Raw genomic sequence first — 144179 nt, forward strand, 5'->3', positions numbered from 1 at the left:
TGATTTATATTTCAACCGCTACCAGATGGAATTTAGTGACAGATTTTCTTACATTTCTTCCACTTCTTCTTCTTCTTCTTCTGGTGTCATGATTTCAGAGGAATCTGGCTGCCATCATGAAGTATTTTTTTCTTATTTTGTATTTGCCATATAAGAGTTAATTGGCCGAGGTGGTAAAGGCGTGCTCGATTCGCCCGGAAGGACGTGGGTTCGAATACATGCCATGAAGTCGTAAAATCTGAGAAACGAGATTTCCACTTCCGAAGGTAGACAAGGCCCTGAGATTCACAAAGCCTACACCAAAATTGGGTACCAGGTTAATTCCTGGGGGCAATCGGGCGTAGAGTTAACCACTCTATCCTACCAACTGCCGAGGTTGCAGATAGTGGAAGCCTTTAACTTTCACCCCTCCAAGGGCCTTCATGGCCTGTACGGAGTTGACTGATTTTTCTATTATTATCATCAAACTACCGTCGGAGATTTCGCTCCCAGAATAATCTAGTCCATCCACGTCAGAGTCTCCATTCTATCTTGTCTCCTATGATTACTTTTATTAGGCTGTATTTAAATTTTTTGAAAATGTGATTGATATTGGCTGTTTTCCTGCCTTTTGCGAGGTTTAAGGAATCGACAAGATTTTCCGGTATGACGCAGTTACGTCCTCGTGAGCGACGTAGTCTGCTGTTGATCCACATTTCAAAAGCCTGCAGTCTGTTCATTATCGAAAAGTATCCACCCTCGGCATTGTATAAGAGCACCAGTAAAATAACACGACAACGCTTTACAACAGTGAATTTTCAAATCACGGGATTATTATTTTCATTTTCATAAATGTATGTTGCTCTGATGTCCCAAGTTAATACTGAGTGCACGACTTATTACAACTTCCATTTCAGGTACCGGAGAGCAGACCTTTTTAAAACAGTGAATTTGTAAGTCTGATAGCGGGGAGTATACTGCAGATTACAGTCAATTTATGACCCACGCGGTTCAATAAAGTTGCTTTTCTAGTCCTTTATTCTTTCCAACAGAGTCTTGACTTAATGGTATTTACCACCTCGCTGCATACGTGTACAGCCACCTGCAGTAAATCTCACTCAAGGAGTAATCTTACACTACGTCATGTCTGCTGTAAGCTGTAATAGGCTTCTAAAAGGTCATACGTTGTGTACCTCATCATACCACCACTGCACTCCCAGGGGCTATATGCAGGTACTCGCTTATAGCACGTGTAGGGACGTCTTCATTAAACATCACTTAGCAATATCAGTCGAAAATTTCCTTAGGCAAGTGAGATTATCTCTTCTAGTCATGTAAGGTAACGTTACCTATTGCATCGCTGTTTGATCTACGTTGTCTATACTGCTGTGTTAATATACTTACCAAACACTAAAAGTATTTTCATGATTTTATGTTAACTTATTATCTTTCTAATCTTTTAATAATAATAATACTCTTATTCGCTTTACGTTCCTTTAACTACTTTTACGGTTTTCAGAGACGCCGAGAGGTAGGAATTTTCCTCCGCAGCAGTTCTTTTATGTGCCAGTAAATCTATCGACACGAGGATGACGTATTTGAGCACCTTCAAATACCACCGGAATGAGCCAGGATCGAACCTGCCTAGTTGGGGTCAGAAAGCCAGCGCCTCAACCGTCAGAGCCACTCAGCCCGGCCTTCTAATCTTTTCTAATAGTTTTCAAACACCGTTGAAAATATAGCAACCTCAGACAAGAGTGTAAAATTTGTATGTAATAACTCTTTGTTTATTTAATTCGCTGTGATTGTTTTGGAAATATGTGCAGTTAGACTTACGGTTATGACGTTCAGTCAGATATATTTTACCTATAAATTACTGTTGCACCATTTAAGGCGTGTTGCTGCAATGAAATTCGAAAATACCCAACATTCTTTCACTGCTTCATGTTTATCCTAGATGATTTTTTGGTTCAGTATAATTTGCTAAGTACGAAGTCGAGTTGATAACACGAGTAATGTGCAATCTATTGGCTCTATAATACCCTCTCCCTTAACTGTACAGCCAATTATACTGTGTGATCCAAAAGTCCGTTAACATTTGACGAGGTAATACTTCACGGAATATTACAGGTAAAGAGGTGATAGTTGACAAACATGATTGACAGCCCCAGTAGGCAGTGTACTGTTTGTTCTACACAAATTGTCTACTACGCGAACTCTGTAGAAAGAGGAGATAAACATGTACCAAGAATACAGGCAGCTTTCCAGGTCGTTCGCAACACACCACACATCCTAATCTGAGTCAAAAGGTCACTACTTCACCGTTGTGAACTGTGCATCATATTAATCGTTTACTGTAATCAAACCATTGGGCGTATTTTCTCTTTCGTTCAGTATTTAATTCTATTTACAATATTATCACGTTGAGTGCCGAGCCGATTGTAGCACACTATTCCACTGGTGCCAGGCTTGTTTTTGAATTGCATTCCGCTGGTGCCAAAGCAATTGTACGCGTTGTAGTCTGTTTATATAATCTTGGGATATATTTATATGATGTACTAAGTAAAATTTATCTCACCATACCATGGTCATGTGTGACGCCATATGGTGTCACATCAATTTTTAGGAAAGATAAAATATAGCGTGACGCCATATGGTGTCACAGAATTTTTTGACATGGAATGTGCAATACGAATTTCAAATACGAAATATTTATTTGCTAATTCAAATTTACGCAATATTCATGAAAACCTAATAAAATGCAAAACAAGTACTTATATTACATTACATATTGTTGATAACAGTTTTCTGATAACTCTAAACATTGAAAATATGCGTCTCGGCTCGCCCGTGTTCTTGTTACTCGTTGCAATTTTTCAAACCTTATTGGCATCGTTGTTCAAACATCGTCCTTTGTACACTTGTTTCATGTGCTGTTTTCATATTTACGTTTTGCACATCTGATCGGAAAGTTAAGGGGAACGCGCTAACCTTACGCTACCTGGCTGCTGGCGCAGCTCGACGCAGCCCGGTTGGTTCACGTCCGCTGCTTCGCTCCTCCCTACCTCTCCGCCACACCCCGATACTCCCGCGGCACTTCTAATTTTATGACTATTTATTTGTTCAATTGTGGCGTTTAAACTTGCGCTGGGTACAGCAAGTTTTCTACTGTCTCCCACGAATATTCCTACCAAATTTCAACCGAATCCGAGTGTAACACATGTATGTGTTCCCTCGTAAGATTATTACCAATATCTTCCATTTTTTTTATATTTTTGCACAACTATATAAACTGAGTGATAATACGTACGTAAACGAGGAATAAACAATGCCTGGCGCGCTTTCACCTGTGACAACGACCACAGGCCACTCAGTGGCATCGGAAGAATACTGTGGCGCCATGTGGTGGCATACAGTAAAAATACATAGCTGGAATAGACCCTGAAGTTCGCCCTTCACGTAGTACCAATTTTACGCACATAGATGTCACAGCTGATTATCTACGGCGCATCGCCTGAAACTCAACTGTGCCGCCATATGGCGTCACGCCAACTCTGATTTCAAGAACGGTGTGCCGCCATATGGCGTCACGCCATCTCAAATTTGAAGACCACCGTGACGCCATATGGCGGCACGTGGCACCCAACGTGTTATGAATGAAGGAATACACAATCGTGAGGCGCCAGCACTGCATCTACGAGCATGTTAAATAGTAAAGAACGTTACTGCAACCAACAGACAGAGGAGGAACGATCTGGTGCATTCCTCGCCTGACAGGTGTGTTTTAAATACAGTGTGTTCTTGTACTGTGTTTCCAGTTACTGGTGTTTAATAAACGAACTGTGGATATTGCTTGTAAGAGACTAGGACAATTCTGGGCGAGTTTAACGAGGAAACTTGTACATACGCACTGTCCCCATCATACACCCCCACTTCCAGTCCCCCACCCTCACTTCCCTGAAACACGACAGAGGCTTGTGTTCTCGCATATCAAATACGACGATTTCGTCAAATTGAACCGCGCGCCCGGAAGTAATATAGTAACCACATTTTCTCGAAAATATTTTTTTCCGCCAATCCGATTGCATCATCGTTCTTGATATAACACGAAGAGCATCCCGGATTTTTGCCGGTATAGTTCTGATACACCGTGTATACGTAATTGCCTTCTTCCCGTTCCCAAATACCGGGCGAGTTGCCCGTGCGGTTAGGGGCGCGCAGCTATGAGATTGTATTCGGGAGATAGTGGGTTCGAATCCCACTGTCGGAGCCCTGAAGATGGTTTTCCGTGGTTTCCAATTTTCATAATAGGAAAAATGCTGGGGCTGTACCTTAATTAAGGCCACGGCCGCTTCCTTGCCCCTCCTAGCCCTTTCCTATCCCATCGTCGCCATAAAACCTATTTGTGTCGGTGCGACGTAAAGCCACTAGCAAAACTCGTTCTCAAATGACACTTTACCGTACTGTAATTACTTGCCGCACTGTTTTTATTACAAATCATCTCTAATTGGTTGAATTCCGCTTCATGGTAACGTAAACACGCATAGTCAGAGAGATCAAGAATCAAAGAACACCAAACTTACCTCGCAGAATTCCTTCTCCTCCTGATTGCACCGTAGTTCCGTACTCATCTACACAAAAGAATGGTGGCTCTGCATTTCCAGTTCAAGTACTCTATCGCCATCACAATACTTGCTAATAATAATAATAATAATAATAATAATAATAATAATAATAATAATAATAATAATAATAATAATAATAATAATAATAATAATTTCGTGCGACTATTTCTAGCCGAGTGCAGCCCTTGCAAGGCAGACCCTTCGATGTGGATGGGCGGCATCTGCCATGTGTAGGTAACTGCATGTTATTGTGGTGGAGGGTAGTGTTAGTTGTGTTGAGTGAGTTGCAGGGATGCTGGGGACAGCACAAACATCCAGCCCCCGGGCCACTGGAATTAACCAATGAAGGTTAAAATCCCCGACCCGGCCAGAGTATTGAACCCGGTACCCTCTGAACCGAAGGCCAGTACGCTGGCCATTCAGCCACTGAGTCGGACACAATACTTGCTAATGTATAGGTTAATCTATTTCCAACAGATAAATATCGCCTATATGACAGTATATAATAAAGTTCGTATTACCTTCACTAATCCATAAGCAGGCGAGGAAAGCAATGGGAAACTACATCACTCCTCATTTCCCTAGAACGCCTCTACAGTGATTCCTAGGCTATCTGTGATAGCTGTTGGTGGAACTGTGGAGGATCAAACCAGCCTTCGGGCTGAATACCCAACATACATACAATCCAAGACAAGGGGACTATGTTTACTGTACGACTCTGTTAGCTTAGTGGACTGTGCGCTGCTTCAAATAACATGGTTTGACTTTACATGTTCCCGCTTTACTTCAGTCGTTGAAGTAGTGCATTTCATCATTTCGTCAACCCACCAGTCTGGGAATAAATAAATACAATTTATGATGGGAATGATGACAATAAAGTAAAATCTTCTGTATGAAGCCTTAAGTAAGCTGTAATTTATACTAGTCTGTTTAAAAAATAATTCAAATGTCTACAAGTTTACTGTCATGTTCTACCAGCAAACTTCTTTAAGAGCAAGAGAGAAAGGATTTGATACAAAAAGTGATTGTGATTATTGTTCTATGTGTGAGTACAACTGGGCAACCATCCCTTCTTAGCATGTGTCATAAGAGAGAGAGATTGAGATCGAATCCTTCCGACGAATAAAGATATTGACCAAAGAATAGAAAGAACTTTAAAGAGTCTCGCCTACAGTCGGGGATGTAAGAGAACAAGAATCGATATAGAGGGGTTGGATAGGAAATACTGTATGGGGAGTAAGATAAGTTGAATCTTTGTCAAACACAAGTAAGATGCCTGTGGTTACGATTTCGCCTTTTAATGTTGGCAGCACCTTGGGAGTCATCCGTTTAAGTCACCTCTTACGCCACGGAAGGGATGCTGAGGATGCATTCTATATCCCCCACCTTACACGGAAAATGATACAAGAGGCTTTCCCTGTCGGTTTTTTTCAATCGTTTCACTATCAGTCAAAATACATCATGTATATTCTGAATTCCATTGATTTATTTTAGCTGAAAAAAATAGTGCAGAAAGGTATGAATAGCAATGACGATGAAATAACAGCGATCACAACCAATGTATTGTCATTTTTTATTACTGTATCCAGATAAAGTATCTCTTACTCTACGAAACACAAGCTGGCCTGACAGTACAACTGTAGCAATTCTCAGTACACAAGAGAAGCAGCTTTGATCAGCTCTGCTCTGACTACAGCATCCTTTTACAAAGAGATGAAGTACACAGAATAAAATGTGATTAAATCCCAAAGAGCTGATAGCTCATTTTCTCTAATACAATTACAGGTGTGATATCCCACACTGAACAAGCGAGCCTTCGTCAACATCCCCATGAAACTGTATCAGAAGAGAACGGACTGGTTGGTGGTAATTTCCTCTTCTTTCTAGCTTTATACAATTGGAAATTAATTTCGTTCTTAAATCTACTTTTAATTCATGGATAATGAGTAGGAATGGAGATTTTTCGCAATAACGATTTTACGAAAAATGCTTATAAAAGTTTATGCTTTTGTATTTTCATTTATTACGGTCTATAAGCTACTTTTTAACACTTTCTGAAAGCTAATAGAATTAGAAATTTACTCAAAACGCAAAAATGATACTAAACCGAAGATTCCTTCAAAAATGTTTGCTTTTTAATTATTTTTCGAAATTCACTCAAAACGCGAAAATGATACTAAACCGAATATTCCTCCAATTTAAAAAAAAAATCTTCTTATTGATTTTGTTTTGTGATATCTGAAGCCATCTGTTTTCAGTTTCCACTCAGTTAATTTATAATAATAATAATTTCGTGTGGCTATTTCTAGCCGAGTGCAACCCTTGTAAGGCAGACCCTCCGATGAGGGTGGGCGGCTTCTGCCATGTGTAGGTAACTGCGTGTTATTGTGGTGGAGGATAGTGTTATGTGTGCTGTGTGAGTTGCAGGGATGTTGGGGACAGGACAAACACCCAGCCCCCGGGCCATTGGAATTCACCAATGAAGGTTAAAATCCCCGACCCGGCCGGGAATCGAACCCGGGACCCTCTGAACCGAAGGCCAGTACGCTGACCATTCAGCCAACGAGTCGGACAGTTAATTTATAACTGTTAGGTTATTCAGTCTAAGGAAACTAATTTTGATTAATCAATTTATAAACTACCTGAAAGAGAAAACATATATTAACATAATTACACCTGGAAAGAAAAAATGATGAAGAAACAACTTAATTTCACAGCTAACATCACTTTAAATTAGGAAAGAAAAGCGGGGAGTGTGATGTGAAAAATGAGCATAATATGGTTTTCATTTCAAGATATTATTGCATCGTTCTATCATCTCAGATCTCGAATTATCCATTCAAATACTAGTCCTAATAATTACAACTACACTCCCTACTACAGTCGCCAAAACAAAATCCATTAATCAGCCACGTTTTTATAATACTGGACGAGATGGCCATGCGGTTAGAGGAGCGTGGCTGTGGGTTTGCATCGGGGAGATAGTGGGTTCGAATCCCACTGTCGGCAGCCCTGAAGATCTTTTTCCGTGGTTTCCCATTTTCACACCAGGCAAATGCTGGGGCTGTACCTTAATTATGGCCACGGCCGCTTCCTTCCAACTGCTAGGCCTTTACTATCCCATCGTCGCCATAAGACCTATCTGTGTCGGTGCGACGTAAAGCCACTAGCAAAATAAAAACCGTTTTTATACGCTTTACTATAGGAAGTTATCTGTGTATTATTGTGACGTATTGTAGGGTGTGAAAGTGTATGCTAGTGTCCTAAGGTCCCAAAACTATTCAGCATTGACATTATACTTACTGACTACTGGCCACTACTTGCTACTGTGCTCTGTCCCTTCTGCAGCAAATCTTCTCCGCTAGGTCGTGTTATTGCTACAATTGTACGATAAATAGACCTCGAATGACATAAAGATTTAAAGTATAGTAGGGTAACAGTACCAGTAGTTGACAGGGTTAAGTGTTAAAAATTACTTTTTCACAAATACTCATTGATGTGGTACTTTTTTGACACCATTATCATGATTTTTAGGATCAGCGACATATTTTCTTTTAAGATATTCAGTAATTATTTGACATAACACAGCAAATGATTTTTAATAAGTTTTGAAATTGTACCTACAAATGTACCAGTAATTGACATATCAAAATAAGCAAGGTACCAGTACTTGACACTTTTAGAAACCAGTAGTTGACATATAGAAAAAACTGCATTGCCAAAGGTGATGTACAGAAAATACTCATTTACATAACAGAGACACTTTCTATTATAGACCTACAGAGACAAAACATTATATTTACAATATTATTAAAAAAGGCTAAACAAATACAAATTACAAAATTGAAGTTTCAGTAGCAAAAGGCTACTTCATTATTTAAGGAATGAGCAATATTTTCCAAACACAAGAATGTCTTATGATATTCTTAACGCTTCTACCAGTCCACATCTAGCGACTCAGAAAACTGATACCTACGCATTTACACAACTGAAACTCCTTCTATTATAGATATACAAAGACAAAACATTATACATACAATATTATCACAAAAGGCTAAACAAATACACAATACAAAATTGAAGTTTCATTAGCAATAGGCTCCCTGATCAATTTAAGGAATGAGCAATTTCTTATGAACACAAGAATGTTTGATATTCTTAACGGTTCTACCAGTCCACATCTAGCGACTCAGAAAACTGATATCTACCCGAATCAGATGAACCAAACAACACTGGAGACTTTAAAATCTTGAATATTTGGTCAGGACTGACAGTTCTGATGTCTTTTGTATTTCTGACAAAAACATTCCGAAGTCTTGTGAGAGGATTTAGTGTCATAGCTTCATACTTATTTTCAAAAACTTCACAAAAAACAAATGCCAATTTAGTCATTCTTTTACTATTTGGCTTACGGATGTGGCATAGAATGAAATTTCCTTCCTTAACTAGGCCTAAGTCACCTCTAGAAACAGTGTCATCATCACATTTCTTTACAATGACTGAGCTGTCGGGTACAGGCAGGTTGTTTGGCTCAAAGTTTTGTTCGTTCTGATTTGTGTTTCTTCCAGGCTCCTTTCTGATATCAGTCTTGTTAACTTCAAGACTTAATTCATCGGACTGAAAGTTTTCCCCTGGTAGTACTTCATAATCTTCATCGGAAGGGCCCTTCCCTGGCTGTAAGGGCGTGCTGTCTTTTCCAGATTTAGCATTTATAAGAGGATGGATATAATCCAGGTCTGAGTGATCAGAAAGATCGAAGCTGACATCATCAGCACTCTCTCCAGATGGGATCTATTCTTCATCTGAGGATGAGGAAATAATTTTCATTGTTTTCTTTCTTGTAGTCCTAGGCTTAAGTGTTTTAACTTTTTGTAACTTCACCTTTCTCAGTTCTTCCTTTTCTTCCTTCTGTCGTTTCCTTTCTGGAGCTCTTTTCTTCTTATTTTCTTCCATCTCTAGTTTCTTGTCATTCTTTTTCTTGTGGTATTCTATCCATGGTTGTGACGTAACTACGCTGGGAAATAGCTCCCTTTTTCTTTTTCTTTCAGTAGGTGTTTCCGGCTAGTGAAGTGCTCTCTTGAAGGGGCTTGGGACATTTGGCAGGTTACTATATGTTGCTGAAATACCATGGGCATTATTTGTGGTTACTTGCATTTCAGTGCATGAGCTCTGAGTGCCACTAGTTCCGGGACGGTCCATATCAATGTTTCCTAGCATGTCATTTCGGTTGGAAGTCTGGTTCTTTATTTTCTTCCACACTTTAAATAAAGACTTATCCTCTATTTTATCATCCCATGATACTTGATTCTCCTTGGAATTAAATAAGATAACATTCTCTGGGCCGATAGCGGTTTCCAAGACAGTTAGCGCCAAAGGAGTGCTAGGCCTAGGCCTAGTAAGATCCATATTGATATTACTAGGACTATTTGTAGGCTTATTCAGCAGTGAGGGAGCCTCTGGGAGGCTAGATAAAAGAGGTCTGCTGGCTAGATGCAGCCAGAATCTAGGATGGTGGCTACGATTACAGGTCTGTGAATATTTTGTATCAATGTTGTAGTTAGATTATTGTTTGTCCCTACCAATTTTCATCGCGTATGTCGGGTTGATATTTAGAAGTGATCAGGCGAAGGTATTATATTTCTGGTCATCGTGTGAAACTCTTCAGTGCTGTAAAATTTCACGTCAAGAAACTATAAAATGCGAAGTTTAAATATTGTGTTAATATTCTTTGAGATATTGGCCGAATTGAGAAAATTTAGGAAGGTGATAACGATAACGTAGTCGTGGCGAATGTCTTAATTTCGAATATCGTTTGAATTCAGGAAATCTTTGTCGAAATAATAATAATAATAATAATAATAATAATAATAATGTTTACCGCGGGATAAAATTTATCTATGTCAAAAGTGGATTTAACAGGTATGTTCTACAAGGTTTGCGGGTGTCTAGAAATTTCCAGTGAAATCCGATAAAGTTACGTTGTGTTCATGGGAAGTAAAATTTTGTGACATCGTGTATGTCGGTGATACGGAAAATCACGGTGTGTTGTTGTATTCTTGAGGTCCGAAAGTTGTAGTAACAATAAAAAAAAGGTATATTTTTATAAAATTTGTTTGACACGAGAGGATTGAGGTTTGAAAGTTCTTGAAATAAAAGAAAATGGATTGAGGGCGAAGAATTTATATATTTGGAGATAAGAGTTATATAGATGTTGAAGGCAGAGGAAGCCTGTATATTTCATATAATACCGCCATGAGAAGGCAATGAGAATGAATTTTTGAGACAGGCTATATTATAAATGTGATATTTATGTGGCAGGCTGTAGTATATTCCGCTAACAGTCCGAAAACTGGGACCTGGAGAAGGTTGGTTCGAGATGATTGTGTGAGGCACAGTAAAAAATTTTCAAGTTAAGATCCCAAGTGGAAAAGGATTTCTGGTGAAGATTGTAAATCTTGGCAGTAAAACTCCAACTGACTAGTTACGTAAAGTCAGTATAATGAATATTAGAGTAATATGACCTCAAGGGTAGAAGGGCATTCTGAACACACGGTTGGTGTTATTTGACTGTATGACACGTTTCCAATCAGTAATGTTCATAAATTACAAGGCGGTAATTTATCATTTAATCGGAAACATTGTGGGATGAGATATTGGACGTTTTAAAGCGATATGTTTGGCTGTGTAGATTCATTGGATTTCGTTTCACTGGATAGTCATGGATATGAATATTTGGAAAATGACGGTAGGCGATTTGAGGGCTTTACCCTAAAATTACAGTGTGGGTTTTTGCGGTGGTGATGATTATTATTGTTTGGCGATAGTCAAGTAGTGTTAGACGTGTGTTGGAAGTCAATATCATTTTTCCAAACTTCATTGCACATGCTGAGATCGTGTTTGAGTTGTGGACTGCTCACCACAGGTTATTTATTTTCAATTTCACGTTTTAGTTGCATTTCCCGTCTTGCGTTCATTCTGTGGCAAGACTTGTGTCGTTGTGTGTTATTAGTTTCGACCAGGTTTACAGCCGAAATATCTAGGAGTTTGTTTAAAGTTATGATTTCGCCTGATATGCTAGAGGAAGCGTATACGACCCAATTTCCGCTCAACAATAGATTTAGGACGTCACATGTTATCCTAGGAGTATACTGATGGTGAGACGTCCTAGTTCACGCTCAACGATAGTGTTAGGAAGGTATGTGTACATAGAGGTTAGTGTTAGGGTGTGCAGACGTTAGGTAGCCCGACGATAGGTCTGGGATGTCAGCTGTACATACTCAAGTTGTAGATTATATGTTTTTGCGAAGTGACTTGAGCGATGGTAGTGTCTGCAGTAGTGTATGCAATGCGAAGAGTGTTAGCTCGGTAATAATGAGGCCGAGCTTGCGTGCAGCCCTCAACAGCTGGAAGGTGTTTACTTAAGATTATGGAATCACTAATGGCCTGAACATGAGGGTTGTCCAATATTGGGTACCGAGTTAAGGGTGATTGAATATTTACTGCAGTTCGCCATGCGTGTTTGAGTTCAATGAACTTCAGTATTTTTTTTTTACGGACTTACTTGTTCTGTCGTTCTGACGTCCGTTTTGCTTTGATACTGTGCGTGTTGACACTCAGTGTATTAGTGTGAGACTTGAGTTAGAATGCGGGCTCGATTCGTCAGCCGGTAATGTATTTTATTTTCAATTTTTGTCGTTCATTCATTTTTATACGTATTTGAGTTTGGTCAATTGATAACTTTGTAGATAGTTTGTTGGGTCAAACAATAAGTAGATGGATCTGTGATGGTAGTCATTGTTAAAATAGGAAAGAATTCTATAATGTTGTTTTATTTTACTATGTGGACTTGCAATTTTATTAAGCGTAACGTAACCTTTTATAACCTGAAATTCGGTTTTATAATAATATTTTTCGAGTGATTTACCACTTTTTAATTAACTTCAGTGTTTGACATTTCTTCTAAATGCGTGATGAATAAGTGTTTCCTGCATTTCGCAGTTTTGTTCCTTCAGAACGATGTAACGTAAGATCCACGCGGAACGTGTTGTTGTTGGTTCCTTCTGAACAGCTGTTTGGGTGATGCACGTTTTAGCATCGGGATTATTGTATAATTTAATGGTGCCATGAAATGACAATCCATGGTGGAATTTTTGTTTTTCAATTGTGAATGCTGCTGTTAACTTGTAATGAACACCATGCTTTCCAATAATATGTCGCAACCTATCCAAAGCAACTGATAGTCAATTTGGTTCGATTAAGGGTCCATTCGGCGGGTGTTCCGTATCCGAAATGATATTCGACTGGTGGATAACCTTAATTAAGAGGAAGTCAGGCGTTCTACTTGTTGAAGGTAAGATTTTCCACGGATCATGTGGATTAATTCCCAGTTATCGTTTGGATTAATAGGTGCCCGATTTTTCAGGCTTTCTTTTCACTTTTTCGGTTTCGCTGTCCACTAATTTATGAGATTCCTATTTTCTCCGAAGAAAATTCTTCGATATTGTAAAAGAAAAGTAACTATGCAATGTGACTGCGTTTGAAACATTTAATAATTAATAATTATATTTTGGTCAAGGATTTATATAAATAAAATACTTTTTGTGCAATTAATGATTCAGTAAAAGTTAGTAAGCACATATTTGCTCCTCATTTCAAGTAGTTAGGCTCTCTTCTGAACCCCATCGTTTGGTTAAGACTGTGACCGAATTATTCCCGCAACGACCCCAAGATTTAAGAGTTCAATATTGCTCTACTATAGCAGCTGTGGCCGACAAACTATGGAACGGTAAGTTAAGGGTTAAGTATGTATGTATGTATGTATGTATGTATGTATGTATGTATGTATGTATGTATGTATGTATGTATGTATGTATGCGTACAGAAAATCTTGCCACTGTCCATAGATCACGACAGTGATTTTTCTTCTGTAAGATGTCCACATTTACATAACATCCGACTCCATCCAACTCTTACTGCCACTCTCTATGACTGGATTAAAGTAAATCCCGAGAAACAAATATGAACCATTGGGTGATGCTACATTCGGTGTGAATAATAATAATAATAATAATAATAATAATAATAATAATAATAATAATAATAATAATAATAATAATAATAATAATAATTTTTACGTCCCACTAACTACTTCTACTGTTTCTGAAGATGCTGAGGCCGGAATTTAGTCACTCGGGAATTCTTCTACGTGCTAGTAAATCTACCGACACGAGGCTGATGTATTTGAGCACTTCCAAATACCATCGGACTGACCCAGGATCGAATCTCCCACGTTGGGGTCAGAAGGCCAGCACCTCAACCGTCTGAGAGACTCATCCCGACACTTCGGTGTGAAATTGAGGGTCAGATTTAACCTCCCTTAATAACAGTTGGCTTGATTAGAGGTGTGCTAGCCCAATGTAATTTGATTAGAGAGTCAATTTTGTAGAGGGAGGGATGAGTGTTAAGCTACACTCACTTTCTATGGGAGATAAATATCTTGAATTGTCACCGCATACTGACTCTAAATGCCTAGCTTCACAGTTCCAATGTCTGTCATCTTCAACTAGTTCACAATCGATATCGTTCTCTGGATCTGTGTTAAGTGTGGGAATTCATCGATCAGTTGGCTACAGCAAGTGGCTTGCTGTCTCTGTAAACCACTGTGGAATCCCCTACATCTGTATATTAGGAGCACATCAAGTACGTCACACGTTAAGATACAATGCAGGAAGTGAATGATAAGTAAATTGGAATAGATACGTAACACCAATTAAACTGTTTTTGATAAAGACTAACAATTTACTATAATTTTACTTGGAAATAAGAAAAGTTACTCCTATATTATTTTAATATAATATATAGTTGGATAGAACATAAAGCTTCATAGCCTGAATACCGCCAAGTTGTATAATAAATAAATAAATAAATAAATAAATAAATAAATAAATAAATAAATAAAAGAATTACATAATTAATTAACAACAATAGTTCTGGTCAACAGTGGGAGCATTTAAGCTTTCAACGGTTCTTGGGTAATATCACACCTATAAAGAACCGTTCATGTTTTTTGAATGGATTGTTCTTATTCCGAGGAGCCACACTTCATTTAGCCGCAAACTTAAATGATTACAATTGACTGCTCGGGTTTTACCTTACTAATTGCATTAAAACGTGGTAGGCTGATAATCAAGACTTCAGAATATCGCAGCACGCCTATGATCGTTACAGACTGCCCACAGCATGGCAAAATGATTGATTCTGAAGTGGAATTCTTCAGTTTCCTCGTTTGTGCTAATAAAGGATTATATTAACACCATGCACGTTTAAATATAGATGACCAAAACTTTATTATAAGATTTTAGCTTCTATTAATAAAGATACAGAATTATTACCAATGTAATATTTTTTATATATACAAATTATCTACGTGTTGGTGAAAAACGTTTGTAGAGAGTGAAATTCTCTTCGTATTGACAAAAGATTGTTTCATTCTAAAGCAGGGCCTCTCAAACGCCCAAAACCTCACGCGTGCAGAACGAGACATAGAGGTTCCGTGCACCGTGCATCAGTCCGCGTCGGTTCGGTTCGGTTCGGACCAGCGTTTTGTCTCGGGGTGATTCGGCTCAACTCGGCTCAACTCGGCTCGGATGGTGGAGCGCTACAGAGCGAGAGAGACAGGTATAGGGGAAGAGAGAGACGGAGCTATTGCTAAAATAGAGGAGTGGGGGATCTGCACTCTGGTCAACCAAGCAAAGTCGTCTTATGCACCTTCCGCCGTGCAATGCACCTGTGCATGCACCCTGGGGGGCCCTAGTCTAAGGTATAAACTTTAGCATAGAACTATTGGTATAATTCTACAGGCAAGATTATTCCATTTCATCATTAGCTAACTGCTCTGAACCGACCAGCTATTTCTAAACAATGAATTATAACACCACGGATGACTTTTCTCCGAAATTATTACTGCTATAAGTTTAGGAATTGTAATTTTTTTATTCACCTACGTTTCCCTGAAATTGTCTGCTCGAACCAAACAATTCCCTTGTGAGTGTATTAATACACAGAAAGTCGAACAAACACACTACTTCCCAAAAGCTATTCCTGTGAAATTACCCCTTTATCGGTGTACGGAAAGTAGAGGTGATTAAGAGAAACCTACCAACATATTCTGCATTTGCAGAGTTCATAGTCACAATTTTATTTCAGTTTCAGGTTACTATCATAAAGTTTTAGACTTAAGCATACAGAGAACCAACCGAAATTACTCTGCTGCTAAATGAATGTGATAATTATTGAGGAGACAGTATTTTGAATTGGAGTATCGCATTTACTGTTTTAATGGATGTGGAATGTGTATTATGTGGAATTCACTTTTACTACGTCAATATTGAAATAGTGTTAATAATGGTAATAATTCTATGAATCTATCACCAAGCACAATTGCATATGTAAATTAATATCAAATACAGCGCGTACAGGTTTAACATTAATTTTGATAGCTGCCTCTGTGGATCTGTGGTAGAGTGTCGGCCTCCGGATCCCAATATAGCGGGTTCAAACCCGGCAGAGGGAGTCGGATTTTTGAAGGGCGGCAAAAAGTCTATTCGACGCTCCATGTCGTACGATGTCGGCATGTAAAAGATCTCTGGTGACACACTTGGCGTTTACCCGACAAAATTCATTAAATCTCAGCCATAGACAGCCAAGAGAGTTTCGGTTTACTCGGTCTGCCATCTAGTGGGCCTAGAGTAAAACGGAACGTCGAAATTGACGAGCAGACAGCCAGATGGCGTCAAATTGAAATGTCTGCACACGGTAGCTGAGGCCATATGATTATTATTATTATTATTATTATTATTATTATTATTATTATTATTATTATTATTATTAATTTTGATTCATTATCATATACTACCCTTTCCAAATAATTGTGATCATTCTCCACATCATTTCTTTCTTTTCTCCAAAACCGGATTAATTCAATTTACGATACCATTCACTGATCAAATAATTACGAGCTAGAAGACTTCAGAACAAGGCAGAAAAACAGACTATAATATTCAGCCTTTATGCAGAATGAGTTGTATAAAATTGAAGAGCAGGCAGTGCTGATCGCCTGAGACCAAATCGTCGGGTTCGATTCCAGGTCACACTGATAGTACTTGAAGGTCCTGAAATTCACCATTCTTGTGTGTGTAGATGTTTTTGCTATTTGCTTTACACCGCACCGACACAGATAGGTCTCATGGCGACGATGGGACAGGAAAGGCCTCGGAATAAGAAGGAAGCGGCCGTGGCCTTAATCACGCTGGTGTAAAAATGGGAAATCACCGAAAACCATCTTCGGGGATGCCGACAGTGGGATTCGAACCCTCTGTCTCCCTAACTGCACGGCCAACTCGCCCGGTGTGTGTAGATTTACCGGCACGTAAAATGACTCCTACGAGACAATATTTCCGGCTAATCAGCGTCTTTGAAAACCGTCTTTGAAAAAATGCGTGGAATCCTCTAGAAATAAAGTAATTAGGTTGTCTGCACAGCCGCTCGTGATAGCTCCATCTTCATTCGAACGGAATCCCTCCCCCCCCCCCCTCCGCCAATGCCTGCCTGAATATCCTAGAATTGTATAATAACTAGGGGGCGAGTTCTTGTGAATATGCTGTACGTGAAAGTCAACCAGAATGCAGGTCTTGGATGGTCACAACTTCTGCATGGGCAGTATTGTGTCGAGTTCATCATGTTACTGCGTGACTAAACTGAATAGGTTATACAGCTTCACTACTCAAATACCTAATAGCAGGCCGCTATTGTTCCTTTATAATTGTCTGAAGAACGGTAGCTATTATTGCAATAGTACTTTCATGGTTTGGTCGTCCGAACAGTGCTGCTGTTTATATGTAGAGTTATCATATTTTGTTTTCCACAAACCAGGACACTTTGAATTCTCAAACGTAAGGACAAATTGTATTAATTACCATCATCATTCATCACATTATCATCAGCTGACATATTTAATTTAAAATAAACACTCTAAATCAACTAATACCAAAGATTCACCAAGTACCGATTTCATAACTAAGTCATGGTTCTCGCATATCACTGATTCATATTTCATACGTGCAGGACTAAATTTCGCGTCAAACAGTTGCGAAATTAGTTTCGAACACAGTCAGCCGATTTGAAACTGAAATCATGAGAATCTGCGTAATAAGCAAAAGTTCCTTCTATAGCTGCCATTGCAAGTTCCTGTTCTGAGGATCCGTGCTCTTGAAACACGAGGTGATGTTCGAATTACTGTAGATGCTTCTGATACAGTAGATTTCTGCTCCGCACTCCGCACGTGGTCTACGATATCAGATCGACCTCTATGTACCACAGAAAAAACACTGCCACAGTGTGAACATGTAACTTTTCTTTCTTGATTTTTTTTTCCTTTCTTGATTACACAGGGTTTTAAAAAAACGGTTATCCTTTCCGAAGCTCATCCACAAACTTAAAACTCCATTTCGGCATTTTGGAAAGAAAGTAGAAATGCTAGCACAAGAGAGAGACAACATTCGGCAAACAACAGAGTAAACAATAACCAAGTAGCGGATTACTTGCGTCATTACACTGATTGTTTCACGGTAGCTAAATGACGTATATGGCGTAAATAATTGCTGCCTTCTTGATCATTAGTAGTGCACGTGGAGCACCACATAATCATATAGATTTTAGGTAGTCAATAATAATAATAATAATAATAATAATAATAATAATAATAATAATAATAGTATATGGCCTCCGGAGAGGCCTGGTGCAGTTCTTTTTCTAGTAGACGGCCTATTAGGCGACCTGCATGTTAAAATCCCCGACCCGGCTGGGAATCGAACCCGGGACGCTCTGAACCGAAGGCCAGTAGGCTGAACACTCAGCCAACGAGTCGGAGAGATAGTCAATGTTAAAGGTGAACGTGTTATGAAAATACGTCAAGAGCACAAGATCACTGGCAAAGAATGAAACAGTGTGAATTATATTTGAGCAGCAGTTTCCATAAAAGCCGGGACAAATCTGTGAACCGGGCGGGAATCGGGACAGAGCTAACAAACCGGGACGTATGGTAACCATGTTTACAGAATATTCCTAAAATCATTCGTAACAGTACTGCCAACAGATAGAACCATGCCGTAACATTTCGAATTGTTATTACACACATAAAGGTTACATTTGACTCGGACTTGCATTAATATTTTGCCACAACATTCCGACTTAGATATAATTTACTGACTAGCAAGTTTCCTTTCTGCCAAAACGATCACATAGTACACATATTCGAAGATTGTAACTGATAAATGTCAGCGTGACATATTATCTGATACGATTGCATCCCTTAAATGTGCAGTTAGAAGTCTACCAGAAGGAATGCTTGATGGCGTAAATAACGGCCGGATAGTATCGCTCAGCGGGGAAGCAAGACTCAAGATCGTATCAAGTAACGTATGAAAGACCACATTAGATGCACAGCAATGATAAAGTTACGCAGACATATTGTTACAGTGAGGTATAATTGTAAATGATGAGGAATAAATGTTCGTTTACCATCAAAGAACCTTACGGAAGAAAATTAATTATTAACGTCATGCTAACGATGTACAAAGTGAGGAATACTAGGGCAAATACTTCAGTATGTTTATATAACTTAAATGAGGATGTTAGCTTTGATCAAATTAGCGAAGAATGATGACTGCTCTGTACCTGTTTTAGAAGTTCAGTGCATTAATTCTTTGTGGTATACTCAACCATCTTTTTTGAACAGCTGACATCAGCAATTCATTCCCAGAACATGAACAAGAAACTGAACTTGATATATTACTTTCACTGCCACCATTACGGTCAAAATTACTGGAAGTAATCCATCGTGAATAATTCCTAAACTTAACTGTCGTGGTCATATAAAATTTCATTCATTATGAAAGCCGAGTCCATCTAACTTTTGCTGTTTATTTTGTTATTTTGTTATTGTTATTTTGTTTGCTGTGTATTTTGTTGACGATAACATAGGGAGGGGATGGGACTGGGAAAGAAGATCCATGGTGGTAAGATACAGCTCCGGTATTTGCCTTTTGTTGAAATGGAGAAACAATGGAATGTCATCTTCAAATTTGCTAACAGTGCGGCTCTATCCAACATCTCCCGAATGCAAGCGCACTCTTAAACTTTCTTGCTTGTATCCGTCTAATACTGGCATAGGAATGTAGATAATGAACCTCTCTTGAATACTTAATCAACAACTCTAATATTATCTGTAGCTTGAGTATTCAGGGGTGCAATGTGTTACGTTACAGCTATCAGCCATACATCGTATTTTTAAATATACTGATGGGCATACAAGATACTACATCCTCTTCCCTTTCTTGAAACTTCATGAATCCAACACTGCCTGACAGATCATATTACGATCCAAAAGTGATTTGTCATTTACGCGTGGAGTACGCCTCGTTTAGCATTCGCAAAACACCATTCAGTATGCTTCAGGCCTCGCGACGTGGCTACAGCGTCCTGAGGCACGTCAAACATTTCCCTGTAAGTGCATAAATACGTCATCCACTGTTTCTACAGGTAGGCTATGCCCAGCCGCTTACAAAACACAGTATGGTGGCCATTTATGATCAATCTGCCATCACACGATACAGTATTGTCATAATGTCATGGTGTTTTTATCTTTATTATCCGTGAATACATTGTAGAAAATCATACCACTTACTCACCAACCCCAGGATAATAACTTTATTTTCCATTCGTCATAGGAAATATTTATTTTTTTATTTTATTTCATTTCAATATAGGCATCTGAGCCAAGGCTCTTCTTGGTGCAATACAAATAAATTACAATGGCAGCTATATTCACAATGTAATTAAAAAATAAAATACAGTAAGTATATAATTGAACATGATGTAATAGATAAGATAGGACAAAGCTTCCTAACCATAATTACCATACTACTTCAAGTAATTAGTTACATTGCTCTTGAAGATAGATAAAGTTGGTAACATTTTAATATTTTTTGGAAGCGAGTTATACATGGTTATAGAAAAATGCCAAAGAGAATTTTGACCATAACTAGTGGAATGAATCTGATTTTAGTGAATATTATAAATAATTCTTGTTTCATAATTATGAATCTGTGAATTAGTAATTACTGATGTGTTTGAGCGGACCAATTTGTTTTGAATTTTATAGATCATAATTATAGAAACCTTTACGCGGAGGTTTGGAAGTGATAATATATTACAATGTTTATACAGATCTTTAGTCGGTGTCAGAATGGGCAGTTTGAAAATTACTTTTAGTGCTCTCTTCCTAAGGACCTCTACCTTTCCAAATAATTCTTTATTACAGCATGCCCAGACATGTATCATATAAGAGATGTGGCTTTCAATAAGAGCATAGTAAATACCCTTCTACAACCCACGAGAGAACTTACATCGCAATCTACTGAGGATACCAATCACAGGGATAATTTTATTACAAATAGTCTCCACGTGATTACTCCACAACAGATTTTCATCTATAATCAGTCCTAAGAATTTAGTACTGTGCACTTTCATTACTCTGTGGTTGAAGAAAAGCAGATTTTTATCCAAATTTAATACATATAAAGGTTTGTGAAAATTTATATAGTTTGTTTTTGTTAGATTTATAGTTAATCGGTTGGAATTAAGCCATGTTTCAAGTAATCGAATATCCTGCTGCATATTTTGTTCAAGTTCATGATTGCTAGAGCCTGTATAAAAAATATTAGTGTCATCAGCAAAAATGGATAGTCTTCCATTTAATTTAAGGTGACCAATATCATTAATGAAGATAAGAAACAATAAAGGCCCCAGCACAGAACCATGAGGCACACCTATTGATATCACCTTTACATTACTCTGAGTATTATTACATGTTACAAACTGCTCCCTATTAGAGAGGTAATCAACAAACCAATCCAATTCAATACCTCTAATGCCTGCTACTTCTAACTTAGTACTCATTGTACCGCTACTTGATAAGTACGAAGAGTCCTACTACACGGTTGAGTAAATCTCAAGCTGTATTGATTAAGACAGTTCTAAGTCCTTTGCCACCATCTCCCTTTAATCTGGCAATCGATGAAATAATAAGAGAGCTCTCTGTTCTCGAAGTTTTCGAAGCACATGAATATTCAGTCATAGATAGATTCAGTAAACTGTCTTGCCTGGGGTTTTCTGATGACCTAGCCTTAACAGGAAAAGATGAGGAAAGTGTAAGAAGTCTTATCTCCGTAGCTGAAGATTGCCTCGCTTCGATCGGATTTGAAATCAGTCCTAAGAAGAGCAAATTGATCTGTCTGAGAAAGTGATGCCTTGCTCCCACCGAAGTCGTCACCGCAGATGGTTCTCTCATACAGTCATTGGTAGATGAAAGACATCAGATACTTCGGCATGAATCGAAGGAAGTGTCTGTCTGTCTGTCTGTCTGTCTGTCTGTCTATCTGTCTGTCTGTCTGTCTGTCTGTCTGTCTGTCTGTCTGTCTGTCTGTCTGTCTGTCTGTCTGTCTGTCTGTCTGTCTGTCTGTCTGTCTGTCTGTCTGTCTGTCTGTCTGTCTGTCTGTCTGTCTGTCTGTCTGTCTGTCTGTCTGTCTGTACACGATGTCCAGCCAAATCTACGGCACGTAGAGATCTGAAATTTTAACATGGGGAGATGGGAGAGGTGAGTTACGAATTAAAACCTGAGTAAAACGTGTACTGGAATATGAAAATCCATGTTGCTGTCACCAGTATTAAATGCATAGATCCACTGTCACTAGGCAACATACATAAGGTAAGTAATACAAGTCAAGAAGTCATTTTAAGACCATGGCGTATGAAGCCATTTTCGGTCCCCGACACAAGGAGTTATATTCTGTTCGTAATATCCAGAACTGTTTGTCTGTGCGTATGTGCGCGATGCCCAGGACAATCTACGGCAAGCGGGAGATCGGAAATTGTTAACAGAAGCGTATTGTTAGATGAATCTTTATACAGGTAAAAGACCTGCCACCGGGCGAGTTGGCCGTGCGCGTAGAGGCGCGCGGCTGTGAGCTTGCATCCGGGAGATAGTAGCTTCGAATCCTACTATCGGCAGCCCTGAAAATGGTTTTCCGTGGTTCCCCATTTTCACACCAGGGAAATGCTGGGGCTGTACCTTAATTAAGGCCACGGCCGCTTCCTTCCAACTCCTAGGCCTTTCCTATCCCATCGTCGCCATAAGACCTATCTGTGTCGGTGCGACGTAAAGCCCCTAGCAAAAAAAAAAAAAAGATATACCGTTTCATTTTAGACGTCTGCAGTTCCTAGTTTGTTTGAGTTTCGGTATGTGCATAATGAAGGCTCAAAGGCAATTCCTTAAAAGTTTTAGGACTCGATCTTCGTAAACCGTGCTTCTCCCATAGTCACGAAGATTGTTGAAACTCTCCTGCAGAATCGCCGGTTCTTTGTTGAGTTCCAAGGAAAGTGCAGTAGGTGGAGGGGCCAACGGAACGGACTTCCTCAGGGCAGTGTCCTCTCGCCAATCCTCTTTAACATCTACACAAATGACCAGCCAAGGCCTTCCTATACAAGAAGCTTCATTTATGCCGATGACCTGGCTTTAGCTGTCCAGTGCGACGACTTTCAAACCACTGAAATGCAGCTCTCAAATGCACTTAAGGAACTTCCAGTGTACTATCAGAAGAACCGGCTACTGCAAAACCCGACTAAGACCCAGGTGTGTGCATTTCATCTTCGAAATCGAGAAGCTACTAGACAGCTGTGCGTGACGTGGGAGGGTAAGGAACTGGAGCATTGTTTTACACCTAGGTACCTGGGTGTCACTTTAGACCGGACCTTAACATACAAGAAACACTGTGTTAATTCTGGACAGAAAGTCTCAGCCCGAAATAACATCCTCCGTAAACTTGGCTCAAGCAAATGGGGAGCCCATCCAACTTTGTTAAGAACCTCAGCTCTTGCTCTGAGTTTTTCTGCAGCTGAGTATGCGTGTCCTGTATGGTTTAGGTCAGCCCATACGAAGCGGGTGGATGCAGCCCTTAATGAAACATGTAGAATAGTAACTGGGTGTCTGAAACCTACTCCCACTGACAAACTCTACTGCTTGGCTGGTATTTCTCCTCCAGACATTCGGCGAGAAGTGTTTGCAAGGCAAGAGAGGTCGAAGGTGGATCTCACAAGCAACCACCCGTTATTTGGACATCGACCTCCACCCAGAAGACTGAAGTCCAGGAAAAGTTTCCTCAATGTCTCCAAGGCCTTGGATAAACCAGCAAGAACAGCACGTTGTGATATGTGGCGAGCAAAAATGGAGCATCTTTCTGATTGGATGGTGCCTTCTGAATCTCCACCCCCTGGTCATCATTTGGAATGGACAACCTGGAAGGCACTTAATCGTTTGAGGAGTGGAGTAGGTAAATCCAAGGATAACCTTAAAAAATGGGGTTATCTGAAAGATCAGTCAGACTTCTGCGATTGTGGGGAGCAACAAACTACCCAACACCTGTATGACTGTCAGTCCTGCCCTGTTCGTTGTACACTTCAAGACTTGATTCAAGCCACGGAAGAGGGAATTTCTGTTGCCCATTTCTGGGCAGACATTGTGTGAAACATGTTTTGTGACATAAAATGTATTCTGTTTTATTTGTATATAATACCTTATATGTATTTTTAAGTTTCTCAACACTCTGACACGAAATAAATAATAAATAAATAAATAAGAAGTGAAAATATACAAGACTAAGCAGAGTGAGACAGACACTCCAGAACCAGCCTACTCTATGCAGAATCCTACTAGCATATTTAAACTCCATTAAACTGCTCGGTATTCACATTACGGATAATCTAAAATGGAATAAACACATGGAGGGAGTGAGGTGTAAGGCGTATAATACAAGGGGTTTTATCCGTAGATGTCTCTTGCGAGGAAAAAGTAAAGCCCTACGAACGGCTTATATTTCTGTTGTGCTGCCCACACTGGTCTACCTTCCTGGCACCCAACAACAGAAAGTATGGGGAAACTAGGTGTAAAGCGACGAGCAGAACGTACAATTAACTAACACATCTTTCGAAACACGGCCAGGTCATTGCCACCAGTGAACTCGTTATGTAAACAAGTAAATGTAGCCTTCCTTAATAAATTCTTGACAGACAACATACCACCGCCGGCAGCTTAATTACCGCTCTGTTAAGAGAGGTCGAAGGAGTTACTCTTGTTCCACCTCTCGCCAGGAAAATCTCATATTTAAGTGATTTTTACGCACGGTGTGCTCGTCTCTGGAATCTTCTGCCATCTGAAGTAAAACTGTTTCCTCTTCCTCACTTACTACACGCTGTAAAGAAAATGTATATGTAAATAGCAACTCATATGTGATGTATATAACTTCTATAAATTAGAATTTCAAGAATAATGTGTGCAAGTACAGTTGAATGTCTGTGCATGCGGGTGTGTTTGTGAACAAGTGTGTATACAGGATTATGAGTGAGGGTATAAATTAGTAGGTCTTCTTACTCTAACATGTATAGCATAAATCTAACATTATTATTCTAGGAGCACAGTGTTCGGAGTATAAATATGTAAATTTGAAATCGTTAACACATATGTAAATATTCAGCAGAGTTTATGTAAACGTTACATGTGGGGATGGAGGCACTTCCTTGTATGCTCTTTCTCCATCTACCACCCTTAAGTTGTACATATACAATTTAAGGAAAATCAATCAATCAATTATAATAATAAATCTACATATTTGTCTGTACATTGCTCAGAATTTAAAAAGAATGATATTTCTGTGTCGATCGTGTTCACAGTACCAAGGAAATGCACATTTCACTTCTCCGTAATGTCTGTCTGTCTGTCTGTCTGTCTGTCTGTCTGTCTGTCTGTCTGTCTGTCTGTCTGTCTGTCTGTATACGCATCACGAGAAAACGGCTGAAGAAAATTTAATAAAAATTGGTACGTAAAGTCGGGGAATGAGCCACTACAATCTAGGTTTTAAATAATTTTATTCACGCTGAGCGAAATGATAGTTTAGGGGAGGACTTGAAATTTAATTCTCATATATTAATGCTATTAGTGGTCCTGTCGATAAGTACTCCACAGCTAAAGTTATCTAGATTTAAATTTCTGATCATTTATGTATAATACATTTTTACCGTACCGGCTATGATATCAGAGATATTCATTAATTTATATTTTTGTTGCTAAATCCATATCAACACCAAGCCACGAGAAATGGGTAAACAGAATTTAATGAAAATCGGTATGTAGAGTCAGGGAATAATAAAATACAGTCTAAGCTGTAAACAATTTTATTCACCCCAGATGAAATGGTAGTTCAGAGGAAGGCGCCTAAAATTTAATTTTTAAATACAGTACCTTAGTTATTGGTCCTATCGAAAAGTACTACATAACAGAATTTATACAGAATAAAATTTCCTATCATTTATGTTCTATTCAGTTTATCGCACTGAATATGATAAGAGTGGCATTTCAGAGTCGGAAGAAAACTACATATGAAGGTCTACAACGTCGAATGCTCATAAAACTGATCATTAATAACATCACGTTGACCATTGTTTGTTGTGATGTTCTTTGTCTCTTAATCTGCTGTTCACCTCCGATAGACGGGATTACTGCTGCGTACAGAGTATAACAGCCTGCCTGAATATTGCCAGGGGAGTTAGTTATCTTTCTTCTCTACCGTACGATTCCTATGATTCATACATTTTCTGATACTGCTGGTTTATCATGGCATTCCAGCTATTCAATCCCTACAGATCAGAATGTCCAGTGTGCACATTTAACGGGATAATGGCAGAGAAGTGTTCACGGCTGTCTGCGGCCTGGTCATTCCAGCTCTGGAACTTTGGACTGTTTGATCGGCAGCACAGTACTCTTCGTTAAAAGTGAGAAAATGTGTGGTTTTTCATTTGATCGAGTATTTCATATGATAGCATTGCTTTAATTCGCGACATTCCTACTGGTGTCATTGTAATTACTTATGTTGATTTCAGTTGGGAAAACTACTAAGACAGTTTTTCTGAGGATGTAAAAGGGAAGGTGGAGAGTGAGTCTGCCATTATAACGAAAATTCTCCAACTTGATTGTGACTGATGATAGACAAGAGGGCCTACTATTACAATGAATATTCCACAACCCAGTCTTCACATTCAAGAAAAACATATGGTAACTTCACCGTCGCGTTCCTAGTGTAACGTTAATAATAATAATAATATTAATAATAATAATAATAATAATAATAATTTCGTGTGGCTATTTCTAGCCGAGTGTAGCCCTTGTAAGGCAGACCCTCCGATGAGGGTGGGCGGCATCTGCCATGTGTAGGTAACTGCATGTTACTGTGGTGGAGGACAGTGTTATGTGTGGTGTGTGAGTTGCAGGGATGTTGGGGACAGCACAAACACCCAGCCGCCGAGCCACTGGAATTAACCAATTAAGGTTAAAATTCCCGACCCGGTCGGGAATCGAACCGGGGACCCTGTGAACCGAAGGCCAGTACGCTGACCATTCAGCCAACGAGTCGGACAGAGTAACGTTAAGAGCTATGCAATTTAATGCAATCTTACTCACAACGTGTACACTACTTAACCTAGAGTTCTGTATACACTGCAGAATTCCGTAGCGAAGAACGGGTACCTCAGCTAGTAAATAATAATAATCTGTACGCGAGTTGTTTATTGAAAAGGAAAACACTTTATACATCTTAGTTCCAAATGGAAGGATATTTAGTATACTTTATCCGGAAGTTGTATAAGGAAAAATTAGTTTATTTTTAATACAACATGGTCTTTTATATTGTTTTTAATATTATGACTACCTTCCACCAAACCGGAGTACTGAACATCGAAAGTAACAATACAATTAAACATAATGTAATTCATGAATCTTATTTAAAAAGAGACCGGTGTGTGTTAATAAATGATTTCATTTTGCTTTTAAATAAATAGTTTAAAAGCATCTAACGGTTCAATTAATAAACGAGTGCGAAGCTGAGAATGCATGCTAGTACCAACTGTAATGTTTTGTTGCCCTGAGAGAGTTACGATGGGGATAGATGAAACTGATGTCTTACTATCTTGATTGATCCCTTCAGTGCTGTGATGATATCAGTATTGATGCCGTCTGGGATGATTACTGATACGAAAACCAAGAAGCTCGTACTGATATTCTACACCAGTGATTCCCAAACTTGTGGGGCGCTCTCCGTTGATGGAAACTGATAAATAGAGAAGTACACATGAACAATTATTGTATACTATGTTAAGAATTGTCCTCAACTTATTCCGGTTATTTCTAGGGTTGACGTTGGCTAGGGTTTTGATGCCAGATGCACCCTTTCTGACGCCACATGAAATTTTGAGATGAAAATATGAACTGAGAATGGACTAAGATTCGAACCTTCGCCTTCCGGATGGGAAGCCAGCAGCTAAGTCACTGAGCTCATCACGCCCCAAATGCATGGCATTTTATCCTCAAATATAATTGTTCCTGAGGAAAACATGTGTAATAACAATAAAGTTGCGGTGTTATGATATGCAGACCTTGCGAAGTGAGACGACAACGGAAGTAGGTTGAGAACCGCTGCTCTAGACATACAGCATTCTACGGTATGCGGTAAAACAAAGGATTAAATTATTACCGATCTGCTGTCCACGTTTCCATACCAATGAAATATTTTATTCTTATTCTTTGTCGATTGGGCCTACTGAAGACCATGGATTTCGTATCTTCTCGTCACTTGGGCCTTCTGTTTTCTCCTCTTCCAGAACTTCTTCATTTTTAGGCTGAGACAGCTTTCGTTCGACCATCCACATTATTGTACACAGTTTGACATTTCGTAAATTCATTGTTGTGCCGGTTCTGAGAGTTTTAACTTTCCTTGCTTAATTCCTATGGCTCCTGGGCTGTATGAGTCGTCTTCAGCATTAGAATTCTTCTTAGGAAGGGGCTCATCCTCAGACGTTCAGGTAGCCTATAGGGTGTCAGGTGGAAAGACCTGCCCCCACCGAGCAAGTGTCTATGCGGTTTGGGTCACGTAGCTATCAGCTTGCATTCGAGAGATAGTGAGTTCGAACCCCACTGCACGCAGCCCTGAAGATGGTTTTCCATGGTTTCCAATTTTCACGCCAGGCAAATGGTGGGGCTGTACTTTAATTAAGGGCGTGACCGCTTCCTTCCCACTCCTAACCATGTCCTCTCCCATCGTCGCCCTAAGACGTATATGTGTCGGTGTGATGTAGGCCTAAAGCAAATTGTACAAAAATAAATAAATAAATAAATAAATAAATAAATAAATAAATAAATAAATAAATAAATAAATAAATAAATAAATAAATAAATAAATAGAGTACATAAATAAATAGAGGCCCGCACCAGGCTCTATGGATGCCACAAGCCATAAAGAAGAGAAACATATTCTGTTGGTTTCTGGAAATATAGTTCTCACAACAGAGGAGAAGGTGTTTATCGTGGAATATTATTTCTGGTCATACAGAGTGGGGCGTCAAAATGGTCCGAGTTTGTTTCTCGTTAAAAACTTTACAAGGAGAGATTTAACAAGGAGGTACCTAACAAGAGAGCAATGTTAGCTGCCGTTGACAAATTCCTTCGTAAAAGATCAGTCTTGTGTTAAGGGCGCTCATGAGCCGTCACCACGAACGAGAATCATGGACTACTTTCTCCAAGAGTTTTACAGTCTCCGCAGAGTAGACATGGAAATTCGGGTCCTTATCTCGTCGAGGTTGCTGGAAAGAATCGGAAAAATGTGGACCAGGTAAACTAAAGAGACCTCATTTTTACCGTATTCGTGTGGAATTAGCGCTTTTTTTGTCGCACTGGAAACTTAACTCTCTAACGACTACAGGTGCATCAAGATGAAGCTACAGCTCACACCACATAGAATTCAACGTTCTGCAACGAAACTTTGGAAATCACCAATTTCTCTTGGAACTCCATTCCCGTATACATCACGCTCCCCGCATCCCACAGTCCCAGGTGCCTACATATGGGTCATGTTGAAAGAATCAGTTTTCAAGACAGATGAGCCACCTACAAATATTCCCGAATTACGCAAGAAGGTAACGTGATATTTGGTGTCCTTTCTCTCAACATGTTCAATAATCTTCATAAAAGTTACGAACGATCCATGGCACTTGAAAATACACGTTTGGAACACACAATGTACCAATGCGATTTATTGTTACAACTTACTTTACGTCGCACCGCGACACAGATAGGTCTTACGGTGACGAAGAGACAGGAAAGGGCTAGGAGTGGGAAGGAAGTGGCCGTAGCCTTAATTAAGGCACAGCACTAGCATTTGCCTGGTGTGAAAATGGGAAACCATGGAAAACCATTTTCAGTGCTACCGACAGTGGGGTTCGAACCCACAAACACCTGGATGCAACCCTAATCTCACGGCCAACTCATCCGGTACCAAAGCACTTCAGCGGCAATTGTTTTGCGGCATACGGAATGTTATGTCACAAAGGATTTGATAATATTTCTTTTACGTGACTTTAGGCTCATCCTGCATGACTGCACATGAGTCTTGAAAAATTGTAGTGGTAGAATTTATGTTTGCCGCCCCTGTGGTGTAGTGGTTAGTGTGATTAGCTGCCACCCCCGGAGGCCCGGGTTCGATTCCCGGCTCTGCCACGAAATTTGAAATGTGGTACGAAGGCTGGAACGGGGTCCACTCAGCCTCGGGTGGTCAGCTGAGTAGAGGGCGGTTCGGTTCCCACCTCAGCCATCCTCGAAGTGGTTTTCCGTGGTTTCTCACTTCTCCTCCAATCCAATGCTGGAATGGTACTTAACTTAATACCACGGCTGCTGCCTTCCCTTTCCCTTGTCTGTCTCTTCCGATCTTCACATCCTCCAACAAGGCTCCTTGTTCAGCATAGCAGGTGAGGCCGCCCGGGCGAGGTACTGGCCTCCTCTCCAGCTGTATCCCTCAATCCAAAGTCTCACGCTGCGGTACACTGCCCTTGAGGCGATAGATATGGGATTACTCCCTTAGTCCGATGGAAAAAGCGACCCTAGGGAGTAGACGAATTAAGAAAGTAAGAAAGAAACATAGAAATAAATTCAACCACTTTATTTACAATAAGTCCTTTCCTGCCTCATCGTTGTCATAAAGACTATCTGTGTCGGTGCAATGTAAAGCAACTCGCAAAAATAAAAAGGTAGTACTACGCCCGGCCACTTTTGCCATCAGAATAAACCTGGTACTCATTTTTTGTGTAGTCTGAGCCAACGTCAGGGCCATGCGCACCTCGAGGAATGGAAATATCATTTTAAAAATTTTGTTTCTACTTGGTGACGGAAAATGGAACCACGTCTGTCTGGGTGAGCCAAGCACGCATTTGCTGCCTCAGCCAGGTACCCTTAATTGGTCCTTTTAAGCAGTTCTCATATTTACCACTATTAAATTGATAATCTAATTACTTCTCTAATTAAAGGAAAACATTTTACTTACGTACTGAAGTATATTCTTACCGTTAAATGTCTATATCTGCATTAGAGCCACACTAAATTCTATAATAATAATAATAATAATAATAATAATAATAATAATAATAATAATAATAATAATAATAATAATAAAAGGAAATGTGTGTGTGTGTCCTGCTAAATCTACACACGCAAAGATATAAAATTGTTAACAGAGGCCTATTTTTAGATGATTTTTATACGGACCTGCCTTCATTATTTTTGCATTTTTTATCGTTTCAATTATTATTTCATATTTACCCGATACTCATTTCATTCACTTAAAAATTTCACGCATGACTGTGTCAACGAGCAATTCTTGCTCCGAGAAATGAAGCTGTAAACGCCCTCAATAAGCAGCTTTTACGGGTGTATACGTGCGATGCTCAGCCAAATCTACGGCAAGCAGAGATGTGAATTTGTTAATAGAGGCTTATTCTTAGATGAGTCTTTATACAGGTCTTCATTAATTATTTTTATCGTTTCAACTATGGGACACGACTCTCAGTCGAGAAACTGATGCCAAATATTACTGAAACCAATATCATGGCCGGAATTACCGCATACGAAGTAGTATTCACTCCTGAGATTCAAATCTTCCCTTCGGATATACCGTTTCAGTTTAGACGTCTGCAGTTTCTCGTTCGTTTGAGTTTCGCTATGTGTATCAGTAAGGCACAAAGGCAATCTCTTAATGTTGTAAGACTCGATCCTCTGAAATCGTGCTTCTTCCATGGTTGGTTGGTTGGTTGGTTGGTTGGTTGGTTGGTTGGTTGGTTGGTTGGTTGGTTGGTTGTTCAAGAGTTGGAAAGAGAAAAACATTTATTTATATATCGCTCCAAATGGAAAGACACTTAATTTATAGTTTATCCGATAGCTCTATAAAGAAAAATTAGTTTTTTTCATAAAATTATAGTAAAAATATAATGAAAAATATTGTCATTCATGCAATTTATGTAAAAACTATGTGTATTAATGAATATAATGTTTTATTTTGCTTTTAAACAAATGGTTTATAAACATGTAACGGTTGAACTAATACACGCGGACGAAGCCGCGGGTATATGCTAGTAGTAAGTAGGTTGTTTGCCACATTTTTGTCATATTCTTGTTCACTTCTAATAACGTGTAACTAATAAAACGTTATAACTGCACGCAAACATTTTGCATTCATGCCACAGAATACCGTTAACTCAAATAGTAAAAAAAAGGTGTATCTATGCTCTGCTGCATTTTTAAAAGAAGAACAAACATATTTTTATTGGAAATTTTAATTGCTTATTCAAAGTCTGATATATTTTATAAAACAGGGTTACAAAATAACATTCGTGGCACTAATCGGAATGCTTTAATTACTTCTATACACAAACCGCGTGCTAATTTTCTCACGACTTTGTTTTTCGCTTGTAATTACTGTGAGCTACGTCATGTTTAAAATGTTTTTATTCGTGATAGCATTCCGTTATAGTGGCTGAGGCAGTTCTCTTTTATTACCCATTTAAAAATAGTCGTGTGCGTGGACTACCTGGAACCTTCGATACTAACGATAAATGGTTGTGCAGTTGAAATATATTGTAATAATATTTGTGCTAATCATTGTGCTTTTATCGTCTTAACACCGCATTTTAATTTTTGTATTAGGAAAGTATTCTAATTCAATAAGATTCAGTGTAATGATAATTTATTGTTTCAGTTATAAAAATATAACAAGTTAGCTTTGATATAATAATAACTGTACGATTTGTTAGAGAAATATAAACTATGGATTTAATATCCCCAGTTCCACCATCAATGAGAACTTGGATCTTCATATTTCGGATCTAATGGGTTGTTGAGGGGTATTTACTATGGTCTAATAAAAAGCCACGTCTCTTATACGATACATGTCTGAGCATGCTGTAATTAATAATTGTTTGGAAACGTAGAAGTCCTTAGGAAGAGAGCACTAAAAATATTTTCAAACTGCCCATTCTGACACCGACTAAAAATTCTCATAAACACTGTAATATATTATCACTCCCAAATATCCGCATAAATGCTTCTATAATATGATCTATATAATTAAAAATAAATTAGTTCTCTCTAACATATCAATAATTACCAATTCACAGAATCATAATTATGAAATAAGAATTATGTATAAAATTCACTACAGTCAGATTCATTCTATTAGGTATGGTCAAAATTCCATTTGGATTTTTATATAACTATGTATAACTCGCTTCCAAACAATAAACAAATTTCACCAAAGTTTTCTATTTTCAAGAGTAATGTAACGAAATACGTAAAGTATTATGGTAATCATAGTCATGAAGCTTTGTCCTATACTGCCTATTACACAATGTTACATTATATATTTACTCGAGTTTATTTTGCAGTTACATTTTGAATATAGCCGTCATAGCAATTCATCTGTATTGCACCGAGAAGAACCTTGCCTCAGGTGCCCACATTGAAATGAAATAAGGGAATTAAAAGTCTGAAGTAGACAAAGAGTTCCAAATAAACAGATTGGTAATTAAAAACACCGGTATAAGTAATTGCAACCACTTAACTCGTAATTTAAATCATAATATATTCTGAGTAAACCAAGCGAGGTAGTGCATCAGAGCCAAACGTTGGAAAATAGTCGAGATGTTATACCCACTTAAAGTTAAATATCAACGTACAAAATATAAAGATGCATTCCGATCGTCCAACTGAGCCGAGTGAGCTTCGGCTTGCCGATGGCCACGGCTCCACCGTGGTTCTACTGCTGTGCATTCGGGAGACGAAGAAGGGCTTGTCCCAATCGTTGGTTGTCCTGAGAATGGTTTTCCGTGGTTTTACATTATATTTCACTGAGGTGAATGCTAGGACAGTTCCTTGTATAGACCACGGTTGCAAAACCCCTCACCTTCACCATTCCCTTACCAAATCAAAACTCCCTGGCGTGAGAGACGGCGTTACCGTCTAAGAGGGCCACCATCCCCTTCACGGACGAAATGAAAACTAGTAGTAGTAGTAGTATAATAATAATAATAATAATAATAATAATAATAATAATAATAGTAATGTCATTTGTTTTACGTCCCACTAACTACTCTTTTACGGTTTTCGGAGATGCCGAGGTGCCGGGATTTAGTCCCGCAGGAGTTCTTTTACGTGCCAGTAAATCTACCGACACGATGCTGACGTATTTGAGCACCTTCAAATACCACCGGACTGAGCCAGGATCGAACCTGCCAAGTTGGGGTCAGAAGGCCAGCGCCTCAACCGTCTGAGCCACTCAGCCCGGCAGTAGTAGTAGTAGTAGTAGTTGATGAACTATACCGAGTGGTAAAGCTGTCCCTATTTACTTAGTTTTATGCAACTTGCACATTATAGCCTAGCCTGAAAACATTGACCTTGGCTATTCACAGCAATGTCTGATCTTACTACGCTTTCTATAACATAATTCGTTTATCCGTGTTAACGAAGTCAGAATTAATGATAAAATACCGAATTATGTTAAGGAATTGTGAAAATTCTGTATCACAGAAGCTTCATGTTGTAACCGTCCAGGCTTCTCCAGCCCTACTAATTGAATATAATATCATTTTACGCGATATCATTTGATATCAAGTTTATCCGTCATCGGCAATTATTTGTAATAACATATTTATTCAACGTCAATCATTTGTAATCAAGGCATTTTGGAATCATATTGTATATATGATAACATCGTTTTATTATTTAAATTATTATATTATGTAGGATAGGAATTCATTATGTTGTAAATACGGTCAATATGTGGAGACATAGTTGTTTTCATTTCATCTCATGTTTGTGTATACGGAGGGTTATTCTTGAAGCTTGGGATTTTGCGTGCGTCATGGGTTTATTTTACGACCAAGGCTAGTAAACAGCGACCCGTGCGCGAGGCTTGCAAAGCTGGTCAGCTATATCATCGCCACGCCTTCTGGACTTGTCGAGGAGGAAGGGAAGGGGAGTTGATGCTTTGATCTATCGAATCAGATACTTCGTTGTATATGAGTTTTGCGATTGAACTGTTACCAAGAGTGGGGGTGAGCCCGGATATATACTGATTCTAAACACGAGAACGGAGCCTTAGGACCTTACGACCTTACAAGCTTACAACCTAACGAGATACTCCATCGCTAGTACTTCTACTGTGAACATCTACTTTGAACGACGTGATTTGATATTTGATACAGTGTGTGGTCGCTCCGCGACATAGTTACTTTTGTACAATGTGTTGTCGCTGCGGTAATGTTATCGGATCTACGAGAAACGAAACAAGCTTATGGCTTGTGTGATATTCAGTAAATATTGTGGACGAAGAACTATGTTTAGTTCAAGTCTACGGAATTTGGTACAAGTCTGTACCGTATAAATAGTATAGCTCAGTTGGATTGAGATTTCTACTAATATGGAAAAATTCATATCTCTGAATTTTCTCCTCTTACGATCAAAGCTGATCAGTTTTTACAAGTATAGGGCCAATGTCTAATTCAAAGACTAGGCATGTAGGGAGTGTTAGTCCAGATAGCCCGTACCATATCAGAGAAGGAAGGAAGGATGTCCATGCAGCGGAGTCTACATCGAGAAGAAGAGAACGAGTAAGCACGGAAACCAGATGACGTCAACGAAAGCTGTAATTGGTGAGCTTCGATTAGATAAAGCAAGCAATAGTAAATTCAGTAAATTCTAAATCCCTCCACGCTTTAAGGAAACTTTTCCGATTCATCTCATTGTTTTGTATAATAAATTCATTTGTATTTTATATTGCGTTAATTTTCTTTCTTAAGCGATACTTAATGGTTAATTATTTAAAATCCTACCCCTGTGATTTAAGTATATGTCTCTATGCTAGTAAACATTACATAGAGAAATGGGGAACCATGGAATGTTAATTGTTTCTATTTGCGTGACAATTTGCGGGCAAGCCACAAATAGTTTATTTAATATTCATGTATCCCAAGATAATAACTTTCATCTCCCCAAGAGTTTTGACGAGATGGAACAGTTACAATGTAGGACCTACAGAGAATATGGTGGCTGAATGACTAGAAGTAGAGTTGACATAACACTGGTAAAGGAGAGCTGGTGATAGTTGAGTGTGCTTGAAGTTAGAAGAGGAAACCGGTACTCGTTAGTTGGAGCTTAGATTCCGATATGGGTAGATCTTTATTTATTTCCTTTTTACTTGTTAATGTTCGTGTGAGTCGCGTTGTTGAAGACAAATTTAAATCATGATGCTGATCTCGTGCTGCAGGTACTCTGTTATGTTCGTTTCTAAGTATCTCTTAAAGGAGCTATTTGCAGTAAAATAAGCTGTTGCCGGCAGAGGTGCAATTGCCTTGTGCATGGCCATTCGATTAATGAAGCAAATGTTCAAAATGATCACCTCCTTCGATAATGCAAATCTGAGCACGGTTGAGGTGAGACATTCTTTCTTGCTGCAACGCATGTGGTGGAACCTGCCTGCAGGTTGCAGTGATGTACCACCGTAAATGATTCGGATACTCTGGCTCCTGTTCGTAGATTCTTCCCTTTAAATACCTCCAGAGGAAAATATCTAGTGGAGTAAACTGAGGCGATTTAGTCGGCCGTGTGAAAGGAATCGCTCGTCCAAATCATCGTTCAGGATATGTACTATGCAAGTGGTTCCGTACTGCCTACGACCAGTGTGGAGGAACTTCATCCTGCTGGAACCACATCCTCAATCGCGTCATAAGGGGCACATCCTCCAATAAGAGCGGGAGGTAATCACGAAGAGACTGTAGATAGCGTCGTCCCGTTAGGTTTCTTTCGAAGAAATATCATCCAATTATCTTATCACCTATTATCCCGCACCACACGTTGATGCCCCATTGTACCTGAAATTGGGATCCCCTTATCCAATGAGGACTTTCGGTGCTCTAGTAATCGAAGTCGAGACAATTAACAGTTTTGTTATTGTGAAATCTGGATTCGTCACGAAAGAGAATGTCCGTTAAGAAATCCGCATCAGCTTCAACTCTTTGCAATATCCATTGCAAAAATTCCACTCATTTTTGAAGGTCATCTCCGTTAAGTTCCTGGTGTAGCTGTTCATGGTAGGGGTTGAATGTATGGCGGTGCAATATGGGCAGTACAGATACATAACTAATGTTCACTTCATTTCCAATGACCCATGAGCTTGTATGCGAGTTGTACGCGATTGCATTTTGAACTGTTTCGTTATTTCTAGACGTCACTGGCGCATCCCGAACGGGAGGTAATGTATGAATTGACCCCGTTGCACGTAACCGTCTTTCATCACTTCGAAATATATCTCGATTTGGCACCCTTCGCACAGGAAATCGTTCTTGATACAAGCGTGTGGCTTCCCGTGGATTCTGCCTTGCTTCCCCCGAAAGAAGTACCATACTCACATAATCATCCAGTGAATACATAATATTTTCTTTTGCACCAAACGTACAGTAGATGTTAGCACTTTGCTGTAAAAATTATTACGTGCTGTTTTATGTGCCCTGCGTATAAATTCCAGTCGTTATTAGAGTCGAACGTGCGCAGTTGCTTGTTTGAATGGGGGTGTTATAATGCTGACAATAAGTGCAGTGCGCTTTATTCTTTGTAGCTGTTTGCCATATGAATGTCCCATGTTATTGTTCCTTTCTGATGTATGCTTTCCTTTTAAAGGTGAAAAGTGACTTTGAGACTTAAGGAAGTTGAACCGTAATAAGTTAAACCTTAATTACGAATGCCTTTATGAGTAAAAAAAAGTAAAATTGAAAAGCTCGTAAGTAGATTCGAGCTCTGAACCCCTCGAAATATCACATGCTGGCTGCAATTAGTACCATGTAGCCACTCCACGCACGAAACAGCGGGCCTCGTATCTCGGTACTTGTATGTTACATGTTCTGAACTCGAATCTGCATGTAGGTTTACCTTGCTGAAAACACCATAGTGTACTAAAGAATCATGTCTTTCTTAAACCCCGATAGTTCCAACCATTCCCTACGCGTAGATCATGTACCTATTACTTGGTTAAATGAGTCCCAGGATAATGTTTCAGGTGGTATTCACAATTAATTTGTCCGTAGTCGGTGCTTACGTGGCGATAATTATTATGTCTATTTATTACAACTTCTTTCAGAAAAGAAAAGTCTTCGTAAAAGATGTCTAGGCGAGTACGAAATTAAAACTTGAAAAAGGCATGACTCAATAAGGTTTTGAACCCTCAATGCACCATGTAGTTTGTCCAGGTACATCCAGCATGCCTAATATCCATGCAGCTGCTCCCAACGTGAACGTTCAACCCTTAGAACTCTGTATTCACGAGGAGAGTCAGAGTTCTCGCTCTGTAGAATTACTGATGTGTTACAGCCTTGTGGTCGGATTTTATGACTTTAATGAACGGTGTAATGGTAGTAATTACATGGCGTAAGCTATCACATCTACTGCGCAACATTTGCGTGCCATAGGTTATAAAATACTGTGAAAAGCATGTTTATATCAATTTCGATGAGATGAGACTATACAAAATTGCGATGAATTGACATGACTGTAATTGGTCCTAAACTATCACGTTTTCTATGATACCGTGACCGTCCTTTTCTCATCATCATCATCATCATCTGTTTACCCTCCAGGTTCGGCTTTTCCCTCGGACTCAGCGAGGGATCCCACCTCTAGCGCCTCAAGGGCAGTGTCCTGGAGCTTCAGACGCTTGGTCGGGGGATACAACTGGGGAGTATGACCAGTACCTCGCCCAGGCGGCCTCACCTGCTATGGTGAACAGGGGCCTTGCAGGGGGGTGGGAAGATTGGAAGGGATAGGCAAGGAATAGGGAAGGAAGCGGCCGTGGCCTTAAGTTAGGTACCATCCCGGCATTTGCCTGGAGGAGAAGTGGGAAACCACGGAAAACCACTTCCAGGATGGCTGAGGTGGGAATCGAACCCACCTCTACTCAGTTGACCTCCCGAGGCTGAGTGGACCCCGTTCCAGCCCTCGTACCACTTTTCAAATTTCGTGGCAGAGCCGGGAATCGAACCCGGACCTCCGGGGGTGGCAGCTAATCACGCTAACCACTACACCACAAAGGCGGACGACCGTCCTTTTCTATCAAAATAAAATGGCCACTTGAACCAATCAGGTGCGCAATTCTGTACGGACAGCTAAAGGAGTGGCTGTGGTTTGTACAGTACAGTAACATTTCGTAAAAATGACTACAGAATTAGACTGCGCTGTACATAAAATGCTAGTGTTTTGAAGATGGGCGTCACATCTTCTTGTACAGTTTTTGCGTTGTATGGGAACGACTATATCGGGCTAACTGCACATGAAATTGCTGTAAGATGTTGCGTAAGAAAGGACTAGCAGACATTTAATTCCTAGATGGTTGCGTATGTTCGGAAAAACGTAGGTGCAGCTGTACTACCCGGTATAATCGTTGCCTACGCTATAATAGAAGGCCTGGACAAGCCGACATATTTCTGGGCGAACAAAGTAGTTCAGGCAATGGCCGCTTGGATCGCGTTTATGTTCTGTTGTTCTCATGTTCTGTCTATATACTTATATTGAAGATTCATACAATAACGCGAAATAATACATTTTTATTATCATTATGCCCGGTGTGAATCTGATATAAATATATAAAACAACTTAGAACACACTACACTTAATAGATTTCTTTCATTTTGCACTTGTTTATCACACAAGAGTAAAGAATAGGGAAATAGGCCTAAATAGAAGTACTCACCCGATTTTTCCTTATTTCTATAATTTCAACACTTTTCTGCTCAGAGGCTTGCTCTTGAATTTGTTTAATTAATCCGTCATTAGTCACTTTCTTTGCATTATTATCAAGAACAGGCCTGAAAAATTTTGTAAGTATAACATACGTGATGTGTGCTTGATCGCAGTCGCGGCACTGAAACGTCTCTTTAAACTTTGGAGCCCACTATCGGCAGCCCTGAAGATGGTTTTCCGTGGTTTCCCATTTTCACACCACGCAAATGCTGGGGCTGTACCTTAATTAAGGCCACGGCCGCTTCCTTCCACTTCCTAGGCCTTTCCTATCCCATCGTCGCCGTAAGACCTATCTGTGTCGGTGCGACGTAAAGCAAATAGCAAAAAGAAAGAAAAAGCAACTAGCCAAAAAAACTTTAGAGTGGTAAGGGATTTCAGCTTTCGGACAAGGTTACATTTTCCGAGATGTCCTAACGCCCGCGTTGTAAATATTAATACATTTTTAAGAAGACGAATTTGCGTCGGTACTTTGTCGGGGAGGAGAATTCCCCTCACAGTACTTACACCGTAATCTGATTCGACGAAGTGCAAGCTACATATTCTGGAGTTACCATTAGAAGCCCGAAGAGATCCTTTTCTGCTACCCTGTCGAGAAATAGCAAGCCTCCATTTCTCCCGTAAACTGGGATCTGTAGGAAAACGATGAACATTTATATTTGTGTATATTTCTTCGCTGTGTCAGATGTGCAGTTAGGCACGCAACAGTAAACCATCTTAACCTACAGAATAGAAAAAGAAACTTGACGATAATTGGCCCCAGTGGCTCTGGAATTTTGAGCGTGGGTTGGTGACCACGGGGCCCTTAGCTGAGTCCTGGCATTCCTTCCACTTACTTGTGCCAGGCTCCTCACTTTCATCTATCCTATTCGACCTTCCTTGGTCAACTCTAGTTCTTTGCCGACCCCGACGCTATTAGGTTTCCGAGGGCTAGGGAGTCTTTCATTTTCACGCCCTTCCTGGCCCTTTGTCTTCCTTTGGCCGATACTTTCATTTTTCGAAGTGTCGGGTCCCTTCCAGTTTTTCGCTCTGATTAGTGTTACACAGTATAGAGGATGGTTGCCTAGTTGTACTTCCTCTTAAAACAATAATCACCACCACCACCACCACCACCACCGTGACGGTAATTTGGAAGCACATAACTAAACAAAAAAAAAAATAATAATTCAAAATGGCGCCCGGTATTGACGACGTAGTGTTTTATTCTCCGAGTAAATTAACCGTAAAATGTGACGAAAAGTGCGGAAAATGTCGAAAATTAGTGAAAAATGGAATGTTGTGTGATTCATGTGATCGATGGTGGCATTATAAGTGCGAAAATTGCCCTAGAGACGTAAAAACTAATGAAAATGTTGACTGGATTTGTGAGCAGTGTGTTCGGAATGTTGTTGTTGGGGACGGCGTTGACGAAGCACCGAAAACAGTCGACGAGGAATATAAAAGTGCATTAGAAATTATAAACATTCTAAAAAAGGACAATGAGACTCTTAAAGTTGAAAATCAAGAATTAAAAGAAAGACTGCGATCGCTAGAATTTGGGACTGACCATTCTTCGAGTGATATACCGGTACAAGTAACAAACTCGAGCACGTGCTGTCAAGTAGTTCGTGGATGGCCGGCTAAGAAGAAATCTACAATTGAATTTCCGGAAATAAACATTAGAAATAGGTTTTCTGCCCTAAATAATTTAATCATGGAAGAAAGTGATCGCGCGCGTGAAACCAAATCCTCGCGATCCGTTGCCGTGCCGAGTTTAAAATTTAGGCCTAAATCAGCGAAGGTAGCTGTGTTTGGTGATAGCCAAGGAAGGGGAATTGCGGGAGTGATTAACGACGAGAATATAGCAGCAACCGGAGAAATATATCCAGGAGCTTCTATCAGCAGTGTTATGGAAAACGTAGAAGCAGCAACTAGGAACTTCGGGAGCGGCGATGCAGTGCTTATCATCGGTGGGACGAACGACATAGCTCGCGATGACGCCAAGAATGTAAGATCACAACTTAAACATACACTAGGGAAGCTGACCCACACTAACGTTTTTGTCGTGAACGTGCCCCACAGGCATGATTTGAGTAGAGACTCGTGTGTGAACATTGAAGTGGACAAGGTCAATACAGATATTGTTAAAATTTGTAAACATTTTCGGAATACTCAGGTTATTGAATGCAGCAGTGTTGAGAGATACTGTTATACAAAACATGGCCTCCATCTAAACAATTCAGGTAAACGAAAGATAGCAAATATTGTTCTAGATTTTATTAATCTTTGTAAAACAGGCAACTCCCTTGAGTTATAATACTGACCAGGAAAACTAGTAGAAAGAGCCAGCTGTACTTCAAGCTGGCTCAGTCAACTAGAAAAAGAAACTCAGGATAGTAAGGAATTTCAAGTTACCCAATTGCAACAGTCAAGTTTTAGGGAGGAAGGGGGTCTGAGATTGCTCTTGGTAAACTGTCAAAGTGTAGTAAATAAACAATTAAAATTCGGTACATTGATGGAATCTTATGAGACTGATGTGGTGATAGGAGTGGAATCGTGGTTGAAAGAAGGGGTGGGTAATAGAGAAGTATTTCCAGAAGGGTACACAGTCTATCGTAGAGACCGAGGAGATAAAAAGGGAGGGGGGGTGTTTATTCTGGTGAAGGAAACTTACTGTTCACATGAATGGTTTACCGATGAAAGGGATGAAATATTAGGGATAAAATTAGTTTGTGATAATATGAAGGAGGTGGGAATTATAGGAACATACAGGCCTGGAAGAGAGGAAAGAGACATGGAAATCTTTGAAAAAATAATAGATTATACTCATAAAAACAATAATAATGATATGGTAATAATTGGGGGAGATCTAAATTTGCCTGAAGTTGAATGGAAAGGAGCTGCAAGTGAAGCCCATGAACAGAAACTGGCAAATAAGTTAATTTGGGAGGGAGGATTTACACAAGTAGTACAAGAACCGACTCGTCTCAATAACTTACTAGATGTATTCTTGGTTAAACCATGGGAAATTGTTGATAAAACTGAGGTAATTGAAGGAATAGGAGACCATAAGGCTGTAATAATGGATGTAGGACTCGTACCAAAAAGGCTTAATAAGAGGGTTACACAAGACAAGAAATTGTACAGAAAAACTAAAGTTGATGAATTTGGGACTTACCTTAAATCACAATTCAGTTGTTGGATAAGTGAAGGGAGTAACGTGGATACACTTTGGGCTAAATTTAAAGGAATTATTTGGGAAGTAGAGAAGAGATTTGTACCTGTTAAGAAGGGTAAAATGACCTCAGACCCTGTTTATTATACAAGGGAAATAAGAAAATTAAAAAGAAAATGTAGAATAGTAAACAGGAAAATCAAAGAGGGTAGGGAGAGTAGAGAAACTAGAAAACAGCTAATGAGGGAACTGAATAGAGTGAAAAAGGAAGCAAAAGAGAATTATATGAATGGCATACTTCAAGAGGGTAATGACCACAAAGGGAAATGGAAAAAGCTGTATTCATATATCAGGAATCAAAAAGGAAAAGGAGTCCAAATTCCTACAATGGTGGGAGAAGGGGGTGAACACTATTTAACAGATACTGAGAAAGCAAACCTATTTAGTAGGGAATTTAGAGATTCAGTAGATGATTGTCAAGAGTTGGAAACCGAAACAGAAGATAGAGAGGGAGAGAGACAGAGGGAAACAAGAAGCTTCTCATTCACAAACGAAGATATTTTCAGAGAAATCCAACTGCTTCAGCAAGGAAAAGCAGCAGGAAGTGATCAAATTACTGGGGAGGTATTAAAGACAATGGGGTGGTACATAGTGCCTTATTTAAAATTTCTCTTTGACTATGTCATAAATAATAGTGTAATACCAAAGGAATGGAAGGAATCTATAATAATACCAATTTATAAAGGAAAGGGTGATAAAAGGAAACCAGAGAACTACAGACCAATCAGCCTGACCAGTATAGTTTGTAAAATTCTGGAGAGTTTAATATCGAAGTACATCAGAGGGATATGTGATGATAAAAATTGGTTCATGAGGAGCCAGTATGGATTTAGAAAGAAATTTTCTTGTGAGGCACAACTGGTGGGATTTCAGCAGGACATATCAGATCAGTTGGATTCAGGAGGTCAGTTAGATTGCATAGCCATAGATCTTTCCAAAGCCTTTGATAGAGTGGATCATGGAATATTATTAAAGAAATTGGAGGGAATAGGATTGGACGTAAGGGTTACACGTTGGATAAAAGCATTTCTAAATTCAAGGGTTCAGAAAGTCAAAGTAGGAAATAATGTATCTCAGGAAGAGAAAGTTTGGAAGGGAATTGCACAGGGTAGTATAATCGGTCCGTTACTTTTCTTAATATACGCAAATGATTTAGGGAACAATATAACATCAAAAATAAGATTGTATGCAGATGACATAATTGTTTATAGAGAAATAAACAACATTGAGGATTGTTCAGAATTACAAAGGGACCTTGAAAGTATCCAACAATGGGTTGAAGAAAATAATATGAAGGTTAATGGAGGCAAATCAACTGTTACAACTTTTACAAACAGGAGCTTTAAAACTGAATTTGAATATACTTTGGATGAGGTAGTTATCCCAAAAGATGGCAAGTGCAAATACTTAGGTGTGAGATTTGAAAGTAATTTGCACTGGAAGGGTCATATTGATGACATTGTTGGGAAAGCATACAGATCATTACATGTCATAATGAGGCTACTTAAAGGATGCAACAAAGAATTAAAAGAAAAAAGTTACTTGAGTATGGTTCGTCCATTATTGGAATATGCAAACAGTGTTTGGGATCCTCACCAAGGATACCTAATAAAAGAAATAGATAGTGTGCAGAGGAAAGCAGCAAGATTTGTAACAGGGGATTTCAGGAGAAAGAGTAGTGTATCAGAAATGTTAAAGGAACTTGGGTGGGAAACTTTAAGTAAGAGAAGGGAGAAAACTAGACTTTCAGGATTATATAGAGCCTATACAGGAGAAGAAGCATGGGGAGAAATCCGTGAGAGGCTTCAGTTGGAAAATAATTATATCGGCAGGACTGACCACAAATATAAAATTAGAAGGAATTTTAGCAGAAGCAATTGGGGTAAATTTTCATTCATTGGGAAGAGTGTGAAGGAGTGGAACAGTTTACCAGGGGTAGTGTTTGATCCTTTTCCAAAATCTGTACAGATATTCAAGAAGAGAATAAACAGCAACAAAATAAATGAAGTGTTAGAGGGCATTCGACCGGTGCAGGTTATTGTAAATTTAAAAAATGTGTGTGAATAAATTAATTCCATCCCCTGGTCTAAGGAGTTTGGACAGCCAAAGTAGGGGACTGCCTGTAGGGGTGAAGTACAGTGGGGACTTCGAAGGCCCTGGGACCGCTACGGTAGCTGTGAAGGCCCTTCAGGAACTCTGAAAAGTGGTGGCAAAAGGGGCTCTGGTTAAGACGCAGCAGGTCGTTATGCTACTTAGGATCCAGAACGGGTAAAAAAAAGTAAATAAATAAATGCAATGTAAATATTAATGTTATGCCAGTTTTTTTTTGCTAGGGGCTTTACGTCGCTCCGAGACAGATAGGTCTTATGGCGACGATGGGATAGGAAAGGCTTAGGAGTTGGAAGGAAGCGGCCGTGGCCTTAATTAAGGTACAGCCCCAGCATTTGCCTGGTGTGAAAATGGGAAACCACGGAAAACCATTTTCAGGGCTGCCGATAGTGGGATTCGAACCTACTATCTCCCGGATGCAAGCTCACAGCCGCGCGCCTCTACGCGCACGGCCAACTCGCCCGGTATATGCCAGTTTTATAGTATCATTTGAAGCAATTCCACATACTGTATATCAGTTGACTATATTTGTAAGTAGTACAGGAGATATTATAATTAGAATTTTGTAAACAATATAAATTTATTAAGGATGAGCTGTGTGTTTAATAGAAAACATTGTTAGCGTAAATTGTATAATATTGTATTATAGGGAAAATTTTCTTCTCTTGTTAATTTAATATTTAGTGCTTGACAATAATGTATTTTAGTGTACCATTTGCCACCGAGGTAGACACCTCATTTGCAAATAAAGAGATTTTGATTTGATATCAAATTTGTTACTTTCATTGACCTCAGTCTCATCCTTGGCTTTGACAATATGAAAGTGACTGAGGTATGAGTGATGCTAGTAATACCATTCCTTATGCAGCCAGTGTCTGTTATGAATGGTGTGAAAATATCGCTCATAGGGTTGGTTGGTGCATGCATTTCAGTGGGCTTGGCAGACTGATATGTAATAGCAACGACTGGCTCGGTGAGGAAAGCAACAGGAAACTACCTCACTCCTCAGTTCCCTAGTATGCCTCTTCAGTGACGCCTCGGCTATTTATGACAGCTGTTGGCGGAGCTGCAGAGGATCAAACCAGCCTTCGGGCTGAATACCCAACATACATAACTAAACAAATGTTAAATGCATCTCAGCAACCATCCATATATTGCAAATCGTGAGACCAAATACATTTAAAAAACGACAAAACTCTTCATAATTCATGTTAGATAAGGCCTTACCTTATAAAATGAAGTTTAAATATGTCACTTCTTCTCATAAAACATGTTGAACTTTTCACGCCAAACAACAGAACATAAACGCGAATCTAGCGGTGGAAAAGAGAAAAACTATTACCCCGCTTTTAATGCAAGAAATTGGCTTTCTGTCCAGGCCTTCTAGTGTCTAGTAGGCTTTGGTATAATCCAGTCCATTGTTGCAAGAAGAATAGTTCGATTATTCACATATTAGAGAGCTGAAAACAAATGGAAAGCTTCGAGAACATAAAATAAATGTATTGCAATCAACTAAAAAAAATGTCCCTGTCTTTTTCTCAAAATAATAGTGTACAGAAATGTAATGTACGACGTAGACCATGGATGAGACAGATACGTATCTGCTATATTACAAGCCTGCCGGAAAGATTCAGGAAATTCACAGGTAACAATTGCACCTTTTAATAGTGGGAGAAAATTGTGTCATATTTCAACTTACATTTCGGCTACTGGTAGTATTATCTACCTTGGCCTGAAATCCTCGTTTTAGACATTCGAGAGAGATGACCGTAAACTATCAGAAAGGAAAGTGACAGCTGTCCAGATTTAGAGTGCGGCTCTGCATTTTACTCGGCCAATATTCACTCTAAGAATTTTCTTTTTTACGTGGCCTGGGAAACATTCGTATGAATTTTCTCTTTCTTTTTCGGATAACGTGGTGAGTGAAGGCTAAGCCTTCGGTGGAATATTGGGCATCAGAGTACGCAATTGTGGTGTAGTGGCAATATTTAGTCTGGCATGAGATTGATATGGACTGACAAGCGGGTTTACATAGGTGAAAAGCTGTTTCCATGTGTTCTTCAATAATTTAATAAACATTTAATGATTTAATATTTATTAATAATATTCATTTAATAATGATAATATTGAGACGTAAAACCAATAACATTATTAAGTATTAAGAAGCCTTTCTCGTGGACAGTCGAGATTTCTTCTGATGACACAGAGCACAGTTCTCTGCGAAATGTAAAAATTTCACCTTATTTTCTTGACACGAGATAAGCCCAAAAGCCCATACAGTATCATGTCTAGAAGTACAGGCCGTGAAATCAATGGCAACATTATTAAATATGGATTTCGATGACGCCGAGGTTCCAGATATTTTTCCTGCAGGAAAATCATCAACCACCACTGGACCGAACAGAGATCGGATTCGCCAACTTGGGCATAGAAGACCAGAGCTCGACTGTGTGAGCCTCTCAGCCCGATTGCCATTAGAAGGTAATTACCGAGCGAGAAGACTGCGTGGTTTGGGTAACGTAGCTGAAAGCGTGTATTCTGGGGGTAGTATGTTCGAACACCACCGTCAGCAGTCCATAATATGCTTTTCCGTTATTTAACATATTTTACACCAGGCAAATGCTGGGTTTCTACGTTACGATCGTCCCTTCCCAGCCTTAGCCTTGTCCTACTCAATCATCGTCAAAGAGATCTATCTGAGTCTTCACGACGTAAATTCTATAAAAAAAAGGTATATAGGTAGGCTAATATAATATTCCGAAGAATGAATGCATGTCCTAAAAGCATTCTGCAACTGAAAGATACACGTGGCGCTGCGTAACAGCAACACTAGACCTAGGAGCTATGTCTGGAAAACTGGATTAGTTGACGTGCAGTAATAGCGTTTAGTTTGTGCATTTGTAGCAATAATCGCTGACTGTTCTATTGGCTTAATTATGGAATTACATGTGCAGTGTACGTCAGTTTTGGCACAAAATAGCTCTGGTTGCCAGAAGCTCTAATGAGAACGTATTTGACACAAAGGTTTAGCAAGAGCTCAACTGAAACGCCAGACCTTACTCATGTGTTTTTATGAGAAAATACTTGGACGCATATTATTTTACAAAAAATGAGTTGAGTATCCTCTCTGAGGCACAGAACAACCAGAGAAGGTCACCTTTAAAACTCAGCAGTCTTTTAATAGCATTAGATTCATCATTCATGAGGAAATTTATTTAAATACTAGCAGAGCATACCGGTCGTTGGCGATGGCACTGACTTCTATTTCTCGACGCCAGAGATAAACTATTGTAAGTGACAATTCACTACCTTTACATGAGAGCAGAAAGAAGCTGCTGAGGCGCAAGGCAAGTCGAATCGACAATTCTGACTTAACTTTAAACATCCGTAACTCCATTGAACGTATAAAAAATTCTCAAACTCTATACACGATAATTAGTACAATGCATCAAATGATTTTGTGAAAATAAATGTTACGATTATGTTTAGTATTTGTTTGAAAGTAATATTTATTCTAAAATTTGTTGTCGTGTAATTTGGACCGATAGCGTGTAACTTTGACTAGGTGATCGTATAAATTGGACGGTAAATATGAACACTTTTAAGTTATTTAATTAATTTATTATGAGATTCTAATCAATAAAATATGACACTATAAATTTTGGTAGTAAATTTTCGCATGTAGGGCAATGAGAAAACAATTCATCTTGAATTTTGGCGCAGTTTTCATGAGCCTTCTCTTTGCAACTATTGCACCGAGTCCAATCGTCGTCATAATACTTGTCATTCATATTGCCGTCAGCTAGCTCCTCAATTTCATTAACGTAGGCTGAGTGGACCTCAAAACAGTCCCCATACCCTGGAAAAATCCCTTTTTTGGCCGGGAATCGAACCTGGGGCCTCCGGGTAAGAGGCAGGCACGCTACCCCTACATCGCGGGGCCGGCCTCAAATTATAAAACAAGTTATTTTAGAATCACCAATAAATGTACGGATAAACGTAATTATTGTAATTGTTTCAACGGTCCAAATTACACACTCTTGCGCAGTCCAAATTACGTGACGTGCAAATATTTAATCAAAAACTAAATAATATGCAAAGTATTTAAAATTTATGAATGAAAGTATGTTAAAACTTATCTAGTTATTTTATCAGTACTTGTAAAAGTTTAAAAACCTCTTGGCTGAAATAACCACTTCACAGTATTCTTACTTGTCACCGTATAAACTTACAAGGAATGTGAGAATTAAGCTAGTTTTCTCTTCCCCTTTCAACCATACGTCCATTAACAAAATAACTTCCAGAAAGAAAGCTGCCCTCGCCTGTCTTGCTGACATTGCCTCAGATACCACCACCACCACCACCACCACCACCACCTCATCCCTAGGTGGTGCAGTTCTTTTTAGGCACACTCCCATCGGACGTGAGCTGCATGTACATATTTAACCGCATACCAACCCTCCTGCCAATCTTAAATTTCTGACAGTACCGTGAATCGAACCCGGACCCCCGAGGGCCGCAGCTAATAGTGCTAACCGTCACGTTACGGAGGTGGGCTTAACTGTTGTATGGTCATATACCATTGTTCATCGCTGGATTCTCCTTGCACATACGATACTATCGCATAGGTTATCGTCACTCCTAAAACACATGCACGTAAGCATACAGAAGTGTACCCGTACGAAGACACGCCCAAAACCAGACTTATACAATAAAAACCTCAAAATTATCTTTTTCTTTACAAGTTGCTTTACAGATAGGTTTTATGGCGACGATGGGATAGGAAGGGCGAAGGAGTGGGAAGAAAGCGGCCGTGGCGTTAATTAAGGTACGGTCCCAGCATACGCCTGGTGTGAAAATGGTAAACCACGGAAAACCATATTCAGGCCTGCCGACAATGGGGTTCGAACCCATTATCTCCCGAATGCTGGATACCGGCTGCACTCAAACGAGTGCAACTGTCGAGCTCGGTAACTGCCATTTTTGCATTTACGGTAGTTTACCTCTGACGTCCAGATTTGCAGTCTTATTGACGTAAAACTTTTAAGCAGAATCTTTCACATACTGTGGTGTTCAGTATGAATTACCAGGACCTATAAATAACTAGCCAGATGCCCAGCCGAACAGTGCTCGATCGGCCGATGCTCTGAGAAGCGTGATTTAACCCTCAAAAGCCAAATTTCCTGGAGAATCATTCGAGTAAAGATAAACTGAAAACTGAATTTTAAGTCTATATGCTGGGCTTTATTTCGTTATAGGACTAACCATTAGCCCATTATTTTGGTTTCAAGCTGATAAAACAAGTCCAGTAAATGACTTCATATCAGTAATAATAAGTGCAAATATTATTTGCTTTACGTCCCACTAACTACTTTTACGGTTTTGGGAGACGCTGAGGTGCCGGAATTTTTCCTGCAGGAGTTCTTTTACGTGCCAGTAAATCTACCGACATGAGGCTGACATATTTGAATACCTTAAAATGCCACCGAACGGAGCCAGGATCGAACCTGCCATGTTGGATTCAGAAGGCCAGGGCCTCAACCGCCTGAGCCACTCAGATGGGCCGCCTCCTTTCTTCATTTATATCAATGACCGCAATTATTTGAGGTATATTCATATCATATTTCAGATCATTTGGTCCAGAAGCTTAGGTATAATGAGCAAGAAATGAAGAGATACCATCTCATTTAAAACTACTCGTATTTCGTGATTTTTGAAAGTAACTTGGCAAATCATCGTTGCCAGGACAAAAACCTCTTATGTGAGATATTTTAGCTTAGAACTTTCACCGGTAAGATTCTGTCATCTTAGGTGCAATATTGTGTGAATATTGTCAAGGCATTCTCGCTCTTCATAATGTATGTGCTGCGGGTCAGTATATCTCCAAAAATATTATCATATAGGAGGTTTTGTCCCGGCAACGACGAAATACTGTAGTATTTTTCAGGCCAATACCGTAAACGAAAACATAGCTGCGTATACCCGTAGTTTTCTTCCACACCAATTATAATTAAATAATTTAAAACTTGGTTTTACCATCGTCGCGTTGGTCTCCCTTATCTCCAAGGCCCAGTCCATTATCTTTCTAAGTAACATATCCTCCTCCATTCACCTTACATGACACAGCCACCGAAACCGGCTCATACAGCTTCATCCAACGAGTTAATTCCTAATTTAGCCTTTATCCCCTCATTTTAAGTACCTTTCTGCCATTTTCTCACCTGTTTGTACCAGCAATCTTTATCGCTACTTTCATGTCTGTTACTTCTAATTTATCTATAAGACATCCCGAGTCCAATCAGCTTTCACTCCCGTACCGCAAACTTTGTCTGAAAACAATCCGACGTAAAGATAGATCCTTTGGATAGTCTGGCAGCTGCTTGTTTGATATATGGGTATACTAGCGAATGTACCCGTGCTTCGCTACGGTATTCTACTTTGTATTCGAATATCGAAGTAAATAGTGTGCATGCAGTAAATAAGATTGTTTTAAAATTGCATGTCTCTTAGCGTTATCCGAGAAAGAGCATGGGGAGGTCCCCGTACGTTGTTTCCAATGTAAAGTGTTTGTTATGGATATGTGATATAACGGCAGGCTCACTTGCCTACTACCATTCACAATCGAGTTGGGAAGTTTACATTATAATTGCAGGCCCCATTGCCTACTATGCGGAGAGAATCGATTTGGGGAGTTTTCGTTAAAATGGCAGCCCCCCTTTCCTACTTCCACACAGATTACAGTTTTTATTATAATGGCAGGCAATTACCCTACTATCACTCGAAATTGAGTTGTGCAGTTATTATTATAATGCCAGGCCCATTTTCCTACTTCCAGCCAGCTTACTGCCAGTCACACCAAGTTGGTGAGTTTCCATCAAAATAGCAGGCCACTATGCCTAATGCCAGTCACATTTTAGATGAGGACATTTCTTTATAATGGCGGACACCCTTGCCTACTGCCAAACACAATCGGGTAGGGGAGTTTTTAACAAAACTGCATGCTCACTTGCCTTCTGCAAGTCAAATCGAGAAGTGAACTATTCATTACAATTGTAGACCTTCCTTACTAATGACAGTTACACAGGAGTTGGAGAAGGAACCCTTTCATACTGCCAGTGAAAGTCGGTGTGGGGAGTACTGATTACAATAGCAGACCCACCCTTTCTCGATCGCTACAAATCGACATCAGTGAGTATATATAGATCGACATACGAAAGTATATGCGTGTTTACAATATTGAATATTGAAGACCTTCATTTACAGATTAACTGCTACTAAACGTACGTCATATCGACAAAGGATTATACCATAAGACACCCCGGATTTAGTGGCCTAAATGGCTGGTCCTATGATATGTCATCTATTCTTGGGTCAGATTGAGTTAGAAACGTGGAACAGGGTAACGTTCTTGTAAGATTATCTCACATTACATTACTTTTCGGATACATACATAGCATTTGGCTCATATATGGCTACTGGGTGGGCCAATTTTCGTGAAGAGTTTGATGATTCTGTATTTCATATAAGTAATCGAAGGTATGAATTATGCATGTGAAAATTCCAAATTGACTTAACATCCATTAATAGAGAAAAATCAAACGTAAAAGGGATACAGATACGGCAAAAAGTCATAAGACCAAGGTTGTAGATCATTCCAAATTGAACGGAGATTGTGCAATCTGTTATGTGATAGGAATTTCCGAAGGTCTGCACCATCATTAAAATTGCCTACATATTTCGATATTCTTCGGGGATAAAAAGTGAAAAATTTAATGATCTTGGATATTTTCCGTTCGTTAGATGCTAAAACGTATAATTTTGTCAAATTTCAATTATCTTCTTTTTCTTCTGGCAGATTATGCCGCAATCTGGATTTTGGGCAAGGCGGGTAAAAATTAGGACTTTCAGGAAACTAAACCAAAAATTATGCAGATGGTCATTATTACCCCTTGAACGGAAAGCTGTACGAAAATTTCGCCAAAATAGTCAGTGTAGAGGCACACAGTCGTTACGATTTGACTTATATAGATAAGGAATCTGCTCCATGTAAAACACCTTTTTGGCTATGTCCGCTGGACTTAACCTGCAAAACTGACCATTCATGCTATCTCCCTTATTAATCCTCCTGACGAAACAATGCACATGAAAAAAAGGTTTAGAGGTGGAATTCCATGACGTTTGGTCGATTTCCAGTCAGGTTGGTCTTGTTCTGTATATATTGTGGAAGAGTAAAATCACCATTTGTTTTCCCTATAAACCGCCAGTCCATTCCGGAACATGAAATGTTATTTACGTTTAAAACCTACCTTTGGACAGGTGGATGCTAAATATGAATTTTGGTTCGAATGTCTTCAGTAGTTTTCAAGTTGTAAGGAATACGCTTTACACGCACCCGCTCGTGAGTTAAGTCCGATGGGACTTGTACAAAGAAACGGTCCGTTAATGATATATCCCTTATTAATCCTCGTATCGAAATGATGCACATGAGAAAAAAGGTTTAGAAATTAATTTCTACCAAGGCAGGTAGATTTAAATTAACGTTGGTTGTGTATATTTTGTGGAAGTGCAAAATCACTGTTTCGGTTTCGTATAAACCCCCAGTCAGTTCAGGGATTTAGAAACAATATTTGCCCTAAAACCTATCAAGGACAGGTGTATTCTAAATATGAGTATTGGTGGAAATACATCCAGTAGTTTGAAGCACTCGCGTACATACGGCGTAATTAAGGAAGAAAATAATAGAGTTAAGAAAGTTGAAAGTAATAGAAAATGGATTATAACTGAGGACAGCCGGATAACGACAAATATGTAAATACCAAGTTAATGTATTGGAAAATCAAATGCCCCTCAATAAATTATGCTAGTGTGAGTTATGGATATAATAAAGCGGTAACAGAGGAGAAATTTAGGTCCATTGATTCCTAGGTAAACAAAAAATAAAATGACTAATGGTGTTATTACTTATTACTTAATCTATTCGAAGGCGGTTATAACATCCAACGATATTCCGCCAATATCCCGAAGATAGGCCGATTGACGCCTCTCTTGCCTTCTACCCAAGGAACAACCACGAATTTAAAAGCATGATGAGGAAAATGGCAATAAGTTACTTCCCTGCTGGCATGCAGTCAGAGACGTTGCCATGGTAACCTGTAGGTTCGTTGTCGGTCTGTCGGTCACTCAATGCAGAGCATGGTACCAGCAGAAAATTGTAAATTTCTCCGTCATGTAAAGAGTAAGGTAAATTATGAACATAACGAAAGTTGTTTATAATGAAGAGACGTTTCACGTACGGTAAACGAAGTTTACAGAAAATCAATAGTATAAGAGAAAATGGAGGAAAACCATTGTGGGTTTCCTATAAAACCCCGTCTATTCAAAGATTTTAAAATGATATGCATATTGAAACCTTCCCCGGGATGAGTATACTCTAAACATGAAGTTTAGTTGAGATCTATCGAGCCGTTTCGACGTGATGGTGGAAAAACCATTCTGGTTTTCCTATAAACCCCCGTCTATTCAAAGATTTTAAAATGATATGCATATCGAAACCTTCCCCGGGATGAGTACACTCTAAATATGAAGTTTGGTTGAGATCTATCCAGCCGTTTCGACGTGATGGTGGAAAAACCATTCTGGTTTTCCTATAAATCGCCCGTGTATTCAAAGATTTTAAGATGATATGCATATCGAAACCTTCCCCGGGATGAGTATACTCTAAATATGAAGTTTGATTGAGATCTATCCAGCCGTTTCGACGTGATGGTGGAACAGACAAACAGACAGACAAACAAACAGACACGAACAATTTTATTTATATAGATAGATGACGGATAAGCATGAGCACGTTGAAAAGTGCAGATTTCCACTTCGAGATTCATACCTCCTAAACGGTTTATGATATTAAGAAACGGTTTGCGCCATCAGACGCCTCATTATTCGCTCTACATGTTTGTTTCTAAACCATTTCCTCGTATCTCCCATATTAAGGGGGAAATTGAGTTCAAATTTTGAATAGGGTGAAATTTGGGTACATTTTTAACACTTTACATTACATTTTGACTACTTATGTATAAGCTAGAATCATGAAATTTGGTACACATATGTCCCTTAATCGTGCCAATGTGCGCACACAACGTTATGATCCTATCATTCTTATAAGTGTGTCAAACAATAAAATATACTTGTAAAAATCACCAAATTTACGAACAATCCAGAAATACGGCCAAATTTAACGTATAAGGGAGAGAGATACGACAAAATGTCACAGGACCAATGTTGTAGATCACTCCGAATTGAACCGACATTGTGCCATCCGTTTTGTGATACGACTTACCGTTTAGCCAAAAAATAGCTCAAAAGGAATGTCTGCGCAGTCATTAAAATTGCCTCCATATTTCGATATCTTTGGGGTTAAAAAGTGAAAAATTTGAACACATTGGAATTTTCCCGTCGGTTAGGGACCAAAAGCTATAATTTCACCAAATTTCAATTGTCTACCTCGTCTCGCAGGTTGTGCCGCCATCTTGATTTGGGGGGATGGGGGATAAAAATGAGGAAATTCCCGAAAATTTTTAAGCCCACGAAACCTATAGGTTATCGTTTTGGATATACTATACGACTGTGTTCTTATGCTGAGCCCAAAATTTGAGCCCCCCCAGCGTGCCCCCTTCAGGGAATTTTGAGAATTTCCGATTTTTCTAGGGATCCTGGGGTCATCAGTTTCCCTCGTACCAAGTTTCAAATTTCTGAGATTTCTGGAAGTGCCTCATTAATTCACGTCTTTTTTCATTTTTAAATATTTATATATACATCGCTCCAGCCCGACTTGCTTTTATATATATAGATGACGGATAAGCATGAGCACGTTGAAAAGTGTAGACTTCCACTTCGAGATTCATATCTCCTAAACGGTTTATGATATTAAGAAACGGTTTGCGCCATCAGACGCCTCATTTATCGCTCTACATGTTTGTTTCTAAACCATTTCCTAGTATCTCCCATATTAAGGGGGTAAATTGAGTTCAAATTTTGAATAGGGTGAAATTTGGGTGCATTTTTAACATTTTACATTACATTTTGCCTACTTATGTATAAGATAGAACCATGAAATTTGGTACACATATGTCCCTTAATCGTGCCAATGTGCGCACACAACGTGATGGTCCTATCATTCTTATAAGTGTGTCAAACAATAAAATATACTTGTAAAAATCACCAAATTTACGAACAATCCAGAAATACGGCCAAATTTAACGTATAAGGGAGAGAGATACGACAAAATGTCACAGGACCAAAGTTGTAGATCACACCGAATTGAAGAGACATTGTGCCATCCGTTTTGTGATACGACTTACCGTTTAGCCAAAAAATAGCTCAAAAGGAATGTCTGCGCAGTCATTAAAATTGCCTTCATATTTCGATATCTTTGGGGTTAAAAAGTGAAAAATTTGAACACATTGGAATTTTCACGTCGGTTAGGGACCAAAAGCTATAATTTCACCAAATTTCAATTGTCTACCTCGTCTCGCAGGTTGTGCCGTTATCTTGATTTGGGGGGATGGGGGATAAAAATGAGGAAATTCCCGAACATTTTTAAGCCCACGGAACCTATAGGTTATCGTTTTGGATATACTATACGACTGTGTTCTTATGCTGAGCCCAAAATTTGAGCCCCCCAGCGTGCCCCCTTCAGGGAATTTTGAGAATTTCCGATTTTTCTAGGGATCCTGGGGTCATCAGTTTCCCTCGTACCAAGTTTCAAATTTCTGAGATTTCTGGAAGTGCCTCATTAATTCACGTCTTTTTTCATTTTTAAATATTTATATATACATCGCTCCAGCCCGACTTGCTTTTATATATAAAGATGACGGATAAGCATGAGCACGTTGAAAAGTGCAGACTTCCACTTCGAGATTCATATCTCCTAAACGGTTTATGATATTAAGAAACGGTTTGCGCCATCAGACGCCTCATTTATCGTTCTACATGTTTGTTTCTAAACCATTTCCTAGTATCTCCCATATTAAGGGGGTAAATTGAGTTCAAATTTTGAATAGGGTGAAATTTGGGTGCATTTTTAACATTTTACATTACATTTTGCCTACTTATGTATAAGCTAGAATCATGAAATTTGGTACACATATGTCCCTTAATCGTGCCAATGTGCGCACACAACGTGATGATCCTATCATTCTTGTAAGTGTGTCAAACAATAAAATATACTTGTAAAACTCACCAAATTTACGAACAATCCAGAAATACGGCCAAATTTAACGTATAAGGGAGAGAGATACGACAAAATGTCACAGGACCAAAGTTGTAGATCACACCGAATTGAAGAGACATTGTGCCATCCGTTTTGTGATACGACTTACCGTTTAGCCAAAAAATAGCTCAAAAGGAATGTCTGCGCAGTCATTAAAATTGCCTTCATATTTCGATATCTTTGGGGTTAAAAAGTGAAAAATTTGAACACATTGGAATTTTCCCGTCAGTTAGGGACCAAAAGCTATAATTTTACCAAATTTCAATTGTCTACCTCGTCTCGCAGGTTGTGCCGCCATCTTGATTTGGGGGGATGGGGGATAAAAATGAGGAAATTCCCGAAAATTTTTAAGCCCACGGAACCTATAGGTTATCGTTTTGGATATACTATACGACTGTGTTCTTATGCTGAGCCCAAAATTTGAGCCCCCCCCAGCGTGCCCCCTTCAGGGAATTTTGAGAATTTCCGATTTTTCTAGGGATCCTGGGGTCATCAGTTTCCCTCGTACCAAGTTTCAAATTTCTGAGATTTCTGGAAGTGCCTCATTAATTCACGTCTTTTTTCATTTTTAAATATTTATATATACATCGTTCCAGCCCGACTTCCTTTTATATATATAGATGAGAGGAGAGGATACAATATATCATATTTTATTATTATTATTATTATTATTATTATTATTATTATTATTATTATTATTATTATTATTATTATTATTATTATTATTATTGATCTACTAGCAGTTACCTGCGGCTTCGCTCGTGTGGATTTCGTTATTTGCTAAAAGTAATCTTTTTTCGGCTGTACTGAAATTGAGTTTCATTCACTCCGGAAACTCTTTGTAAACCACGTTTGTGGTATTGCCATTTGGGGCTAAGATGACCATACGACATTCAACTGTACATGTGAGAAACTGTCTTCTCTCAAGTCGAAAAAAATGTTTCATTTTTTAAAGGAGATTCAAAATACCTGTTTCCACATCTGTAACATTTTTGGTTTTTGAGATATCAGTATCCTAATAAAAAGAATTCGACCGTTTTTCAGTCATTTTACCCCCCTCCCATAAGTGGATATTCCGAAAAAATTAATACAGGTTTCTTTATTTTCAAAAGATGAAAAATACCAATTTTCTAGTCTGTAATGTGTTACATTTCTGAGATATACTGTAGATACAGCCTTTTTATAAATACACCCCATTTTTCAATCCTTTTTTCCCCTCTCCCAATAATTGGATTTTCCAAAAACAAAAAAAATCGTTTTCCTTTATTTTTAAAGGAAATTACAAATACCAATTTTTTCGTCTGTAAACTTTTAAGTTTTTGATATATTCATACTCATTTCAACAATTCACCCCTCTTTTCACGCCCTTAGCGGCGGAATATCCACTAATCCTCCTTTTGTGAGCAGCTACACTCTGTAACTGTTCGCTCTCCTCATCAAAACACTTGGGGAGATGAAAGTTATTACCTTGGTACACATAAATATCAATTAAACTATATGTGGCTTGCCCGCAAATAGAAACAATTAACATTCCATGGTTTCCCATTTCTCTATGTGATGTTTGGGCGCCAGGGTTACAGTTTTAAACAAAACTGTAAACCAAAATTTATATTTACTAGCATAGAGACTTATACTTAAATCACAGGGGTAGGATTTTAAATAATTAACCATTAAGTATCGCTTGAGAAAGAAAATTAACGCAATACCAATTAAAATGAATTTATTATACAAAAAATGAGATGAATCGGAAAAGTTCCTTAAAGCGTGGAGGGATTTAGAATTTACGTTACTCAAAGTTCTATTGCTTGCTTTATCTAATTGAAGCTCACCAATTGCAGTTTCCGTTGAAGTCATCTGGTTCCCGTGGTTACTCGTTCTATTCTTCTCGATGTGGAATTGGCTCCATGGACATCCTTCCTTCTCTGATGTGGTACGGGCTATCTGGATTAGCACTCCCTAATTGCCTAGTCTTTAAATTAGACATTGGCCCTATACTTGTAAAAACTGATCAGCGTTGATCGTATGAGGAGAAAATTCAGAGATATGAATTTTTCCATGTTAGTAGAAATCTCAATCCAACTGAGCTATACTATTTATACGGTACAGACTTATACCAAATTCCATGTACTTGAACAAAACATAGTTCTTCGTCCAGAAGATTTACTGAAGATAACACAAGCCGTAAGCTTGTTTCGTCTCACGCAGATCCGATAACATGACCGCAGCTAAGTACTGTATTGAAGCGACAACACACTGTACAAAAATAACTAAGTCTCGGAGAGACCACACACTGTCTCAAAATCAATAACGTCGTTCAAAGTAGATGTTCACAGTAGAAGTTGCGATGTGAGTGAGTATCCGAGACTCCGTAACTCCGTATTGTCTATCTCGAGGGTTGCTCCGCACTTGATAATATACCCGGGCTCCCCCACTCTTGGTAACAGCTTAATCTCAGATCTCTTTATAACGAAGCATCTGATTCGTAGATCGCATTATCATCTCCCTCTCTTCTTTCTTCTTGACAAGACCAGAAGGCGTGGCGATGATGTAGTCTGCTGGTATGCAAGCCTCGCGCGCGGGTTGCTGTTTACTGCCTTGGCTCATGAGTTTAACCCAATGACTCGTGTAATTTTTCCCCCGCTATAAGAATAACTTTTTCCGTATACGCAAGTTTGAGATGAAATGACAACTATGTCTCAACATATTGACCATATTTACAGTACATAATGAATTCCTATCCAACCTAATATAATAATTTAAATAATAAATGTTGTTATAACTATATAATATGATTCCTTGTTTACAAATGATTGACGAAGAATAAATATGTTATTACGAATAATTGCCGATGGCGGATAAACTTGATATCAAATGATATCGCGTAAAATGATAGTATATTAAATTAGTCTGGCTGGAGAAGCCTGGACGGTTACAACTCTAACATAAATATATCCCCAAAATTTAATTTCTTTATGCCAGTAGTTTTGCTCGGCAATGATGAGTCAGTCAGTCAGTCAGTCAGTCAGTCAGGACATGTTATTTTCTATATATCTAATATATATTTAATGTTTAGTCTATCCGATAGTCCCATGATTAGTATCCTACTCAATTCATTAAAATGTACATTAAATTCCCGCTGAAATGTTTAAATTCATTTCCATCGTCATATAAAGAAATAATAAACTATCGTCCATTCGGAGAAGCCATAAAATTGGAACAGAATAACTCTGTCTGATAATATTCAAAATAATATTTCGAATGATTCGTTAATAGAATTTTTAGGTCTAGTTTTTATATTGGTTTACACTAGTTGTAACTATTTCTCTTTCATTAAACCGTAAAAATATGTTTTACTAATTGTATTTCTCTATGAAAATGTAATAATAAACCAGCTGAAATCAGTTGCATATTCCAAAACATTACATTTAAAAATATATGTATTCTAACCCACAGGGAATTTTGTGTTGCATATGACATGAAATCTGTCCGACCCTGCGGCTAAGCCTTCAAGAGAGGAGACCGCTCGACCAGGCTATTGTTTATACTCTGTGCATTATTAAACATTCCATCGAACCAGTGCGACCTACTATATTCAGTGATTGATGCATCGCGCGAGCAAGAACAAAGAACTGGCCTGAACAAAAAGAAAGGAAAGATCAAAATAAACCGCAGGCATCACGCGATGGGCATACCAACAGAGAACATAGTTCAGGCTGACCAATATCATTCACAGTATTTCTCCCTCTGTTTTATTATTATTATTATTATTATTATTATTATTATTATTATTATTATTATTATTATTATTATTATTATTATTATTAACAGTACTCGTGGCTCTGCTCATATTGAAGTCAAAATTATAAATCAGATTTGCTGTTGGTAATCATACCGGTCAATCCAAACCTCTGCTTAACCTCTCTGTCAGGTTTCTTTCTCCTCAGTCGCTGCATCATTTAGCGACCTAGTTCTCGTACGCAGGAAACATTACTAGTACTTCTTATTTGTTAGGCAGGATAAATTATATTTCGAGGGTCTACGTTAATTTTGGCCTCATCCACCTTCATCTTCCACCTTAACAAATTTTCTCTCACAGAGTGGAAAATATACAACAATTGCGCAACTAAGGGATACCAAGAACGATTTTCATAGCCAACATAACGAGAGCTCCTGCAATTATCTAGCGAGAGTCTGGAGCTCGCATTGTATTTATTGTGGCTAATTAGCGAATACCTACAATACTAAATATGTAATGAGAAAAGCGCATGATTATAAAATACACCAAATATATTCACATTCATAATGTATGCAGAGAACAAAACTATTAGCACGGATCCTTCTCCTCCTCCTCCTCCTCCTCCTCCTCCTCCTCCTCCTCCTCCTCTTCCTCAGTCTTCTACCCCTGACAGGGCATGGTGATGTTCGTGGTTTAATATCCTGATTTTCTTTCTCCGAGTCTGGCGTTCTGTCGCTATAAGGGTAGCCTCGTGGAAGGATTTCCCCGCCAGAGGCTGATAGCTCACACGAGTGCTGATTTGATGACTTCCACGTGGTCTCTTGCCATTAATCCTTCCCTCCACCACAAGCTTCTCCAGGGTGCCTGTCTTTCTGGTGATTTGCCCGAAGTACCGGGGGTAGTCTGGCTGATCCGCTCGAGAAGCCTAATCTGGACACCTAGTTCGTCCAGTGCGGACGCATTTGTTCGGCGTTCAATCCAAGAAATTCCGAGAATGTGTTGGTAAACCCACATATCGAAGCTCTCAATTTCCCGCTAATCTACCCATTTGATTGTCCAGGTCTCAGCTGCATATATATACATTACCTGAAAAATAGTATCCGGACACCCCTATGTAATGCGGAATTGAATCCTAGATGTCACGAGAGGCGGACCCTCCAGTATAAAAGGAGGCGGAAAATAGTGTGTTGTCAGTAGAGAAGCAGTAATAGCAGAATGGGTCGGTCAGGAGAGCTCAGTGACCTGGGTCAGCCTGTGGGAGCAAAGTCTTGCTAGGTTGAAGAGCCCTCCATCGAAATGACACGTAACCTCCACACCTGGGTTGTTGGTAGAAACTTCATGTAGCATGGCAACCAAATATAATGCAAATAGCGTTGGAACAAGCACACACCCCTGTTTCAGTCCATGAAATTCATCAGAGATCATATTCTGATGGCAAACCTGTCTGCTCATGCCCTCCAGTATAAAAGGAGGCGGAAAATATTGTGTTGTCAGTAGAGAAGCAGTAATAGCAGAATGGGTCGGTCAGGAGAGCTCAGTGACTTCGAACATGACCCAGTCATTGGATGTCACCTGAGTAAAAAATCCACTAAGGGCATTTAAACCCTTCTGAAGCTGCCAAATGTGACTCTTACTGATGTGATTGTGAAGTGGAAACGAGAAAGAACAACCGCGGCTAAATCAAGACCAGGCAGACCTCATTAAAGGACGAACATGGACCGTCAAGATTTGTGGAGAGTGATTGTAAATAATCGCAAGAAATCAGCGGAAGAAGTTAATCGCGAGTTCTAGAATGCTACCAGCAGTACAGCCAAGATAATGTTTGTGCCTCAGTAGTTAAAAGGAATGGGGTACAATAGTCGAGCTGCTGCTCATAAGCCGAACATTTCTGTAGTCATTGCTAAGCGACGCTTGAGGTTGTGTAAAGAGAGACGCCATTGGAGAGTGGATGGCTGGGAACGAGTGATTGGGAGTGATGAAACACACTATACCCTGTGTCAATCCGATGGAAGAGTTTGAGTTTGGCGAATGCCTGGAGACCGTTATCTGCAATCATATGTAGTGCCAGCAGTGAGGTACAGAGGAGGTGGTGTTTTATGGTATTGGGGTGTTCTTCGTGGTTAGGTTGTGGTTCCCTTATTGCGCTTAAGGAAACTCAAAATGCGGAACAATATGAACACATTTTAAACCATTGTGCACTGCGTACAATAGACAACAAGTTCGGAGACTATGATTGTTTGTATCAGCATGACAATGCATCCTGTTGTCTTCACTGCAGACACCAGCGTTCGGCTCTTTAGGAATAAATGAGCTGCCATTCCTCAACAGACATTCAGATACCTCAGTAAAAGTGTCCCCAGTAGAGTTTAAGCCGTCATAAGGGCGAGAATGGATCCAACCCATTTCAATGTCCAATAATAGGGAACGTGACATGGGTGAAGTCTAAGTGCAATTTCAAAATGGTGTCCGGATTCTTTTCTGTTTTGTTGCTGCATTTAAACTCTTTGGGTGGCTTCATCAAAATAACAGTTACATAAATGTATTGTTGAAGACAGCTAAAGCATGATGTTACAGCATAGGGTATTGTAGTATTTTTATAATACATGGAGTTACCAGCGTTTCGCCCCAGTGTGGCAGTGAGCTCATCAAGTTAGATTGCCGTTCCTTTCCAAGAAGCTGGAGGCTAATGCGCCGTGGATACATCACTACAAGCCTCCTACGTAAGACAATGCAGTGACGGTGCACTAGAAGAAGTGTGTACCTCCACTTCTACAATGTGAACCTGGTATATGAGTGTTAGAGTGCTGGTCATACTGTCCTAAATAATTTTGAAGAAGTAATTATATATGTCAGCTGCTGAATTTAGCCAGTCCGATCCCATCGTCGGCGAATTCAAAAGGACTTTGCGCGGCACTGTTTCTAAATCTGCTCGTAACTTAAGAACGATTTGAGAGTCGTGCCGAGAAATCAGCTTCAAACACAAACACACCATTGGTTTCAGTGAATGTCACTGTAGCGCATTTGCCTTTTTTTATGCGAAACTGTCACCTAGAAGGTCTGTATTCAAACCTCTCCCCTGGCGAAGTTTCATTCTTCGCCGGTCTCATGTCACGTACAGATTTAGCAAGTCAGGTATAGAGGCAGCGCCGAGTAAAGCCCATTTGAATTCGCCCGCGAAGCGATCTGATTGGCCAACTTTAGCAACTGATAAAGTGACAACCGTGGGAGATATCGAATCATTTATCAGCATGTCGAACACTTTAACGCCGATACACTCGGTTCACGTTGTTTCGGACCACCCTTTACGAATGCCTGCCGTTCACAATCCAACTGACGAGCCTAGTAATTTCAGTACTGAAAAATGCGTTAAGAGGAAAAATGCATAATAATTCACGATCAGTGAAATGTAATTATGATTTACTTCTGGGAACTTAATATTTTTAAGTAGCAAGCTGTTTGAGTACACTATTCATTATTTTTTAACAAAAATATATTCGCATATTTGAGTAGGTGCGGTAATACAGGAATGACATGGTGATTTTGTCCGTGGGGATACGTTAACAGTTAGAGCACTCGTATCTGGAGCACTGACAGCCTTCACGAGTGGAAGGAAACGCCTGTACACATTCAGAATATCGGGATATGGTTTTAATTGAGTCGGCAGCGTGTTACTTTCTTGATTTTCTTTTTCCACGTCGCCATCAACGCAGAACGTTACCACACAGAAATTCTCGAAACTTTCGTGGCCAGACTCAAGAAGCACGATATCCAAGAGGACTGCTTTCAAAAAGAATGTCTTCTGCAATATCCAGTGACGTGTGTAGACTTGTGTGTAGGCAACATGATGACCTTTTCAATGTCTCCTGCACTGCCGTAAGCACCATTGAGCGAGTGGCCGCGCGGTCAGTATGTTCCAGAGATATAGGTTTCGAAGCCCACCGCCGGCAGCCCTGAAGATTTTTTCCGTGATTTCTGATCTTAACACCAAGCAAATGCTGTGTCTGTACCTTAATTAAGGCCACGGTCGCTTCCTTCCCAGTCCCAGTTCTTCCCTAACCCATCATCGTCATAAAACTTATCTGTGTCGGTGTAGCGTAATGCAAATTGTTTCTAAAAGAAGCCGTAAAATCCACCTCACATTTCAAATATCACATTTCTACTGCACAATTAATGTATGAACACACTATATATATTATCGGCCGTAAGTACCTTCACAAACGATTAAATTGCTCTGGTCTCGTTGTTTATTAACATAATGCGTACACTTCGACAACGCAAATAATTTGACCATTTCTACACCCAACCAAACCATCACATTCAAACAAACGCGGGCCTAAATGAACAAAACAAATAATTATCTATAGTATTAGCTGAACACAATATATATTTTGACACATATAACTGAGTAGGAAAACCATTCCTGAACTTCATATGTACTTCGCATCTTCTCGAATTTAGTCGGATAGCCATTTGCTTTTACGACTGCTTCAGATCGAGTTGGCGTAGAGTCCACCAATTTCTCAAGGAATGAGACGGGAATTTTGGACCATTCTTCATTTCAAGCTTCGAAATATGCCTCCTTGTTTGTGTAAGTCTTGCGTTTAACACGCCTTTTGAGTTCCTTCTGATTTTTAATTGGGTTTAGGTGAGGCTTTGACTAAACAAATCAATGTCCCTGACTCTTTTCTTACTGAGACATTTTTGACGGACTTGGAGGTATGTTTAGAGTCATTGTCATGCTGATACAACGAACCACGAGGCATGTTTTGTTTAGCATACGGTACCATATGTTGTTCAATGATCCTGCCGTAGACTATACATATTGATCGGTGATGCCTTCAATTTTTGCCAGTGGACCAACTCCAGTTCTAGAAAAGCAACCCCAATCCATTATATGACCACTATGTTTTATGTGAGTTTTTGATACAGTACATCATTGCATGTGTTAACTGGACGTCTGACAAAGAAATTTTAATCCGTGTTGAACATACTGAATTTACTCCCATCGCTCCATAGTACTTTACGCCATTCCTTATTCGTCCAGGCAACATATTCCTTAGCATATTCAAGTCGGGGCTTCCTGTACTCTGCTGAAATCAAGGGCTTCTTGCTTGGTTATCGGCCCATTCAACCTTGGTGTTTGAGGTACCGTTCGATAGTAATAAAGCCAAGTTTGATCATATAATTGTCTTCAAAATTATTCCGTACAGCTACTACCATCGTACGAGGATCAGCAACACATTGACTTCGAATGAGTCTCTCAACAGCAGGGGTAACAATTCTAGGGCGACCAGATATAGACTTAATTAAAACTGCTTCGCGATTGTTGTAGACTCCGCTCCAAATATTTACGATTTGTCTAGAACGGCCAAAGTCTTTTACAACTTGTGCTTGGCTATTGCCTCTCTTCAAAGCCGCAATGACTGCTTTTCCAATATCTAAAGAATGCTGTTTCCTTTTCCCCATTGTAATATCAGTTTGGGTGAAAGAAAGAACTGGAAATCAGACGTAAGTAAAACATTGTTATAAGTAAAATCTCGTATGTCAAAATACGTATGGTCTCCACGTAAACAGTTGGTCCCATTTTACAGCTAGGTTCGAAACATAACCAACAATTAACTTTCTACTCAGACACAAGCAGGTAATGAACTGGTCCTCTCTCTGTTTGTGGATATCATTTACACTAGGTATAAATATGGTCGAAAATATGAATATGAGAATACTTATGGCCGGTACTGTAAAAATAGTGCTAGTAGGGGTGATAATTTATAATCGATTACTTTTTTCGCGAAATAAAGCTGTTGACTGGTTCTGGTATTCTTTTGTCGGATTGGTCACTGGAGACATGAGCTAAATTGTCGGTCTAATCCACCCAACTCTACCACTTTCTATGCGTGAGTTGTTCGAGATGTATTCTCGAAATGCTCCTTTAACACGTAGTTTTTTTTTTTGCTATGGGCTTTACGTCGCACCGACACAGATAGGTCTTATGGCGACGATGGGATAGGAAAGGCCTAGGAGTTGGAAGGAAGCGGCCGTGGCCTTAATTAAGGTACAGCCCCAGCATTTGCCTGGTGTGAAAATGGGAAACCACGGAAAACCATCTTCAGGGCTGCCGATAGTGGGATTCGAACCTACTATCTCCCGGATGCAAGCTCACAGCCGCGCGCCTCTACGCGCACGGCCAACTCGCCCGGTTAACACGTAGTAACCCGTCAGAATTACGAAGAAAATGCTTAGGGTATTTTTTTAGGAAATTTCATTCTATATCCAGCATGTGTGTTGCCGTGTTGATACGGGTAACAGTTTACCTATTCTCGGTTCAGTAGACGAACGTCACCCGCGTTATCAAAGTAATTTTGTCATCATGAACGACTGCATAATTGTGTTTGTGAATTTCAACATCTTACTTCTTCAAGTACACGATATCCATCAGGAATAGAGAACACCGTTGCTCTATTCTGCTCCGCCCAAAATGGGTTACAGAATGCAGATGGTCCGTGAGATAAATAACTTGAGAAAACATCCTAAATACAAGTTTTGAATATTCGAATTACATTGATAGTCGGGGAATGAGTTGTATTGTGGACGTAAGATCTTAAGAAGATATGTCAGTACAGCTTTTCTTACAGCGAATATCCCTCATGGCAATCGTATTGAACTCCCGGAGACAACTGTACCTCTCGTGTGTGACGTAACGCCATTAAACAAACAAGCGAGCGTCTCCTAACCTCAAAACGGAGAGTCAGAACAAGAGGTAGACTCTAGCTATTCATAACATCTCCTTGCATTCAACGCTGTGGAGTAGAAACCTGAGATTTATTCCAAACACGGAATTCTCTTCTCACTCTCCTATTCCCCGAGGAGCGAACTGGAGAGGAGAAGGAATATTTGTTTGAAACAACAACCGAAACTGAGTACATATCATGTTGGTACTTTAATGAAATTATAGTCGCCTGTAATCCCAGGGAGCTCATACCCTCTGGGCCAGCCAGCCAACCTCCCTCACCAATTTCCTTTCCGGATAATTTATGCTTCGAAAATGTGTCACCTGTGGCACGGGGGATGTCGAGGGAGAATTGTGAGCGTGGGCGGCATCGTATCCGACCTAATTCCGTGGTCAGGAGTCCTGGAGCAAAGGTGCTTTATCAAGAGGTGGGTGGGTTATTGACAATGAAAGAAGGGTTAATTATAAGATACTGGCTTAATATTTAACAGTCTGCTCCCATGGTCTAATTACTTTGGCACACCATTCTCCCGTATTAATGACCTGGTTCATATTCTCACCACTTGAGGGCGTGATTAGCTCAGTGACAGCTGATGGCTTCCCACTCGGAAGGCTGAGGCTCAAATCCCGGTCAATCCTGGGTTGAGATTTTCATCTCAAAAATCACGTGACGTCAGGAAGCGCACTCGGCCAAAATAAAATGGTACTAGTGGCTCAGCGACTCTATAAGTTGGAGTTTTTAATATTCTCCCTACTGAAAGATAAGTTGCAATGCTCTAAATACATTTTTTAAATATAATTGCGAGTGTAAAATTCTAACGTTTGTCTCATATTTCACTTTTTATCTCAGATCAGGTCGTAACTAGGTGCAGTTCAGTTTTTGTCTGATTCTTTCCGAAAACATCACAGGTAAACTCGCCAAACGGATTTCTGGAAAGTCTGTAGTTAATTTCAGGAATAACCGGGGTGTGCACTGGTCTATACAGGCTACTATGTGATTAGCATATAGCAACGCAGCAAAATTAAGGGAACTAAAACGAACATTTCGGTATTCATTAATATTAGTTGTACTTAGACACTGTAGAACAGAGGTGCGCAAAGTACGGCCCGCGGGCCACATCCGGTCCGTGAAGGAATTTAATCAGGCTTGTGGTTTGACCAAATTTATGAAACTGAATAACAAAATATTTATCAGGAAAGCAAGGGAATAGGCATATTTTTAAATGCGGCACATAATTCTTACGCCTTGCCTAACCTTAAGAGGGAACGTTAGACGTGTTTCTGTCACTCCAACCACGGAGTTACTGTTTTTGGGAATACCTACAGGTGCGAGAAAACTTTTTCTTTGCTGGAGTTCACGAAATCAAAAGCGGAGGTAAGTAAAGTGACCAACATTTGAAACATATTTTATTTATTCAACAGACTAAATTAGTTTGGCAAGATCTTGGATTTAAAAAGAAAGTGTGATACCTTCCGCGGAATTTTTAAGTGTTGTCTGATAACCTTGTATGCTCATTTTTATTAATTTATTTACAGATTTTTAATGTTTGATCCATTCCTCACTGAAACTCAGAGCTCGATATGTAGCCCCAGTGTCCAATAATTTGGAAAATCCTGCTGTAGGCTATAACATGGAAAATGTGCAAAATATAAATTCCAACCTTTCATATTCCATGAGATTTTACCGTGAAAACAAGGGAGATATTCGCGATTATAATATTTTTCACACTCTCAAATATGTCACGACATACCAATTATATCGAAAACCTGTAGGCCTATATAACACAAGTTAGATTAAATTACTATTCTCGATCATTTATATCACACACGTTCTCACCGTACGAGCTATGGTAACAGATTTTTATTGCGTAGTCTATCAACGCCAAACATCGCTGATATGGTAATATATTTAAATCGTCACGGAAATAGGTAAGTGGTGGTGGTGGTGGTGGTGGTGGTGGTTGTCGTTATAGATTTCATAAGGTGAGCAACCCTGTGGTAATCATCCCACACTGATCACAAAGATAATAATCGAAATGGGAAAGAAAACGATAATAATACTAATACTAATAATAATAATAATAATAATAATAATAATAATAATAATAATAATAATAATAATGATAACTGGATCCTGAGAGGGTGATGGGTTATCACCAGTTCTCTTCAACTGTGTGTTGGAGAAAGTTATCCCTGATTGGGGAGAACAACTTTCCAAGAAAGACTTATTAAACTAAGTGCACACTGGAAGATCGAAGAGCGGTATCAAGATCAATTGCCTAGTATTTGCTGATGACCTGACAAACTAATCTAGAAACATAGACACAGCTATAGAACAGATAAAACTACTCTAGGAACAAGCAGGAAAAGCAGGGCTCAAGATTTCCTTTGAAAAAACGAAGTTCATGATAAACATTAAAACTGCACCCGATTACCTAAAGACAACGTATGGTAGAATTGAGAGAGTTGAGAGCTTAAGATTCCTCGGTGAGATTGTCCAAATCATAACATGTCAAAAGGAAGCCAACTAGAGCAGGTGAGAAAAGAAGCTCACTACTTTTCGTAGAACTCACAACCTTTATAGGAAAAAAGCAATCTCGTTACAGGCGAAGATCAGGCACTACAACACTGTGATTTAAACGGAATGTCTATATTGTTGAGTGCCAGCCCTGTGGTAGCCTCTTTTGGTACTTGCTGGAAGGGGCTAGTGAGTCAGATAAACGGGGATCTCCCAGCCGGCCTGCAGGACGGGGCCGGTCTTTCCGTGTATTGTTCTTGTCTGCTGGCTTACCTGTGAGTTACTGGGAGATGCAACTTGAATATCCTGTCCCTAGCCACGTCACGAATATTCTGGTACACATCACACAAGCTATAAAAAGGGAGGCTAGTCGCGGACAGTCCACACACTCCAACGCCTCACTTTTTCGCCTCATCTATATTCCGCACTGCGCAGGCCTCAAAAAAGCATATCGGCCTGACACCACGAAGGACGTCGGCCTTCCCAAAATGTACACCTGCATCGCCCGTGATGTTCACCCTTCTATCACCGACTATGAAATCGAAAGGGAGCTCCGCGTCCTGGGCGTCCATAGCACTTCCAGACTACTCGCCGGCACCGAACCGTCCTCGGCTGTACTACTGTATATCCCTCAGGCAGATCTCCAGTGCATCGTGGGCAACGGAGTATTTATCTATCGCCGCCACCATAGGGCCGAACCTACTCCTCAGAACATTCTGGCTCAGCTACCTACCAACGCACCAGCTCCACATTCAACAGCGCCGCCGCGGGAACCACCGCAACAGGCAGACTTCGTCCTCCCTTTTCATCGCTCCAATGACCACTACTACTACTACTACCCCCACCACCAGCATCACCTGTACTATACATATCTCTTCTCCTGCTCCTAGGACCACTACAGTCATGTCCCATCCTTCCTCCCTTATGACGTCCTCTCTCCCCGTACCCCTGATCAACCTTGTTCACAGCAAGAATCCCTTCAGCCACCTACCTGCTACCTCAACTGACCCGACAAGACCACCATATCACCACCACTGAACGACAGCAATACCATCCATAGCTGTGTCGTACGCGGAGTGGACCCCAACATTCAGCCTTAAGATATACCCCAAGACTCCGCAAGACAGGAATTCCCGTGCGACGAGCGTTTCGGATCCGCAACGCAGACGGCCCCACCTTCCTAGTGCACCTCCATCTACCAACCTACAATGACGTGCGATACCTCGTAGACCATGAATCACATCTTCATGGCCGCTACCAAGGCGGGATGTCGTAATTTCAATGGTGTAAACCCCGTTCATCTAAGGGAAATGCGCCGCACCCTGCTTGCTATGGGTTCGACACGTTTATAGTCACGGTCACCCAGCGTTCATAAGCTCGTTCCTTAGCGCTAAATTCAAAATGGTCCACAGTGTTAAATCAATGATACGGTTCAATATGTATGTGTGTGTGTGCATTTATTGGATGGTCCTGAAATAAATTAGAGTAACTAAACATACCGTATTTCATTCTTAACAATATGTTGGTGAGTGCCTGCGAATGACTAGGAAGGCTGGTCTAAGTGACGCTGTGAAGGGTGAGAGAAAAATGATTCGCAAGATAATGGGTGCATAAATTACAACTGGACAATATAGGTTAAGGGATATCGAAAACGGTGTCTGAAAAATAAACGACTAATGGAGACTATTAGGAAAATAAGACTAAAATTCAATGGACACCTCCTCAGAATGGATGGAAAGCAATTGATAAAAAAAAACATTCCGATACTTGATAGTAGACCTAAAGATTCCGACAAGTGGTTCCAGGATGTGAAGGAGGACTTCAACAAGGCTAGACTAAGACGAGACGACATTTCAAATCGAGCACAGTACTGGTTGCAAATCAACAACTTCAAGTGCTTCCATGAAGAGAAAATAATGCAGAACAGTGGTTGCAAGATGGAAAGACGGCAGCCTGCCAAGAAAAGTATGCAGCGATTCTCGGCTGCAATAAATAAATAAATAAATAAATAAATAAATAAATAAATAAATAAATAAATAAATAAATAAATAAATAAATAAATAAATAAATAAATAAAATAAATAAACAATTCCAAAAATGTGTGACACTTACTTGACATGATCTTTATTGGCCCTAAACATCCTTAACGATAATAATAATAATAATAATAATAATAATAATAATAATAATAATAATAATAATAATAATTGGGTGTAATGAAAGGAGAGCGGAACGAAAAACTCCCTTCACCTCTGATGCCCCATTATCGTCGATCCGGACGAAAACTGAATGTGATGGTCTACGCTGTCTGAACACATAAAACTAATCAAAAATAGCATTACACTGACTGTTGTTAGTTCAACTGTGCTCTGTCCCTTCTGCTACTACTAGTCTCCACGAGATGGCATTACTCTTGCAATTGCACAATAACAAACATATCCACCTTAAAATCACCGAACCGGGAGAAAAGAAATATGTTATGGTGTACAATATCTTAAGCCCATAAAGCGGTCACTAGAGAATGAAGGAACAGGATATCATTAAAACGGATATATTGTAAGATTGCAAAGAAGAAATGAAATAAAAGGTGATGGCCTGGATTAGGTTTCAGACCTCTACACACTGTTCATATAGAGTGAAGGCGTACGACGCTGTTGATGGTGATTCGTCCCTCGGATGGGGACGTAAAGCTTTGAGCTTGGTGGTATTGTACAGTAGTAGGCTATGCGCCGACAACGGGTTTCAATCTCTTCCTACCTCATTGTCATCACAACACATTCAGATGTGCAGGTTATCCATGTTGTGTCAACTAGGAGGACCTACACCAGCCTTCTCCGTAGGCTACATGAACTATTTCACTCAAGGCACATTTCAATAATTTTCTACATTTAACATGAGATTTTGTAAGTTTTGCGGGGATGGGACAGAGGGAGAGAAAAATCACATAACGGAATTTTGTTCAGAATCACCACTGTGAGATATAATAATCGAAGCTCGACTGTTTGAACTGTGTGGTGGTGGATCAAATTAGAAGCGTACGTTAGGAAGGATTGTTTTGAAGTGAGAATTTTATTTTCATTCCTGGCTTTATAGGATCTCGCTAATAGGGCAGAGTAATTTTAAAAATGCGTGCAATTTAAAATGTAGTCGGTGGATGTTAATTATGCTAGTGTGTGTGAGTGTAACAGAGGTAATGATCACATTCCGCGCGATCTTCGCAAGATTTAATTCCCCCATCCATACCAATACATGTGTTGCTACCTGGAAACATTCTCACGTAACAGGTGTCTACACTGCTGTGAAATTTTAAAATATTTACCGAGAAATATTTTAACTATTTATACATCCAAAACGAATACGAATTCAATGAAAAAAAAATGAAGTGGCGTGTGGCTTTTAGTGCCGGGAGTGTCCGAGGACAGTTCGGCTCGCTAGATGCAGGTCTTTTGATGTGACTCCCGTAGGCGAACTGCGCGTCTTGATGAGGATGAAATGATGATGAAGAAGACACATACACCCAGCCCCCGTGCCAGCGAAATTAAGCAATTAGGGTTAAAATTCCTGACCCTGCCGGGAATCGAACCCGGGACCCCTGTGACCAAAGGTCAGCACTATAACCATTTAGCCATGGTGCCGGACTACGAATTCAATGGATCTTCATAAGTTATATGAAGAAATAGAAAAGAACCGAGTTCACAAGTAGGATTTCATTACAAGTTTTGGAATTCGTGAAATTCAGATAAACGGCAGGCAAGCAGGTTAAGTTCCGAAATAGTATGAGATAGTAAAATAAAGTTTCTTGAAAATTGTTTAGATAAGGAGTTATGAAGATTTTATTCTGAACAGTTTACAGGCAGATGGAATAAGTAGGCGTCCCTTGGCACTCCCGTATCAGAATGCTAGCAAAATAATTTCGCATCTCATCTTAGATCTTATGTGAGGTGTAACTGTAATCGTTGTGTAAATATGTATTCTACAGATATGTGTTCTTTCCAACCATTTTCATCATGCATTATTTTGTCCCATAATATTAAGGCCTTACAGTTTTACAGAGAATGGAAATGTTTTCATTTATACTTTTAGAAAAAAATTTGACCTTAATTTTGTAAGCTTTCAATGAATAACAATTTGAAAACATCATTTTGGTTTTGGAATACAAATGCGTGCACGAGTGTGAAAACTATTTAGAGGCATAACTGAATTTGAGAAAGGAAATATGAAGAAGTTAACAGATAGGTACAGGTAACATGAATTCAGAATGTTAGGAATTCGTTAAATTTAGGTTAGAGTGCTAGACGTGGTGATCATTGTTTAAGAGGAAGTACTACATGAGAAAACCTGATATCACTGATCGTGAATATTGCATTGCACGTCAGTCAGTCAATCCCACTGAAATGTACACTCCAACTTTAACGGTTCAAATCCCCTTACAAACATTCCTCGTCATCAATTAAAATTATTATTATTATTATTATTATTATTATTATTATTATTATTATATTTATCGATACGGCCACCTGTGAGCCACGTTTACACAATCTTCCTTCTATCACGCAGACTGATACCCTTCTCTTTACAGTCTCGCCAAAGATTCTTGAGTCTTTGACTTCTTCTTCTTGCCCGTTCTTCCACCGAGATGTTCCGTAGCTTCGCATGATATTGCTCTTCAGACGTATCTCTCGTTCCCGTAACCTTCTTCCTAAATGATGTCCTTTCTTTTATATCCTCCCCCTTGATACCTATTTCTGCCAAGTCATTGTGCACCTGTGTAAGCCTTCCTGGTAGTTTTTTTCCACTTTTCCTGCAGAAGAAGTATCCTGTTGGCCAATCTCTCAGGGTTCATTCTTTTGATATGCCCATAAAACGTCAGTCTCCTTTTCCTCATCACAGTCGTGATTCTTTCTACTGTCTTGTAGAGCTCCAAATTCGATATTATTATTATTATTATTATTATTATTATTATTATTATTATTATTATTATTATTATTATTATTATTGTATTCGATTCCGTCATCAGATTTCATTTTTAATCGCTCGGTCCATTTAATTTGGATTAACTATGTGTCATATAATATTAGGATTCAACATATATATGTAGTAGAATTAAGGGTAATTATACATACGGTGAGATTTGCTGAAGTGGTACCTAAAATGTTACTTAGTAATGTAGTAAGAAGCTGCCAGAGTTGCGCAACGCAACTATCATTAACTTGGAATGTGGACATGCTCCGGTATGGCAGTTTCCCGAGGGCCAGTCTTCCCAAAATTTTACCTACGACTGTATTTCGGTTTTTTCACTTCTCCCCACCCGATGCTTTGGTAGTGGGTTGCGACCCCTTAGTTTGTGAATTCTGGAGCTGGTTCAGTTCGCAGTTTTCAAATCTTCACATTTTACTAGAGGGTTGTATTTTATTTAGCAGTACATAACATTGAAAATGGTGAAGAGTGAACTACAATAATTTAATTTTCACGTATTTGCAGTCGTATTTGGGGGTATTGTGAGACTGGTTGTTGAAATTCCAGAATTCACGAAACAGGTCATAGAGGAATACGCTTCAGCCAAAGAGAGAAGAGTAGATCGTCAGGTGTATCAGCTCTTTTTAATTACTTGTCTATGCATATATACTTGTCTTTTTGCGTTTTTCCAGGCTTTTTATGTTACGAGTCGCCTCTGATATTTTTGCGCGTATGTGTGTAATTAGGTCGATGAGCCATACTCGGTGGGTTAACCCATGCAAGAAGAATGTTCACAGTAAGTTGTCTTGTAATTCATAGGAGCGAGCACAGTGTTTTTATAAACTCAAATGTGCAGTGAGCTGTAAATAGGAAACTAAGTATGCGGACCCAAGAAGTTATAATTGGTTACACGAGCTTCCGTGGCACCACCAATTGTCACGAGTCTTACTACATCGTGCTGCCGGTTCTGTCTAAGCAATATACAAATTTCACGCTTTGCAAGAAATGCAGCCGAGCTGTTCTATAACACAAGTTCAAATACACCAGAAAGTTTACCGTTTCCAAACTTGGAGGAGTATATAATCCATTATCAGAGTATACTTAATTAACTACAGTACACGAGTTGTGCCTAGTCAGTGGTGTCAGCAAACACAAACTTACTGAGAGATCTGAACATGATCATCCTTATCATAAATCACGAAGGTTATAAATTTTCTTACCAGATTTTTTTATCATGTTCGATATTGAAAATTACAAAACGAAAGTATACAAAAAGAATCTTACGCAACTTTGATGCTCATGGCAGCCATCTCCTCTTAATTTGTATTATTTATTTGTTTGTTTGTTTGTTTGTTTGTTTGTTTTCCTTAAATTGTACATGTACAAACTAGAGGTGGTAGATGAGGAAAGGGTAAAGGTCCACATACACGGAAATGCCTCCATCCCCACGTGTATGTTTCCATAAACTCTACTGAATATTTACAGATGTGTAGATAATTTTAAATTATATTTAATCTCCAAACACTGTGCACTTAGAATAATAATAATAATAATAATAATAATAATAATAATAATAATAATAATAATAATAATAATAATAATAATCTTGATTTATGCTATACATATTAAGAGCAAAAATACCAAGTCATTCATACCCTCTCTCATACCCCTGTATACAGGGTCTCTCATATAAACTCGGACCGAACGCACGGTGTTTGTACTCTGCACTACGGCAGCTGCCTCAGCCGAACTCACGTTGCGCACGACCATCCTGCTTTAATCGTATGTATTATATATATACTAGCAATTGTACCCGGGCTTCGCTACGGTATTTCAGATTGTGTACGGATATCGAAGTAAATTACTGTACATGAAGTGAATAATAATTTTTAAATTGCATGTAAATTGGCGTTATCCGAAAAAAAAGCATAGGGAGGTCTGCAGACGATGTTTCCAATGTAAAGTGCGAGTTGTGGAATTGTGATGATAACGACAGGTGCACTTGCCTACCACAATTCATTATCTTTTAGAAACGTTGAATAGGATGAAATTTGTGTAAGATTTTCACACAGTGAATTACTTTTCAGGTACTTATGAGACAGCTTCAAACATAGAATTTGGCTCACATATGGCTACTGGGTGGGCGAATATTCGTGTAGAATTTGATGATCCCATCTTTCTTACAAGCGAATCAAACCATCAATTATATGTGTACAAAGTGCAACATTTAGGTAAATCCAGAAATAGAGAAAAATGTAATGTATAAGGGATAGAGATACGACAGAAGGTCATAGGACTGAAGTTGTAGATCACTCCAAATTGAACGCAGATTGTGCCATCCGTTTTTGATACGACTTACCGTTTAGCCACGAAATACATCGAAAGGAAGGACTGCACCGTCATTAAAATTGCCTCCATACCTCGATATTTTTCGGGGGTAAAAAATAAAAATTTTAAACAACTCGTAAATTTTCCGTCGGTTACATACTAAAAGCTATAATTTTGCAAAATTTCAATTTTCTAACTCGTCTGGGAGATTGTGCTGTGATCTTGATATGGGAGAGTGGGTTAAAAATCAGGACTTTCAGGAAACTTTCAAGCCCATGAAACCTGTAGGTTCTGCATAAATATCACTGACTGTGTTCTTATGCAGGTTTGAAACTCCCAGCATGTACCCCTCAGAGAATTATGAGAATTTGAGATTTTTCTAGGGATCCTTGAAGTCATCAGCTTGTCTGGTACCAAGTTTTAAATTTCTAAGATGCCTAGAATGGTCTCACTAATTCACGTCTGTTTTCATGTTTATGCCTTAATTTATATATACAGTATATATTGCAACCGTTAGGGCTTTAAAAAAATGCAACCGTGCCGTGGGCATTAGTCGTCGCACCAAATTGAGTATGAACCAGCTCTGAACACATCGGGCGATAAAATGAAACAGGCCCCAAAAATTGGGCAACAAAAATAAGGCTTACTTTAGGTATATCAAGGCAATATTACTTAATTTGGTTTCACAAACCGACGTACAAATGAAATGGCGTATGGCTTTCAGTGCCGGGAGTGTCCGAGGACAAGTTCGGCTCGCCAAGTGCAGGTCTTTTGATTTGACACCCGTAGGTGACCTGCGCGTCCGGATGAAGATGAAATGATGATGAAGACGACACATACACCCAGCCCCCGTGCCAGCGAAATTAACCAATTAAGGTTAAAATTCCCGGCCCTGCCGGGAATCGAACCCGGGACCCCTGTGTCCAAAGGCCAGCACGCTAACCACTTAGCCATGGAGCCGGACATACCGACGTACAGATGGAACATTTCGATGAGAACCGCCAGAAGTCACTTACCAGGCTTGAAGTCTCATCCTCCCTACTTTCATAAGATCACCGGCTGAATTCGTAGAGCAATATGGGTAATGGAATGTCCGATAAAGAAATAAAATAGGCACTATCTAAAATAATGAAAGTAGGATTCTATAATATGAGAGGAATATGCTAATATTTGTTAAATGAAAGAATCTCCGTTCAAGTATATATTCTAAACATATTTATTATAATGATACGAACCACACAAATAATGTTGTATATCAACTTATGAGTAAAAGAAACAATTAAACTGATATCATTATATACATTATATACCTTCCTTTGTTGAAATTGTCTTGGCATAATTAATTCTTGATGTACACCATTCGATCAACATACACTGATACATGATATTTAAAAAAATGGATATCGAATTTATTTGTTAAACTCTCGTCACAAATGAATATTAAATATGGTTCCGGTACCGAGGATCGAACTCGAGACTCCTGGGTAAGAACCAGATATCCTTCATATGTTAATCATAACTGGATATTAAATAGTGTCCTCTGTCTACCGGTCATGATTTGGAGAAAAGAAATTATAACACAATATAAGCACATCTGATATACACACGAGATTGCATTGCCGAGTATCGAACATGTGATCCATTTGACCACGACAAATGTATATTTACATTGAACACTTACGATGAACATACACTCTGAACATATATGTGCGTATCCTGGGTTTACCTAACTAGTTAACATTTAAAGAAAATCAGTCAAAGCTGGAATCAAACCCATCACCATATCATTTGGGAAATAATAAAACACACAGAAACATATATATATATATATATATATAAAAATATCAAATATATTTACACAACACATCTTGAAGATATGGCTTAACCAAGCCATAATATCAGGTTAAATCTTCGCTCCAGCATCATTCGAACCAACAGGCTTCGGCTTCCAAGGTAAAAATTTTTGGACTCCAATCAGAAGCTAAATTAATGCTTAGCACGAGAAGGGATCTATCCTTCACAAAATCCGGAAATTATCCGTGTTACTTGCAACGTATAATTAGAATGGGATCGAGATTACTTTGGTAAATGAAAAGAGCTTGGCCCATTAACATCGTTTGCTAGAGACTGCAAAGTTTGCTCGGCCTACGGTCGCCAGCATATACCTTTTCATCACAATAACAGCTGTGACTAGTCCTGGGTAAGAACCATAAATCACCCGTCACTCTCCCTTTCAATTCTCTTACATATCCTCTCGGCTCATTGTCAAGTATGCATTCACTTGAAGGCCATTATTTCTTATTACTCGTTATCTGGCTATATATTCAGCCCAATTTTATATCTCACAACAGCTATAATTATTTATTCTTCCTTATCACTCCAACAACAAACATGTTACAGCTTCGCCCTCTCATGTCTTGGCATCGTATCTCAATCCGTTCATTTAATTCACAGAGAAACCCATTATTTCAGGTTAATTATTCTCACAATTTCATATATGATTATAAATTAATTACGCCTCGATTTGGATCAACTCCAAAGATTATTTAATATTATCCGGGATTACAAATACCCGAATCTCCAAGTATCATTTATATCCAAACTACTCTGAAGATCTTTACCAGGCGAAGAAATATAAATCTAGCTAACTTGCCGTTCTTCCCAAAGATAGTTCATATAAACTAAGAACTTTGAAATCTATATAATAATTCATGCAAATGAATTTTTGTTAAATATCAATGATTATCTTAAAAATCATTCGATGATCCTAACTAATAGTAATAAATCTTTCCCAATCATACGCGCATAATGTTCCCTACATATTTAATATTTAATTATAACATTATAATATTTACAAATATTATTTACTGGCATGCATCTCTCGTGTTTAGGGTATATTGAAGTATGTACTTAACATTTGGTGAGTAAGGCTTGCTGTCATCTAGGGTACATCTTAGATCTTTACACGAACATGATGAATATTATTGTTCCTAGTACTCCTTGGTTCTTCTCCATACGACGATCCATGATTCGAACTGCTGTTTTCTCAGTTGAATTTCGGGACGATCCTTGTAAAGCTGATTGCAGGCACTGAGGCGCGACTCTTGTAGGCTCCGAGTCTTGGGTTCGACGACCACTCACGAACATACAGAAAAATGGAGAATGAGTTATCAAATACTGTTTTATGCACTTTCAACGGGGGCCTACTTGTAACAAGATCCACTCTTAAGTTCAAACAGATTAACATAAGTTTGTAAAAATCACTGTTCATTCCCTGACCGTAACACAGACTATCACAACGAATGTCCCTGGAGGATGCGAATATTAATTTTGTCAAGAGCGGTTATTTAATTTTTGCTAAATGTCACTCGTTCTTAAATGCTCAAGAGCGGTGATAATTAGCCCCTGCATATATTAATTAACTGTCTCACCACGCTAAATAACCTGAAGTGTTTGCCCACCGTTGATGATTGCACCATAAGTCATAATTAACTAACTTCGACGATTGTGATGTTGAAAATGCCAAATTAAGGCTTCTATTCGGCAATTATGTACATTAACTTGTACCACACGGCTTATTCCGTAAAAATATTAAATCACATTGATGTGTTTCTTCAATGGCACAACACTTGATACACTGATATCCAAGTAACTGATATCCAAGTCCGCTTCTTATATGTTAGGCTGCCACTATACAGACGACAATTAAGTAACGTGTTACCACTGCAGCTACACGGGTGAGAATGAGATACAGTGTCTCGGTCCAGGCTATATTTATAACCTTCGGAAAAATGGTCAGGGGGGGAAGTGAAATATGCCGCTGCTGAACATGACGGTCCGGTAATCGAAGTTTTTGAACGACGTGATAATAATCGAATTAAAGCTCATGACCTCTACTTTCTACTGAACATCTGTGAAACCAAAGCGATCAGTAGGTTATTCATAATTTCCAAAGCGTCCTTTTGGAAAATCATGCGTCATGTTTCATCATGCAATATCTCCCACTTTTTTCCACATGTTGCCAGATTTCAGTAGTCGCCTTTGATCTGCGTACTACTGTATAATAGGCGTCATTACTGATCCATATTTAAAGTATTGTGTTTATATGCATTGACAGTCAGCATAAAATACACTGGTTCGAATAGGACCTGATTTATAAATTTAGAAAAATTATTTCATGTAGAAGTATTCTTCTTCTTCCTCTTTTTCATAAATTATGGTGAAGTGGTACTAATGAATGCGGTGTTAAATTTATAGTGGGCATTTATTTTTCAACGGTTAACACACCTTAATTCGGCCCGGTCTCAAAAAACCTCCATCTCCGTGCGTAGCGTCATCATCTCTTCTCTCTCGCTTGGAAAGAGAGCGCGGTTTCAAGGTTAACAATACTGCGCTGTCTTCTTCTTGTCACAGCGTAGGAAAACTGCTCCCTCCGGACTGGCGCGTCGCGGATCATACCCCGGTTAAGCATACAGAATGCTAACTACTGCGTTATATGTCACAGGATGTTGCGGAAAACGGCATATATAATTAGCCAGACCTCCTAACATCTCCATGGCATGACGGTGAACGGTCACAATATATAGATCGCGCCAAACAGACTTCCATTTATTAGTGTGGATTATATTTCACCCGCTTCCTTAGTGGTTCTAGGGGCGTCTTACTCCCACAGAAAATTTTCCAGGTAGTAAGTTATACTTGAAAGTCACACTGGAACACACACGTCCATTACCTCGGTCATTTCTGACAATTTATTTTTTCACCCTTTCTCACCCCTATGCCAAAGGGGGCTGAAGTTAGACTTTAAAAATCCGGAATGTTACTATTCATCTCAGCGACCGGAAAAACTATGGAATCGGCAGTATATTGGATTATTATTATTATAATATCTCACTCCCCCCTCCCCCACCCTAAAGGGGGCTAAACTTTGAGTTTAAAAAAATCGGAATGTTACTATTCATCTCAGCGACCCCGAAAAGTATGGATTCGACACTATTTTCGTTAATTTGTTTATCTGACCCCCCTCGGCCCCCCCGCCCCTAAGGGTTCCTGGGCTCTCTTACCCCCACATGGTTTGTCTCCTGATACTAAAAATTCAGTGTGTCACTATTCATCTCAGCGACCCCGAAAACTATGTATTAGACACTATTTTCTATTATTTCTATATATCACTCTCCCATCGCCCCCCACCACGAAGGGAGCTGAACTTGGAATTCAAACAATTCCGGAGTGTCACTGTTCATCTCAGCGACCCCGAAAACTGTGGATTCGGCACTTTTTTCGATTATTTTTATACCTTGCCCCCCTGCCCCCCCCCCCTAAGGGAGCTACGGATTGCTTATCCCCACAGTGCTCGTCTCCAGATAGTAAGTCATAAGTGTACCATGTTTTGATGAAATTGCTCCAGTGGTTTAGGAGGAGATGTGTCATTTACACACACACATACCTGCATACATCCATTTTTATATATAGTAAGAAGAAGAAGATTATGCTTGCTTTATTATTACATGGAGAAATTTTATTTTGAACACTGCAGACATCTAAACTTCACTGTATATCCGAAGAAATTATTCAAATCCGAGGAATGAATATTACTTCGCTCGCTGCATGCCCAATCATGAGAATGGCTTCAATAATATTAGTCATCAGTTTCAGAGTCGTGTTCATTACAGAGGGCAGGATTCTTATTCTTAAGAAGGATAATTGGTGCCACAATCGTCCGCTCTAAGATGTTCGAGGGTACTCCAGGTGACTCCAAGTCTTTCGAAGCTCTGCCGTGTAGTCGATAGACTTGTAACTGTGTAGAACATCGGGTAATTCTTGTAAAAGTTGCTTGTTGAAAGAAATGAATGACATGATATATGATAGCAAGAATGAAGAGGATGAAACCCGCCGCCGGCACATAGACCACTCCTGCCGAATAGCTCAAGACTTAACGCCCCGATCCGACGGACGAATCATCATCAACACCGTCATATGCCCTCACAACATATGAGGCCAAACAACAGCTTCCTACGTCCTGGACGTAAAATGGCTCCTTGAATATTGTGTTCTCTACCTATCTTATGTACGTTGCCTAGCGACAGCGACTCTATGCATGTAATCTTGGTGACAGCACGTTGGATTGTCATATCCCAATGCATGTTTTCCGATGGTTTTTCGTTCATAACTCACCAACGAAAGCGAAAATCAAAATTCCGGCTTCGAGGTGCATTCGGACTCACTTCCATCTACCTATGTTCAAAATTTCAGATCTATGCGTGCTGTAGATTTTGCTGGGCATCGCGCACAGACAGACAGACAAACACTTCCTTTTATAATTATATAGAGATATATGAAATCTTACCTTATGAAAGATGCTGGAAGTGTCGTCCTTCCTGGGTTATACAGGCATTGTATCTGGTAACCACATTCTGGCTGACGCGAGTGAGTTCTGCCACTGTAATATTTCTGATTTCATTCGCAATGTAAAGAAAAAAGTAAAAATCACACACTCTTAGATCTGGAGACCAGCGCTCTGTGTGCAAACACTTCCGGGATTGTGCGAAGAGAAGATGATCTTCTGCTGTATAAGCAGGCGCTGAATCTTGTTGAAACCATCCAGGCGATTTTTCTTCTCCCGTTAACTAATGGAAGAACTACGTCGAAATGCCATCTTGGTGCTTCTCTGCATTTACTGTCGTATCGAGAACTATAGGGCTAATTATTCATATTGCACTAACACCACATCAAACACCAATCTTCGTATCGTAATATTGTGAGCAACTGCAAAATGACCTCGATAATATTGTGAGATGGACAGCAGGCAATGGTATGATGATAAACGGCGTTGAAAGTCAGGTTGTGAGTTTCACAAATAGAAAACGTCCTCTCAGTTTTAATAACTGTGTTGATGGCGTGAACGTTCCCTTTGGGAATCATTGCAAATACCCTAGGTCTTAATATAAGGAAAGATCTTCATTGGGGTAATCACATAAATAGGATTGTAAATAAAGGTTACAGATCTCTACACATCGTTATGAGGGTACTTAAGGGGTGCAGTAAGTGTGTAAAGGAAACGGCATATAAGTCTCTGGTAAGACCCCAACTAGAGTATGGTTCCAGTGTATGGGACCGTCACCAGGATTACTGGATTCAAGAACGGGAAAAAATCCAAAGAAAAGCAGCTCGATTTGTTCTGGATGATTTCCGACAAAAGAGTAGGGTTACAAAAATGTTTGCAAAGTTTGGGCTGGGAAGACTTGGGAGAAAGAAAAAGAGCTGCTCGACTAAGTGGTATGTTCCGAGGTGTCAGTGGAAAGATGGCGTGGGAGGACATCAGTAGACGAATAAGTTTGAGTGGTGTCTTCAAAAGTAGGAAAGATCACAATATGAAGACAAAGTTGGAATTCAAGAGGATAAATTGGGGAAAATATTCGTTTACAGGAAGGGGTGTTAAGGATTGGAATAACTTACCAAGGGAAATGTTCAATAAATTTCCAATTTCTTTGCAATCATTTAAGAAAAGGCTAGGAAAACAACAGATAGGGAATCAGCCACCTCGGCGACTGCCCTAAATGCAGATCAGTAGTGGTTGATTGATTGATTGATTGATTGATTGATTGATTGATTGATTGATTGATTGATTGATTGATTGATTGATTGATTGATTGATTGATTGATTGATTGATTGATTGATTGATTGATTGATTGATTGATTGATTGATTGAAAACACCATTAGGATTTTATGCACACCAGAAATTTTACATACGAAAATACGGCGTTGCAATGATAATTGTCTCACCATGTTAACAGTTAAGATCCAGACTGGCGACTGATGCTTGCCAGGTCGAACACGTGCAGGAGCTTGCAAGATCAAGAACCATGCGCGCGCCTCCCATACTGCAGCTGCCGTAGCGCAGAGTATAAACACTGTGCATTCGATCTGGGTTTTTGTGAGAGACCCTGTACACACTCTTCCGAGCTCATACTCATTCAAAACCACTCCTACACCGCACGCATACACATTCGCCCACGTTCAACTATACTTGCACACATCAGTTTTGAAACTCTAATGTATAGAAGTTATATACATAACATATGGGTTTCAATTTACATACAAGTTTTCTTTACTATGTAAATGACGTGAGAAAGAGGAAACAGTTTTACTTCATATGGTTGAAGGTTCCATAGACGAGCAGACGGTGAGTAAAATCCATGTTGTAGAATAGATAAGACAGGAAGACCAATCCTTCGAAGAGTGAAGGTATCGTCAAAAGAAAGGAAAGTCCAACGAGGAACGTGAAAATGAGACACTCCATTGGTGTCGGAAAGGAACACGAGTTAACCAAGAGAGGCCGGGTGAGAAAATTGCCATATGTAAGTGGAAGAAATGACAGGCTCGACTAGGGCATTGTTTTTGCCAAAGTACGCTCCGAAGTTGAATTCCCATGGAGTCCCCTCTTACTACAGGCTGGGAATACCGTCGAGGTGTTCTGCTGGCCATACTCGCAGGTTTCATGTGGTTCGGAATACATGTAAAACTGAAAGTCGCGCGGGTAACATCACCAAAAGAAGAGTCCCGTAAAACTATAACATCGGTTCTTTGCTTAACATTAATCAAAAGGTAAATCCTTCGAAGAAAGAAGTTAACGGCGAAATAAAGTGAAACGCCACGAAGGCTTCGAAAACCTATTAGGAGATCGAAAGTTTACCTTATAAGTCGGATAGGAAAGTAGGAAATGGGGAGCCTGTTGTAACTACATGAAAAAAATATCAGACTCTTCTAGAGGGTTCTGATACTTTGGCAGTGTAGTAGGAACAGTTAATATAGAAATATCAATTGGGTTGAATGTTAGCACAGTTTTGAGGAAGAATATCGATAAAAATTGATACGTATCAAATAAGCCCATCGAAGTAGCATATTCGTATCCATTTAAAAATTAGTTACGAAAGTTTCGTAAAATATACGTTCTACCCAAAAATTGTCCAGAGTAAATGTGTTAAATGTGTTTAAATTTGGAAAGATTTTAATTTCACCCTATGCATCACGTTAGGGAAGAAGTAGAAGCAACTCACATATTTACAAAGACAAAAACCTCTGTTTGTTTTCTACGTTAAAATTCCCTCCGACTATATTATCACCATCTGACTGAAATTATTTTTACGCAATGACCTACAGTATAATACAAGAAGCAGTAGTTTAAAAGAATTCAAACTAAAGACGTGTCACTGTAGTTGAATTTTTCTTAAATACCACTTTATTTTCAACATTTTCTCCCAGTATTCGGTATTGTCGGCAGTCCTCAAGGTGTTTTCCGTGACTTCCCATTTTCTCACCAAGAAAATGCTGGGGATGTACCTTAAGGCCACGGCCGCTTCGTACCTAGATCTGTCCTGTCCCATCGTCGCTGTAAGTTCTATCTCTGTCGGTGCGACGTAAAGCAACTTGTAAAAAACCAAAATTTTCTCATACATTTTCGAGGAATCTCGCACTAAAGGATACATCAAAGCTATACCTACGCTAAAAATTCTCTCCCCACATCCTGCAGGACACCTCGTTGTCCCCGAAAACCGTAAGATTATTTATGTTATTATTATGGTTATTATTATTTTACTCCCACAAACTACTTCTGCAATTTTTAGAGACGAGATCTTGAAATTCTGTTCTACAGGAGTCCATTTTCATTGCTCGCTAAGCTACCGTCACCAGAACTAGGCCTACGTGTGCTGGCTTTTAAATTTTACGGGGCCGATGACCTTAGATTTTAGGCCCCTTTAAACAACAAGCATCATCGTTTAATTTTACGCCATTTAGGTTGCCTGCGCGTCGATTTTGATGATGATGATGATGCATTTTTTTTATTGCTCCTAACGCGTCGATTTTGACATTCGGTATAACTGTACCAGATAGCAGATAAGTGTCGCCAGAGATATTTTATGTGTAGACATCGTACTTCATAGAGTGTCGAAAGGACTTCCCTATATCTCCCAGCTTCGAACTCACTACCTGCGGATTTGGATGTGTAGACATCGTACTTCATAGAGTGTCGAAAGGACTTCCCTATATCTCACTATCTTCGGATCTGGAGGCTGACACTATACCAATGATCCACAGATGTAGCTACAAATTTTAGTTACTCAGCATGAAAAAATATGTATATTAAAATTTCTTAGTCAGTCCCAAGTCTGGAAAGTTAGAAGGGATATCTTGGCTGTTTGAATGTGGTGGAGCTAACACCATCTGAACTGAAATTCCGTGGAGCATCTAACAATTTCTCCAATACATTATTAGGGTGGTCGTGTTGGAGCTGGAATACGGCCGTATCTGAAAGGGTACGAATACTCTACTTCATGTCGGTAGATTTACTGGCACGTAAAATAACTCTTGCTGGAGAAAATCCTGGCACCTCGGCCTCTCCAAAAATCGTAAAAGTAGTTAGTGGGAAAATTACATAATTATGGAAATACAAGTGCTTTGCACGTCTAATTACTTTTGTTTTAATTTTCTCGGTATATTCTTAACCCGTATTATCAGTATTACAGTATGTAATGAAGTGAGACATTTATGTTTTTTCTTTATGATATTATGTTTGATTTCTATCATGTAAAAATGTATTCTTCTCATGGAACAAAGTTTACTTTTTTAATGGCGTAATTGTTCTTTAATGCTTGTTCTAGAAATTATCATACAAAAAATTATATAATTTTGCAATGTTTATCATGAATTAACAACTTGTGGTAGAATCTGGCTCTCATCATTCATTCCTGCTTTACCCAAGTTCTCACGATGTAAATGTCGTCCGTTGTACAGCATAAATTCCGTCCACATTAAGTCCTTCTCGGTTTTCAAAATATCCCCCTCCTATACGCTAACTACTGACAGTGTTAGAGGACCCTCTGGCCAGCATTAATCATGTACTACAATGAATTCTGCATGCAGGTTGGCCTCCAAAAAAAATATATAAACCCCTTGCGGTCAGTCTCGCTTCGTGGCGTGTACTGAATGAGTCGACTGATCAATGTTAGTAAGCCACATTGATATGCAGGCCATATTCTGCAGGATAATGGAAACACGGCCCGACCTCCCTCCCGTGTTCCCGTCGAGCTAAAAAGACGAGATGGACACTGGTTACAGGCTCCTGCTGCACAGCAAGGAACGACATTATAAAGCGTATATTTCAGGCACTTTTACGTTAAGAGATACAGTTTGTGACCGAGATAAGGGCTTTTTTCTCACTCCACTACCAAGATTTCAGTATTAGCACACCAAAGTTTTTATTAAAGTTAGCACGCTATAATATACTAAAACATGAATACCATAGTCTACATATCATCATCATCATCATCATATCTATATCAAAATAGGTGTGTATGTGTGTGTTTATGTTCCACATCTCCTCTTAAACCACTGGTTCATTTTCAACTAACTTGGTACACATATGACTTACCATCAAGAAAAAGAAATACGGTAGATGTAATACACCACTAGCACTCCTAGGGGCGGGGGTGAAAAAGGGATGATATAAAAAAATTAAACTGCCAATATTATTGTAAAATCAATTGTTTACGGGATTACTCAGATGAAATGTGACACACCCGATGTCATTTAAATTCAAGTTCAGCATCAATCAGTATGAGAGTGAGAAGGGGTGGAAAAGAACATTTCCAAAATGACCGAGATTACCGATGAATGTGCGTGCGCGTTCCAGAATAACTCAAAAACAAACTTGGTAAACATATGACAAACAATCTGGAAAATTACTGTGGGAGTACGACACCCATTGGGGAGGGAGTGAAAAGTAAAAAGAATCGAAAACTACCTATATTAGTGCCGAATCCATAATTTTCGGAGTCGCTGAGATGAACTGTGACACTCTAGATGCCGTTCAAGTAATATTTCAACCGTAGTTGGAATGGAGGTTGAAAAGGACTGAAAATGAATGTCCGAAGTGACCGAGATTATTGATGTACGTGTGTGTGTGTGTGTTCCAGCATAGCTCTCAACCAAACTTGGAACACATATGACTAAAATGCACCCCTAGGGGGAGAGGGTGACATGTAATCATTACCGATATTAGTGTCGAATCCATAGTTTTGGAGATGAATGGTTGCACTCTGGATGCCGTTTTAAGTCCAAGTTCAGCCTCCATCTGGATGGAGGTTTGAGAGGGGTGAAAAAGGGTATGTTCGAAATGATCGATACTAGTGTTGGATTCACAGTTTTCGGGGTCGCTAGGCTGAATGGTGACAGTCCCAGTGAATCGTGCACATAATATCTATAGTGCGAAGCGTAAGTACATAGAGTTATCATTTATTTTTGTTATTTATAAGGTTCAACTTCTTTCCAGACAGTCTGGGCTCCCACAAGAACAACGTCTAAAGCGAAATAAGTCTAAAACTAAAACTCTAAATTAATCACATAATCTCTACTTTCCATACTCTTATCACCATAATGATCGTAAATAGCATCTAAGTGTTGCTTTAGGTATTTGCCAGGCCGAGAAATAGAAGAAATATCGTCAACAAACCTAGTCTTATGCTAGGCCATGGCCTTCTTCATCTAATATCGAACAGCATGCTACACCGGATAAAAAAGGATACCTAAACACCAAGAAGGGGTTGTGTTGGATTAATGAACGTTGGTAGTCGTGTTTATACATCTGAAAGATGACGTTGATTCAAATTTCCCGCAAATCACATTTGCGTGGCGCTTGTAGCGGCCCCATGACGCTGCACATCAGGTTTGCTTTAAATACGGGCTGTACTGTGCAAGAGCGTTAGTTACCTGTTAGATTGGACGCAGTGACTGTGAGTGGGTCATAAATGCCTTTATGACGACGAAGAGGCCAGTATCAACATCTCACTGCGGTTGAACGAGACCGTATAATAGGGCTACGTGAAGGTGGATTTTCCTTCCACGCTATTGCAGAACGACTTGGCAGGAATGTCTCCACTGTGCAAGCGTGCTGGCAGCAGTGGTCACGAGAAGGTACGCTCGCAAGAAGACCGGACTCCGGACGTCCCCGTGGCACCATTGAGAGGGAGAACCGCTGTATTCGACGTATGGCTGTGGCGCAGCGGACTGCATTTGCAGCAGTAATTCGAGCGGCAGTTGACACCACAGTGACGCAACGAACTGTTCGAAATCGGTTACTTGAAGGACATGTCCGAGCCAGATGCCCTGCGGCGTACATTCCACTTACGCTAAACCACCGCCGTCTGCGACTTCAGTGGTGTCAAGTGAGAGCTCATTGGAGGATGGAGTGGAGGTCCGTTGTGTTTTCCGATGAAAGCCAGTTCTGCCTTGGTGCCAGTGATGGCCGTGTGTTGGTTAGACGGAGGCCAGGCAAGCGCCTGCATTCAACCTCTTTGCGGCGTCGACACACTGAACCTACACCTGGAAGTTCTGCTCTGGACAGCATTTTCCTATGACAGCAGGAGCACTCTCGTGGTTATCCCACGCACCTTCACTGCATATGTGTACGCGTCTCAGGTGATTCGACCTGTTGTGCTGCCATTCATGAACAGCATTCCCGGGGGTGTTTTTCAATAGGACAATGCACGCCCCCGTGCCGCTGTTTTAACCCAACGTGCGCTACTGAGTGTTGACATGTTGCATTGGCCTGCTGAGATCCCCATTTCTGTCCCCAATCGAGCACATATGGGGCATCATTGGACGATAACTCCAGCCTCATCCACAACCGGCATTAACCGTCCCTTCATTGACCAACCAAGTGCAATAGGAATGGAACTCCATCTCACAAGCTGACATCCGGCACCTGTACGACACAACGAATGTACGTTTGCATGCCTGCATTCAACAGTCAGGCGATTACACCGGTTATTAATGGACCAGCATGGCAAATTTGCGATGGCTTTTCTGGCGCGTATATTAACCTGTAGTCTTGTACCTTTAATCAATTAAATATGCTACCTTGACAAATATTTTGTCAACATTTCCGTATTCTATATTCCTTAATTCTTCGTGTTTGGATATTTTTTTTCGCCAGTTGTTATCGGACATCATCACAGTCAAAGAAATTTCAGTAAAATGTATAAATTCCTTCTCTGGAAGTAATTCATATTTAATATATATACATTTATTCATAGAGAATACATACTTCCTCCATAAGGAGGTTGCCCATCAGGACAAAGTATACTATATACATTTATGACTATAATAAAAATGACTCCTCAGTATGGATAATGTACCTTTCAAGGTTTTGAGGACCACCGTTTTGTTAACGACTCTGGCAGGTTGAGACTTGTGCGGAATTCTTCAAGGAACTTTGGAATTATTCCTCTTGCACCGATTATGAGGCCTATGACCTCGATGTTATCCAGGCCTACATACTACCAGTACTAGTATATAGGCCTGTCTTGGACAGTAAAAATTAGGTTGTAAAATGTATTTGGAAAATTGAAATGAAAAAAAAAAGTTACACTTCCCATGTTACGTACATGTCAATCGTGACAGGAATTATGAAAATTCCTCATGAAGCATATTGATTGTAGTTGCAGAGGGGAGTTTTACTTCGACGTTTATGGATCTGTGAACTCTTGAGTTACTCCATAGGGCTATAGTTATTCATGGGTAAACATTGGATTGAAGACATTCATCCCAAATCTACGTAAAATTTTGTAAAGTTTGTTCATGTGCCTTGTTGCTTGTAACAGAGAAGGCTAAATGTAGAGGAAATGGCCTCCGCTTGATGGTATTGTGATGTTTGGGACATCACTGCATGTTTTTAATTATTAAACTATGTAATTAATTGATAAGATGTGTATATTTAATCACTGATAGGTCATGTTTAAATTAATATATATATAGGGTTTTTATCATCCATTTCAATCATCATTTCATTTCTTTGTATCGCGGCTATAACGTATTCTGAACGAACAAATTATTGGGTAAAGTATTTCAACATCATGCATATTTATAACTTGCAGTAAATTTTCCAATAGCCGTTGTGAGGTGACCAGAGTCAGCAGGCTAATTTCAGCCCAATTCCAGGAAAAGTACGTCATCTAGGTTACGAGAGACCTTACCCTCTCTATCTTATGAAGAGACAGTTGATACATTATTAACACCCACTTTTCAAACTCCGCTTCGGGACGCGTTATTTCAGCGGGAAAGTTCAGCCTATGTGAATGAAGCAACGTGATGGATTCACAGCAATACATAGGAGAAGGGATGAGACCTCGAATCTTACTGGACCATGTGATATGGCTGATGGAAGGAGACTTCTGAACCGATATATACCACCGACAAGAGCTGGAGAGGACATTCTTATTCACATTCACATTCTTATTGGACATTCTGATTCTCACTCTTGGAAGAGACTCTTACTACGGTTCTACGTCTGCACGTCGGAGAAGATTTTAACTTAGTTCACTTCGCATCTGAGTATATTCTACTCAAAAGCTACTCTCATTGGGACTTGTTATCTCAATGACGAGAGGTAGTCAACGGGAGACCCGTTTTTGACTAGTATAGGGCAGGAGAGCTTTTATTATGAATTTAGCTACGCTACTGTTCCGTAATACGGAAGAATACAAGTGTATTCTCTCCATGAACATAACCCATGGTGGTTTTCCATTTAAAATTAGGACTCATTACGACTTTATGTAAGGAGTACAGTAGGAAGTGTTAAGGACAGGAAATGTAGAAGTAGGACTGGAATCCAACAACAGAGAAGGCAGCCGGTACGAGATCCACACATCATCAGCTTCAAGACAACAGAGTCTACATATGGTGAGCTTATGGCATAAGTTACTGCAAGTCTTCGCGCAACAGTTCATTTTTAAAAATAATTTCATTCAATTTTTATTTTGCTTCCGTAAGTTCAGATGTCGTTAAAACGCCGTTACGTCACGTTTTTGATCTTAATAAATAGCTGTTTTAATTTGTATCTTAGGAAATGATTATTAATGATCCTTAAATTCCAAGTTAGTGTACTTAATGATTTGTGTTCCGTTCACCTCACCCCTGGGAGTTTTTGAGTCTCATTACGTACGTATTATTATTATTATTATTATTATTATTATTATTATTATTATTATTATTATTATTATTATTATTATTATGAATTATCTACTTTTGTTTTCAAGCCATAAGCTTGAAGACTGGCGCCCTTGAGATACTGTTTATGGAGAAACAATGACATATCATTTATTTATTTTAATATTAAAGTGACCCGCCACGTTATAAATTTGTCATACATCTGTGGGCCAAGAGGGTACGTCACAGTATGTAAAAATTTCCAAATATATGCTTGGCATAAAACACGTTCTTCCTGAAGCTAAGCCTATCAGAATGACTGCATGAACAATAGTTTTGTCTAATTTTAGCATAGCCGAACTCGTCTCGCCATTGATATGTAGATTTTTGATCTCTTCCCTAAGGCCATACCTTCATTTTTGTTGCAACCCCTTTCAACATTCCAATAAACTCAAATAATAATCATAGTAATCATAATAATAACAATACTGAATCCTTGTAGTTACTATAAGTATAATAACTGATCAATAACAGACAGCAACTGGTCTGTAATATTGTAGCCCAAACAATATGGCGCCACGCGTGTCTATTGGTTTCAATTCTGGATGTACATTTGTGAGGTGCTCTACCGTATCTTATTCTGTGCTCGTTGCTAATCATCTACAGCGCGGTTTCAGACACGTAATTTTCTTTAAAAAGTACCAAATTCCTGGTTGTGAGAGTTTCGTTGTATTTTTATTGTAAAGGAGTGGCAACAACGTATACGTGGTGCGAATTTCATCCGCTGAAATCGTCTCTTTTTTTAATAATCACTGTGAATGACAGACGGAAGAGGGAATCTATACATATATAGATAGCGTTATCGCGTATTGTCGCAGTTCATTGTTTTCATTGAAGAAGCCTTTAGTTGTCTCGTTTACAGCAATACGATCAGACGTGTTTCTGAATTTTGCCAGGCATCTTCATTCTGCTCATTTAACTAACTTTCATTTGTCATACACATTGATTAATTAATTAATAAATAGGAGTTCTTTTCTGTGTTGTCGCAGTTCATTTCCTCGGCCTGTTTTGATTTTCTTCTCCCCGTTAAGTCATTCGTAGTTTAATTATTTCCCTATGACCCTGTGACATATCATGTTGAAGTCTGTGCAATACAAATTGGCAAGATATGTGTTATTTTATAAGGTGAAATTTTGGTGACTTTGTAATCGTTGGACTGAGCGAAGTCGGGTATGGCAGTTAGTATCTAATATACTACACGTTATATAAGGGACAGTCAAATGAAAACCGAATATCCACTACAACGTGATCATGGAATGGTTTCATTCAAAAGTAATTACCAAAAGCGTTAATACACTCATCCCAATGGGAGACGAGGCGATCAGTTCCACTTTTGTAGAAAGAGGTAGGTCACTGACGGATCCACAACCACAGCCACTCATGCATTTCCTCGTCGGAATGAAACCGACGTCCACGAATGTTCTTTTTCAGCTCGACAAAAATGTGAAAATCACAAGATGAAAGATCTGGGGTATATGGCGGATGTTGAAGTGTTTCCCAACCAAATAGCTGAAGCGTAGCCTTCACCATATTGTAAGTATGGGCGCGAATATTATCATGAAACAGGATTACTCCATCCGGCAGCATTCCAGTGCGTTTTGAATTTATGGCGCATCCCAATTTCTGCAAACTGTCTTCATAGCGTTGAGCTACCAGAAAACGAACCACACTTCTGTACTTTTCTTTGCTTGCCTCCATTTCTACACCTGGACAAACACACTAGACCAGTCCATGCACCAACAACTGCGTGCAACCTGTGAGTTTTCGCTATGCAGTTATCTTACCACAGCGATGGCAGTATCGATACGTAACAAGTGTGTTGCCACCTTTCGTGCGAAATTTGTGTTATGGCGGGTGTTCGGTTTTCCTTTGGCAGCCCCTTATACAAAATGAATGCGTATTATGCTGGCTAAAGTAATACGTACAAGGAAATTAGTTACTTCAACACGGGCGTAATAATTAATGTTATTTTTCGTGGCGAGCCTCTGCGAAATCTGTTAACGTACTGCTGAAAGTCCGGTGTTCTCATCTAGCTGAGTACGGTGCACCTGTCTGCCGCAACAATTGATGTAGGAAAGGTTGTTGTTCAATTGAAAAACTGCATTGTATTGTGGTGCTTATCAGAGTTACGTAATGCTCACAGCGCCTTCGGGCGCCATCTACTCAATTACAAACTATTTTGTTATTTATTCTTTTCACTAACTACGATATATCGCCGCTGGTGTGTCAAAACCATGAATGTTACAATGGTCTCCTTTCCATTATTTCCCTTAAGAAAGGTCACGCCTCCCGGCCACATATTCATATGCAGTCAAACAGAACAATTTTTGTTGAGTTTAGTTCCTATGCGTATGTGTAAAGGAAAATGAAACTTACGGTACCGTACAGTAGGAATGTATGATTGCATGACATATCTACCCACTCCTAGATTGTTGTTAAGGTTTACACACGCGTATCGGAATATTAACTCAATGAAAATTGCTCTTATGCACTGCATATCAACATGTGGCTGGGAGGCGTGACCGGTCTTACAGGTAATAATGGATAGAAGAGCATTTTCACATTAGCGGTTTTGGTTCAGCAGCGACGATATAGGCTTATTCCTGCTTCATTGTGTATATACTGTAAGTGTGGTGTAGATGTAACCTGGTAGAGAAATAAATATTATTGCCGTACCGCAGACCATAAATATGACACTGACGTGATCCATGTGAGTAGAAATTAATCATTTTCTTCTGCATACACAACATATCCCATTACTGGAGCCTCCGTCGCTCAGATGGCAGCGCGTCGGCCTCTCACCGCTGGATACCGTGGTTCGTATCCCGGTCACTCCATGTGAGATTTGTGCTGGACAAAGCGGAGGCGGGACAGGGTTTTCTCCGGGTACTCCGGTTTTCCCTGTCATCTTTCATTCCAGCAACATTCTCCATTCTCATTTCATAACGTCTATCAGTCATAAATAAATCACCTTGGGAGTGGCGACCCCATTGTACTAATAACCTATGTATGGTTCATTCATTACATACCTGACCCGGTCGAAGACTGGAAAACAGGTTGTAGGTTTTCATTTTCATACCATTATTATTTTCATTGTGCCGAGCGTATTGGGTCATCTTTACGCTAATGGCAACCGAAAATCAACACGACAATAAGTCATATCTTTGTAAAGAGCCACAGATTTTGGTCAGAAAACGCTCTGCTTTGGTTCGCCCACTTCGAAAGCCTATTTACTCTCGTAAATGTAACCGCAGACAGCACGAAGTCATGCAGTAGCCAGCTTGACGGAGAAGTTAGCTACACAGGTGCAAGACATTTTATCTTCTCCGCCAGCTGCCGATAAGAATATGGTGCTATTAAACGGTCATTAATTGAACGTTTGCCGCAATCGGAGGCGAAAAGACTTGAAAAACTGCTTTGAACCAAGGAACTCGGAGATCGCACTTCATCACAATTTCTCCGCTGCCTGAAAATGTTAGCTGATTCGATAATGGCAGAAGGCAACCTTGATGCATTAGCGCAGATTTTTGACAGGCTAATCGAACTTTATTCCTGTTATACCATAAGAAAAGTCATCAGATCCTACACATCACATGATATAACTTCCAACTGTGACAACCCGCTATGGACGGCGTGTTCATTGTAACAAGAAGTATAGCTGAACACTCGTGGGAGGCCTAATGTGGTGATTATCACATTTACGTCATGCTTACAGCGCCATCCGGCGCTATCTACTCGATTACGAACAACTTTGCTTTCTTCTCACAGACTACGATATAATTATTATTCCTACGCCTTTGTCTATATAAGTGTGGTATTCATGTAACTTGGTAAATAAATAACTTAACTATTATTTTCATTCAGGAGACCACAGCACCTTGAGATCCTCACCTAAAAACCGGCTGCCTGTTTTCAACACATGATGGTGCTGCGCATATGTAAAAGCTGCTGTTAAGAATTTGTATCTAATTATATAGTATAGTTTGATTATTATAATATAGTATAGTTTTCTACCTACCACACCCCTCAACCCCAACGTTATTTCTTCTCTTCTTCTTCTTCTTCTTCTCCTTCTTCTTCTTCTTCTTATTATTATTTCTAGCTATTGTACCCGTGCTTCGCTACGGTATTCTACATTGTACACGGATATCGATGTAAATTACTGTACATGCAGTGAATAAGATTTTCTTAAATTGCATGTCCCTTAGCGCTACCCGATAAACAGCATGGGAGGTCCCCATACGTTTTTTCCAATGTAAAGTGTGAGTTGCGGAGTTGTGATGATAACGGCAGGCTCACTTGCCTACTGCCATTCACAATCGAGTTGGGAAGTTTACATTACAATGGCAGGCCCCATTCCCTACTGCGCGGTCTCAATCGATTTGGGGAGTTTTCGTTATAATGGCAGGCCCCTACCTCCAGAAAGTTTACAGTTGATGAGTTTTATTATGATGGCAGGCAACTTCACTAGTTCCAGTCAAAATTGAGCTGTGCTGTTATTATAATGAAAGGCCCCTTTTCCTACTGATAGCCAGCTTACTGCCAGTCACACGGAGTTGGCGAGTTTCCATTAAAATAGCAGGCTACTACGCCTAATGCCAGTCATATTTTAGATGAGTACATTTATTTAAAATGGTGGGAAGCCTTGCCTACATCCAAAAACACTCAGGTAGAGGAGTTTTGAACAAAATTGGATGCTGCCTTGCCTTCTGCAAGTCAAATCGAGAAGGGAATTATTAATTACAGTGGTAGGCCCTCCTTACTAATGCCAGTTACACAGGAATTAGAGAAGGACCCTCTTCCTACTGCCAGTCAAAGTCGATGTGGGGAGTACTGATTACACTAGCAGGCACACCCTTCCTCGACCGCTACAAATCGACATCAATGAATATATACAGATCGACATAAGAAAGTATTATGCATGATTACAATATTGCAGACCTTCATTTACAGATTAGCCGCTCCTAAACGGTACGTCATATCGACAAACAGATTGCACCATAAGATGTCGTATTTAACGGTTTCGGGGCCAATGACCTTCGATATTAGACCCCTTTAAACAACAAGCATCGTCATGATCATCATCATTTAACGGTTTAAATATCTTGTCCTATGATATTTCCTCGGATCTCATCTATTCATGGATCAGATTGAGTTAGAAACGTTGAATTGGGTGAAATTTGGGTAAGATTGTCTCACAGTGCATTACTTTTCGGATAATTGTGTGAGAGCTACAAACATAGCATTTGGCTCACATATGGCTTCTGGGTGGGCCAATTTTCATGTAGAGTTTGATGATTCTATCTTCCCTATAAGTGATCTAAAGTATGAATTATGCGTGTAAAAAGTGCAAACATTTACTTACAATCGAGAAATAGAGACAAATCTAAAATACACTAGATAGCGATACGATAAAAAGTCATAGGAACAAAGTTGTAGATCACTCCAAATTGAACGGGGATTGTGACATCCGTTTTGTGATAGGACTTACCGTTTAGCCACGAAATACCTCGAAACGAAGGTCAGCACCGTCATTAAAATTCTTCGGGAATAAAAAGTGACAATTTTATAAAGATCTTGGAAGTTCTTCGTCGGTTACAGGCTAAATCGTATCATTTTGCCAAATTTCAATTTTCTAGCTTGTCAGGCAGATCGTCCTGTAATCTTGATTTTGGGGGAGGGGGTAAAAAGTAGCACTTTCAGTAAAGTAAAGCTAAAAAATATGCAGATGGTCGTCATTACCCCTTAAACGGATAGCTGTACGAAAATTTCGCCAAAATAGTCAATGTGCAGACACACAATCGTTACGATTTTATTGATATGGATGGACAAGGAATCTGCTCAACGTACAACACTTTTTGGGGTATGTCCGCTGGACTTAGCCTGAAAAACCGACCGTTCATGATATCTCCATTATTAACCCTCCTGTCGAAGAAATACACATGAGGAAAAGTTTTAGAATTGGATTTCCATCAAGGTTGGTCGATTTCCAGTCAGGTTGGTCTTGTATATATTGTGGAAGAGTAAAATAATTGTCTCGGTTCTCTATAAACCCCCAGTCCATTCCGGGAATTTGAAATAGTATGAACCTTAAAACCTATCTTTGGACAGGTGGATGCTAAATATAAAGTTTGGTTGAAATATCTTCAGTAGTTTTCAAGTTATAAGAAATACGTTTTACACGCACCCGCTTTTGAGTTAAGTCCATTGGGACTTGTGCTGAAAAACAATTCGTTAATGATATCTCCCTTATTAATCCTCGTATCGAAATGATGCACATGAGAAGAAAGTTTTAGAAATTGATTTCCATGCAAGCAGGTAGATTTCGATTAATTTTGGGTGTGCATATTTTGTGGGAGTGCTAAATGATGGTTTCGGATAAATCCCCAGTAAATGTAGGTATTTAGAAATAATATTGGCCCTAAAACCTACCCAGAGACAGGTGGATTCTAAATATCAAGTTTGGTAGGAATATATCCAGTAGCTTTCAAGTTATAATGACTCAGACACACAGACAGACACCAAAGCTAAAGCTTATGCAGATTCTCATTATTACACATGAAACAGATAACTGTACGGAAATTTCGCCAAAATAGTCAATTTATAGACACACGTTCGTTACGATTTTATTTATATAGATTAGATCCTTGGAATGCTTAAGTGTCGGGCTGAGTGACTCAGACAGTGGAGGCGCTGGCGTTCTGACTCCAACTTGGCAGGTTCGATCCTGGCTCAGTTCGGTTGTATTTGAAGGTGCTCAAATACGTCACCCTCGTGTCGGTAGATTTACTGGCACGTAAAAGTCCTCCTGCGGGACTAAACTCCGGCACCTTCTCGTCTCCAAAAACCGTAAAAATGTAGTTAGAGAGGACGTAAAGCGTATGCATTATTATTATTATTATTATTATTATTATTATTATTAATGCTTATGTACGGGCAGTATCCAGTATTAGGGAAATAATGGATTCGAACCCCACTGTCGGCAGCCCCGAAGATAGTTTTCCGTGGTTTTCCATTTTCACACCAGGCAAATGCTGGGGCTGTGCCTTGCTTAAGGCCACGGCCGCTTCCTTCCTACTCCTAGCACTTTCCTGTCCCATCGGCTCCATAAGACCTATCTGCGTCGGTGCGACGTAAAACAACTTGAAAGTAAAAGAGAGAAAGTTCCTTGGTATAGTATAGTGTGGGAAAAATAAAAGGAAGGGAATTGAATTACTTGAAAATAAATGAGACGAAAAATTAAATACCGTCTAGATTGAATGAAAGCCAGGATTGTCCTAGGAGGTCATGTGCATGTATGTGGTAGCAATGTCATGCTCATCTGGGAACTCGATGGTTGCTATTTCCCAGGTTGAGAGCCTCAGGAGAACTTACCACACTATTAACATCAGTCAGCAGCTACACATCTCTCATCTATCCGAAACACTGTTGTTGCAGGTGACTGTACCCTCCTGCCTGGTAAACATGAACATGTAGTTACAGAGCTAATACATCATACGATCGCCGTAGGTCAAGGTCAAAGCACTCTGATTACATTTATTCCGGTCATGTTTTTGATCCTGACAAACACACCACTAATTTTCTGCTTGTGGTATGTTTGTTTTTAACCAAATGCATTCACCTCCTTAATTAGAAATAAACGGTTACATGTAACTATTGCAGGCAAGTCCATACACAGTAGAAGCACTTCTTGGTGATGATTGGTTAATATATATTTTAAAACGTGTATCTTTACGTTTGTAGCTTAGTTTACGACTGCTAGATCTGGGGTCCTCACCACGTAAACTTAAAAGTAATTAGTGAAAGTAATTATTATTATTATTATTATTATTATTATTATTATTATTATTATTATTATTATTATTATTATTATTATTATTGTTATTATTAATAACTCTTAAAGGAGTACGAAGTCCGGGTGCACACAAAGTCCGTATACCCCTATATTAAATTTAATTAAACTCAAACTGACATGATATAAAAGTACATTATTTATTTCTACTTTCACCTCACGAATCTAAAACACCAGTATGTATCCCTCCATGGGATCTGCACAGCTGAATACGCCGCCATGTTCTGATGCACATATTAAGCAACAAAGTCCAAGTCTGGTGGATTGCCTTCGACTTCCGTTTGTGCTAAGTTCCTCACTTGCATGTTTTCTCCTTGACCTCCCGTGGTCAATGCCCACATCTGAGGGCGAATGATAAGCTTTATTCACTGATTATCAATGTAGTTCAAAATTTCATACCATGTCAATGAGGATGTATTGTCTTCATGATCCCAGTGGACATCAATATTCTGTGGGCTATTTGATGGTCTTCGAACCAGGTTGAGAAGGTCGGCGAATGCCGAGTACGTTTCGGCCTACAAGTCTTCACGGCCGGTCGGTGTCGTCTTAATTGCGGACACCCCAGTAACAGGCCAACGGCCGTAGCCATGTTGAAACACCGGATCCCGTGAGATCTCCGAAGTTAAGCAACATTGGGCGTGGTCAGGAGTTGGATGGGTTGCCACTCGCTGTTGGGGGAGGGGGGTAAGGGAATGGAGAAGCGGAAAGGAACTGGCCACCCTACCGCACGTAAACTCCGGCTCAGGAACACCTCTGCGGAGGTTCGGACGTGCCTTCGGGCAGAATAACCCCTACCTTACCAGTAATAGTTTCGATTGTGGACTCGAAATATTTGGGAAGAGCGCCAGCTCGTTTCAGGGTTTTTGTCCTTATTGCGGACACTATTTCCTGAAGTTATATTTGAAAAAAAACATCTATTGTACTTTTAGTGCAAGTGCGTAAGGGGTTACTGTTAGCGCCAATCGGAGTGCGTGCCCATTTTTTCATTTTAAATAATTTTTTTTTTCTTTAAACAAATCCGTGTGCTAACACCATTTTTACTAATTCTAAATTCTCTAACTAAAACCATGCAATAAAGCACATGGCTTACCTTTCTCCATCTTAATCCCATCATAATACAAATACGATTAATGAATAAAACAAACAAACTGAAAACTCAATACTGTGGTAGAGCTAGCGTTCTGTATGACAACTAGAACAGAACTGGATTGCTAAGACAGGTGGAAAAAAAAAGTGGAAAGGAAAACCCTGGAATGTTGCATCCGGGAGATAGTAGGTTCGAATCCCACTATCGGCAGCCCTGAAGATGGTTTTCCGTGGTTTCCCATTTTCACACCAGGCAAATGCTGGGGCTGTACCTTAATTAAGGCCACGGCCGCTTCCTTCCAACTCCTAGGCCTTTCGCATCCCATCGTCGCCATAAGACCTATCTGTGTCGGTGCGACGTAAAGCCCCTAGCAAAAAAAAAAACCCTGGAATGAGCTGGCACTCTTCCCAAATATGTTTTGTCCGCAATCGATACTATTAATGGGGTGTCCATAATCAACACGCAGCCGGCTGGTCCTTGGCCCGACAGCTCTGCATTCCATCTGATCAACCGAGCAGAGGAGCGGGGTGACCACGGGTCTACCGTAGCTCTGTATTCGGGAGACGGAGAGGGGCTGGTCCCCACCGTCGGCTGTTCTGAGAATGGTTTTCCATTGTCCTGCACGAAGACGAATGCCGGGACAGTTCCTAGTGTAGGAACACGGCCACCAATCCCCTCACCTTCTTCGAACACCTTCACCGTGTCAAATCTCCCTGGCCTGACAGCCGGCGTTACCGTCTAGGAGGCCCGCCGTCCCCTTCAGGGAGGGAATGAAAACTTGTAGTAGTTTGAGAAGGCGGTGGCAATTTACTGTCTTAATTAGTCTCTTTGTTCTCACTCACGTTACCATACTGCCAATTACTACAGTAACGCGTCATAATTCATAAAGAGTTGGCATCGGGAAGGGCATCCGGCTGTTCTGGTTTTAATTATTTAACTTAGAAAGGAATTAAACTAATCGAAACTACAGAGTGAGTTGCAAATAGAAATGTGTGGAGGTCTTGGTTCATTCACACTAGCTTGGAGAATACACATTGCTGGGATGAGTGTCCCAGACGATTTGAGAGTTGACATTCTGAGCCCATCTTAGTGGATTCGATCCCAGCTCACTTCGGTGATATTTGCGCATGCCTGCCTCTGTCAGTGCATTTACTGGCACGAAAAAATATTCCTGAGGAACAAAAGTATTGTATCCTTAGAATTTAACTAGCTTAAGGCCCTTGGAAATGGAAGTGACCAGTGGGGAAGTGCAGGTAGATCGAAAGTGTTAACAACCACTTTATCATTTGTAATTCAAATTTACTCAACACAGAAACAAAACTTTACAATATATTTACAGCGTTCACGGTTACAAAGAGCGAAAGTAGGTCAGAAACACTTTGTTGAGTGTCTTCGAGAAACCGCAAATATTCAAAGGTTATGTCTTGCGATGCAATGTTTTGAAATGTAAGAAGAAAAAGAAAAGAAAGAAGAAAGATGAAACTGTAACTGAAAATGCATTCATACATTTGTGACAACCTCGACGTTTGCAAAAGCCGCAAAAGTAATTAGTGGCACGTAAATTCATTATTATTATTATTATTATTATTATTAGACTGAACTCCTAAAGAAGTACGAAATCAGGGTGCGCACAAAGCCCGTATACCCCTATATTAAATTAAATTAAACTCAAACTGACATGATATAAAAGTTCATATTCATTATTTATTTCAACTTGCATCTTACATCATAGGAATCTAACATATCCGTATGTGTCCCTCCATGGTATCTGTACAGCTGAATACGCAACCATGTTCTGATGCTCATATTAAGCAACAAAGTTAAAGTCTGGTGGATGGTTTTTCCACTTCTCGGCGCGTCGCGAACACTGCCCGTTAAATTAGCTTTCTTTTCCCACGCTAACAACGTCTCCTTTGTTGGTGCTGCTTTCACAAACCGCGCAACGAAATCGTCCCTCACATTTTTAATTGATTTGCGACTACTTGTACATTCATGAATCCATACAGTGGCCAGCAAACCTTCCTCAATCGTATAATCACTTGAGTAACAGTATACAAACTTTGTACGCACTCTGTATGTGTCATAATCAAGTTGTAATTTGATTGTCCCCAAAAGAAAATTCTCCAACCGCAGCGTACTTCGACCTATTAGGAATAAAGTAAATTCAGAATGTAGGCCCTACTATTTAACCAGGATACAGTTCCATCGAACATACTTTCACTTCTCTTACGTAAAAAAAAAAAAAAAAAAAAATTCGAATGAAGTTACAGAGATAATGCCACACTGGCAATCAGAACAAGGGTACATTCTGGGTTACGAATCCACCACATATGCACAACACACACAGATATCATAAACACTTAACCATTCACACGCCCTTTCGCTGCTACAATCATCGGAATTTCACTCCACCTACACTCAAGACTTACTGTACATTCCGAAACTCACTTGGGTTCGAAAGCCCGTATACCCCTATATTAAATTAAATTAAACTCAAACTGACATGATATAAACGTTCATATTCATTATTTATTTCTACTTAAATCTTACATCTTAGGAATCTAAAATATCTGTATGTGTCCCTCCATGGTATTTGTACAGCTGAATACGCATCCCCTACTAAACAAGTAACTTTTCTGAGAAATAAAGGTAAAATGAGAAAAACACACTGGTCGCATCCAGCTACCAAAGGTACGTTTGAGAAGGGAAGAAGAATGAACAGGAGAGGGAACAACCAATACAGCAACAGAGGAAATAGTAATCAATAATATTGCACAATACTTCCTCAAATATTTGCGCAGGCATACTTGAAGGGTCTGTTGAGCGTCTTTGAGAAAAAGTAAATATTCAAAGGTTATGTCTTGCGATGCATTGTTTTGAAATAAAAAGAACAGTCACTGAAAATACATTCATATATCTGTGACAACCCCGACGTTTGCAAAAGCCGTGAAAGTAATTAGTGGAACGTATAATAATAATAATAATAATAATAATAATAATAATAATAATAATAATAATAATAATAATAATAATAATAATAATAATAATAATCGTAGTCAACGAAAGGAACGAAATAGTCCTTCATTTGTGATCAATTATTATATATATATATATATATAATTCGCGGGGGCCATCAAGGACCACGTTAAGTCTTGTTGCATTTGACACTGAACTTGGCCTTCTTTAGAGCCCAAATTTCCCTCATTCTTTGTGAGTGGGCCTGCTTACGCTCCTCTGTCCAAGGGGCATCGTGTCTTCTCTTCGGTTGCTCGTCTCGGTTTAGCCCGTTCGTCAATATTTTCTTGCGGAAGAGATCTCTGTTAAGGGCGTCTTCAGCTGAGGTATGTAGCATTTGCAGGTCTTCGTTGGTATTTCTAAACCAGGGAATTGTGGTTTTGAGGTTTGAATAAAAAAAGTGAAATATTTCTTTAGTTAACTTTCTTTCGTCTATTCTTTTCAGATGACCGTAAAATCGTGCCCGTCTTCTTCTGATTGTGTCGGTAATTTTCTCTATTTTGCTGTAGACTTCCTTGTTGGATCTCTTTTGATGGATTCCATTTCTGTACTTTGATCCCAAGATTCCTCTCACAATTTTGCGTTCTCTTTTCTCCAGTTCTTCAAGGAGTCCTTTGTTGGCATTTAGAGACAGGGTTTCGGCTGCATATAGAACTACTGGCTTCAGAACTGTTTCATAGTGACGTATCTTGGTGTTTTGGGAAAGGCATTTTTTGTTGTAGATTGTGTGGGATGTTTGGTAGGCTATTTCCAGTTTGCGTACTCGCTCCTGAAGTGCTTCTTTGTCCAGTCCATTTTTCATGATGATCTCACCCAGGTATTTGAATTTGTCTACTCGGGTGATGTCGCCGTATTTTGTATGGAATTTTGGTGGAGCCTCTTTGATGTAAGTCATTACTTCTGTTTTCTCAAACGATATCTGCAAACCAGTTTGTTCGGCAATTTCCTTTAAAATTTCAACTTGAGCTCTAGCGGTTTCCATGTCGTTTGAGAGAACAGCAATATCATCGGCAAATGCTAAGCAGTCTGTTGCGATCCCCTTGGATTTGGTTCCTATTATCAATGGACTGTAGTTGGTTTCCTGTAATCTCACCCGCCAGGTTCTGATGATCTTTTCAAGAACACAGTTGAAGAGTATCGGGGATAGCCCATCACCTTGTCGGACTCCTGTTTTGATGTCAAAGGAATGCGAGAGACATCCGTGGAACTTCACCTTGGATTTTGTATCGGTCAGGGTGGCTCTAATTAATGCCAGCAGTTTCAAATCAACTCCAAATTCATTTAAGATGTTTAGCAGGACTTCCCGGTCAATGGAGTCGTACGCTTTCTTAAAGTCCACAAAGACAGACACATACTGCTTGGACCTTAGGGCACAATATCTGATGATCGTTTTGAGATTTTGGATCTGTTCAGCTGTTGAGCGACCGTTTCTGAACCCTCCTTGGTATTCACCTATTTGATGTTCGACTTGTGCTTCCACACGCTCCAGGATGGCAAGTGATAGAATTTTGTAAGTCACGGGTAGCAAAGATATTCCTCTGTAGTTGTTGATGTTCTTCCTGCTGCCTCTTTTGTGTAATGGATGGATCAAAGCTATTTTCCAATCTTCGGGTAGGGTCTCCTTGTTCCAAATTTCTTCTATTTGCTTTTGCAAGATATCAAGTGATTCCTCTGGGGCATATTTCCATAGTTCTGCTACTACTGAGTCTTCCCCCGGCGCTTTGTTATTTTTGAGACGGGCAATGTGGCGTTTGATTTCATCTCTGTCGGGTGGTCTGGAATCTGGGTACCTGAGTAAGGGTTCCTTGGTCTCAATGGCGCTTTGCGGTTTAGAGCAATTAAGTAAATTCTTGAAGTAATCTGCCAGAATGCTGCAATTTTCTTCATTTGACGTCGCCAGTGTGCCTTCCTTTCGCTCAAAGCATAGAGATGGTGGTTTATAGCCCGTGAGTTTGCGTTTGAAGGCTCTGTAGTACTCTCTGCTTTCATTCTTCCTAAAGTTTTGTTCTATCTTTTCAATGAGAGATTTTTCGTATTTACGTTTCTCAGTTCTGAACACCCTATCTGCTTGGGCACGTTGGGTTTTGTAGGTTTCCCAATCATTTTCTGATTTCGTAGAGTAGTACTGTTGAGTCTTTCTTGGAGGACTGATTCGCAGGTACCATTCCACCAGGCATGCTTTTTGCTTCTCTTGATTTCTGCAACGTCTTTGGCGGCCTCAACAAGGAGACTTTTGGCGTTGTTAAAGTCACAGTCATTTGGTCTAGCCTTCTCCTGGAAACCCTCGACTCTTTGCCGAAGTTTATCATTGTCGAAGCGTGTGATCTGTTTGGTTGTCTTCCTTGTGTTTGCGGGAATTGGTTTGAATTTGATAAGAGACATATAATGATCTGAGGCCACATTGATGCCTTTCCTTACCTTGACATTCAAAATTCTCAGGGCTGTTTCTCCTGGAGATTGCAACATGATCAATTTGGAACTCTCCGAGAGCTTGGACGACAGAACGCCAAGTCATTTGCTTTCTGGGTAGATGGCGAAAGTGGGTCGACATGACCTGCAGGTTGTGATTTTCGCAAATGGACACCAGTCGTTTGCCGTTGGGATTGGTTTTTTTGTGAGCAGGGTAATTTCCTATAACTTTCTCGTACTTCTGTTCACGACCTAGTTGGGCATTGAAGTCACCCAAAAGAAGCTTGACATGGTGTTTGGGAATTTTGTTTAATTTTTCATCCAGTAGGTCCCAGAAATTATCAACTTCGTCTGGATCAGACTTGTTCTTATCGTTTGTAGGAGCATGTGCGTTAACTAGAGCGTAGGTTTTGTTCGCGCATTTAATTGTGAGTATAGACAATCTGTCATTCACAGGTTCGAAAATTTGCAACCGATTTAAGGATCTTGGTTTTAACAGCAAACGCGGTTCCAAGCATCACAGCTCCATTGAGGATTCCTCTTTGCGCTTTGCTCTTGAAAAATCGGTAGCCTTCGGATTCAAAAATCTCTTCATCTGGGTACCTTGTTTCCTGTAGGGCCATTATGGATATCTGATTTTCGTGAAGAGCTTTGGTGAAGGTTTGTGTAAGTAAAATTATGTTGAAAGTTGCTAGAAAGGTTTTAGATTTTGGCCTGAGTTTTTGGCTCTTCGGGGTACACCGAGACGCTCCGACTCGTCTCTTGCATGATGTCGAGTCTCCCCCAGAAACCGAACGAGACTCGTGTGCCGTGGCGTTCACGACGAGGGATTTATCCGAAGATTTACCCCCTGGGGTATGTTTCTTGAAATGTTGTGCAATCATGCTTTTTGACTTGACTTTGCTTTGGACGGGTACCCATCCTTTTACAACTAGGGTTGTTAGCCCTAGAGGTTGCCTCAAGATGTTTTCTGGCTTCTGGTCATTTACCAGTCTTCGCCATATTATTATTATTATTATTATTATTATTATTATTATTATTATTATTATATCATGTGGTAATTCATAATTTTATAATTGGGTTTATGAGCTTCTTCGGTACAATGTACATGGAAGAAATACTATTTAGTACATACGCACATATGCTCCATACATATCGGTGTATACTTACATTGTTGACAAATAAACTTGACAGATAGTTATGAGATATTTACTACACATAAATGGCCAAAATTATTAGTGGACGGTTTTCATTAGTCCTCTGTGTATGGTGGATGGTTCATGCCAATAAACTTTCTTACTATATGGCAAGTGGCCAGAATTGCTGCTTTTTGTAATTCTCTGTAAGTGAGAGGATGGAGATTAAGAGCTTCAGTGCTCCTGTGTAGTGTCTTTGGTATAATACCATTACATCCAATCACTACTGGAATTATGTTAACATTGTTGAGTTTCCACATGGTTTTTATCTCTGTGTCCAGATCTGTGTATTTGGAAATCTTCTCTGTATGTGTTGATTGAAGTTGTGACTATTAGGGCATGCTATGTCAATTACGAAGCAGATTTTCTTGTTTTTATGTACAAAAGTTATATCTGGTCTATAGCAGGTAATAGTTTTATCAGTGATGACACTTCTATCCCAGTAAATGTTGTAATTTTCACTTTCCTAGACTGATTGGGGTTTGTACTTCCAATATGCTGTGATACAATGGATTGGGTTATTTTGTCGGGCTAATTTCTGGTGAATGATATTTGCAATTTGGTCATGTCTGTACTTGTAGTCTGTGTTTTCCATTGACGACCTGAGGTTATGTGCTGGATGGTTTCTGGAGATGTATTACATCGTCGGCACAGATCTTAATATAGACAGACGGATCATGGAGTATATGCTTTCTATAGTTCCTTGTGGCAATGACTTGATCTTGTATGGCGAACATGAAGCCCTCTCTTTCTGGGTATATATCCGAGTGTGTCAGCCACTCATGCGACGCTTGTTTGTCGATATGTGGCTAATTTAACTCATTTGAATACCGTCCATGAAGAGGTTTCTTTTTCCACAGAACAATCTTTCCCTCCTTTGTGGAGAATGACATTGTAAGTGAAGCCGGGGTGTTCAGATTGAGGGGTGTAAAACCGTTACCTGCTACAACCATTGCACTATGTATTATTATTATTATTATTATTATTATTATTATTATTATTATTATTATTATTATTATTATTATTATTATTATTATACTGAGCACGTAAAGACTTTCTTCTTAGTGGTTTAACGTCGCACTAACGCATGAAAGGTTTTCAGCGATGCGAAAGGGCTACGACTAGGAAAGTACCGGCAGCTGCCTTAATTAAGGTGATAATGTGAAACCACGGAGAACGTTCTTCAGGGCTGCCGATGGTGGGATTCGAACCCACTATCTCCCGAATTTAAGCTCATAGCTAGATGACCTTAACTGCACGGACAAGTCGCTCGGTACTGAAAGACTTAACTCTTTATTATAATGAACATGTAATTATTAGTTTTTGTACGGAAAGAAATAATGTACTAATAAGGCATTACCATAAGGACAAATGACAATGAAAATCCACAGCCTGTTTTTAGTCATTCGACTGGGTCAGGAATGAAATTTATGAAGTCCCCATCTAGTGACGACGATAAGAATTGTGCCGGCAGCCGAAGTTTGTCGCACTCCTCTGGGGCAATGATTAATGACTGCCAGATGAAATGGTATTGGACAGTGTTGTTGGAATGAAGGATGACAGGGAAAACCGGAGTACGTGGAGAAAAAATTGTCCCCTCTCCTCTTTGTCCAGCACAAATCTCACACGGAGTGACCGGGATTTGAACCACGGAACCCAGCGGTGAGAGTGGTGGTGGTGGTGATTATTGTTTTAAGAGGAAGTACAACTAGGCAACCATCCTCTATATAACACTAATCAGAGGGAAAAAAGGAAGGGGTCCGACACTTCGAAAAATTAAGGTATCGGCCAAAGAAGGACAAGGGCTTCGAAGGGCATGAAAATGAAAGACTCCCTAGCCCTCGCAAACCTAATAGCGTCGGGGTCGGCAAAGAACAAGAGTTGACCAAGGGAGGTCGGATAGGATAGATAAAAGTGAGGAGCCTGGCACAAGTAAGTGGAAGCAATGCCAGGACTCAGCTGAGGGCCCCGTGGTCGCCAACCCACGCTCCAAAGTTCAGAGCCCCTGAGACCCCTTTTAGTCGCCTCTTACGACAGGCAAGGGATACGGTACCGTGGGTGTTATTCTACCGCCCCCACCCACAGGGGGAGCCAGCGGTGAGAGGCCGGCGCTCTGCCGTCTGAACCACGGAGGCTGTGCCATAAGGACAAATACACTACTAAAATGAAAAACTAGGACTAGAGTGGTGTAATCCTAAATTTCACGAACAGAATTAAGTATTGGAATCGAGATTGTGTAAACATTAAACGTCAATTAAGAACAGTAATACAGTTTTTGTGTTATGTATTCAACTGAATCTTGTATATTGAGGCAATTGGATTAATCAAATCATGCGCTATGCTGTACTGGAATCATGTTGTTGACTTACTTGATATAACAGCAGTGTTCCACTTCCTATCAGCAGACTCTGTCTCTCAATTACATAGGATCAAGCCCTGAGTGCGTTAGAGGCTTATGTACATATCTGTCTACCTACACACACAAAATATTCTGAAGCATTATGATATTGGAACTAGCAAATGATCAGATATAACTTAGAACATTTTAAATAAGAGCTACCAAACCTCAATCCAAACATAGAGCATGTGTGCAGGTAGTTCGTGTTTTGGTTGCTAAATTAGTTTAGAAATAATAAGAATTATTAGTACAAAATATTACGCCTTATTGATTTTTAGATCATAAAGAATTTATTTGTACCAGCAGTATGCCATTTATGTCCCGCATACACTTTCACACAACAGCAAATCTTCCCTCATGAGGCTGGCGTATTTTAATACCTTCATATACCACCGGACTGATCCACGATCAAATCAGCCAGCTGGGCTGAGGTCTGTGGTCTATCATCAGAGCCTCTCAGCCTGGAAAAATTATATTTGAAACTTATTACGGAGGTAATGTGTTTGTTTCTAGACATATTTTGTGTCCCAAACCAAACAAAACTTTTCCCAAATTTGGGCCACGAACAACCTTGGAGGTGCGAAAATCAGTGGGTTTCACTATTAGTAACCCTGGTACTACCACACCTATCACCATAACTTACTGAGACACACGTAGCCGTAGTAGGCTGAGTGAACTCCAGGGCCGTCCACTTTTCTAAAGGTGAAAATCTCATTTCAAACCACATACATAGGGCCTACCCGTGTTTTAAGTTGACGAACTCCAGGTCAGTTTTCCTGTCAGGAAGTTCAAATATCTCACAACTTTTAATCACTTAGCTTCATGGATAAAAATAATTCTTAACTAGGTTTAAAGTGCGTAGGTTGAGGATATTCCTATATTAAGAACCATTTAAATCGAGTACACAAAATAAAAACAGAGTGAATACAGAATGCCGTCTTTGAATACCACGGTGTTGTAGATCACGTGAAAACATCAAGAAATGGGATAGGAATTAATACGCATGCTTGCTTTCCTGGCGCGTAAATGAACTTCTGCGTGCCATAATTCCGGCATTTCCGCGTCTCAGAAAACAATACAGATATAATTAGTGGGATGTGAAACCAATAACATTATTATTAATAATAACCTATCTTACAATTTTCTCACATGCTAAGCTGAACAAATATTATTTTTGTGGGTAATCCTCTGTTATACACAGGTTTAAGCCCCAACTGTAACACATCGATATCCACGTCGAACATCGCACACTTCCTAATTGTTCCTATATCACTCCGGTGACGGTGTCCAAGCGTGCTGCTCGCCCCACCCATTTTGTGATGTGACGAAGGAGCAATTAGGAAGTGTGGGATGACCGACGTGGATAGTGGGGTATTACAGTCTGTGCTTAAACCCGTGCATAAACCACGGAAATTATACCTGCCCCAGTTGACGTGTGGACAAATTTATAACCGTTCGATTCTTCAGTGTCCACCTCTGTGGTGTAGTTAGTATGATTAGCTGTCCCCGCCCATCCCCTCCCCCCACAGGAGCCGGGTTCGATTCCCGGCGCTGCCACGAAATTTGAAAAGTGGTACGACGGCTGGAAAGGGGGTCCACCGAACCTCAGTAGGTCAACTGAGTAGACGGGGTTCGATTCCCACCTCAACCATCCTCAAAGTGGTTTTACGTGGTTTTCCACTTCTCCTCCAGGCAAATGCCGGGATGATGCCTATATTAAGGCCACAACCGCTTGCTTCCTTCCTTCCTTCCTTCCTTCCTTCCTTCCTTCCTTACCTTTATATCCCTTCCGACCTTCCCCACCTCACCAAGGTCCTTGTTCAGCATAGCAGGTGAGGCCACCTGGGTGAGGTACTGGTCTTCGTCTTCATTTGTATCATCCGACCCAAAAAGTATCACACTCCAGGAAACTGCCCTTGGGGCGGTAGAGGTGGGATCCCTCGCGGAGTTCGAGGGGGAAAAACCATCCCCGGAGCGTAAACAGATTGAGAAAGAAAGAAAGAAAGAAAGAAAGAAAGTCTCTTCAGTCTATCGAAACTAATTTATGATTAATCCTTTTAGAAGCTACCTGAATAGAAGACATAAAATAATAGAATTATACCTGCAATAGAAGAAAATCCTGGGGTCAAAGACGGCCAGTCATAGAACTAACTTTATCCCACTCAGTGCCAAGTTTATGGATAGTGGAAGTCTTTACCTTCTACTCCTCTCAGGGAACTCATTGCTTTTGGTTTGTTTCATGTTATGACAATGGAATAATCAGAGTGGTCCACCTAAGCTTTTTCCATCAAATACCTTCTTACTGCCGGGCTGAGTGGCTCAGACGGCTGAGGCGCTGGTCTTGTACCCAACTTGGCAGGTTCCATCCTAGCTCAGACCAGTGGTGTTTGAAAGTGCTCAAATACGTCAGCCTCGTGCGGTAGATTTACTGGCACGTCAAATAATTCCTCCGGGACTAAATTCAGGCACCTCCACGTCTCCTACTAATATTAGAAATAGTGATAGGCAGGTTTCACTTAGGTGAATAGCAATGATAGGCACATGAATGAACGTTCAATGCATGTCTCTTGCTTTAATAAACACCTGCTGGGCTGAGTGGCTCAGACGGTTGAGGCGCTGGCCTTCTGACCCCAACTTGGCAGGACGAGCTCGATAGCTGCAGTTGCTTAAGTGCGGCCATTATCCAGTAATCGGGAGATAGTGGGTTCGAGCCCCACTGTCGGCAGCCCTGAAGATGGTTTTCCGTGGTTTCCCATTTTCACACCAGGCAAATGCCGCGACTGTACCTTAATTAAGGCCACGGCCGCTTCCTTCCATTTCCTAGGCCTTTCCTACCCCATCGTCGCCGTTAGACATATCTGTGTCGGTGCGACGTAAAGCAAAAAAAAAAAAAAAGAAGCAACTTGGCAGGTTCGATCCTGGCTCAGTCCGGTAGTATTTGAAGGTGCTCAAATACGCCAGCCTCGTGTCGGTAGATTTACTGGCACGTAAAAGTACTCCTGTGGGAAAAAATTCCGGCACCTCGGCGTCTCTGAAACCCGTAAAAGTAGTTAGTGGGACGTAAAGCAAATAACATTATTAAATAAACACCTAGACAAATATACGAAGCTTTCTTTTTTTTATGGAACTATAGGCTACTCTATTCTCCTGCCTGCTGGCATTTCTTGATGGATACAGTACTTTTGCATCCATCTCTTGGCAAAGGCCAGAGTAAAGTGTAGATTCCACCGAAGTCCCAGTCAACATCCATGGCTGTGACAATATGGAAGCTACTGGGGTTAATGGTAATGCTGAGTACTGACATTCATAGCACGACTAGTACATCTGAGTGTTGCTCATAGGGTCAGTGTTCCTGCAATAGTATTTTCTGGCCCAGCAATGCAAACTACTTCACTCCTCATCTTGCCTAGTACGCCTCATTTTGGTGCTACTGTTCGTTTTTGCGGTTTCCTTATAACGGCATAACATTTGGTGGTACTGTTTGAGGATCCAACCAGCCTCTGGGCTGATGACCTAATAGACTCATTTCTGTCCCAAACATAGTTGTTCGTATGCAGGCGGTTGTTTCTTTTGCAGATATAGTTCTGTTATCATATGTTTCCTTTATCAGAAAGTTTCTAAATGTATTTGTTCATAAATTAGCTTCGAGAGCCTGAAGAACCGAACAATTATAGAGTAACTAAGTCGAAACCGAAAATACACAACTTAAAAACATCACGAAAAGAAGTGTGGAAAAATTACAAGACATTAATTCCTATATTTTTTCTTCACTTTTTGACGTGGTTTAATTACGGCCTTCGAAGACGACATTTTATATTCACCCTACACACTACGTGGCCCTCCTTTCTTTTTTACAGTTTTGCTTCATGTCGCATCGACACATGTAGATCTTATGACGACCGTGGGATATGAAAGGGCTAGGAGTTGAAAGTAATTGGCCATGGCCATTGTCTTAATTAAGGTACAGCCACAGCCTTTGCCTGGTGTGAATAGGGGAGATTACGGAGAGCCATCTTCAGGTCTGCCGACAGTGGGGTTCGAACCCACTACTCGCGAATGCAAGCTGATAGCTGCGCGCCCCTAACCGCACCTCCTATGTTTTTCACCTGACATATTTTCTGTAGCCCCCACTACTTTTCGCCGCTATGATTTATCTGGCTGTGGAAACAATTGCAGCTCTGAATGTGACTGGTAATGAAGGTTCCTTTTAAGAGAAATACAAAACTCAGCAACCATCCTCTATTAACACCAATCAGAAAGAATAAAGGACGAGGGTCCGACAGTTCGAAAAATGAAAGTCCCAAACCTTATACCAGTGAAGACGGAAGAGATCAAGAGGGAGGTAGGACAGGCACTTGATGGGGAGAAGTCTGACACAAGTAAGTAAGAACGATGCCAAACTCAGCTACGGGAACCGTGGATGCCCTAATACCCTTCCAAATTGAGAGCCCCATATCTCCCTTCAAGTTGCCTCTTACGGCCGGCAGGAGGCACCGCGAATGTAGGCCCTATTCTACCGCCACCAGCAATTGGAGCGATTGTATGCGTCTGGCTACGAATAACAATGTATGTGACATAAATTATATTTCCAAAAAAAAAAAAAAAAAAAAAAAAAAAAGAAAGTTTGGTATCGCTGTTTCCGTACTTATTAAGGTGAGTCATGACTACAATGTTGCGATTTTTTACCAAAACGTCGAATTTTCAATTTTACACTCTAAATACCCTAATTTTTCGTCTTTTAAATCTCGGCATCAGTTTCTTCCTTTCACTAATTTTAAAGTTCTAAATGCCGGATTTAAAGGGTAACGGTACGGCGCAGCCCATATATAGCCCCTTTCCCTCGCACTGTCAGATATCATTAGTTTCAAAGTTCTTTCGGATCACCATTTCAATAATGCCGCTGAAATGCATTTAACTTTGTTGTAGGCCTGCGCTGTATGTAAGCATGCGCTGTGTGTAAGAGGGGAACGACATCTGGCGGAGTAATTTACAGTCCAAGGCAGTTTTAAAGCAAGTGAATTGAAAATGAAAATCCACAGCCTGTTTCCAGTGGTCCGACCGGGTCAGGAATGGAATGAATGAGAGTGTTGCTGGAATGAAAGGTCGCAGGGAAAACCCGGAGGAAAGCCTGTCCCACCCCCACTTTGTCCAGTAACCAGGATTTGAACCACGGTATCCAGTGGTGAGAGGCCGGCGCACTGACACCTGAGCCATGGAGGCTCTTTAAAGCAAGTATGTTTCTCAAAACTTTCAATTGCGTTTTTCTACCTGCGTTTCCAGCTCTTTACCATGCGACAGAGTTCTAACAAGATTCACATAAAATTTGCAGAGAATGTTTGAATACGCACAGAAATTAAGTCGTTCTGCATTTTATTATCAGTTGAATATTACCTTCATACATTTGCTCTCAAAATAGCACGAAAGTAAATTTTTGCCTATTGAATAAATAAGGAAATATTGAAAAAAGGGAATGATAACTCCAATAGCTTCCACCTGACTGCAAAACCCGGAGTTGTTCTTAAATATGAGTATTTTTGACAAGTCTGCCAAATTAAAGCCCAAAAATTTAAAAAAATTAGCTTTCCCGAATGGAGCAATTTTTTTTATTAAACATAAAAATATAAACGTATTTGCCAATAACTTTGTAACCAATTAAATTAACTCCAAATTTGACATGGGACCATCTTATTAACATGTGTTTGTGTTTTAAATGTGGTTTTGATACGTGGTAAATTGTAGAATTCAAAATTTCAGTCATGCCTCCCCTTAAAGCAGGGACACACATTGCCCGTCCGTTCATGTGTCTGTCATTGTTATTCACCTAGGCGGAAACTGTGTATCACTGTCTTAAACTAATCAGAAGATATTTGATGCGAAAATCTTAGGTTAACCACTTCATTCAATCGATTGACATAACATCAACAACGACAAACAAAAAGCCAGAAAGCGAACAGTGCCCTTGGAAGAGTAAAAGGTAAAGTCTTCCACTATCCATAACCTTGGCATTGATTGCAATAAAATTAGTTCCATACCCGTCCGTCTTCGAGCCCAGGAATTAATCTGGTACTCATTTCTGAAATAGGCTTTTTCAATCAATACCGATCTGCATTTAGGGCAGTCTCCCAGTTGGCAGATTTCCATCTGTTGTTTTCCTAGCCTTTTCTTAAATGATTGCAAAGAAATTGGAAATTTATTGAACATCTCCCTTGGTAAGTTATTCCAATCTCTAAGTGAAACTTGGAGCGATGTGCCATCCCAGAAGTGGAAGTCTTGATTTTACTTTTCGACTTCATGACGGGAATCGAATCTACATCATCTGAGCACGCCATTACCCCCTCGACTAGACAGGCCAATTATTACAGGGAGATAAACACTAAAAGTTCGATTTACACCTTATTAAACATGGATTAGTTTAAGTTATGATTACTAAAAGAACACAATATAGCAATGTTTTGGGTCGAAGAGAATTGACAGAAAAAGCCTTGATAACCTGGCATTCGGGAGAAAACACCTGCTGTGTATATTGCCCAGCATACATTTCACGTAGTCAGGAGTGTAGCGAATGTGATACGGGCCCGCCTGCCAAAACAGATATTCGGGCCCTCTCAAATGAAACCTACGAATAACTCATATAAATTTAAATACAGCAGGTAGATAATACGCAATTATATAAACAAATGGATTATTCACTATCATAAGATTATTAAATGATAATGTTGAATAGTTTTTATTTGACTGCCTCCATGGTGTAACGGCTACTGCTGAACCGTTCACCACATAGTTATTCGTATTTAAAATTGGTATCATTTCACAGTTACTTCGGAACTATACTCTGTAAACGATATCAAAGTCTCAGTTATAATACTTTATCTGATTACAACGCAGAAAAAAATATACGAATAAAATTAAATCAAAAACTGTTCAAATAAAGTTTTAAAAATATCAAACAGCACACACACCTGAGACGCCTTCGCGCGAAGAGAGCTCGTTCGAAACTGAATTGACTGAGAGTGTTACCACCAGATCTACTGTATTTCTTATTACCATTATACACTGTTGTCAAATAAATGTACGACAAAAGTAAAATGTTCAGCAAAATTTGCACATAATACGATCTCAGATGCACTACAAATCTAGAAAGTATAATTTTCTAACTAAAATATGATATTTTGGTATCAAATTTCGTGGTCGTAACAATTTTTAAATAATTCGGTGCAGGCCTTTTGTGAGGAGTGAGTCGCGGTGTTGCTAGAGACGTCAAGAGCAAGCATTGTTTACAACTGTGCTATGATAACGACTGCAAGATGGGAATTTCTCTACGTAAAAATGGTAAAATAGATTATTTCGACTGATTCTAGAAAACTGCCCGGACTATTTCCGTGCAGAAAGACATTAGGCTAGATGAATTGTTTCTGTTAGTTTTATATAATGTAAACGTACGGGTAGTTAAGTGTGTACATTGTAAGTGTGTGTGCAAGTGTCTGTGTGAGATAGAAAAGAGGACTGAAGTAACGAGCTAATAAACTAATAAGCAGCATATTGTGTGGGTGTGTAACTTAAGCTTAATTTAGGAAATAGTATAAGTAGTATAATTAGTAATAGGCAACCTTAATATTATTTGTTGTATTGTGGTTAAGTGTAAGAGAGGGCCGTGTGCCCTAACTTCGCTGCATGAAAGAAGCCATAATAAATAAATAAATAAATAAATAAATAAACCTCGATATCTCGAATCACCTCGGGAGCAAAATTTTATTTCGAGTTATCGAAATTTCATTGTTTTCAGAGAATACCGTTTTTTGAGCATGTATAACACATAATTGAATCATATGCATATGCGGGCTTATACTGATAGACTATTATCAACAGTATTTAAAAATATACAAACAAGCTCAATTTTACGGCATCGTTTTAATTATAACCCTTATTATAGTAACGTTTTAGAAGACAGCATACAGAAATATACCTCCATTAACACCTTTGGAAAAAATCCGTTAGCCTCTTCTGTTTTTTACTGTTAACGTTTCCTCTCCTCACGCTGAAACTTCTCGTCGATACCACGCAGCCGAGATTTGTAAATGGAGCTTGCCATCCGCGACTTCGGGGGTTGCTTTCGTACGTGACCGCTAATTAATTCACACCCGAGACAAACAGCGACGCTTCTCCGATTTTACAATCACTAGAAGTTTTAGTTTTTCGATTTCCGTCATATTAGCTCCCAGCACCATTGTAACCCTTTCTTTACTTGTTAACTCTTCCTGACAAACAGCAAATGCTGTATTGCTAAGTTAATGTTGCATAAAATTCGAGTTAGAGTATGTTTTGCTTCAAGGGAGGAAGTGTTTGCTTTGAGAAATCGAGAAAGTGGTGGTGGTGGTGGTGGTGGTGATTATTGTTTTAAGAGGAAGAACAACTAGGCAACCATCCTCTATACACTATTCAGAGAGCAAAAATGGAAGGGGTCCGACACTTCGAAAAATGAAGGTATCGGCCAAAGGAAGAAAGGGCCACGAAGGGAATGAAAATGAAAAACTCCCTAGGCCTCCATACATAATACCATCGGGGTCTGAAAAGAACAAGAGTTGACCAAGGGAGATCGGATAGGATAGATGAAAGTGAGAAGCCTGGCACAAGTAAATGGAAGCAATGCCAAGACTCAGCTGAGGGCCCCGTTGTCGCCAACCCACGCTCCAAAGTTCAGAGGCCCTGAGGCCCCTTTGAGCCGCCTCTTACGACAGGCAGGAGATACCGTAGGTGTTATTCTACCGCCCCACATACAAGGGGAAGAAATCGAGAAATTCGTGTAACCAAATTTCGTGTAATAGAGAAATAAATGCACGTGAAGAATACGACAAACGGCCCGGAAATTTAATTTACTTCGAGATACTGAAAATTCGAGTAATGGAGGTTCGAGATATCGAGGTTCGACTGTGTGTATATAATTGAGAGGAGTCTGCGGGGCCCTTAAATGTTCGGGCCCGCTTGCATTGCAGGCCCTGCATGTCCTAAAGTTACGCTCCTGCACGTATTCCTACACACTGCAAAGCAGAAAGGATAAACTCCCACATCAAACATAATATCACATACACGTAATGCAGTAATACACCGCACCCAACCTCTGATAGACATATCCCTCATCTTTCGTGTTCAGTAGTTAGGTACCCAAGAATTAAACGGTCTCCCATGAATTTTGAGGAACGCTTCATCGTCTAGAATTAAGCCATCAGTCAGTAGCCGGCACACCCAATCGGCCGTATAATAAATAATACTGCACTCTAATTTATTTTCCTGCCATTTGCTTTGTCGGAGATTCACTCTTTGACATAAAATTCTTTAGAGAGACAGTCAGAAAAATAATATGTCCTGAAGACAGAAATTGATGAAAAGGATTGCCATTGCTTTCATTTTCTGTTCTCTTCTAATATGACTGCCGTCATCTCCCTTTTATCAGCAACGAAGGCACAAGCCCGCCAGCGATTGGGATCTGATCCATCTGATAGCATGGGGAAGGAGACGAAGATTGCAAGCTGCTTCACCGAGTAACGTTCCACCCGTTAAGCTGGGTTCTGACAGAGGGAAATATGTACGCAAATTGGGTCCGATACACTGCATCTAAAAATATGTTAAGTCTTGTTCTGTTTCGCTCCATCAACCAGTGGGGTACAGGTTGAATAAGGGTCGCTCATATTGGTAGCTAGATGTTCCACCTGCGGGACATGCATATCCACCGCGGAATGCCAGAGCGCGATTGTACGGTCGCCTACAAATTGTCCTTTTTTTGATAATTCTTAGATGCTTTGCTGTCTTTTATTGATAGCTTTTAGTTGCTTCACTTGCAGCAATCATATCGGCATTTTCACTTGCAAAGAACGGTTGCCAACCGAACAGTCCCCGTTCCAGGGATATAGCACAGATTTTCTTTATTGGTCTGCGCACGTCCTGGTTAGTGACAGAATGTGGTAGTGATTCTTGTTTTAAGAGGAAGTACAGCGGGGCAACAATTCTCTATTAACACCAATCAGAGGAGAAAAAATGGAAAGGGTCCAAAAATTCGAAAAGTGAAGATATCGGCCAAAGAAAGACATCAGTCACGAAGGGCGTGAAAATGAGACTCCCTAGGCTTCGAATGCTGTAATACCGTTGGGGTCGGAAAAGAACAAAAGTTGACTAAGGGAGGTCGGATAAGATAGATGAAAGTGAGGAGCCTGGTGAAAGTAAGTGGAAGCAATTCCAGAACTCAGCTAAGAGCCCCGTTGTCGCCAACCCACGCTCCAAAGTTAAGAGCCCCTGGGTCCCCTTTTAATCACCTCGTACGACAGGTGGGAGATATCGTGGGTGTTATTCCGTGGGTGTTATTCTACTGTCCCCACTCACACGGGATATTAGTGACAGAAACATTGGTCGAACACCTCAGGAGTGTCAATGTCTTCCGATATGTCTGCAAATACACCAGGGGGAGGGTGACGAATGGTTTCCGTAATCAGAGGCGTCCTTCTTAGGATTACTAGCTGCCTGTATCCATGTGCCTGATCTATGAACGCCGACGTAAAACATGCTAATATGGAAACTTGGAAAGAAGAAAACGTAACCCTCTCAAATATTTAGGAATTTCATTGAAAATCTCACCAAATTGTAAGCAATTAAACTACTCATTTGATGTAAAAACTAATGAAAGAACAGCATATCCTGTTACACATATTAAAGAATTGACTCTACCATGCACTGAAAAGATAAAGACCGCGCGAGTTAGCCGTGCTGTTAGGGGCGCGCGGCTGTGAGCTTGCATCCGGGAGATAGTGGGTTCGAACCCCACTGTCGGCAGCCCTGAAGGTGGTTTTCCGTGGTTTCCCATTTTCACACCAGGCAAATGCTGGGGCTGTACCTTAATTAAGGCTACGACCGCTTCCTTCCTACTCCTAGGCCTTTCCTATCCCATCGTCGCCATAAGATCTATTTCTGTCCGTGCGACGTAAAAGCCACTAGCAAAAAGAAAAAAAGTATGAAATATACACTTCGACACTCAAAATCTGTATCTAATATTGAGTACATTTTCCTAAATACTATACTTCATAATATATCGGTTTATCTTTCCTCGCCATAGACATTTGCAAAGGCCTATGTTACACAGCACCAGAGATATAAAAAATAAAAAAGTCTACTGCATTCAGATATTAAACGTCCAGCTTGACGGGCAGGCCGTACGTTCAGTTCACTTTCATCACTATCCAGATATTTTTCTGAGTTATTATCACGAACAACTTTCTTCATTCGACGTCACAGAGTCATCAACATCACAAAAAGAATTCGCATAATCATCTATATCAGAGCCTCTCAAACGCCCAAAATATCACGCGTGCAAACAGCGGCGCAGAGTTCCTGTGCACAGTGCATCGGCCCCGCTCGGCTCAACTCGGACCAACGCTTCGTCTCTGGGCTACTCGTCTAAGCTCGACTCAACTCGGCTTCGATTTGGAGTGCTACGGAGCAAGTGAGGAAGAGGGAGACAGAGAGACTGAGCGAGACAGGCGTGGAGAAAGAGAGACAGCGCTATTGCTCCAAATCGAGGAGTGGGGATCTGCAGTCTGGTCTATCAAGCGAAGTCGTCTTTTGCACTGTGCACAGTGCATGCACCCTGAGAGGCCCTGATCTATATCATCATCGCTTACAAACAATCAGCCGCAGTCAGAAGCACGTGCCCGCAAGGATGGAAAACACAGAATTTGCAGCACTAATAGTACGAAAACAAACAAGCAAACAGGTCTAGTGACATATTTTCTTTTAGTTACCGAGATCTTTGGACGCACAAAGGTAAAAGCCTTGTGCCACGCACGGTCGTTTTATAGTAACAGCGTGTTACTGGGCAAACGGAAAAGCAATGCGTACGGTAAGACACCGTATGCCCGACGACGGCTCTCTGACTAAATGTGCGTAGTCACGCTGCCCAGAGCTGGTAGACTCTCCCCGTGAGATGATTGGACCCTTCTAGCTCGGCTTCAGATCGCAGCAACTGGCCGTAGAGACCATGTACTTTCTTTTTCCATGAAAGAAATAATTAGTGCAGCCATCTCTCCTGCTCAACTGAACTACAAGCCGTTAAATAATTGATATTGTTTCCCAATTCGTTTACGTCGTACCAACACACAGCTCTAATGGCGACAATATAGAATCTGTTCGTGATAATAACTTAGAAAAATATCTGGATAGGGACGGTGGCATTAAAGTACAATCTCAGAAATTACTGGTGTGAAAATTGGAAACCACGGAAAACCATCTTCAGGACTGCCAACAGGTATGTTCGAATCCTTCATCTCCCTAATGCAAGCTCACAACTACGTGATCTAAACGGCGTAGCTGATGCGTTTAACGAGCACAACGGGAGCGATATGTCAGTTGTCTAGAATGTTGGGATTAAAATTAGATGGTGTTTTCCCACTATCAAGCTCAGTGGAAGGGTAGAGGAGTTCTACCACTGTTGTTCAAATATTCAAATTGGTTTGGTGCACATGGCTTGGGAACGGTGAGACCCAAAGTTCAATCAAAGATTTCATTAATTCAACGACAATCATTGCACCTGTATGAGTACCCATCAATTCTCTTTCGAAATGGTTGCAGTGAATACTGTAAGTGTGGGGACCATCGTCCCTGTTGTAAGAAACAGGCTTCTCTGTATTACTATCATAAACATGTGTCAAGATTATAAATGGTTAACTGATCGTAACTGTGCATGTTTCACGATTGTCAGTAGAATTCTGTCGCTCGCTAGCATGCAAATTATACATCAACTAGCTGCACCACCTCAAAGCATTCCAGTAAACCTCACGACGTTAACAGAACTGACATGCAAGCTCTTGGTCTGAGCAATTGGAAACTTTATATCTGTTAATTATGCTTTTATGGAATATAAATGTAAGGTATATTTCAGAATGTACAATTTCATTAATCTGACATAGCGTTTACGAAGCGAAAAAATTTTCAGTTTTCAGTCCAAAGAAATAATAATAATATTAATAATAATAATAATAATAATAATAATAATAATAATAATAATAATAATAATAATAATAATAATAACACACCAGTGAGTAGATGCTGATACTGCGTGAATGTTGGCTTCGTCTCAGTATTTATTTAGTTGTTTAGGTTTCACACACAGAAGAGAAAAACTTAATTAAGTTATGCCTTTCTGTACATCGGTCTCAAAAGCAGAAGTGTGCGTTCAATTATTATTATTATTATTATTATTATTATTATTATTATTATTATTATTATTATTATTATTATTATTATTATTATTATTACCTCCTATACCATGTGTGACCGAGCTCGATAGCTGCAGTCGCTTAAGTGCGGCCAGTATCCAGTATTCGGGAGATAGTGGGTTCGAACCCCACTACCGACAGCCCTGAAGATGGTTTTCCGTGGTTTCCCATTTTCACACCAGGCAAATGCTGGCGCTGTACCTTAATTAAGGCCATGGCCGCTTCCTTCCCAGTCCTAGCCCTTTCCTGTTCCATCGTCGCAATAAGACCTATCTGTGTCGGTGCGACGTAAAGCAACTTGCAACTTACCTTGTGTGGACATTTTGACTTGATACCATTTAGAGTGCCGTGTGCCAATTTCGACGTGCCGTTTTTACTCCACCAGACGCCAGAGAAACCTGTTCATGTAGATCATGACGTTTCCTTCAAATCAGAATAAGATATTCTCAATATTCACAAAAGGCTTGGTGTTATTAGCTTAAGTGTGCGGGAGCTCTAGAAGTTTTCCAACACGAAATTAAGTTCATCACCTCCTTCCTCAAATATTTGTTTCCAAACCATCATTCAGTAATAACGGTCATATTTTAAAAATGTCAAGATTAAGTTATTCAAGCATATGCCGTTCACACTGAAGAATAATGACTAGAATGTTTGTAAACTCATCTTTAGTAATTCATTTGTACGGTATAATTTTCACGGAATTATGTAATAATACATAGATTGCCTCAATGTGGACCTAAACTTGGCACAAAATACTGTCGATACTGTTAGATTTTGATTATTATACTAATGCAGGCACAACCTTTTACATGTATGCAATTATTATGATCTTCCAATAATATTCGAATGGTGCAATAAAAATATATAAATAAATCAAGACTGAACGGATGCCACGTTTTTACTTCCCATTAAACAATTCTTTATCCACATATCTTTTTAATTACTTTATGATGCAATGTACATAATGTATTGTACCGGGAAATGATTGTGGGGCTAGAGCATGGGAAGAATCTCAGGTAGTGTTCGGTTGATTTTGGAGCAGGTACAGAGACGGATAGTATCGCAGGGCGAATAATAGATGGTAAATCTTTTTGATAGAGTTTATTAACAATATCCACAGAAATATCACCCTGCAATTGGAATTACAAACTCAAATTTCTAGCTAATATTTGCCAAAAAGTGCAAAATAAAAGATTGATGTTACTATCTTCTGTGACGCCTATTTGCTTGAGGATGTCCAAAATAAATATTACTCTTCCATAGATCATGTATAACCTACAGTTCATCTAATTTAAATGCAAACACAAAATATCACTTAGCACCTTGAATATTATCCAGTTTATCACTTATGGTGCTGACCTACAGTTTTTCTAATTTTTAGAGCATAAAATGAACACACACTGTCATGAAAACTTAGATAAATAAAATAAAATATTTGATTACTTGCTGTATGTCTCTACAGTTCGTTTGAATTGAAAAATGAAATTAATAGAGAACTTGTAAATCCTAAAGTTCGTCTAGGTAAAGTGAATTCAATTAATTAATGACTTTGAAAAGAACTTTATAGTATAAAGTAAAGTATGAACTTATAAATGATGATAAGTTACGAGTTGATATTCACACGAAGCACTTGTTAGAGCACTGTAATGAACTAAGTGCTTTGTAAGAAGTCAGTCAGTTGGATTACTCACTCAGAATACGAGAAGATCTGCTTACAAGTGTTGGAGTTGTGCTGTACGGTGACTTGGTGTCTGGAACATTCCGCAGAGTGCGACCAAGGCTCGAACTCAGCACCGGCGGCGTTCAGTGAAGATACCACGTCAATCTCCCTCGTCGACGTCCCTTGATGGGTACCATAACTGAAGAAACCACGTAAATCCCTCGTTGGAAGCGACGTTCGATGTAGCAGGATGTCGTAGCACTTCGTCAAGATTTCCGTTGTTCTTGTAGGCAATGTCGGAACACGGAAAGTTCAATTGGCACTATTGAATCCACAAATATCACGGACATTAATACAACACACCGACATAAGTTGTAATGCACAGTTCTATTCTTATATTGATTTTACGGTGTTGAATTAGCATTCACAGTCCATGCTACGGAAAACACAGTTTTTATATACACAGTTCATGGGTTCGAGATTTAACACAGTTCATAATTGTCACTAATTATGTCTGAAATTAGACTGTAAAGTAATGAACACAGTCAATAAGCACTTGAAAATGTTATTTATAACAGTCTCTATAGTCTGTACTACTTAATATTATCATAAAAAGTCTTAATGTTCACTGGGTTCTCACAGTGGTGATCGAAAGGTCGAGAAAGTGCACACAAAAATAGTTACTTCTAGCCCTGTTATGGGACGAATGTCGAGTGAAATAATGTCTTATACAGTTCGCTGTTATATTATCGTAAGAGAAATATGTCTTAGATTGATTGAAATGGTCTTAAATTATGGTTTCAGTTCACCACACGCAATGGCTTAGATTATTATCACAGTTCAGAATTACGTGAAATTGGTAAAGTTCACGACGTCGTATACTGGTCAGTAAAATATTGGACACTTCAGTTCTCACTTCCAATTATAGCTTCACTCGGTTAATAAATTTACAAGTATCATATTACGACAATTCAGTCGGAGAAATATCTAGAATATTTCCGTCGTCGCGGCGCGGCAGAAACTTTACGTGCGACGTTGTTGTACTATTTTAACAGCGTTCGAGTGTGGCCACGACTATGTCCTCGCGAATCGCGACGGAGCATACTGCACTGTACTCTCTGCACACTGGTTATGGCCATGGCTGAGTGACCTATTTATACGGGTCTTGCGAGCAGCGCTCGAATCAGGTGATGAAGGGGCAATAATTCCTCTCAAGATTTAAATTATTATATTTCGGGAACCACTGGACGGATTGACTTCAAATTTGCAGGGTTTTACTTCCAGGATATTAGCTACAATGCAATCGGTCCAGGCGTTACAAAGTTCATAAAAATAATCGAGAAAGTTCCGAAGGGGAGGTATGTTACAGGTAGCGGTGACGTCACTTAACCTTGCTCGACTGGTGTTCTCCTCGTGCAGCGCAGTGGGACGAGAACCTTCTCTCACACAGCTGCTCATGCATCGGAACTTAATTGTATGCTCACAAGTAAAATTTATAGCTCGTATGTGCCAGGGCCTATGCCTTCCTGGTACAGTATGTAAAGTATACAAACCTACACACAAGCATCCTTATGTGGAATTCACTAACATGAGACTGACATATTGTGAATTAAAATAAATAAATAAATAAATAAATAGGAAAAATAAACTTTAGGAATACTGATTTTTCCAAATAATATGGAAAAGTTGAAGCAATGCAGTGTTAAACGAAAGTTTCGATCATTTTTGTTGATGTGTAGTTTAGATGAAAAAAATACGGCCAAATGGAGAAATAGTCTGTGTTTAAAAATCAAATTGCTAAAGCGCATTATGAAGTTGAGAAACGTGTGAAAGGAAGGAAAATTCTCTGAGCAATAGTACAATAGTTATAAAGGCTAGTAAAGGCGGACTAAACCTGAAGTGTCGAGGGATTTAACATTTCATTCTCGGGTCGATTTTGAGACTGCTGAGCACTGGAAACTTTTGTGACAGTTGTTGTGAACATTTCCGGAAGGAGAACGCTAGCACCATGAAGTGAGGACTCTATTGGCCACGGAACTGAATTCCCTAATAGTAAATTTACGAAGAAGTCGACTGAACATCTGATGGTCTCACGAGACGGAAAAATGTTGCTGGAAGTTCTTTACGGTCTGACACCGAGCTTAGCTGGTTCGAGTCACGTTTTTGGAACACAGTTTCACCATTTGGATATTGGCCGACAGGCTAGGAAAACTATTGGTATACAATTTATAATCACTAAATTGGGCGCTAAAAGCCTGGGTTCACTTCCAGACCTCCACACAGGTTTCATATGGAGTGAGAGCATGGAACACTGTTGATGGTGATTCACACGGCGGATGGGCACCGTAGGCCTTTAAACGGACTCCTCGGTGTTAAGGTATGTGCCGACAGCGGGGTTTCACCTTCTCCCTAACTCATTGTCATCATCATACACTCAGACACGCAGGTGACAGAGACGATGTGCATTCCGCTTAATAACAATCACGCACAGTTTTCATTGAGCATGCAGGGAGTATTCATGTGCTGAGTGAGTGCTGAGGAATGGGGAACACGTTGAAAAACATAGGCCTGCGATAGATACCTGGCAGAGAAGATGGAAGAGTACAGATGAAAAGAGGAACAATATGATGAATGTGACAGAGGGGATACTGGCAGCGCTGCTAGTGGCAGTGGTGGTGGCAGTATTGTTAACCATAGGGGTGTGGACATGAATCAGGGTCCAGGCCCAGTAGGTTCTGTTGGATGCGAAGAAATCGAGGCGACAAAGGAGGTGGCGGAGGAGGCATGTCAAACGGAACAAGTAAGGGAAATAATAAAGCAGCAGTCAAAGGATATAAAGCAGTCCGTCAAAGAGGAGATGAAAGAGCTGAAGGTGAAAGTGGAGAGTAATAAGGAAGAGAGAGAAATACTCAGGAAGAAGATAAAAAACTTGGAGGCACTGGTTAAGGTGAATAAGGAAGGAGCTAATGGTTATCAGGAACGAAGAAGGAAGAATATTTTTATGTATCGAGTACAAGGTGTGAGAGAAAAGAAAGTGGATCTAGTGTATAAGGTGATGGATGTGGTTCAGAACAAAATGAAGATAAACCCGACCGCGGACATTATGCTAAGGAACGCAGGAAACTTAAAAGGGGAGGAAGTGTTGTTCAAGAATGATACGGGTAGTGAAGCAAGTAAAGACTGTAGATAATTTAATAACAATTACAGATAACAATTTGGTGGCCAAACTGATATAATCTCAAGTTTAAAGAAAATCAATTAGAGCAGTGTCAAGGTTTATGTCCAATCAAATTTACTTATAAGGGTATGATATTTGTCTCTGATTTTTTGAATCATTGGTTTTGTTTCACGCCATATCATCTCACAACAAGGCACTTTCTGTAATCTAGGGTGAATATTCTGACTTAATGTGCCTGTTTCACAAATGAATCATTTACTTTAGAGACAGCATAAGTCACTTCTTTTACCATTTTTAGCTAACAGTGAAGTTACTTTCTACATGTATATTCATCATTTTAAACATAAAATGGACAAATTAGGCTATAATTGAGAGTTTTGGTTGGTCATGAGAAATGGCTTTTAATGTTCTTTAAGTGTTGGTGACGAAATTATTACAAGGAAACTGTGACATAGCCTATCTTGAGTCCCTCGAACAGGAGTTCCAGTTCAAAATCAGCCAGGATATGCACTTCAGCCAAGTTTTAAAGTAATAAGGGTATAGTTATTGTCGTTGTCCTACACTGGCATATGTTCCGTATACAAATTGATCATTTCAATTTTCCTTCCTGAAGAGCATCTCCTGAGAGTATATTCTTTAAGAGGAAAAAAACTCCAACATTATACGAAGAAATATTACGCAACTGGCCGGTGTGTAACTAATTTAATTCTTACAATGTTCCCAGGGATCGGAATAATCAGTTTTTGGAGTAAGGTAAGGGTGTATTCTGCCCGAAGGCAGGTCCGAACCTCCGCAGAGGTTTGCCTGAGCCGGAGTTTACGTAAGGTAGGGTGGCCAGTTCCTTTCCGCTCCTCCATTCTCGTACCCCCCTCCACCAACAGCGCGTGGCAATCAATCCAAATTTTGACCACGCCCAATGTTGATTAACTTCGGAGATCTCAAGGGATCCGGTGTTACAACACGGCTACGGCCGTTGGCAGTTTTTGGAGAGTAATATATTCTTATATTTTCATAAACCAATTACGCAATTTATCCGTCATGTGAAGATGAAACTGCTTAAAATCGAGATCAGCCCTATTTTGACGTACGGCCTAGACCTAATATAGTTAGATCTAAATAAAGTAATTTAAAATATTTAGAACAAGTAAAAGCAATCTCCCTTAAAAGGCGTTTATGCCTGTCAAAATATATTCAGTCTCGTCTAACTTACGAACTAGCAGGTGAGTGCTTCTTCATAGAAGACCTCAGAATAGAACACAAACGTCAATCTAAGTCATGTACATCACTACTCCTAGAGCTACATGAAAAGAAGAAAGGCACTCCACTGGACTTCTACATCACAGCAGCCATGACTACGCAGATTGGAAGGGAGGTGGTGGTGGTGATGGTGGTCATTGTTTTAAGATGTATAACTTTGCAACCGTCCTCTATATAACACTAATCGGAGAGGAAAAAATGGAAGGGATCCGATATTTCGAAAAATGAAGATGTCGGCCAAAGAAAGACAAGGGACACGAAGGGCGTGAAATTGAAGGACTCCCTAGGCCTCGATACCGTCGGAAAAGAAACAAGAGTTGACCAAGGGAGGTTGGATAGGATAGATGCAAGTAAAGAGCCTGGCACAAGTAAGTGGAGGCAATGCCAGGAGTCAGCTAAGGACCCCATGGTCGCCAACCCACGCTCCTAAGTTAAGAACCCTCGGGCCGATTGGAAAGGATCTTGTTATGAGCTACGTCATATCGTTACTCGCTTTGCGGTTCACGGCTTACATTACAAAATCTGCACGACCAATACATGTCACTCACCCTGTATGGAGTGTATCTGCGAATTATGCAAGTCACATTGCGACAAATATCACGCCCTCGTCTGCTCGAAAAGGACAGCGTCTATTACAGAATTCTGCAGCGGATGACAGACATACTAATGACTTCAATCTCATAGAAACATTTTAATCCCCACTATGTACACTGTACGCAGTTCTCATTATTAAAATTATTTTCATATAAGTATAACCTTCAAGTTACTAGTTTCTATGTTTTGTAATTTTAAATTTATTCCAAAATGTTTTAAAGTTCATTAAGTTTTATTTAGTCCGCCTCTGTGGTGTAGTGGTTAGTGTGATTAGCTGCCACCCCCGGAAGCCCGGGTTCGATTCCAGGCTCTGCCACGAAATTTGAAAAGTGGTACGGGGGCTGGAACGGGGTCCACTCAGCCTCGGGATGTCAACTGAGTAGAGGTGGGTTCGATTCCCACCTCAGCCGTCCTGGAGGTGGTTTTCCGTGGTTTCCCACTGCTCCTCTAGGCAAATGCCGGGATGATACCTAACTTAAGGCCACGGTCGCTTCCTTCCCACTACCTTGTCTATCCCTTCAAATCTTCCCATCCCCCCCACAAGGCCCCTGTTCAGCATAAAAGGCGAGGCCGCCTGGGCGAGGTACTGGTCATCCTCCCCAGTTGTATCCCCGACCCAGAGGAGAAGTTTTATTTAAACCACGTGTTATTTGAGGAAGAGGACGGTTTTAAAAATTGTAACGGAATGATTTAGGATTTTATTTTTTACTAAACAAAAAGACAAACCCATCTAAATATGACGTAAAACTCTTGAGAAAGGTAGTATGTTCATGCTAACAATATTCTTGTAAGATTGTTTGTTGTAATTACTGAAAATTTTGTTCTTCCTGAAATAAGTGATTTAAATGTACTGCTGCCCGTTAGGTTTCTTCGGCTATGGTACCTGAGGAGATTTCAGTGTGACCTCTTAGCCTCTGTCGCACTTAAAGACTTCTCTTATCAGATGATCACATTTCGTGAAATGTGTTTTGAAGATTAGGAGGTCCTAACTGAATATTGCCATTGCACATGCGTACTTTAGGCATAATTACCGTTAGAACATTTTCGGTAGATTCTAGACCTTACCCGAACCCGGTTCACGGATGCTTTGATCTTCCGACCTCTATTATGTTCGGATGTTCATCTTTTATGGACATTCGTTTTCAATTAATACTTCTTCATCTTGAGCATTCTACAGAAGTTTCCGTACCTACTGAATTCCATCCTCTCTTGAAATAATGCTCAAACTTATTTTCCTCGAACACTCGTTCGTTCATTTAATGTCCATAACACAAGTAAGCCATCTTTGTACGTCTGTCCGTCCTCACAAAGTACGAATGTGCTTATCCCCGTGCATACGAAGGGATTATTTCGGCGGCAACTCACCAACATCGATTTTTCTCACATTGTTGACAGTTCCCTTTGTACTGCGAATTTAGCCGCAAGTCACATATTATATAAAGCAGAATTATTCTCATTTAGATATTCCATAATACTGAAAAGACTAAGGAGGGACAAATTATGTGGACTCTAAAGGGAAGACAGGAAATAAGATTTCCTCGGGCAGATCCTACATTCAGTGGATACGGTATCCAGTTTCGGGCTTTAAATGGGATGTACGGTAGCTGACGAGATCTACTCTGGTTCTATATACGGATAAAGGTAACCGAGAACCGAGACTAATATTGTAACCGTACAACAGGGTTACAGACTCCATTCTGTATTTATTATTATCATTATTATTATTATTATTATTATTATTATTATTATTATTATTAACCCGATTCATTAGATTTTATATATTCTGTTTCTCATCATTTATACTGTAATAATTAGGTATCACGTATATTATTGGATTTAATCATAGGTTAAGTGAAATTTGTTTGTAAGTATGCTGTATTGTAGTAAGTGAGATTTGTTGGTTTCATATTGTCATGCTGTGGCTTGTAACTTTGGCTAGATGAGCTGGCATAGTATTTTGCAATCGAGGCTATGTTTAACTGTGCAAGGAGATTTCCCGGTGACGCATTCGGCATAGTCATTCTCGGACCGCTTGGGTACGCTTAGACGACACATGACTGATGACATCAGTGCGTGGACACGTGATTGCGACCAAGTGTCAGTATTCGCCAGCTACTGTATGTGGAAGTGGAAGGGATGAACAGGAGTAGGGAGAGGAGTCGTCATCGCGAGGTTATATAAGTCAAGGCAACGGTAGTGAGAGGTATTCAGATGATATCAATCAGTTGATAGTACTCAGTTCATAAGCAGTTCATATCGTGCAGATCATATGTAACAGTCAGATGTATCAAATTGGAAGAAGTGGTCTTAGTGTGATGGTCAGAGCTAAGAGTTGTGTTTGAAGAGGTAATCATCGAGGAAGTCTACAAGTGGTGCTTGTATCCGAGCAGAGACGGGTACTATGCTGAAAAAGAAACATCATCTTCTTGTGAGGATGGACTTCACAAGATGTTTCAATAATATTTTCCAATTATTTAAAATATATCGAGTGGACGTAATTACATCGGAGCTCCCTACACGCGTACATGGTATGTAGGCCAACTCCTTGTTATATAAGAAGATTACAACAGACGGCTCCCGACTTCAGCTCACAGGTTTTCCCAAGAATTTTAAGTTCAACAGCGGTGTATGCAGACAACAGGTAATTAAAGCATCAGACATGTTATGCATTCATAACATGAAGAAGAGTGTAATCAGCGGCGATATCACATCTCACTTCAAGTTCATGCCAATAGCTTTTTTTGTTTAGATTAAATTTTCCTTTTCTTTGTACCGCAAATCTCACGATATATTTCTTTTGTTAAATTAAAAGACGTAAATGATTGTTCATTGTGACGTAAATTTAGTCATAAACTCAGTTTTATTTTTAATTATAATAAGTGATTCCATTTCCATGTACAATCCTCAATTGTGGAAATGCAACAGTAATTTAATATTGTCCTGATCCATATCCCTGTATATTGCCAGATATGTGAGTTTATCACCTCACGCCTTGAGATAATTGATTTAAGAGGTATGCTCTACCGAATTTTGTTGTTTTTCTTAAAAAAGCAACTGGCGCTCAAACAAATGTTATGTATATTGTGTGAAGGAGATGTAAGTATAAGAGTAGTGGTTGGAGTAGCCACAATATTTTCATGAAACAAGAACCTTTAGCAGTATTCATATTACTTTAGTTTCTCAAAATACAGTACATACGCCAGTTCCAAAAGCTAACACTTCGTAGAAATAAAACTACTTTCATGAATATTAACATAAGTACAATTCCTCAAATGCATGGCACACTCCTAGCAATTTCTTATACGATATAGAATTTTTTAATAGAACATTGATGGGATAAAAAACACCCAGCATTCAGGTAATGCTCAGCTACAGAAATTAGACTTTGGTGGAAGTTACATTTTACTCCGGCTTGTGCCAAAGGATAAATTAAGAAATACTAAATCTTCAAGAAACAGTAATAGGTAGAAGAGGTTACCTATTGAACTAAATTTCGTGAACATAGGAAGGGATACATGGCCATCAAAATAAAGAAATACTCAATTAAGAAAGCAATGGTGAATTACCTCGGTGATTATTGTTTAAAAGGAAGTACAACTGGGCAACCATCCTCTATATAATACTAATCAGACAGAAAGAATGGAAGGGGTCCGACACTTCGAAAAACTAAGGTATCGGCCAAAGGAAGACAAAGTGCCACGAAGGGCGTGAAAATTAAAAACTCCCTAGGTCTCCATACGTAATACCGTCGGGGTCTCAAAAGAACAAGAGTTGACCAAGAAAGGTCGGATAGGATAGATTAAAGTGAGGAGCCTGGCACAAGTAATTGGAAGCAATGCCAGGACTCAGCTAAGGGCCCCGTGGTCGCGAACCCATGCTCCAAAGTTCAGAGCCCCTGGGCTGAATTACCTTGTTCGTTATGTCTTGTACACAACATTTATAGCGCTATCATCGACTTTTATGATTTCCTTAAACCCGCTGAACCGTCGGTGGAACTATTTGAAGATCAAACCAGCCTCCCGGCTGAAAACTCGACAGGCGGACGGACAGACACGATAATATTTTGTACTATCGTAATCAAACTGAAACAAAGAATAAATATTACTCGTTATTAGAACCCGGAAGTTAGGCAAAATGCCATTTTTGTCTGGGTGGATATATCGAAATGTCACATAAAAACAAACATGTTTCCGTAAGTTTGGGAACGATAGGACCCGTTATTATTTTTGCCTTATTTACCTACATTAACCTCCATAGCCTATTTGATAGTTTAATGCCTTTTTGCCTTTTTTAAGAGGTGGATATTTTCTGCTCTTATTTATGTATTAAAATTAATCAATGGAAAGAGAAAGTATATTTCCAACATACTGTATTAATAATAAATAAAAAAATAACATTTACACAAACTATATTTTGATATTACACAAATCTCTACTGAAAACTCCACAAACCAAATGGTCGAGAGGGTTGCCAGGTCCCGTTCTTGGTACATAAAATTAAGTGCTGGTGGTGATTATTGTTTCAGGAGGAACAAAAAGTTAGTAACCATCCGTTACAAACACTAATCAAAAGGAAAATGGAAGAGGTTCGATACTTCGATAAATGATTTTATGAGCAAAGGAAAAAACAAGAGATGACCAAGGGAGGTCAGACAGGAAAGATAAGAACGAGGAACCTGACACAAGTAAATGGAAGAACCGCCAGACTCAGTTAGGGGAACCGTGGTCGCCAACCTACACTCCCTGGTCCCTCTTTTAGCCGCCTCCTCTTACCACAGACAGGGGATACCCTTGACGTTATTCTGTCATCGCCACCCACAGGGGTATGTAAGATTGAGTAATAAAATGTGATGCAGATGTATGTTACGCAGCTTCCATTAAAGCATCTTTATATTATTTTAGTGCCCATTTTTGTCATTATAAATGCTTGTTTTAATTATATTACTGTCTATTTCCCAAATGTTAAGTGTTTATTTGCCTGCCTATTTTAACAAAAATAAATGCCTGAACTTCCGGGCTCACTCATTATAAATGCATAAACCGAAATAACGCTTAAGTAATCGCACAGTTATCACAACACGTTGTAACCTTAAGTATGAATAGATAATCGCACATTAGCAAAGATGATGTTATTAGTTATACTTCCCTCAAACTGCTTTTAACATTAACTCACACAGGAGTTCTCGTATATGCCTATAAAGCTATCGAAACGAGGCTGCCGTATTTTTGCACCTTTTAATATTAGCGGACTGAGCTGGACTCGTTCAAACTTGGGCTCAAAAAGCTACCATTGTAACACCCGAGCGTCTGAAAGCGGCATCAGCAAATATATTCCGAATGAGTTGGCCGTGCTGTTCGGGGTTCGAACCCCACTGTCGGTAGCCATGAAGGTAGTTTTCCGTTGTTTCCCATGTTCATACCAGGAAAATCTTGAAGCTTTTCCTTAATTGAGGCCATGGTCGCTTCCCTTCCACTCCCAGCCTTTTTCTCTCTCATCGTCGCCATAAGACCTATCTGTGTCGGCACGACGTGAAGCAACTTGTAATAATAAAGATAGCTGCTTCTGTGAATCAGTGGTAGAGTGTCGGCCTCCGGATCTCAAGATAGCGGGTTCAAACCCGGCAGAGGTAGTCGGATTCTTGAAGGGCGGTAAAAAATCCATCCGACACTCGATGTCGTACGATGTCGCCATGTAAAACATCTCCGGTGACATCATTTGGTGTTTACCAGACAAAATTAGTTAAATCTCATTCACAGACACCCAAGAGCGATTCTGTTTACTCTGTCTGCCATCCAGTAGGCCTAGAGTGAAACGGAACGTCGAAATTGACGAGCAGGCAGCCAGATGGCGTGAAATTCAAATATCTCCAGATGGCAGCTGAAGCCATACGATTATTTATTTATAATAAGAATAAAAAGCAAAGAATATCAAAAAATTCAGCAACAAATATCGGTAACAGGGGATACTAATAATAAATAGTCGCAGACACGTAATCAGTATCGAATATCACAGAGGTAGGCCCTAATAGTTGTGGGAGAGGTGATTATTGTTTGAAGAGGAAGTACAACTGTGCAACCTTGATTTCTTAACATTAATAACAGCGAAACTGGGAGAGGAGGAGGTGGTGGTGGTGGTGGTGGTGGTGGTGGTGGTGGTGGTGGTGGTGGTGGTGGTGGTAGTGGTGGCGTTGGTGGTGGTGGTGGTGGTTTTTGTTTTAAGAGGAAGTACAACTGTTCAGCCTTGATCTCTCAACATTAGTTACAGCGAAACTGCGATAGGTGGTGGTGGTCGTGATAGTAAACGCAAAGCAAATCAAAGTCATCTCCGTACAGACCATGAAGGCCCCTGGAGGGGTGGAAGGTAAAGGCTTCCACTCTCCATAACCTCGGCACTTGGTGGGTTAGAGTGGTTAGCTCTACGCCCGGCCGCCTGGTACTCATTTTTGGGGTAGGCTGAGTGAACCTAAGGGTCATGTGCACCTCCGGGAGTGGAAATCTCGTTACTTAAATTTTAGACTTCCTGACGGGGAATCGAACTCATGTCTGGCCAGGCAGCCCCTGGTGGTGATTTTTGTTTCAAGACGTAGTACAACTACGTAATCATCTTCAAACTGGGAGATGTCTGGCCTTCGTAGAATGAAGGTATCCGAGAGAGAAAAGGAAGAACCACAGAGGGCATGAAAATTAAAGTCTACCTAGGCCTCGTAAACAAAATACCAATGGGGTCGGAAGAAAACATGAGTAAAAAAGCCGGATAGAGGAGAGAGAATAGAGGAATCTGGCACATGTTTGCAGGAATGCGAAGCTCAGCTGCGGACCCCGTGGTTACCATCTCTCGATTCCTAGGTGGATTTCCCTTTCATTAGTCCCCTACTACAGATACCATGAATGTATTCGACCAGCTCCACCCACTGAGGGAATAAAACACGGAGTAACAAATGCAGTTAGTAGGCCTATAAGGCCACACAGCAACAAGGAGTATCGATGAGCGATAAATAGCAAGAAAAGAAAACGACTGCGAATTCATTATTGCGATTATTTTTCTTGAGAACGTCTGCTTGTTGGTTTCCCCACACTAAGCTACATTTTTAGGACACAAATCTGCTGGTAGTAGTAGAAGTCGAGTGCTATTTCCGTTCAAGCTGGGCTGTGAAAAGCCAACAGGGCAATATAAATTTATCTCGTTCTATGGGCTCCCGTTGTACAACGAGTCTACAGGGAATAAAAGGACAATGGTCGAGGCACCGATCACATTCTACAATAAATCTGTCATCAAGAGAATCGAATTCTATCCGCATGCATTTAGCTAACAATTTTTCCATTCATCCCTTCCCCTTAATTTGTCCTGTCAATTCTGAAAGTAATATAAAAGATGGATGTATTACTGAACTCCGGCCCCGTGGTGTGGGGGTAGCGTGCCTTCGTTTCACCCGAGGCTCCGGATTCAGTTTATTCCTAGATCAGGGATTTTTACCCTGATCTGAGAGCTGGTTCGAGGTCTACTCGGCCTGCGTGTTTACAGCAGAGAAACTATCTGTCAGTAAGAGAGCGGCCACGATCTAGACAATTAAGAATAAAGGCCAAAAAGATTCGTCGTGCCGACCACAAAACACCTCGTAATCTGCAGGCCTTCGGACAGAGCAGTGGTCGCTTAGTTTGCCAAGGCCCTCCGAGGCTGTTACGCCATGGGGTTTTGTTTGGTTTGGTTTTAAACATTACTGGTATGACGGAATGTGGTAAGGTATGATTTGAAGGCGGGGGGAGTAAATCCCTAGTATATACTCCTGGTACACCTAAGTTACACGTATTGCAAATGGAAATCCACAGCCTTTTTGCAGCTATTTACCCGGGTCAGGAATGGAATGAATGAAGCCCCCCTCTAGCGGCGAGGGTAGGAATTGTGCCGGCTGCCGAAGCCTACCACACCCCTATGGGGCAATGATTAAATGCCTGACAGATGAAATGAAATTATATTGGAGGGTGTTGCTGGAATGAAAGGGGGCAGGGAAAATCGGAGTACCCGAAGAAAATCCTGTCCCGCCTCAGCTTTGTCCAGCACAAAATCGCACATGGAGTGACCGCGATTTGAATCCCGGATCCCAGCACCGGCGAGAGGCAGGCGAGCTGCCGGCTGAGCTGCGGAGTTTTCACGTTACATGTATTATCCACCGTAATGTCTTAGTTTTACGGTAAATAATAATGTATTAAAATTGCGTGCTATTTAATAAATTAAATCTATATATATATATATATATACATATATATATGTCATTGTATGTATGTATGTATGTATTATAACGGTTCAAATCCCGTTACAAGATAATATCTTTATTATTATTATTATTATTATTATTATTATTATTATTATTATTATGTCAGTATTATTATTTTATCTGTGAGATTACTATTATTTTGTTATAATTATTATTCAATTCCAGTACGCAAAGCTTGTCGCATGCGTATTTGTAATTGAGTGTATGCATATATACGTATATGTAGATTAACATTAAATGCCTGTACAGTGAGAGTTTCGATATATCAGAGATTGGATGTGACGTTGGTACATTGTGCAATATTGCTGGCATTTCTGCCAAGTCATTGCCAAGTCATGGCTACGTCATCGTGAGCTTTTAGAATATTCGCTCAGAGACTCGGCCGCCCCAGGGGATTTCACCACTATATGTAATATTTGCCGCGTTGTGGGAGTATGTCATTGTTATTTCTGGAGATTGCGTAGGTGTGTCAACCAATGGTTATAAATACGAGGACCAGCGCCTTATAGCGTCAGTCTACGGGAAGGAGAGGCCTCAGTCGGTCATAAGTCATTATTTAAACGGAAGCTGTACAGTGAACAAGTCTACTAGATGAAGAGGCCTCAGTCGGTCAGTCAACGAGTGTGAACGAGAGATGGAGAAGACTCAGTGAGCCATTAATTATTGGTCATTAAGAGAGTGAGGCCAAAGTTGGTCCGTCACTTAGTTGAAGACACGGACGCAAGGGCTTACCATGAAGTCAGAGAGGGCAACCCTGGACCTGCCAAGAGGTAATACCATATTGACTTACAAAGAAGTCAGATGATATGGAGAAGAAGCAGTCACAAGGATGTATCACCAAGTTAGGCGTGACACATCTACAGTAAACACCAAATCAAAGGAATACGTCGTAATTACACTAAAAGTGTTGGAGGTACAGTCAAGTGAATCAGTGAGGGAAATATTTCGTATAAATTGTTAAATATCCGGTCAAGAAGAATTCAAATTCATGCCTAGTTTCTTTCAGTTGCAATGTCATAATTTCATATTCTCATCTGTTTTATCGCAACAAGACTCACTATTTTTTGATATATTATTTAAAGAATATATATTGTTCTATCAAACGAATTCATAGTTTTATTTCATTGACAGTAAAATATCTTAACCTCAAAATTAATGGGGAAACCGAACGCCAATCTCCTTTTCCCAGAACTTATATGGTATGTTGTCAAAAGTAAGCTTATTACCCCACACCCTAGAGATAGTCAAGAGTCTCATTCTATTATTGCTGCACTGAGTGGCAGCTGGCGCCCTTCAAATAACGTATGTGTAAGTAAGCAGGTAACAAGTAAGTGTGAGTACAAGGTCCGACGAGTGTGTATTTTATTTAATTAATGTTAATTTTCATATTAAATGCAGATATTCAGATTTTTCAAGTTAAATGCAGTTTTATATGTTTGTAAAATTAGTCAGCAAATTAGGAAACTTACAATTTGTAATTGTCATAATTTTCATATTAAATGCAGTTTGACCAATGTTTCAAAAGATAGTCAACGACATAGGAAAGTTACAGTATATGTGTATGTACGTATGTATTACATCTCCTCCTAAACCACGGGAGCGATTTACACCAAACGTGGTACACTTACGACTTAGTATCAGGAGACAAACCGCGTGCGGGTAGGACACCCCAAGTACCCTTAGAGGCGGGGGTCCAGGGGGGTCACATATAAAAATATACGAAAATAGTGTCGAATCCATCGTTTTCGGATTCGCTGAGATGAATAGTGATACTCTGTAATTTTTTCAAGTCCAAATTCAGCTCCGATTGGGTGGGGGACCAGAGGGTCACATATAAAACATACGAAAATTGTGTTGAATCCATCGTTTTCGGGTTCGCTGAGCTGAAAGGTGATACTCCGGAATTTTCCAAGTCCAAATTCAGCCCCCTTTTGGGTGGGGGGTGAGGGGGTCACATATAAACATATACGAAAATAGCGTCGAATCCATCGTTTTCGGATTCGCTGAGATGAATAGTGATACTCCGGAATTTTTCCAAGTCCAAATTCAGCCCCCTTTTGGGTGAGGGGAGGGTCATATAAGAAAATTATCGAAAACAGCGTCGAATTCATCCTTTTCGGTGTCGCTGGGATGAATAGTGACAATTCGGCTTTCTTTTGACAAACCGCGTGGGGGTAAGACACCCCATGTACTAATAGGAGCGGAGGGGAGCAAGGGGGTGACATAAAATATTCTAAAATAGTGTCGTATCCATACTTTTTATGGTCATTGAGGTGAATAGTGATATTCCAGAATTTTTCGAAGTTCGAGTTCTCCCCCTGTTTGGGGTGTGGGTCGAGGGGAAGTGATTTATCAAAATAACCTAACACGGTGTCGAATCCATCCTTTTCGGGGTCGCTGAGATGAATATTGACAATCCGGATTTCTTTTGACAAAATGCGTACCCCACGTACCCACTGAGGCGGGGGGGGCGAGGGGGTGACATATGAAATATTCGAAAAAAGTGTCGAATCCATATTTTTCGTGGACGCTGGGATGAATAGTGACATTGTGGAATTTTTTAAAGTTCATGTTCAGCCCCCTTTGGGGTGGGGGCGAGGGGGAATGATATAAAAAAATTATCGAAAACAGTGTCGAATCCATACTTTTCGGGGTAGCTAAGATTAATAGTGACACTCCGGATTTTTTAAAGTCCAAGTTCAGCTCCCTTTGTGGTGGGAGCGAGGGGGAAGTGATATATCAAAATGACCGAGAATAGTGTCGAATCCATTTTTTGGGGTCGCTGAGATGAATAGTGACACTCCGGATTTCTCATGACAAACCGCGTGATGGGTAAGACCCCACGTACCCATTGAGGCGAAGGGGGGAGGGGAGTGAGATATAAAATATTCGAAAACGTGTCGAATCCATACTCTTCGTGGTCGCTGAGATGAATAGTGACACTCCGGATTTTTTAAAGTCCACTTTTTGGGGTGGGGGCGAGGGGAGAGTGATATGTCAAAATGACCGAAAATAGTGTCGAATCCATCCTTTTCGGGATCGCTGAGATGAATAGTGACACGCCGGATTTCTTTTGACAAACCGCGTGGGGGTAAGACACCACATGTACCCATTGTTTTAAAGTCGAAGATCAGCCCCCTTTGGGGTGGGGGCGAGAGGGGAGTGATATATCGAAATGATCGAAAATAATGTCGAATCCATACTCTTTTGGTCGCTGAGATGAATAGTGACACTCCGGATTTTTTGACAAACCGCGTTTGGGGTAAGACACCCGAAGTACCCTTAGAGGCGGAGGGGGGGGGGGTGCGAGGGAATGACATTTTAAAATATTCGAAAATAGTGTCGAATCCATACTTTTCGGGGTCGCTGAGATGAATACTGACATTCCGGAATTTTTTAAAGTCCAAATTTAGTCCCCTTTGGGGTGGGGGCGAAGGGGAGTGAGATATCAAAATAATCGAAAATAGTGTCGAATCCATCCTTTTAGGGGTCGCTGAGATGAATAGTGATATTCCGGATTTCTTTTGATAAACCGCGTGGGGTAAGACACCCCATGTCCCCATAAGGGCGGTGGGGACGCAAGGGGGTGACATAAAATATTCGAAAGTAGTGTCGAATTCATACTTTCTATGGTCGCTGAGATGAATGGTGACATTCCGGAAATTTTTAGAGTCAAAGTTCTGCCTCCTTTGGGGTGGGGAGCGAGGGGGAGTGATATATCAAAATAATCGAAAACAGTGTCGAATCCATAATTTTCTGGGTCGCTAAGATTATTATTTTTTTATTTTTTTGGAATGAATCAAATACTTCCCAGTCAATTCTAGCTTCCACAATAGCAAGGTTTTATTCGAATATTAAATAATCTAAAACTTGAAATCAGATACATCTAAATAACTCCTAAAGTACATAATAGGTCGTAATATCAACATCTCAAAACTAAATCAATAAGCATCCACTTCACACTTAACTAACTAGTGATAAAAATACTAAAGGTAAACATTCAAAAGCTACCCGGACAACGCCGGGTACTACAGCTAGTAAAATATATACAGCGTGAAGCGTAATTCGCGCACTCGGCCGTCGCAGCGCGACTTCTTACATGCCAGCAATAAAAAAATGTCTCTTACAAAATTTCGTCTTCCGAGTATATCCGGCAGAAAAACTACGTTGAATAGTAGCAAT

Source organism: Anabrus simplex, chromosome 8, assembly GCF_040414725.1.
Source record: "Anabrus simplex isolate iqAnaSimp1 chromosome 8, ASM4041472v1, whole genome shotgun sequence".
Classification (NCBI taxonomy): domain Eukaryota; kingdom Metazoa; phylum Arthropoda; class Insecta; order Orthoptera; family Tettigoniidae; genus Anabrus; species Anabrus simplex.